This window comes from Hyaena hyaena, unplaced genomic scaffold, assembly GCF_003009895.1.
Source record: "Hyaena hyaena isolate Hyena2069 unplaced genomic scaffold, ASM300989v1 scaffold_312, whole genome shotgun sequence".
Taxonomy (NCBI): domain Eukaryota; kingdom Metazoa; phylum Chordata; class Mammalia; order Carnivora; family Hyaenidae; genus Hyaena; species Hyaena hyaena.
This window is the reverse complement of record NW_024080943.1, coordinates 1245699-1389426: the sequence shown is the minus strand read 5'-3', so window position 1 is coordinate 1389426 and position 143728 is coordinate 1245699. Positions and strand designations below refer to the sequence as shown.

The 143728-nt window shown below is 46.4% G+C and overlaps 2 protein-coding genes across 6 annotated transcripts; one reads left to right on the top strand and one right to left on the bottom strand.

The window, feature by feature from the left end:
• The first annotated feature begins 22888 nt into the window (after positions 1-22888).
• Positions 22889-51367, top strand: ADA (adenosine deaminase). Of its 2 annotated transcripts, none has more exons than XM_039248486.1 (12): positions 22889-22998; positions 34143-34204; positions 38974-39096; positions 44514-44657; positions 45383-45498; positions 46399-46526; positions 47506-47577; positions 47659-47760; positions 47967-48031; positions 49714-49843; positions 50478-50580; positions 51074-51367. In XM_039248486.1, exons 1-12 carry the CDS (start codon positions 22966-22968, stop codon positions 51088-51090), a joined length of 1095 nt encoding a protein of 364 aa, XP_039104417.1. In that variant the 5' UTR covers positions 22889-22965; the 3' UTR covers positions 51091-51367. The 2 variants fall into 2 exon arrangements, with proteins under 2 accessions (XP_039104417.1, XP_039104418.1); XM_039248487.1 differs by having other exon boundaries at positions 22890-22998; positions 51077-51367.
• Positions 51368-51847: 480 nt separating this feature from the next.
• Positions 51848-142678, bottom strand: PKIG (cAMP-dependent protein kinase inhibitor gamma). 4 transcript variants are annotated; one of them, XM_039248520.1, is made up of 5 exons: positions 83482-83654; positions 81956-82032; positions 73236-73305; positions 55957-56130; positions 51848-52583 (listed from the first exon to the last, which is right to left on the bottom strand). In XM_039248520.1, the coding sequence occupies exons 4-5, from the start codon at positions 56102-56104 to the stop codon at positions 52504-52506; spliced, it is 228 nt and encodes a 75-aa protein (XP_039104451.1). In that variant the 5' UTR covers positions 56105-56130; positions 73236-73305; positions 81956-82032; positions 83482-83654; the 3' UTR covers positions 51848-52503. The 4 variants fall into 4 exon arrangements, with proteins under 4 accessions (XP_039104451.1, XP_039104449.1, XP_039104450.1 ...); XM_039248518.1 differs by lacking the exons at positions 81956-82032; positions 83482-83654 and adding an exon at positions 142279-142678; XM_039248519.1 differs by lacking the exon at positions 81956-82032 and having other exon boundaries at positions 83482-83653.
• Positions 142679-143728: the final 1050 nt, after the last annotated feature.

The following is a 143728-nucleotide window of genomic DNA, read 5'->3' as shown; positions in this document are numbered from 1 at the left end:
TTCCCACTCTCAGACGGCCTCTATGCACATGGATATATATGTGCACATAGCTCACGTGTACACATGCCCATGCGCATACCTGCGGACACGAGCAGTCCTGCACATGAGTGCCTGTGTGAGTCCAGGTGTGACAGGAACACTCCCGTGTATGTCCAAGTGTGTGGACGCAGATCTGAGTGTGAATGTGAGTTTATGAGCAGCTGTGCACACAGGTGGGTACTGTGGACAGACAGACCACCATAGCGGAAGGGCGCCCCCTGCCCTGCTTCAGTAATGCCAGACACGTGGTAAGTGCCAGAGTATTGACTACTATATTATTAGCCTCCCAGGTTGCATGGAGATTCCATAAAATAGTAGCTTTGAAGGATCCGGCTCAAGAAAGGGCTTCTCTGGGACACCTGGGTGGCTCAGCCGGTTAAGCATGCAACTCTTGATTTGGCAACTCTTGATCTCCTAGTTCGCAGGATTGAGCCCTGAGTCGGGCTCTGTGCTAATGGCGCAGAGCCTGCTTGGGATTCTCTCTCTCCCTCTCTGCCCCTCCCCCTCATGCTCTCTTTATCTCTCTCTTTCTCAAAAATAAATATTTTTTTAAAAAGGAAATACTTCTCCCATCACCCTTAAATCAATAATTATTTTTTCTTTCCCTCAATTTTATCGTTGTAAGGGCACCTTAGCCATAGTCAAGGGAGTTTGGGAAATAGAGGTGGGGAAGGGTGGGGAATCGATCACTGGGACCCCACCACCCCCTCCACAGTCATATTTGCATCTTTGCTGTTCCTTTCCTGGCTTTGTCCATTGGTCAGCTAACTCGGGGCTTGGAACAGAACACATTGGTCAAAACACATTTGGATGAATTAACAAACATACATTGTTTTCAGATATGATGACTGAACTGAGTATTTTTTAGCCTACTTTTGTTTACTTATCATGAGCATTTTCCACGTCACAGCCAGTCTTTATATTGCAGACAATAGAAGAAAATTAGAAACTATCTGATGTCCCCAGACAAGGAAATAGTCATTTATAGAAGAGCAAGCCTAAGGAGTGTTATGAATTAGTCATGGGCATTTTTTTTCATATAAGGTTTTTTCCTCCTTTTTTGGGGGACAAGTTAGTGTTTCCATACTGGGATAAGGGTGTCCCAGGACTTATCTGTCCTCAGAAACAAAGCAGACTCCATTGAAAAAGATGAGGACGTTAGCCATCAGGGAAATGCACACCAAAACCCCAGTGAGATCCCGCTACACACCCACTAGGATGGCTAAAAATCAAAAAGACCGACAACACCAAGTGTTGGTAAGGATGTGGAGGAATTAGAACCTTCATATACTACTGGTGGGAATGTAAGGTGGTGCAGCTGCTGGAAAACAGTCTGGCCGATCTTCACAAGGTTAAAAATAGAGCTCCCGTTGGGGCGCCTGGGTGGCTTAGTCGGTTAAGCGTCTGACTTTCGCTTGGGTCATGATCTCGCAGTTCGCAGGTTCGAGCCCCGCGTCGGGCTCTGTGCTGACTGCCAGCTCAGAGCCTGGAGCCTGTTTCAGTCTGTGACTCCCTCTCTCTCTGACCCTCCCCTGTTCACGCTGTCTCTCTCTCTCTCCTAGAAATAAATAAAACATTAAAAAAATTAAAAAAAAAATAGAGCTCCCGTATGACCCAGGAATTCCACCCCTGGGTGTATACCCAAGAGGAAAGAAAACATACGTCCACACGTAAATGTTCACAGCAGTATTATTCATGAGAGCTGAAAGGTGAAAAACAATCCAAGGGTCCTTCGGCTGATGAATGGATCTATGAAATGTGGTCTGTCCACACAGTGGGACATTGTCCAGCAATACCAGGGAACGAAGTACTGATTCAACATAGATGAACCATGGAAACAGTATGCTAAGTGAAAGAAGCGTGACATAGAAGACTTTGTAAGATTTCCATTTTGTGTGATTCCATTTATTTGAAGTGTCCGGCATAGGCAAATACATAGAAAGTAAACTGGGGTTGTGTAGGGCTGGAGGTGGTAAAGACGGCGAACAGGTAGAGTTTCTCTGGGGGATGATGAAGACGTTCCAAAAGTGATTGTGATAAATATACTAAAAACCATCGAACTGTACACTTTAAACGAGTTCATGGTCAGGCGTGTAGATTTTACCTCTATAAAGCTGTTACGGGTCTTTCAAAAGGGCTGGAGATCCATGATGACCTTGGAAATATACGATGACCTTGGAAATATACAGCACCATTTACCGCGAGCCTGGACCACGGGCCAGGTGCTTGTCAACGTCATTTCACTTCCAAATGAACCCTGCTAGGTTATTTCCCGTTATACAGATGAGGACACTGAGGTTCTGAGAGTTCGAGTAATTGGCCCAAGGCCACTCAGTTCTTTAGTGGTACAGCTATGATTTGAACCCAGATCCATGCTCAATGTGAAGTACTTTTGCTGTTGTAGTTCTGGCTCAAGATGGTGACATAGAAGAATCCTGAACTTTCCTCCTCCCAGACACTGGATATACTGGATATGCAGCTACACACAGAACAATTAGCTGAGTGACTCCCACACATTAGGCAAAGGAGAAAAACCCCACATTGAAGCAGGTAGGAGAGGCTGAGACGCATTCTCACCACAAACTTCACCCCTAGTCGGGAGACTCACAGTGGGGAGGGGATGCAAAACCTCATAGCTTCTCCCTGAGGAGTGAGGGGTTTGAATTCCACATCTGGCACCCCAACTTTGAAGACCTGCTGCTCAAGTACCTTTATCGCCTCCTTGGGAGGAGCTGGGAGCTGATGCATCAGGCCAGCTGGACAGATAAACGTATAGTGATGGGACAGGGTCCCAGGGTCGGGGGGCTCCTCCCTGCCATTTATCTGGCCTGGGCAGCCAGAGGTCACGGTCAGGACTCTCTATGGGTCCCTCAGGCCACCTCCCGGCATCTCCCTGTCCAGGGCCCCTCAAGAAGACACCCAGAAAAATGCTGTCCAAGAGGCCCTGGGACTAGTTAGGCAAACAGATTCGGCTCAGACCTGTCCACTGGGCAGCCCCCAGGTCTTCCCATCTTTACTGCATGGAGATAACCCTGCATGCGCGGTGTATGGACAAAGATGTTCGTCACAGCGTTGTTTATAACGGGAAAACTAGAACAAACCCAAATGCCCAGCATGGAGGGACTAGTTACCATGCAACAGAGCACAGTGGAAGAAACTGAGCTCCCGTACACCTGCTGGCCACCCCACCGTCCCCCACCATCCAGACACCCCCTGGTGGCATCTTACCCACCCCCCGTCCCCCACCCCCCAGACACCCGTGGTGGTATCTTACCCACCCCCCGTCCCCCACCCTCCAGACACCCCTGGTGGCTTCTTACCCACCCCCCATCCCCCACCACCCAGACACCCCCTGGTGGCATATTACCCACCTCCCATCCCCCACCCCCCAGACATCCGTGGTGGTATCTTACCCACCCCCCATCCCCCACCACCCAGGCACCCCTGGTGGCATCTTGCCATCTAAGCACACTAAACTCCTTACGGTTTCCAAATCTCCCTCTTCTCTCTTCTCAGAAGTTCCCACTAGCTGTTTCCTCTGCCTGCAGTGCCACTTCTCCTTTTTTTAAAAAAATATTTTTAAATTGTATGTTTATTTTTTGAGAGACAGAAAGAGCATAAGTGGGGAAGGGTAGAAAGGAAGACTCCAGGTTCTGAGCTGCCAGCACAGAGCCCAATGCAGGGCTCGAACCCATGAACTGTGAGATCATGACCTGAGCTGAAGTCAGACACTTGACCGATTGAGCCACCCAGGCACCACTGCAGTGCCTCTTCTTGTCCCCTCTCTTTAATTCTTTTCCAACTGGCTGGTTTAGCCTTGGGGTCCCAGCAGAAACCCTTCCCCCAGGAAATACTCTCTGGCTCCTGGGTGGGGGCGGGGCCCCCATGTCAGAGTGAGGTCACACTCTTTGGGACTGACCTCTGCTTCCCACACTGGAGGCCAGAACATGAGGCTACTGTCTTACTGGCTATTCTCAGTATCTAGTCTCAGAGCAGGCCTTTTTTTTATTTCTGAGAGAGAGAGAGAATGGCAGCGTGAGCAGGGGAGGGTCAGAGAGAGAGAGAGAGGGAGACACAGAATCGAAGCAGGCTCCAGGTTCTGAGCTGTCAGCACAGAGTCCGACGCGGAGCTTGAACCCATGAACTGTGAGATCATGACCTGAGCCGAAGTCGGACGCTTAACCGACTGAGCCCCCCAGGTGCCCCCAGAGCAAGCATTTTTCAGTGAATTTCTTGGCAACTAGAATAAAAGCCAGACTGTTTTTCATGGTCTACAAGGCCTCACATGATCTAGCCAGGGCCTGCTTCTTCAACTCACCTATAATTCTTTTCACTACTCTGCTACTGACCAAGATGGTCCTCCAACATGCCAAGTGCCTTTCTGCCTCAGGACCTTTGCATTTGCCTATTTCCTCTACCTGGAATGAATGACCCAGTGATCAAGACCTAGTCCTTCAGCTCAAGTTGCTCATAGTCTGGTGGGAGGCAGACACATAAACTGGCCCGACTCTGGGCCCTGTTCTACTTGACTGTCACATGAAGGTGGCCAGGGGTGCCCGGGTAGCTCAGTCGGTTAAGCGTCTGACTTCGGCTCAGGTCATGATCTCAGTTTGTGGGTTCAAGCCCTGCGTCGGGCTCTGTGCTGACAGCTAGCTCCTGAGCCTGGAGCCTGCTTCAGATTCTGTGTCTCCCTCTCTCTCTGACCCTCCCCTGCTCACGCTGTATCTCTCTCTCTCAGAAATAAATAAAACATTACCAAAAAAAATTTTTTTAAATGAAGGTGGCCATCGGCCAGTCTCTCCCCCTGCCCCCTCCTCTCTTGCAGGCCATTAGAGGGTCCCGGGCCAGCTGGTGGAACATGTTCAGCAAAGCATATAAGGCCCAGCAGGTGTGAATGGTGGTCTTTGTAATGAGCTGAGAGCTGGGGGCTCAGCTCCCTGACGGGCCAGGGGCGTAGGGGCAGGGGAGAAGAGAGCACAAAGCAGGCAACAGCCTGCTTTGTGCCAGGCTGCACCTGGCTGGGCTCCACAGCCCCTGCTCTGAGATCACTGCCACCGGCTGCACCTGACCTTCAGCAAGGCCCAGCTGAGGCTGGGCGGGGCCTCCACGGGGTCAGGTGTCTGTGAGCAGATCTCCCCTTCCCCAGCCAGGAGGGATTGGGGCAGCCTGCAGGGCACCACCAGCCCTGGAGCCTTTCCTGTTGAGTCTCTCTTTGCCACAGACTTGACTTCTCTCCTCCCAGGAGAGGCCCCAGAGAGCACCGGATGCCAGAGGCCCCAGGTAATCAGTTCTGGGCGCTCCCCTCTGCTTTTCTGGCCCATTCCTGGCCCCCCTACTGCTTAAGGGAATGGAGTGTGTGTCCTTTACCTAGACTCACTGGCTGCCCTACAGAATCCTTTTATTCCTGTTTCCCTAGTGGAAAAAGAGGATTGTGAACCTTTATTTGTCTAGCAGGTAACTTTCAGTAAATTAAAGCGGTACAGCGCCCAGTAGGGTTCCTTATTCCCTTTTGATATATGAGGAGGCTGAAGCTTTGAAAGACTGTGAACACAGGGATTCGGGGAGAAATGAGGCCCAGAAACTCATCAGGAACCTAAGATGTGATGGACGCTTTATAATTAGGACCTACTTTCAGGGGCGCCTGGGTGGCTCAGTCGGTTGAGCATACAACTTTTGATTTCGGCTCAGGTCATGATCCCACGGTCCTGGGATGGGTCCCCACATCCATGCTTAGGGAGGAGCCTGCTTGGGATTCTCTCTCTGCCCTTCCCCTGCTTACACGTGTGCGTGTGCACTCTCTCTCTCTCAAAAAAAAAAAAACTTTTTTAAAAAAAGTATAGTCAGGATCTAATCTCACCCTCAGTCCTTCAAGGTCAGCACATTGGTCTTTGTTCAGCAGGTGAGGTGAGACGTGAAGTGAGGTGGTTGTTTAAGGTGTCATAGCCAAGTGGTGGTGGATCTCAGACTCAGAGTCAAGTTCGGCCACCTCCTAAAGCCAGTGGCCTTAATCACGGTGTTTACTGCATGTTGGCCGCACAGCCACCCTAAGAGGTAGGTCACTGGTGATTTCTCTCCAGGAAGAAAACAGAGGGTGAGAGAAGCTGACAGATTGTCAGTGTCCCACAACAGGCAAGACAAACAGCTCTGGTCACTTGTGCCAGTTCAGGATTAGGAGGGGCAGGGCCTTGAAGGTCATCTAACCCAGCCCTCACTTTTTACAGAGGAGAATACTGAGACCCAGAGAAGGGAAGCAACTTACCCAATGGGACACGGTTAGCAGAAGAATACTCAGAGGTCTTCCTCTCCTACCAGAGTAGTTTGAGCTCACTGGCAGGGAGGGCAGCTTACCTTCACCATCTTCCTTCAATAGTAGGTCAGTCCCCAAGCTCTGCATGATGGCCTCGCCATCTCACAGGGATCACATTGGTCCAGCGAATTGATCACATTCTGCCGATAGGACTTGGTGATCTTAAAACCTCATTAAGACACACACAGTCTGGAGGTGGGGAGACGGGACCTCTCAGGCCAGGGCCAGGCTCTCCAGAGAAACAGAAGCAGTAGAAGATCAATGTGTGTCCATGTGTGTGCATATGTGGATGTGTTTAGAGAATGGAGACAGAAAGATTGATTTTAAAGGTTGGCTCACATACTGGATTAGGCAAGTCCACCCACAATCTACCGGCGAGGTCAACAGACTAAAAACATAGGATGTCCATGATACAGCCTTGAAACAGAATTATTCTCATCCGCACAGACTGGAATCCTCTCATTCCAGCCGTTTCTTTCTTTCTTTTTTTAATTTTTAAAAATTGTTTTAACATTTATTTATTTTTGAGAGACAGAGAGAGAGACAGAGCATGAGCAGGGGAGGGGTAGAAGGAAAAGGGGGAGGGAGACACAGAATCCGAAGCAGCTCCAGGTTCTGAGCTGTCAGCACAGAGCCTGACCCGGGGCTCGAACCCACGAACCGCAAGATCATGACCTGGGCTGAAGTCAGAAGCTTAACCGACTGAGCCACCCAGGCGCCTCCCGCCCCCCAGTAATTCCAGCCATTTAATGTTATGATTCAAAGCATGAGCTCCAAAGTCAAAGAGTCTGATTGTACCAACCATATGCTCTGTAACCTAGGCTGGTTATTAAGTCTCTTTGGACCCTGATTTCCTCCTATGTAAAATGGGCTTCATGACTACCTATTTTCTAGGATTTGCCTTAAGGGCTAGGCATAAGCAACACCCAGCACAGAGCCTAGTGCATAGTACACACTCAACTCGTATTAGCTATCATCATCATCATCGTACATGTGTGAGTGGTTAAGGAATATTGAGATGATGGATGAGGAAGACTTTGGAAGTCAAGGCATAAAAGGAATCTTTGAAGGAAGCCAGGTTACCCTGGGCTGGAACAAACCTGAAAACTGCCCTCAAGTTACTGCAGAGCTGTAACACCTGTGTGGGCACCTGTGTAGCTTAGTTGGTTGAGTGTCCGACCCTTGATTTTGGCCATGATCTTGTGGTCGTGGGATCAAGCTCCACATTGGGCTCTGCACTAACAGCTTGGAGCCTGCTTGAGATTCTCTCTCTTCTTCTTTCTCTCTGCTCTCCTACTTCACTCAGGCGCTTACATGCTTGCTCGCTCTCTCTCAAAATAAAATAAAAAAAAAAGAAATGGGAAGAAGCTGGAAGTAACCAATTATTTCCGGGTCTGTAGGGAAGATGAGGACCCAAAGGGGAACTGAAGGCAGTTAGTGGTCAGCTTGACAGAAGAACTTTACACAGTGAGAGTTTTGACTTAGGATAGCATAGGATTTGGGTGAGCTCCCCATCGCAGGAGGTATGCAGAGCCAGAGTCAGTGCGCAGCTGTCAGAGAGAGGATTCCTGCACTGGTAGGAGATTGATGAAAGACTTATGAGTTCCTTTCTTTGGCCTTGGTCACTCTGGAGACCCCTGTTTGGCCACATAGCCAAGTCAAGTCAGGATTATGGACATTACCCTCCTCTCCTCCTCCGCCTGTCCTCTCTGTGCTTCTAGTCCTTAAACACAGCAAAGTTCCTACCCCACTACCACTGGGCCTTTGCACATGCCATATCCTCTCCATAGAATTGCATCCAGGTTTTGTGGGCTTGACACATCTAAAGCTGGAGATTTTCTTTAAGAAGAAAACCCCCACAAAATCAGACAAAAATGTGAATCGTTAGAATGAGAAACAAAACCACAGCAAAATTTAAAAAGTTTGTAAGCACCATTCAATGTCCAGAAAAAGAATATAATATTTATGTTAACCCCTTGATACACTTCCATAATACCTTTATTCCTACACTTTGGTTATATACTTTTGGGAAAATCCCTTCACGTTGATAATTTTCTTTAGAGGGAATAAGAAGATAACTTAGTTTTCTTTAGCAGAGTTGGCCAAACATTCCCCCCCCAATTTGTTAATAGTTTCAAAAAGCTGCTTTCAACTTCACAAGTCATTACTGGTAGTGTCAAAAGGTTTAGGATTATTGTCAAATTTAGAAAGACTTCAGGATCCAGGATCTTAGAGGATCTCAGGAGTCTGCATGTTTCCTTGATTACTAACCTTAAAAATTATTTGCATTGATGCCACCTGTCAGCCAGTTTGTTGCCAACATCTGTTTGTGTTGGTGTAGTTTGTTATTTTTGCCGCTGTCAGTATTCCGTGACAGCTTCCCCCTAGCTAGATGCCCAAAATGCCACAGCAACTCCAGCGATACCCAAAAGGAGAGGAAGTGTGACAGGAGGAAGTGGGAGAAGGGAGAGGCAGCCTTCTTAATTGCAGTGAAAACAGCTTAGTTTTGGCAAGAACTTGACAATAGCATGTGACCCTGAGTGTGCCTCACTGGGGCCCCTCCCAGGTCACTGGAAGTCGCCTGGCAAGTGAGGGGCTCTAGAGCCCAAGCTCTGTGAGTTTCACAGTAGCTGGGAAATCCCCGTCCGCCTGTCCCCAGCACCGACCCCCCACCCCGGCCACCCCATGAGCGCCATCTCGTCCACCTCTGCGGGAGCACTGCTTCTCCTAGGAGGCCTGCAGAGCCACTTGGCTGCCCCAGGGGGGCTGGAGGCCAAGTCTGTCTGGCTCACAGTGGGCCCTCAGCAGACTGATAAGTGCCTGGTGTACAGCAGAATCATAGACCCAGAAGGCTAACCTACTAGGTCACCCAGATGGTAACCGCCAGAGCTGGGAATCCACCTGGAAGGAAGAAGGGATAGAAAGAAGGAGGGAGTGAGGGAAGGAAGGAGAAGGAAGAAAGGGGAGAAGGAAGAAAAAAAGGCAGGAAAGAAAGAGGAAGGAGGAAGAGAGAGGGAAGGAAGGAAAGAAAGGGGGGAGGGAGGGGCGAAAAGGAAGGAAGAGAGAGAGGGAAGTAGGGAGAGAAGAGAGGGAGGGAGGGAGGAAGAAGAAATGAAAAAGAAGGACAATGAGAAAGGGAAGGAGGGATGGAAGGAAAAAAGAAAAGGAAGTAAGGAAAGAAGGGAGAGAGAGGGAGGAAACAAAGGAGGGAAGGAAGTAGGGAAGGAAGAGGAAGAGGAAGAAAGGGAGGGAAGGAAAGAAGGAAGAAAAAAAGGGAAGGAAAGAAGACAGGAAGGAGGAAGAGAGAGGGAAGGGAGGGAGGAGGGAAGGGAGGGAGGGAGCCTCCCCGATGAACCGCACACCTCGGATAGAGAAATTCGCTCCTTGCCGGATCCCCTCAGCCCTAGCTGGCCTGCTCCCCTCCCTCCATCCTGCATAGCTGGGTGGGACCCAGGGAGGAGGGCCTCTGAGCCCCTCAACAGAAATCTCCCTCCCAGGCACTGTTGTGAAGCCCAGCAAAGAGCTTCTACCTGGGTTTGAATCTCCAGGCCACTCCTTAGCTGCCCCGGAGCCTCGAGCAAGTTGGCCTCATCCTTATGCGCCTCAATGTCCTCATCTACAAAATAGGGTGGGTTTTTTTGTTTTTTTGCTTTTTGTTTTAATTTATTTCTGAGAGAGAGAGACAGCATGAACAGAGGAGGATCAGAGAGAGAATCTGAAACAGGCTCCAGGCTCTGAGCTGGCTGTCAGCACAGAGCCCAACGCGGGGCTCGAACCCACGAACCGCGAGATCATGACCTGAGCCGAAGTCGGACGCTTAACCGACTGAGCCACCCAGGCGCCCCCAAAATGTTTTTTTTTTAAATGTTTATTTTTGAGAGCACACGCAGGGGAGGGGCAGAGAGATGGGGACAGCGGGGCTCAAGTATGCAGCTGGAACTCACATCGTGAGCTGAGCCGGAGTGAAGTGAGGCCTGAGCAGAGTTCTTTTCTTCCTCCTGTTCCGTCTCCACTCTCCCCACCCCCCATCCAGGGGCCTTCACCCCGGGCTTCTGCGGACTCTGCCCTGCTAATGTCAACCAAGATGACCAACCTGCTTGCTACAGTCAAGTGACTCTGGAACTCACCTGCATTCCTCCATCTGCCTCTGGCTTTGAGGGCGAGAGCTGGCTCACCTCTGTGAGGGGTCAGGTGAGGGCCAGCCCACACCCACAGAAGTCAGAGGTGGCCGCCCCCGGACTGTAAGTTCCTCTAAGTGGGGCCAGACCTTTCTCACCACACGTCCCCAGCACCCCCAGGCCAGGGCCTGGCCCAGGCTCACACCCAGAAGATGCTGGTTGGGAATTAAGATTGATGCTGACATAGCGTCTGCCCCAAAGCAGTCAGCCCTGACTCACCACAGTGGCCCCTGGGGACCAATGAGCGTGGATCTCCAGTGTCCCTGCATGCACTGTGCTCAGTTTTGCTACATTGCTCTCTTATTTTCCTACAGCCTCCTAAGATAGATCCCTTTACACCCATTTCACAGAGGTGAAGACTGAAGCCTGGGCAAAGCACTTGCTTGAACCCACCCACGCATTGAACCCTGGAGCCTGGAGGGGACATGTCCACCAGCTGACTCAGCCCCTCTTAGCAGTCCTTACACCCAGCATTTCCCCCTCAGGAAGCTTTTCTTTTCAATTAAGGAATGGGCCTCTGCTAAAACGTGACACAGTGGCAAATAGCTCCAATTTTTAGTTTCAAAAATCCAACACTATTTTCCACCCAGAGATCAAAACAGCTGTGAGCTCCGCAAAGGAAGGAAGTTTCCTCGCTGTTCTCTGTCCTCCTTCCCTATCGTGGGGCCCAGTGTGGAGTGGGCGTGCAGTAGACCTTAGTGGAATGAGTCGTGTGAGTGCAAAACAAGGCCTCGGTGTCACCAATACAGAATCTTGGCTCCTGCGGGGTGGGGGGTGGGGGGCACCTGCCCAGAGGCCACAGAGTGAACAGCAGGAGGCCATCGGGCTCATGAGCGCACACAACACCTTTCAAGCTTCAATTCCTTGCCGATATTTAAGGATTTTAGATATCACATAGAATCCAGGTTTGCTGCTTGTGGCAGAGACTGGCTAGCTTTCACCAAACCAACATTCTTTCCTTCCTGCACACGTGCTCCCTTACAGTTAGTTGGGACCACGTGACAAGAGTCTAGCTAATGGAATGTGGGCAGAAGTAACAGACACCACTTCCGCCTCCCTAAAACCTCCCTCCCAGTCCTCCACACTTTCTTCCCTGTGTGCTGACCGGATACAGAAGAATCTGGGGAGGGCCTGGGGAGGGGTGTGTGTGGCTCGAGGCCCTAGGAGGTGGCCAAGCCACCAGATAGAAGGAGCGTGGTCCACAGAAGGTGGCTGGCCCACGTTGGACTGTGGTGGGACCAGAATATACGCCTTAACGATAGTAAAGCCTTTAACTTTGGGGCTGCTTGTTATAGCAACCTATTCTGACTAATACAGCTGCTTCCGAAAAGTCAGAAATCAGGTAGCACGGGGCTCACTCTTCCACGTGGCAACCGTAAGCTGGAATTTTGTAGCCCCTGCCCCTTTCAGCCTGGCTGGGATTTTCTAGCTCACCTGATCCCTGACCTCAGTCTGCCTGACTGACGCACACAGAAGACAAGGGACCAGTTCGAGGTCACAGTGTATTGGGGGGCAGAGCTGAACTTGGACTTAAGTCTCCTAGCTCCTACTCCGGGATTCATTCTCAAGTTCTTTACTTGTGAGCACAGAGGAGGTTTGATTAGGAAGTGAGAAAAAGAGGGAGAGGTTCAAAGTCTAGGGCCCTTTGGAGGTAAGGGGGGAGCTAAGTGGCAAAGAGGGGAAGGGCCACCCATGTAGTGGAGGGTGGGAAAAGATGGGGGAGCCATGACTGCTCTGATTCAGGTTCGCAGAAGGCTCAGAAGTGCCCTATGGGCAAAATCAGGCCCCTTTCCCAAGGGGCTAGACTTACATCTGGCCTGGAGGTCTGACCCCAATCCTCCCTTTCTCACTCCCTCTTGGGAAAGAGCCATATCCCTGGTTGTCAAAGCTCCATGGAAAACAAGCAGAAGCCAATTTTCTTTCCCGGACAATCACACCCAGAAAGAAATGATCTGCAAAATAATCCCCTGTCTGGGTAGTTGTGCCAGGAATGTGTGCGTCAGGAAGGCGGGGAGGGCGCTCCGTGAAGGGTGGAGAGAGGAGCCCTCTCCCAGAGGCTATGCTGGGGGCCTTGCCTGCCTCCCTCCAGCCACCTTAACTCCCTAGTACCTCAAGGGCCTGCCAAGCATGCATTCCCTGGTCCAGCGAGGGACCTTCCCGGAGTCCCGCTGACACTTTTCTGCAAGTGAATCAGCGTCTTTGGTGGTGATCTTGTGGATGCCCAGGGGCTGCTGAGGGTCCGGGAGTCCTCCCTTGGCTTTACCATCTCACCTCCCAGGTCAGACCGTGGCCTGGAACCCACGGCTGCTTTGCCAGAAGCTTAGCTTTCTCATCACTTCTCCACGCTGGTGACTGCTGCCCACGCCCCTGCTCTGGCCACCGGGGCCCAGTGGGCTCCCCAGCTCAGACCCAGAAAGGTGCTCAGAGATTTGAATTTGCATCCAGCCACCACGACCGCCAACCACCCCACCCCCGACCACTACCGCCAAACACCACCAACTGCCCCACCATCAACCACCCCTCACCATCAGCACATTGACAGGAACAGAGAGAAATTACCACCGTGAGGATCTGGGTAGAGAAAGAAGAAAAGAGAAGGTCCCCTCACAGCTACTGTTGCAGAAAGGCCCTACTAGGAAACTTCAGGAATGAACGGGGACCTTGGGCACAAAAGCCTGAGTTGTCCTTAAGAAGCAATTGTGTGACAGTTACACCAGATGTGCATTAAACAGTAATACCGGGAGGGGCGCCTGGGTGGCTCAGTTGGTTAAACATCTGACTCTTGATTTCAGCTCAGGTCATGATCTCACAGTTTATGAGTTTGAGCCCTGCATGGGGCTCTGTGCTGACAGTGTTGAGCCCGCTTTGGGTCCTTTCTCTACCTCTCTCTTTGCCCCTCCCCTTCTTGTGCTAGCTCTTTCAAAATAATAATAACAAGAAAATAATAAAAAAAAAAACCCTTAAAAACAAAACCAGTAACACCAGTAAACCATACACATGTGTCTACAATCCCTTCCTTGGACTTCTGAATCCAAGAAATTCTGAACAAAATAAGGTTAGTGCCCAAATTCATTTGGTGGCAACAATCTAACCTGAACACATGTATAAATATTCATACATTATTTTCTGCAGAAATATTAACAAGTTTGATTATGGGATGCTAACCCAGACCCCAATGGTGTGTTATATAACATATGGTGTGTGCTTTCTTTTTCTTTTTGTTTTTTAAATATATTATCTTATTTTGTTTTTTATTTGAGAGAGAGACAGGGAGAGACAGAATAATAAGCAGGTTCCACACAGCACAGAGCCTGACATGGGGCTCAATCCCATAACCCTGGGATCATGAACTGAGCTAAAATCAAGAGTCAGATGCTCAACCAACTGAGCCATGCAGGTGCCCCTTTAAGATTTATTTTTAAGTAACCTCTACACCCAACATGGGGCTCAAACCTACAACCCTGAGATCAAGAGTCAAATGTTTTACTGACTGAGCCAGCCGGGTACCCCGGGGTACTTCTAAAACCCCAAAGCTTTCAAAATCCCAAAACACATGAGGGCCCTGAGACATCAGCGTTGTAGATAATGGCCTGTGGCCTATATACATTCTGAGTGCTTTAGATCTATTAACTCACTTAATCCTTGCAAAAACCTATGGAGTAGACTTGTTATTACTATCATTCCCATTTTATAGATGAGGATACGGAGGCAGAGAGAGGTAGAGTGACTTGCTTCAGAGCTGGTGAGTGTTGGAGCTGGGGTTTGGCCCCCCGCATCCTGGTTCCAGAGCACACTCTCTGAGCCACGCTGCCGTCTGCCTGGGGTAGGTGACAACAGCAGGGAATAGACATTTTAAGCTACGTGTGCAGCAAGCACATGCCCCGGAGCGTGTGCGAGGAGTGGGTCTGCAGGCTGGCCAACCATCCGGTTTGCCCTGGAAGTGTCCTGCGTCCCAGGAGACTCCTCTGTCCCACCACACTGGGTGGCTGGTCACCCTCGTTCTTGGGGACCGTGCACCTCTTCTCTTACGAGCTGCATGAGGCTCATGGTGCGCTGAGGGGGGTCCCAGGGTCTGAAGGTGCGTATTGTTCATGGAACGTGGCTTCATGGAACCCAAACGGGTATCTCCCGCAGGCACTTAACAAGATGCCGGGAGGAAATGCTGGCTGTGTGAGACTCCCCGAGAGGCGATGTGTCTGTGTTCAGTCTCGCACGTGCCTCGGGTTTATAAGGACAAGTGTGACTCTATCTGGCTTTCCCCTTGAGCATTGACTTTGGACTCCATTGTAAACACAGTGTGAATATTGCCTTGGAGGGAGATTTACTCTGATATTACAAATTTTAACTTGTTAAAGTCCACATCTGACTTCTCCAGAATGGCCCATATCAGAGACTTTTGTGCGCCTGCCACAGGCTTGCCCCGTCCTGTCTAAGTGCAAAGAAGAGAACAGCAAAGCCCTCACCCTTGACAAGCAGGTTTGGGCTATCAAGGCGAGAGAGAAACATGCCAGGCTCAGAGAGAGAGAGAGAGAGAGAGAGAGAGAACCCTGTGTGCTGAGGGTGCTCCTAGTCAAGAATGCAGGCTGTAGGCTCCTGGTGAAACGTGGCAGACTGGACACATTTATTCACCTCCACTGTTTGTTTGTTTTTTAAATTTTTTAAATGTTTTATTTATTTCTGAGAGAGAGAGAGAGACAGCGTGAGCAGGGGAGGGTCAGAGAGAGGGAGACACAGAATCTGAAACAGGCTCCAGGCTCTGAGCTGGCTGTCAGCAGAGCCTGACGCAGGGCTCGAACCCACGAACCGTGAAATCATGACCTGAGCCGAAGTTGGATGCTTAACCGACTGAGCCACAAGGCGCCCCCACCTCCACTGTTTTTCTGAAATTTTAATAAAATGACATGGAATCTGAAGCAGGGTCCAGGCTCTGAGCTAGCTGTCAACACAGAGCCTGATGTGGGGCTTGAACCCACGAGCCGTGAGATCACGACCTGAGTCAAAGTCGGATGCTTAACCAACTGAGCCACCCAGGCGCCCCTAATAAAATGACATAAAAGCGTTTTTAAGAATGCACACCTCCCCACTGGGACAAAGAGACCATGTGAGGGGCTCACAGCAGATGAGAGCAGTCAACCAAATTCTAGAAGCTGGAAAACAGATGGTGAGTTGGGGCTGACTTAAGAAACCTAGAAAGTTGGAACCTGACTGTTCAGGAGAGGCGTCAGGAGGCAGGACCCCAACTAGAGATCCTCAGAAAGGCTCCGGGATGAGAGAGACCAGGCACCTCTAAAGATCAAGGTGTGGGGCAGGACTGAAAACAGGCAGGTGGTCATCCGTCTGGCAGATCGTGGACTTCTAAGTCTCCTTCCCCAGCCAGCACTGCCTCACAGCCGGGGGCTCACCCAGGACAGAGCCTGGAAGATTCTAATCTGAAGTAATGTTCACACGGGGCTCAGCGCAGAGCCTGGAATGTAGCAGGTCCTCGGTAAGTTGTTACTCTCGTTATTATATTCAGCTGCCCTCCTTCAGTCTTACTCTCTTATTTTCTTCTCTTGGTCAGACAGAACCGTAAAGACATCCGAGGCCTGGAAGTGGCAGCCTGGCCACACCCCTCCACACACCCTCCTCACACATCAAGCTCTTTGGTGCGGTACAAATGGCTCATTGCCTCCTCTTCTTGAGCAGGTGAACCTCGATTTCTGGCTAGCTACCTTGTCTCCCAGCTATACGCATTTCTCAGTCTTCAATTAGGTATGGCCATTTGACTATAAGAGTGGAAGTGTCATGAGGAAATCAGGAATTATCTTTAAAAGAGGAGAGCTCTTCCTTCACTCTGTTGCCTTGGGCTGCAGATGTGATGGCCAGTGCTCCAGCAGCCATGCTGGACAATGAGGATAAAGGCCACATGCTAGGGATGGCAGAGCAGAGGGATGGAAGGAGCCATCTTCACAGAGTTGCTGAACTAGCCTGCGTGGCCCACCTTTGTACTTTTTTTTTTTTATGTTTATTTTATTTCTATTTGAGAGGGGAGGAGGGGCAGAGAGAGAGGGGGAGAGAGAATCCCAAACAGGCTCCCTGTGTGAGATCATGAGCTGAACTGAAATCAAGAGTTGGATGCTTCACTGACTGAGCTACCAGTCACCCCTGGAGATCTTTTACAGGACAGAGAAATAAACCTCTCTCTTGTTTTGGCTACTATTAGTTTAGAATTTTCTATTGTATGCAACGGATTCTAATTCCGTCTACTTAAATTTGAGTTGGGGCAACACCTTCGTTGTCCTCTTTTCTATTCAGAGATCAGAACCACCAGAGACTTTGCCCATTATGAAGTCCACAGGGCCAGGGACAAAATCTGGCCCACAGCGGTGTTTCTCAGATCAATCAGAGTTTTTAAAATCAGGAGATACTGAACACTTTTTTTTTTAACCAGTGTGACCTTTTTCTTTATTTTTGTTAGTATTTGTAGAGCTTTACCTCTTGGTTTTAATTAATTTTAAAATGTATTATTGAAGTATAACTGTAGCGTTCTATTAGTTTCAGGTATATAACATATTGATCTGACAGTTTCATAAATGACTCATGCTCACCGTGATAAGTATAGTCACCACTTGTCTGAACACATTTTAAACATTGAAACTGGTTTCTGGGTTTCCTTGAACTCTTGGAGGATCCACGCCACCGGATTCGTGTTTGGGCGCAGCAGCATCTCCGTGGGGCATCTGCTGGCTCGTGGCACAGTCCTAACTGCCACTGCTCTCCCGTGAGGGGGGCATGTCCGTGTACGAGCCCCTGAGCTAGGTCTGTGCGTGCGTGTCTCAGCTCACGAAATCCCATGAGCTAGATTTGAATATGGCTTATGCTACGAGTTAGGTATATATGCGGGTCATCCTATGAATTAGGGATGTCTGTGTGTTATCCTGTGAGCTTGCTGTGTATCCATGTTATCTCCACTCAACAGATGAGGAATTTGAGGCCCCGAGTCTCAGAGCTGGAAGTGGTGGAGCCGAGACTCCAGACGGTCTGCATTCCATGCTTGCTCGGCTGGTCTTCGTGTTCGCAACCCTTGGCTTCGCAGTCCTTTGCTTGAAGTTTCACAGAGGAAGACAGAACAGCCCAGGAGGAAGAAATAGTCAATGACCCTTGTCATATGGTATCGGATTGTTGATGCTGGTTTCTCTGCTGCACTGGGAGTGAGCCATCTAGAGGATGGATTTTTTTTTTTCTGTATTTCCTCAGTACCTGGCGCAGAGCCAGCCTAGGGAACTTCATGCCAAACATATGAGGTGACCCGTCCTCAGTCACACAGAGCTGGATGCGAATCCAGGGCTCCTGCCTGCCTACCCAGGGCTCTTCCCCCCAGACTTGGGGGCTGTCCAGCCTACCCTGAATTCCCTTGGTTACTGACAGAGGTCAAGAGCACAGGCTCTGAGGCCAGCATATTCACACCCAAATTCCAGCTTCATCTCTCGCCACTTTGAGCCTTGATTTCTCCACCAGCAAATGGGGCAAATAATAGAACCTACATCATGGGGCTGCTGGGGGTGGGGTGGAGATCTCTAGATGAAATCATATGCATGTGAATAATAGTGAGCAGCATAAAATAGGTGCTCAATAAATAGTAGCTAAGGTGACACAATATTATTGTGTCATTATTGTGACACAAGTTTTGCATGAGTGTGTGGGGGTAGGGAGGGATTTACCTATGTTTTGAAATTCTTTCCTTAGGCATCATCTTGCCCTCCCTTAACCCAAGGCAACATGAGTCTGCACAGGGCTGGGACACAAGGTCTTGTTCAGGTAAGGGCTTCCCTTATACCTTAGAAGCTCAAGAACAATGACCTTAATTGCCCACTTACATCCTATCATTCCACTAACAAGTAGCAAGTTCCTACTTTCCCCTACGCCCTGGGTCAGGGCTGGGAATCCAGGATAAGTTGACCCTGTCCTGATTTTATAGACTATCCACCTGGCTGGGAAGGTTAGACAACGTCACACAATTCTCTGACACACTTAGGATGAGAAGTCTTATGGGAAGCTCACCATTCCAAGTGCACCGCTGGACTACATTTCCCAACCTCCCCCGCAATTCAGCATGGCATCTGATGCAGCTGTGATGCATGCACTTCGGAGCTCTTATGCTCCTTAATACTCTCTTCGCGATGATCCCCAGGGCCACTCTGAGACCCCCCTGTTGGAGATTCAACCTGAGACCCAGAAGGACCAAGTAGAGAGTTGCCACCCACTCAGAATTGTTATATAAGCAAGGACTCTATTTCTAGCCTATTTGCTGGGTATTTGTAACATTCTATGTGTAACAGTAGCTAGGGTTACCCAACTGATAATCTGCCATGAAAGCCTGATTCTCTTCTCTGTGTAACTTTTCCCCTTCCCGACTCTAACAAGTACCTTGGGCTCTGTAGTAGTACTAAGTTACCAATGCTATTGTCCAAGCTCAATTTGTGTAACTGGACATGCTACTCCTGACCAGTATTGTTTCCACTTAGAATATTCTTTTCTTTTCTTTTTTTTAGTTTATTTATTTTTGAGACAGAGACAGAGCATGAGTGAAGGAGGGGCAGAGAGAGAGGGAGACAAAGAATCCGAAACAGGATCCAGGCTCTGAGCTTTTAGCTCAGAGCCTGATGCGGGGCTCGAACCCACAAACCATGAGATCTGACCTGAGCCGAAATCTGACGCTTAACCGACTGAGCCACCCAGGCGCCCGTCCAATTAGAATATTCTTATTCATTAGTTCTGTTTTCATTCATTCATTTGTTGTTGTTGTTGGCTGGAATTAGATCTTGAGCTAGGTTTTTCTCTCTCTACCCCTCCTCCCACTCTGTGGACATTGGCCTACCCTAGATGTATTTGGTGAAGTTCAAGACCAGCCTGTATCACCCAGGGTCCTGGCAGAAAGCAAACACCCACACTGAATAATCGAGAGGAGTTTAATAAAGGAATTACATTCATTCAGTAAGAAGATGAACACGTTCTGAGGATCTCACGTATAGCAGGATGGCTAGCGTGGATAACACTATTGCAGAATTGACATGTTGAAATGTGCTAAGGGTAGAACATCATTATTCTCACACAAAAAAAGAGGTAAATATATGATGATGAATGTGTTAATTAACCTGATGGGGGGAGATCTTTTCACAAGTATGCTTCTATCAAATCATCACGTTATATACTTTATTGTTTTTAATTTTTTAAGTTTATTTTGAGAAAGACAGAGAGTATGCATGCAGGGGAGAGGCACAGAGAGAGGGGAACAGAGGATCCAAAGCGGGCTCAGAGCCCAATGCAAGGCTCAAACATACAAACCGTGAGGTCATGACGTGAGCCAAAGTTGGACACTTAACTGACTGAGCCACCCAGGCGCCTTATATTGCACACTTTAAACATCTTACAATTTCACATCAATCCTACCTCAGTAAAGCTGGAAAACAAACAAATGATTTACAAAGCTGTGGCTAGGTGCGGTGTCAGGGCCCAGCCGAAGAGCCCTCAGCATCGCCCCTGTGTGGTGATTACAGCTAATACCAGGGTCAGTCTCCTGCTCCATCTCTCTCTCTCTCTCTCTCTCTCTTTTTTTAAATTTTCAATGTTTTATTTATTTCTGAGAGAAAGAGAGAGACAGCGTGAGCAGGGGAGGGTCAGAGAGAGAGGAAGAGACACAGAATCTGAAACAGGCTCCAGGCTCTGAGCTGGCTGTCAGCACAGAGCCCGATGCAGGACTGGAACCCACGAACTGTGAGATCATGACCTGAGCTGAAGTCGGACGCTTAACCGACTGAGCCACCCAGGTGCCGTGGTGGTTGGACTTCCTACACAGCAACTCGGGGTTCCCAGAGAGAATGTTCAAGAGGCCCCAGTGGAGGCTGCAAGGCTTTTTATGACCCAGGCTCAAAGTCTAGGAATGTCATTTCCACCAGGTTCTGTTAAACCAGGCCCTTCATCCAGTCCAGACACAGAAGGAGGAAAGATGCAATGGGAGGAATAGCAAAGAACTTGTGATCACCTTTACTCCACCAGCAAGTCATCCAGGTTGACTAGTGTTTGGGGAATGTGCCAGGAAGTCAAGGGACAGACGTGGGAGAGGGACTAGAAAGTCATGACAGGGGCGGGGGAGACAGTACTAAGGCAGAGAGTGAAGGCTCTAGAGTTGGATTCGGATTCAATTCCATCTCTGCTACTTACCACGTGTGCTAAGCAGGCTGTTGCACTGTCTGAGCCTCGGTGTCCTTATCTGTAAAATGAGGAGGTCTGTTCCCACTGCAACAGCATTGCTGTGAAGATTCAGTGGGGTGGTGCTTATAAAGCACTTCCAGAGCACCGGGCTCCAAGTATGTCTCAATAAATGAGAGCCGTTATTATTTCTCCTGAGTAACATGGAGCGCCAGGGAAGGGCCTTAGAAAAAACTCTGACTCCAACAATGTATTGGAAGGATCATTGTTGACCTACTCTCTCTTTCCCTGGCTCCCACAGACAGCCCAACCCAAGTCCAGCTGATTCTACTCTGTAAGTGTAGCTTGAATCTGATTTTCCCCATCTCCCCCACTGTCACCACACTCTCTGCCTAGTCCTCTGCATCTGCTCCTTTCCTCGTCTCCCAGGGGCGTCCTCTGCACCCCACTGCCCCCCCCACAATGTTTTCCCCTCACAGCAGCGAGCCCAGGCTTAACCTACAGCAGGCACCTGCATGCAAAACACCTAGAACCTTGTTAAAATACAGATTCCCAGTTCCGCAGGGCAGGGATGGGGGCTGGAAGTCTGCATTCTAATCAGCCCCAGGTGGTATCGATGCCAAAGCTTCCTGGACCATACTTGGAGTAGCTGGAGACTGTTTTTTCCCCAAATAAAAGTTGGATCCTGTTTTGCCTCCATTTACATCCTCCACTGGTTTTCCAGTGTTCTCAGGGGCAAAGAGCAATCGGTCCCTCACGGTGTCCCACATACTCCCAGTGTGATCTAGCTCTCGCCTGACTAGCCCCACACCACCCACTCCCCACCCTATTTCCCTTTATCTATCAATTTATAATATTATGAAATGAAATAAAACTACCATGCTGCTCAAACACTGGAACGTCACCAATAACCAGAAGGTACCTGTAAACTCCTCTTCTCCCCCTCCTTCCCCATTCCCGAGGCAACATTTTTCTCAAATTTGTGTTCATCTTTCCCTTTAAAAGTTTTTTCTGGGGCGCCTGGGTGGCTCAGTCGGTTAAGCGTCCAACTTCTTCGGCTCAGGTCATGATCTCACCGTTTGTGGGTTTGAGCCCCGCATCGGGCTCTGTGCTGACAGCTAGCTCAGAGCCTGGAGCCTGCTTCAGATTCTGTATCTCCCTCTCTCTCTCTCTCTTTCTGACCCTCCTCTGCTCACGCTGTCTCTCTCTGTCTCTCAGAAATAAATAAAACATTAAAAAAAATTTTTTTAAAGTAAGTTTTTTCTACTTGTGCCTGTGTCTAAACAGCATATTTTTGGTTTTGCTTTTATTATACGTTCTAAAAGTTGCATCAGAGTGTATATAGTTTTCTGCAACTTATTTCTTCATTCAAAGTGGTGTCTGAGATAGGTCTAGCGTCTCTGCAGCTGGAGTCCACTCAATGTCACGGTTGTCTTAACATTCTACAGTGAGTATTCCAGAGTATTTGCCCACTCTGCCCATAAGCGATAGCGGGTGTTTCCTGTGCGTCTGGTGTTAGGCACAGTGCTGGTGTGAACATCCTCGAAAATGTTCTCTGACTGCACGCAGGCGGGGTTCTCAAGGGTAAATGCCTAGGAGGGTATCTGCCATGCCCCCCTCCTCTCGTTCATTCCCCAGCACCCTGGGGTCTCACGGAGAATGTCCTCTCCACCTGGGCTGCCCTCTTACACCCCACTCCCACGCCTTCCCTAGTAAACTCAGAGAAGCCCTCTCAGGCCTGCAAGCCACGGCGAGCCCCCATTAAGGCCCCCGACTACACATTTATGTGGGGGATTGTGTGAGGAGCGTGGGTCTCGCCCAGCAGAGTGCAAGCCCCGCGGGCTCACCGTTCCCAGCTCCAGGTCCGGCCTGGCGCGCGGCAGGCGCCCAGGCGGCAGCTCGAATGCTGCTCGAGGGGCCGGGCGGGAGGCAGAACCGGCCCGGCGGCTGGCGCCCGAGCCCACAGGTGGCTCCCACCCTGCGTCCCGGGGCCGGCGGTTTCGGGCGGGCCACGGCCCGGCCGAGGGTGCGGGGGGCGCTCGGATCTGGCCCGGCCGCCGGCCAGGAATTCCAGGAAATGCACTGCCCGGGTCTGCGGGGCGGGGCGGGGGCTCCGGCGGGGGGCGGGGCCGGGGCGGGCCGGGGCGGGGCCGGGCCGCGTTAAGAGGATCGTGGCGCGCCGCGGTCCCGGCAGGTCTCCAGGGGGATCACCGACCCGCGGAGGAAGCATCGCCGGGGCGCACGCTTGGCACTATGACCCAGACGCCCGCCTTCGACAAGCCCAAAGTGAGCGCGGGCGGGGCTTGGGGCCTGGGGTTGGGGGGTTCCGGCTCCTTGTTTGGCTGGAGGGCTTAGGGCGTCCCCACCCCGGGAGCACACGCGGGCCCCTGCAGCCGCTTTCCTTCCCTCAGCTCAGGCCCTCGGTGCCTCTGGGCAGTGTAATGAGAGACAATGACGCTGGGAGTGTCCTGAATCCCGGGGCGCCCCCGGCCGGCCTCCGAGTTCTGCGTCTGCCCCTGACTTGGCCTCTCTGAGTCTCAGTTTCACTACCTGTTGAATGGGCCTGTGGCTCTGCTAGCGCCGGGTAGCTGTGTGAGCCGAGGTCGGGTACTTGACCTCTCGAACCTCGGCTGCAAAATGGGGCCAGGTGTCTACACCCATAGGCACTTAAAGTGCTGTGGAAACAGCTTTGTACTCCAACACCGTGATGGGTTTGCGAGCGCTGAGGATCTCAGGGTTGTGGATATGCCAGTCGTGAGGACGTGCCATCGAGCTGAGGGAGGGAAGCAGGGCGCTCCCTCTCTCCGGCTAGGGGCTGAGTGGGCTTTAGGCCTTGGGTTAATTCCAGGCCAAGCCACAGCCACTGGCCCCAAGGGATAACTCCGTGGTCCCTCCCACCAGCTGTGGCGTCTTGGGAATGGCTGAGTCAGGGAGGGTCTGGGCCCACTTGGCAGGCTTTAGAGCACTGAGATTCAGTCCACAGAGGGGAGGGGTCCAGGAGTCCGCCCAGCACAGTGAATGGGCTAGCAGGGTTTGAAACTCCTGGGGGCGGCGGTCACAGGAAGGAGTGAGCTGTAATTAGACTCAACTTCCCTCTCTGAGAAATGGGTGCGAGTGATGATGGCAGATACATAAACGACTTGGTGAGCATCCCGTGTGTGTGTATATGTGTGTGTGTGTGCGCGGGGGAGGGCAGTGGGAAGCGCTGGAGGAGGTTAAGGCCTGCGGCTCACTGTGGATGCCCCCACCACAGGGTGCATGCTCAGCTATTCTGCCACACGTCCGTGCGGGGGGGGCGGGGGGAGCTCCTGTGGAAGCCCACCGAAGCCTCCCCCACACCTTGTCTGGATGCCCCATCTCTGGCACCTCTTTCCTTGCGAAGGGTCTTTTTTTCCTTTTAAAATGCTTTTGGATTCCCTCTGCCCTTGGGCTGGGGAACCACCTTCCCTTGTTATGAATCCTAAGGCAGTAGACAAAGCCCCTTGACTGGGAGTGAAATTGGAGCCACGGAGATAACAGGTAACACTTGTGCAAATCTGTCCTTGCAACATGTGTAACAGCCCCGTGAGGGACAGATCATTGTTACCACTTTTTTGGCCTCACCCAATCCTCTCTGATTCGAGCTGGTGAGTTATTTCCCCTCTCTGGACCTCTGTTTCCACACCTGGGAAATGGGCCCCACCTGCTTGTAAGAAGGGGGTGTCTGGAGTTAAAAGGGGGTGCTTGGGAGGGAAGGTAGAGTGTTCTCTGCTATGTAGGTGAGATGTGATTACTTTTTATATTGCAAGGAGGGAACGTGCCTGAGCCCCAGGAGAAGCAAAAAGGACACCAGAGCCAGCTCCGCTCCCTGTGGGGGGAACAGATAATCATGAGAACTAGTATTAGTAGCTGGAGCTAATGAGTTGTTAGTGTTTGGGGCCGGCTCCTTTCTCAACACATTACCTTTATTAATTCACCTGATTCTCACAGTGATTCCGTAAGATAGCTGGGTTCATCCCATTCATTATACAGATGAATAGAGGCACAGGAAGATTAACAAGGCTAAGAGCACACTGTGAGGAAGTAGCCAAGCTGAGGGTTGAGCCCAAGGGTGGGGGTGGGGGGGGGACTGGCTTCAAAAATCCCATGCCCCACCCAGTTTTCCTGAACTCGCCTTTGCAGAAGCCTCTGGGTAGAGGTGCCCACAGCGCCCTGGGTGGGGGCCCGTCTGGGACGGGAGTCTTTACTTGGCTGGTTGGCCTCTTCTGCCTGCCACCAGGTGAGTCCCGAGGCCCAGCCAGCTTTCAGAAGGCAGAGCAAGGGTGTGCTTTTCAAACTTTAATGTGTACTCAAGTCACCTGAGTGCCTTGTTAACATTCAGACACTGAACTGGGAGGTTTGGGGTGGGGCTTGCTATCCTCCCTTCTGAGCTCCAGGCGATGCTAATAACACTGATGGACCACGGACCACGGTTTGAGGAGCACGGCCCTGTGTGGCTGCCTACCTGGTTTGATAGTGTTAATCTAATACTTTCTAACTTCCTGAGCACCTTCTGGGCGCTGGAGGATGTATAGGGAAGGTGGAGTGGTGGCCCTTATCAGGGTCTTTCTATACAAGGCAAGGCTGGAAAATCGTGGGGTGCTTAGGTGTTCTGTGTCACGGAGGACAGTGCTGCTCACATGCCGATTTTTGTAATAACAGTGGCTACCAGGTACTTCCGGTGATTTCATCTGGACACCTGGACAAGGTAGATCTCTTGATCTGCCTTCACCAGTTGAGGACACTGAGGCTTGGAGAGGGGAAGTGACTTGCCCAAGGCTACACAAAAGGAGTACCTGAAAGCTGTAGACGGGCAAGTGAGTTGGACCAGTTTGTAAGAGCACACTTTCTACACTGTCCCTCCCTGATGCAGAGAACTGGGGCTCAATCTCCCACATCATTTTCTTTTAAGGAAGCTCTTATGCCGGGGGTGCCAGGGTTGCTTGGTCGGTTAAGCATCCGCCTTAGTTTCAGCTCAGGTCTTGATCTCATGGGTTCGTGAGATCGAACCCCCCCCCCCTCCCCGTTGGGCTCTGCACAGACCGCGTGGAGCCTGCTTGAGGTCCTCTTTAAAAAAAAAAAACAAAAAAAAAACTCTATGCCCAAGGTGGGGCTTGAACTCACAACTCTGAGGTCAGGAGTCTCCTGCTCTACTGAGCCAGCCAGCCACCCTGCCCGCAAAATTGTTTCTCCTATTTGCATGTTTACTCTGTACCAGGCACTGTTCTAACTGCTTTGCATATATTCACTTAATGCTCACAGGAGCCGTTTACAGTAGGCTCTCTTCACTGCCATCTGAGGAAATGGCTCAGAGAGGGGAAGGAACTTTGCAAAGCCACACAGCCAGAAAGCATAGCTAGACCTGAATCCAGTATTACCGAAAACTGAAATAGATGCTATTAGCTGCCTTGCAAATTTGCCACTTTCTACTTAGCGGGGAAGGTAGTTAGAATCCAAGGAATCTTGGGCTTCAGATAGACTAAGGATGGACCCCTGCCTCATGGTTTCGCTGCCACAAGAGCTCAGGTGGACATTTCTCTGAACCTCTGCTTTCTTCTCCGTTGATTAAAACCAAAGTCCTGGGATCTTAGGGAAATTGTGCTGTGTGGCACTTGTGAAGCCCCCGGCTGGCAGGCAGCAGGCCCTCCTTAAGTGTGCTTTCCCTCCCCCCAGGGCTGCTGTGGGAGCCCCGCGCCCTCTGGGAGGCTGCCTGCACCTTCAGAGGCTTTCTCACCTTTTGGACTTCCTGCCACAAAGCCCGCTGTTAGCACTGCTTTGGGCTTTGAGTGCTTTTTGGCTACCAGAGCCACCTGTTATTAAAAAGCCCCTCCTGAGCCCACCTGACCCATTATAACTCAGGTGGCACTTGGGAGAGAAGAGAAAGAATGAGATTAGGTGTCAGGGAAGCCTTTTGTTTGGCCGAGGAGACCAGGACCAGAGAGGCTAAATGTGGTCACACAACAAAGTAGGGGAGGTGGGCCACAGTCCTGATTCTATGGACTTGGCTTGGCCTGGGTGGGAAGGGGCCCTGTGAGCTGGGAAGAAATTGTCTACCTACCCAGTTGTCCTAAGAAGGTGTCCCCTTGGGGCAGGGAAGGATGGCCCTGTCACCTGGCTTTGGACAGGGGAGAAGAGTAGGCCAGGGGGCCCAAAGTGAGGTCCAAGCCTGTCTTTACCCAGAGTGTTGGGGGCAGGCTCACTCGCACCCATTAGGGTCCTGAGGCCCCAGAGCAGCCAGGTGAGGGAAGAAACCAGCTCTGGTGTCCTTGTGGCCATGGAAGCAGAACAGCGAGTTTTCCTATCTGCACAATGGCAGTGAGCTGCGAATGAGCCTACACAGAACCCCGAGTGCAGGCCCGGCTCAGAGCGGGGGGGGCCCCCAGTGCTGCTGCCCTTGCTCCTTATCCTTGTCCTGGTGCTCAATCATTCTGTTTAGAGTTCACCAGTATTGACTCAGCACTGATCTGCAGGATGAAGGGAGTGCAGTGTGGCTGTTACAACTTCTGGCTTTGACTCAAACAGCTTCCGGCCGTGACGCTCAGCGGGCTGTGGCCGAAGGCTGGTTCCTTAATCTCCCGGTGTCTTGTCTCCCCACCTATGAAGTGGGGAATGACTGTGCTGAGCTCCTAGACTGTTGCTCCACAGGATGTGCCCCTGGCCAAAGATACGCCCTCGCATCTCTGGGGAACGTCACAGCAGCAGCTGAGAGCTTGTCCGGCCCCAAAGCAGCAGGTGGCACTGGGAGCCCCTTCAGGTCTGTGCCTCTGAGCTGCGGGAGCTCAGATGGGGCCAAGCACAGAGGGCTCCCCGGAAGAAGTGGGGCTGAAACAACTTGTCAGCCCAGGGCTGCTCTGCCTCCTGGCTTCTCCCCAAAAGCCACTGAGAGGCCATGGTGGCCTGTGGGCACCTGCAGCTCGTTGGCAAGAACAGGGCTAGGGAGGGGGAGGGTGTCCGGCTGGCTGGGGGCACCTGTGGCCCATCTAGGTTCTGGGGGCTGGTCAAGGAGTCCTGTCTACTCTGCTCTCTCCCAGCCCAGCGGGGTAGGTCAGGCCCTTCCTTGTCGCAGGGAGAGGACACAGCACTGCTGACCTAGAACAGAGCGGAGAAAACAATCACTTGGTTATTCGATGGGTGCGGAGCGCTTTTTGCTGTGCTGGGCACTGTCCTAAACACTGAGGACCCAGCATAATGACGCAAAGTCCGCACTTTCGGGGAACTAATAGGCAGACCGACGTGGTGAGTGAATTTAAAAAGTCAGCAGGATAAAAACAAAACCGAATGTTGTGTCGGGGGGTGGGGGGGCTGATTTGACTCAGGTGTGCCTTGAAGGCGCACGTCTGCCAGTTAGGAGCCCGAGTCCAATCTGGGAGTGTCTGGCCCAGGAGTCCGTGACCTATGTTCTTTTCCTGGGTCTGCCACCGACACCTAGGGTCAGTGATTGCACCTCCCTGGCCTCCCCCTGGCGGGCTGGTGTCTCCTGAATGCAAGACTTAGTGTGTGTGCTCCTGCCCCCTACCCCCGTGCCCAGCACCTAGTGGGAGCTTTAGTAAGTATTTATTGGTAACTTCCCGCTCCTCTCTGGATTTCTTGTGGTTTTTTCCAGATGCTTGCTGTGAGTCAGCCTCACGGGGAGCAAGTGCAGGGGAGCGGGGGGTGAGACTCCCCTGCAGAGATATCAGGTGGCCGGGCACAGGTCTGACACCTGCTCCAGGGCGGTGGTGTGGCCCGTGGGCGGGATGTGGGCTTGGAGACCGAGAGACTTGAGTTCTAACAGCTCTTCTGCTATCAGCCTGGGCAGTGCTGGGCAGGTCACGGAGTTCCTTGGAGCTCAGCGCCCATCTGCCCTCCGTAGACGGGGCTGATGTGTACCCTCTGCAAGGTGTACCTCGCCTGGAGGTCAGGATGAACTGAGATAAAGGACCCGATAAGAGCAGGCAGCTGCGTGATTGCTGCTTCCCCGATAGCCTCCCTGAGGCTAGGCCTGCCGGGAAAGTCTAGCGAGAGCTTGACTCAGACCTGGGTTCAAATCCTGACTCTATTGCTGCCTGCCTTTGTGTCTGGATACTTCTTTGAACTTTGTTTCCACCCCTGTAAAATGGTAATGCGGTTCCTCCTTGCTGTCGTGAGGATGAAAGCAGTTAGTGTGGCTGGTCCAGGGCATTGTAGGTCCTCAGTAGGTTAGAGGCCACCGCTCTTTTTCCCAAGTGGAGACAAGAAAGCAGGGTCCCGACCCCAGTCTGGGAGCTAGCACCCTATTTTTCCCTGGGACATGCTGACATCTTCCTGGGTAGTGGCTGTTCTCCAGAAAGTTCCACGATAGGCCTGCCTGAGGTGGTTCCTGCCTCTGCTGCTCCCCTGACACAAGTCGAGGCAGTTCCCCCGGAAGCCCCAGGAGCGATGGGACGTGTAGGACATGGTGGGGCAGCAGGCCCTGTTTCCCTGTCCCCACGGGTGCGCTTGCCTCCCACGCCCCCCTCACCTCTCCCGCCGCACCGGTTAGCCCGTGCGCACAGAGCACCTCCCGGTCTGTGCTGCGCAGGTATCTCCTGTGGGCGCTTCTCTCTAGTCTGACTCCTGGGCAGCTCTGGCTTCCCTCTCCCCTCCTGTCCACACGGCTCCAGAAAGCAGTTTTGAAAGGTGATCTCCTATCCAGAACCTTCTGTGGATCCGCCTTAACTGTGACCTATCCCTGCCCTCCACCCACTTTCTAGGGCCGCCTCTCTCCCCACTATATCATTCTCTATATCAAGCCAATCCCCTCTCCTGCTGCCTGCTGCCGATGTTTGCACACGGGGCTCCTCTGCCTGGAGCCCTTCCTCTCCCTCCTCCTCTCCCCTGTCTAGCTCCGCCATTGCCCCTTCTCTGGGGGAGCCCCCCCCGCCCCCGCCGCCTTCTCCGTAGCCTCCTGCAAGTCCTCTTCCCCATCAGCGTTGACGCCTGCCCCAGTCACTCCCACCCTACAGGGAGACCATTCTCTGGACCCACCTTTACCTCTGGTCTTTTCTCTGGCCCTTTCTTCTCCTCCAGGGGTAAAATTCTGGAGAGAAGAATCTAAGCTTTTTTTTTTTTTTTTTTTTTTTTTAATTTTTGGTTTGTTTGTTTGTTTGACCTCTACTTCTTTCTTCCCCTCTCCCAGCATGGATTCTGGCCCCCTCAGGCCTCTGGAACATCTCCTGTAGGATGATGGTTCTCAATACTGTGGCTTCATGTCTTTAAAGTCCATGATGATCCCATGTGCAGGCCCAAGGGTGTGACGGCACGGACCAGGGTGCGCCCAGGTGTGGGTGACTTTCCAAACTTCCCAGGTGCCCCTAATGGGCATCCAGGGCCGAGAATCTCCTTTGGGTCTCAGTGGCCTTAGCCCCAGGGACACATTTCTGTTCTTGCTTGACGTCTGACAGGACCTGACTGTATTAGTTTCCTGTAGCTGCTGTGTAACAAATTCCCATACATGCTAATAGAAGTTTCAAACAGTAGAAATTTTCAGGGCACCTGGGTGGCTCAGTCAGTCCAGCAGCTGACTTCGACTCAGGTCATGATCTCACAGTCTGTGGGTTCAAGCCCTGCGCTGGGTTCTGTGCTGACAGCTCGGATGCCTGGAGCTGCTTTGGATTCTGCGTCTCCCTCTCTCTCTGCCCCTCATCCCCCTCTCAAAAATGAATAAACATTAAGACAAGTTTTTTTAAAACAATAGAAATTTTCTCCCTGTTCTGGGGGTCAGAAGGCCAACATCAAGGTGTCAGTAGGGTCACACGCTGTCTGAGAGATTCACCTGTTACGGCTTGCAGTGGCTACAGGCCATCGTTGGCTCATGATCGCACAGCTTCAGTGGTCACATTGCTGCCTCTTCTAGGAGTTTTTCTTAAAACTCTGCCTCCCTCATACGAGACAGGTGACGGCATTATCTGGATAATCCAGGATAAAGTCCTCAGAACTTTAAACCACCCGCTCTGCCAGGTGAGAAAATGTAGATTCTGGGGTTTTGGATCTAGACCTATTTGGGGGGGGTGGGGGCGGCTACCATTCTTCTGACCTGGTGGGCCACTCCTTAAATCTTGCTAAGTTTGAGAAAGTGAGAAGAAAAGAGGGAATCCCAAGCAGGCTCTGTACCCTCAGCGTGAAGCCTGACTTGGGGCTTGAACCCACAAACCATGAGATCATGACCTGACCTGAGATCAAGAGATGCTCAACTGACTGAGCCACTCAGGCGCCCCTCTTCCTTAAATTCTGATCGTCCCTTGCCTTCTGCACACCACACACTCCCAGTTTCTCCCCTACCTCTCTGGCAGCTCTTCTGCAGGTTCAGCCTCCCCTGTAAAGCCATGGAGTGCTGGTGTTTGTGGGTGCTTCCTCTCTGGTCACCCCCTCCCTGGTGAGGTCATCCACGACCTTGGCTTCATTATCCATATTTCTACTTTCTTCGCCAATCTTGATCTCTGAGTACTCTAGAACTTTCCATCCATTGGCTCTGTGCCTTTACATTTGGAGGGCTCAAGGGCATCCCAGCTTAACATAACTAAGATCAAACTGACCATGTCTCTCTCCTCGCACCCCTCCCCCACCTTCCTCTGAGCACTGGGGTGTCTTCCTGGCCTGCGCCCAGAGTGTGGGAATCACTACCCATACCCGCCAAGGCCCAACCTGAGGCATCATCCTTGACCCCTTTTTCTTTCCCCCCACTTTTCCATATCCGCTTTGCCACCCTGGTTCAAGGTACCATCTTCTGTCATAAATTTGACCTTCGTAGCCTCCAGCTGGTCTCGCTCTGAGTCCCCTTCCCCCTCTAGCTGGCTTCAAACCCTGCTGCAACTTCTCCACGCTCTCAAGTTAAAACTTGACTCCCTGTCGCCTCACCAGCCCACCACCCCCTCTCTTCTTGGAGCCGTGTTTGAGTTCCTATCCTGGACCATGTGCTTTCCCACCGCAGGGCCTTTGCCTGTGCTGCTCCCCCTGCCTGGAATGCTCTTCCTGCCTTCCTCCTCAGCCTGCCTTTGCCTCGTTGGTTCCCCTCTATCTTTTGGATCTTGGCTCAAGCTCTGTTTTCTCCAGGAAGCCATTGTTGGCCCTCTATCTGGGTAAGGTCTTTTGTTTATTATCTCTTTTGTAGGACTGTTTGTGCCTCTCCAGGTCTTGTCTTGGCTTGTGATGGTACATTTGTCACTGTGACATTTACTTCCACTTCCCCTGCGGGACTGTAAGCATCACAGCGGGACGCTGTCCCTTCAGCTTACTCGCCGTTCCTAGCAGCCAGCAGGGCCTCAGCAGCTTGGCGAGTGCAGGCCTCTCCACTGGCGGTGTTGAGCACCTGCTACATGTTGGCCCAGCGCACTACGTGCATGAACGTGTGGAGCCTCACGAAGCCCTAGGAGAAAGGCCTGTTAGCTTCCCTGATGGACAGATAAGGACACCGAGGCACTGAAAGTGAAGTAACTTTTCCAGGCCACCAAGGAGGGCGTGGAAGAGCAGGGATTCCAGATCTGACCGCAAAGGACCCCGCCTCTCTGGTGGGATCATCAGCACAGCCACAGGAGGGTTATGGATGAAATCCCCACAGTCTCAGAGAGAGGAGGCCCCTGTCCAGGGTCACACTAACTGCGTGGCAGTTTCCAGAGCCGGAAGCTCAGTGTTCCCGATGCTGAACGTTTTTATGTTTTGTTTTAACATTTATTTTTGAGAGAGCAGGGGAAGGAACAGAGAGAGAGGGAGACCCTGAATCCAAAGCAGGCTCCAGGCTCCGAGCTGTCAGCACAGAGCCCGACGCGGGGCTTGAACCCATGGGCCGTGAGATCAAGACCTGAGCTGAAGTCGGCCACTCAACCGACTGAGCCACCCAGGCTCCCCACAGTTGATGTGTTTTGACAGTGCCGTGAACAGTTAGCCAAGTGGGCATTGAACAGATTTTGCCAGGGAACCTACAACTCTGTTGAGCCTCCAGTGAGTGCCGCTGGCTCCTTTGAAGGCTGGAAGACTTCTGGAAAGATCTGATAGCTCGGACCAAATGCTGGGAGGAGGGCTTGGCAGTTCTGTGCCTTTGTGGCCTGGGGCTGGCTTTCCTCTGCAGGGAGCGGCTGGTGGGGGCATACGGTTGAGGGGAGGTTCCTGGGATTCCTGTGAGCCGGAAGCTTCCTCCCTAGCCAGGGCAGCTACTTTCTTGTCCAGGTTACCACGCTCCAGAGAAGGGCCCAACTTGGAGTTTTCTAGATCTCCCCTGGCCCAGGAAAAGTCACTTTCCCGCTGTCTCCCAGTGCCTGGTATGCTAATCTTAACAGCTTCTGGAAGATGCGCTGGCTCGGGCCACCTGGGTGGCTCAGTCAGTTTAGTGTCTGACTTCGGCTCAGGTCATGATCTCACGGTTCGTGGGTTTGAGCCCTGCATCGGGCTCTGTGCTGACAGCTCAGAGCCTGGAGCCTGCTTCAGATTCTGTGTCTCCCTCTCTCTCTGGCCCTCCCATACTCATGCTGTCTCTCTCTCTCTCAGAAATTAAAAAAAAAAAAAAAATCCTTAGACTTGTTCGTGGACAGGCAGGCAGAAATAGCCTGTTTTGCAGCTGAGGAAACTGTGGTTGTGACAGATCAAGAGTCTCGGCTAAGATCGCACAGCCAGCAAAGGGGCAGAGCTGCGAGTCTTGTCCGACAGGCAGTCTCCAAAACCTATGTCCTTAAACTCCTGGCTTTGTGTGCTGAACATTGGTGGGTGGGTGGGTGTGTGTGTGTGTGTGTGTGTGTGTGTGTGTAGGGAATGATCACCAAGATGGCCAAGTATCTGGTACCCTTTCTGGAGTGCTGGAAAGATCTGGTGTCACCTAATACTGATTTCTGATCATTGTGCTTAAGTAACATCTGCTTTTGCTTTTAAAAATGGGGCCTGCGTTTTGAAATCCACTGTGGATATTCTCAGGTCCGGGAAGTCTGTGGTCAATACTTTTTAATGTTGGATTCTGTTTAGTGAGTTGGTGGAGAGCAGACACTGCCTGGGAGGGGGCTGGGGCTCCATGGCTCCCACGGTACCGTGGCTGGCCTCCTGTCTAAGAGTGCGAGCTCTGGGGTTGGACTTGGGTTACAATTCTGGTTATGCCACTTGCCAGCTGTAGTTGAGAACTGGGCTGGGTTCCTGCCTCTACGGCCTCGGGCATAACCTTCCTGAACTTCAGCTGCGGTTGAACCTCTCTATGGTCTTAACTGTGAAAGAGCTAGAAATGACCATCAAACCCCCCCGCAGATGAGGATTAAACAAGGTGGTGTGTGCAAAGAGTTTAGGGGCGCATCTGTGGTAAGTGTCCTGTCGATGGGACTGATGGTTATCACCGTCATTGTTCATGGGAACCTTCTGGAAAGTCCTTCGGGCATTCATGGGTGTCTGTTTTCTCTCCCCCCCACCCCCATCCCTGCCCTTGTTTCCTTTCTCTCTTGTAGGTGGAGCTACATGTCCACCTGGATGGGGCCATCAAGCCTGAAACCATCTTATACTACGGCAAGTAAGTCCTTGGATAAGAGGCCTTCCTCTCCAGCATTTGGGGATATTTGGGGGCCCACAGTTCAACCCAGAGGACTCTGGAGAATTCCAGGGTTGTTCCTTCCTGTGTCTCCATGGACTCAAGCTGGCCTGCCTGGCCAGAAGAAGGTGGTCTGTGGACAAATGGCAGCCCCTCTGCTCTGAGCTGGGGCCCCACAGCCCAAGCCTTCTGCTCTCTGTGCTTCTGACTCTTCCTTCCTGCCGCCAGGCGAGCCAGGAAGAGCTTGCCCTGCCTCCCACGCGCACAGGCACGCACGCACACAGGCACAGGCACACACTTGCGCTCACACACGGGGACGCAGGCCCTAGGGCTGAACCGGTCACTGTGTTTTGAATCCGCAGAGTCTGTGGCAGGTGATGCACCCACACGGGATGCTGGGACCGGTTGTGGAGCATCTGGTGCTGGGCCGCTGGGCTGAGCCCTCTCCTTGAGTCAGTGAAGTTAACCCTTCCACACTTGGAGGAGGGAGCGTGTCGCTATTCCCAAGTCACTGAGGAGAGCCGGGGGCTCAGAGAAGTGAAGGCAGTAGCCTAAAGCCACACAACTAGGAACGGTAGAGTCTGGAATTGACCCAGGGGTCATCTGACCCCCAAGGCTTTCCCCGTGTCACCCTGGCCATAGCCTGCTGGGGGATGGGGCCAGGGGGCCCCTCCTCTGGGGGTCATTCTTCATCTTCCAAGTGAGAATGTGCCTCCGGCCTCCATTCGCGGGCATGTGGGTGGGTTGAAGGGTCCCTAGTGCCCCCCAATGAGGGACACCTGTCCCTCCTTCCCCACCTCAAGGGCTCATGGTGGCCCCTCTCTTGGGTCTAACACTTAACAGCAGGGCCTTTAGGCCAGTGGTCTGGATGCAAATATGAGAACCCCATATCCTTGCCCCAAGCTTGGCCTCTTTCCAGAACTGACCTGAGAGGCGGGGTCCCCTTCTGCCACCCGCCCCTCCTTCCGTGGACTGTGCTCTTCACTTGTTTGCTGGGCACTCCTTCCGTGTGGAGCTGGGAGGACCCCGCCTCTCTCATTGCCTGGAGCACTTCAGCTCAGACCCAAATGTGAATACTCTGCTCCATGAGCCAGTGTCCCCTGGCTTCTCCAGATGCCGCCATTCCAGAGAATTCGTGATGTTGGGGAGTCTGTCCCCAACTCTCTGGAGCATCTCTTCCAGCTCCAAGAGCTGGGGACCGAGGTCTGGCGGGAACATCTTTCTCCACCTTGTCCTACTGGCGCAGACCTCACTCTGCCCTAGGAAGTCGCTACTGATGTAACTTTGACTCTCCTGCGGCACTGACTGTGAGCCGAGTGCCACAAAGCGCTGCACCTGACGTGCTCCATCCTCACGACGACTTGCGAGGAAGTACCATTGTTGTCCCCATTTTACGGATTTGGACACTGAGCCCTGGCAGGGGAGGGGCCTTGTCTAGTAAGCATGGGTGTGGCCCCTAGTCCATACTCCTGCCGGCGGGAGGCTTAGGTGAAGCCGTGCACAGAAACCCCTTAGCTCAGGGCTAAGGCCGGTGCCCACAAAGGGCACTTAATGATAGTATTATTAATTATAGCCGTGGCTCCGGCTGAGTGGGGTGAAGCTGCTTGGCTTATCTCTGCCTGACCTTTGCCCGTGCAGTGTGCTGGCTGTGGCCCAGGGCCCCTAATGAGGCCATTAGGGCAGGTTACTGGGTACTAGGAGGGGATCTCCTGGCAGGTGCAAGTTAAAGGGGTCAGAGGGCACATGCTAGTGGAGAAGGCTGGAGTCTGGGCCAGGGTAGAGTGAGGAGGGAGGGGAACCGCCCCTGTGGGGAGGCTGGTCGGATTTCCTGTTTCCCATGTGGCCTGGGCATCTCAGGAGCAGTGGAGGGGCCTCGGGGGCCTGGGCAGGGGTGTTACCGTGCCAGCTGGGGTTCGAGCTCGAGGTCAGCAGCATAAAGACACTGGAGGACTTCCTTGGGGAGGTGGGCTGAGGGAAGGAAGGAAGACCCTTCCTCCCTCCCTCCCTCTGGCCAAATCCAGGGGCCCCTCTTCTGCCTCTGATTTGGGCCTCCGTCGACCGTGTTCTTATCCGCTGCTTCCCTCTGCGCCTGTGATTCTGTCTCCTTGGCTTCTCCTCCCTCTTTCTCAGTCTCCCCGTGACCCTGTCACCAGCGCACGTTTTGAACTCCGGCCCACTCTCCTCCCTTTGCCACCCTGGCCCGAGCCACCAGCATCTCCACCTGGACTGTGGCTGTGGCCTCCTGACTGGTCTCCCGGTGGCCACTCTGGCCTCCTCTGTCGCTTGTCCCCACAGCATTGTAGTCAGAACAACTCCCTTAAAGCATAGTCTGACCAGCCCCCTTCCCTGCTCAACCTCCCCCCCCCCCCCCCCCCCCCCCCCCCCCCCCCCCCCCCCCCCCCCCCCCGCTCTGATCTCCAGCCGCCCTGCCCTCACCCGCCCTCCTGGCTTCTGCCTGGAGCCCCTCTTGTTCCCTCTGTCTCTTTTCTAGTTCTGCTTCAGGGGCACTGGGGGGCTCAGTTAAGTGTCCGACTTTGGCTCAGATCACGATCTCGCAGTTCATGAGTTCGAGCCTGGTGTCGGGCTCTGTGCTGACCGCTCGGAGCCTGGAGCTGCTTTGGATTCTGTGTCTCCCTCTCTCTCTGCCCCTGCCCCACTCACGCATATTCTGTCTCTCTCAAAAATAAACATTAAACCCTTCAGTTCTGCACAACTGTCCCCTCCTCTGACCGGCCTTCTCTGACCACTCTGTCAAAAGATCTCTTGATGGCTGATGAGAGAGTCTGGAGAGGGGGCCACTAATGGGACAGACATTTAGGAAGTAAAATAAGTGGGACTGGGGACTGGCTGCTAGTGGGCAAGGCCGACGGTGTCCCAGGGGAGGCCACCCCCATGGGTTGGGCAGCTGAGGGGGGAGGGGTGTATTAGGGAAGGTAGAGCGTGGGGCATGGGTGTTGAGAGGTGACAGCGGGTGGGTGGTCAGACACTTGGGTCTGCCTTGGTCACTGCTGTCCCATCCAGTGATCCAGTGCCCGGCCCGTCCTAGGCCCTCAAGCGGTGGTGTGTAGAGGTAGACATTCCTGGATTTTCGGGTGAAAATCTTGAAAGGGGAGGAGTCTGCGTGGGCAGGTCTGTAAAAGGGACAGTCTTAAAGCATGGTCAGGAGGAAGAGCCCCTTAGGAAGTCACGGGGCAGGGGGGAGGGAGGGAGACCGTCAGGAGAGTCACACAGAACGGGTCCAGCAGGGCCCAAGTGAGGGTGGCCACCGCGTCTGACCAGGTGAGCACCCAAGCCTTCCCCTACTTCCCACCAGCTCCCAAACACAGCACTTAACTGGTACCGGCTCTGGGGGGAAGGGGCTCGGTCACTGGGGGTGACCTTCTGAGGGGGGCCTTGGGCCAGGCTGCCCAGCAACGGAAGGCTGAGGGGCCCGCCTGCCCTCTGTGCCAGGACCACCCCAGCGATGCCCTCGCTCCCACGGTGTCCTGCAGGGACACGGCTGGGGGGCTGACTGCAGACAGGGGGGCCACTTCTGGGCCACTGGAAGGAGAGGAGCGCCTAGGATTTATGTGGGGACACAGTTTAGTCTTTTAGCGACCGGTCAGTTAAGAACGTAAACACCATTCAAACTTCAGTTTCTCTGGCGATTCCTTCCTTCCTTCCTTCTTCCGTTCTTGCTTTGCAGATAAACGGGTGCTCGAGCCTGATTCGGTCGCCTAATTCATCATTTGCTCCTATTTTTCATCTTTTGTACTAGTCGCTGGAGGAGTTTCTCTGTTTTGTTTTCCGTTCATTTCATTCCATCCATATGACGATCGGCACCATATTCTTTTAGATTTCCGGGAGCCGTTTCTTACTCTCTGGGTGTCCCCTTTCTGAAAAGGATGTTGTGTTTCAGGGATGTGACCTCCTCTTCTGTCCCCAAGGCTCTTCGTTGTCGGGGTTTCAGGTTTTCTTCTGTCCTCTGTGTTGTTTCCTTGGTCCTCCGTTGGCCTCCTGTCTTGTCCTTTCATGGTAGAAGCGTGTCTTGAATGTCTGGGGTTCTTAAAAGTGGGGAAACTGAGGCCCAGGGTGACCTGGGAGTCACAGCAGAGGAGGCCAGCCCACCTGCGCACCCCCCTGCCACTGGCTTGGAGGAGGCTCCGGGCCAGAAGGGCTGTTCTGGGCGAGGCCCGTACGGGGTGTGTGGGCAGAGAGGGGAGGCCACTCTGAGGTGGATGGCTGGTTCCCCCCCCTCCCCCCGGCCCCCATACCTTCCCCGGGAGAAGGCAGACACTCCACCGGATGCTTTCCCAGCTCGCTGTGCCGGGCTGGCCTCTCTGCTGTGCCGGCCAGATGGAGGGTGGGGGGCAGAGGAGGGAAGTCCGGCGCCTGTCCCTGTCCCGGGCATTGTGGTGCTGCAGTTAGTGCTCTGATAACCTGTGGCCTGGCGTGAGCCCAGCTGGCTCTCCCTGCTCCTGGGGCTGAGGAGGAAACTGAGGGCTCGCCCCGGTGGCTTTCCAGGCGCCGGGGGCGTGCATGTGTGTGTGCGTGTGCAGACCTCAATGCCGGGTATCCCCTCTTGAGATTCCCTGGCTGGTCCCAGCCTTTGGCCTAAGTTTGGGCCTAAATGGCCCAGGCCTCAGTTTTCCCATCTGTTCAATGGGAGGAGATGGGTGAAGAGATCCCTGGGTTTCCTGTTCCCGTCCCTCGGAGGAGGTGGTTGGGTCCTACTCAGGACCAGTCCACTGCCCTCCTGGCTCTGTTCCCAGGAAGAGGGGGATTGCCCTCCCTGCTGAGACCGTGGAGGAGCTGCAGGACATCATCGGCCTGGACAAGCCCACCAGCCTCCCATTTTTCTTGGCCAAGTTTGACTACTACATGCCTGTCATTGCGTGAGTCACCCCCCGCCCTGGGCGACCATACCTGTCCCCTGCAGCCTGCGCCTTCCCCAGTTCTGTTTCTCATCCTTGTGTGTACTTGTGTGAATCTCTTCCTACCTTTGAGCCTTGAGTTTTCCCTTCCGGAAAGTGGGTATAATGTACTGATGTTTCTTCAACTTCTATAGCAAAGTGACAGAGGGCGAGGTCAAGAGCTCAGATCCTAGTGTCTGATCCTTTCACGAGATAACTGGGACACTGGGGAAATGTACCCTCTCTGGGCCTCTGTGCTCTTATCTAGACCATGGGGCTCACAATCCCATCTACCTTCTAGGGCTGCGGTTTGGAATGGACACAGTACTGTCCTCAGCAAGCCCCCTGTTACAATGAAGATAATTGCTACCTTTATGGATAACCAGGCACTGGTGGTTTTTTTAAATTAATTTTTTAAATGTTTACTTAGTTTTGAGAGACAGACAGAGTACAAGCAGGGGAGGGGCAGAGAGAGAGGGAGACACAGAATCTGAAACAGGCTTCCAGGCTCTGAGCTTTCAGCACAGAGCCCAACGTGGGGCTTGAACTCCTGAACCACGAGATCATGACCTGTGTAGAAGTCGGATGCTTAACCGCCTGAGTCACCCAGGTGCCCCTAGGCACTGGTGTTCTTATGTTACCTTTAAGAGCAGAGTCTCGGGGCACCTTGGTGGCTCAGTTGGTTAAGCGTCCAACTTCAGCTCAGGTCATATCTCATGGTTCGTGGGTTCGAGCCCCATGTCGGGTTCTGTGCTGATAGCTCAGAGCCTGGAGCCTGCTTCAGATTCTGTGTCTCCCTCTTTCTCTGACCCTCCCCTGCTCACACTCTCTCTCTCAGAAATAAATAAAAACACTTAAAAAGAAATAAGAGTAGAGTCTCTTGGATGTGAGCAGCTCACACAACTGTACTTTCTGTGGTTGTTGACAGTCCTGCGGGGAGGACCCACTCGTTTGCAGAGGAGGAAACGAAGGCTCGCGAAGCGTAGGGGTGTGGCCAGGACCACACAGCTGCAAGGGGGGAAGCCCAGGTTCTCCCCCTGATGCCACCTTGAGCCTCTTGGCCTGAGAGGGCTGGTGAGAGTCAAGCCTTGCAATCTGTGCTGTCAGAGCTCCGGAAGGGGAAGAGGCAAATGGACTGGGAGCAGTTAGGGAAAGCTGCCTGGAGGAGGAAGTATGGCGCAAGCTTTGGGATCGACAGGGTGTGATGTCGTCCAGAGGGCTGGACCTGAGGAAAAGTTTGGGCCTCGTATCGAGTATGGGTTGTCGGAGGACCACTGAAGAAAGTATGTGACGCAGATGGAGGTTGTTGGCTAGATTAGCGTCAGGACAAGTCTGAGGAGTTCTGGGGGAGGAAGATGTGTGCTGAGGCTGCTTGCTGGAAGCTTCTGGAGTCAGCCTGGAAAACACCGGCTGTCCCCATCTCTGGCCTTGTAGGCAGATACACTGGTGCACACGCCCCTCCCTGCAGGCACCTGCTGTATCTCCCCGGACACCCCCACATTGGAACACCCACACAGGGGGAGCTCCCGACGGGCTGAGGCACCTCTCCCCCACGGCCGCCCCTGTCCCTCTGGCCAGACAGAAGATGCCTGGCTCCCTGAAGGCCCAAGGTGACCAGGCGGTTTGGCGTCCTCTCCTGAGCTGATCGGCCTTTGGGGCCATGGCTCATAGGACCGATGTCCCTCCCCCCTTGCCACCATCCACGGGTGTGAGATAAGAGCCCTTGTCTTCTGCCCTTACCCTTTTGCTCACTTCTCTCCTGCCACATTGGCCTCTTGGCACCTTGGACAGCAAGCACACTCCTAATCTCAGGTCCTCTGTGCATGCTGTTCCCCCTGCCTGGAATGCTGTTCCCATATCTACTGTAGCAGGCTTGCTCACCTCCTCCTCTGGTCTGCTCCAGTGTTACTTTCTCAGTGAGGCCTTCCCTGCCCACACTGCTGAAAATTCACAGTCCCCCTCCCCTGGTTTGCGTGTATCCGTAGAATATTTCACCATCCGACCTAACGTAGATTTTATTTTTTAATTTTTTAAAAAGTTTTATTTGAGAGAGAGAAGGAGAGCTTGAGCAGGGGAGGGGAGGGGAGAGGGGGAGAGAGAATCCCAAGCAGGCTCCATGCTCAGCCCCAGCTGACCTGGGGCTAGCTTAATCCCACCGCCGTGAGATCCTGACCTGGGCTGATATCAAGAGTCAGATGCTTAAGGGACTGAGCCACCCAGGCGCCCCCTACTGTAGATTTTATATTTTGTTTATTTACTTGCCTCTCTTGCTCAACTGCAGGGCACTGCAGGGACAGGGATTTTGTCTACCTTGTTTGCTGTATCCCCTGGGCCTCGGAGTGTGCTGGTCACAGTGGGGAATGAATGCATTTTGCAGCTGTGAGGGGGGCAGATCTGGCACCGTCTTCCTGGGAGGCCAGCGCCCCTGCAGCAGGTCTGAGGTCCCAGACACAGGCTTGGCCCCTGCCCCCCAGGAAAGGCAGGAGCTGCCCCCCCCCCCATACTTGAAGGCATGGTACCCTTTTCCTGGGAGTTGGCCGACTTTCCCAAGGCACTTCCCTCACACATTCTTTACTCTAGTAACCATTTTCTGTTTTCACTCTTCATGGTGGAAACTTCCAGTTAGGCACTGTCCATTGTCACTTGATCAATACTTAGAGTGGCCCTGGCAGGTAATATGTGCCTTGCTGCTAGAGCCAGCACCCAAATAAGCACTAAAATACTTTAAGCATCTGTCTGTTCTGCGCCAAGCACTAGCCCAGGTGAGTTTTATGTGTTAACATATCTGTCTTCACGATCACATTTGACGTAGGCATCAGGGTGACTCACCAGAGTCCTGCAAGAGGTAAGCGTGGAGCCAAGATTCAAGTCTCCCCCACCCCAGGGTACCCTCTGGATTTGTCCATCTGTGTCCTTTCCTCTCTCCTCTTAAAAAATTAAAAAAAAAAATGTTTATTTTTGAGAAAGACAGAGTATGGGGGTGGGCAGAGAGAAAGGGAGAGAGGGAGACACAGAATCGGAAGCAGGATCCAGGATTTGAGCTGTTCAGCACAGAGCTTGATGCGGGGATTGAACTCATGAACCGTGAGATCATGACCTGAGCTGAAGTTGGATGCTTATCGATCTGAGCCACCCAGCCGCCGCCCCTCTTCTCTCTTCTTCGTTTTACTGGGGTATAACTGATCAATAGAAATTATATGCATTTGAGGTGTTTTGATGTATCTCTCCATTGTGAAATGATCATCACAGGCAAGCTAACTTAACATATCCTTCACTGTGGTTAGTTACCTTTTGCTGTTTAAAAGACATTTCTTTAAATTTTGATTTATTTTTGAGACCTAGAGCGTGAGCAGGGGAGGGACGAGGGGGGAGCGGGGACAGAATCTTGACGTGGGGCTTGAACCCATGAACTGGGCAATCATGACCTGAGCCGAAATCGAATGCTTAACTGACTGAGCCACGCAGGTGCCCCCCTTTTTTTTTCTTTTCTTTTTCTGTGGTGGGAACACTTACGATCTACCTTCCTAGCAAATATGGCGTGGTTAACTATGGTCACCGTGCCGTACGTTGGGTCTCCAGAACGGACTTATCTTGTGGAACTGAAACTTTGTACCTTTTGCTCAGCAGCCCTCAGTTTCCCCTTTCCCTGCTCAACCTGCCCCTGGCAACTACTGTGGTACTTCCTGCTTTTAGGAGTTGGACTATTTTAGATTCCACATGTGAGATCATGCAGTATTTGTCTTTCTGCATCTGGCTTATGTCACTTAGCATAATGTTCTCCCAGCTTCATCCAGGTTGCAAATGGCAGAATTCCCTTAAGGCTGAACGGTAGTTCACTGTGTGTGTGTGTGTGGCGTGTGTGTGTGGCGTGTGTGTGGTATGTGTTTATCCATTCACTTGTCTGTGGACCTTGACGTTGTAACAGTGTCTTCACTACTGTAAATAACGATCTCGGTGAGATCATGACTTCATTTCCTTTGGATAAATATCCAGAAGGGGGATTGCCAGATCATACGACAGCTTTATTTTCAATTTCTCGAGGAGCCTCTGCACGGTTTTCCACAGTAGCCGCGCAAATTTGCCTTCCTGCCGGCTGTGCCCCAGGGTCCCCTCTTCCCCGCCATCACTTTGATTGTAGCCGTCCTAATAAGGTGTGAGGGGGGAGGTTGTAGTTTTGATTTGCATTTCCCTGACGATTAGTGATGCTGAACACCTTTTTCATAAAACTGTTGGCTGCGTGTAGGTCTTTTGAGAAAGGTTTACTCCGGTCCTTTGCCCATTTAAAAAAAATCAGATCATTTGGTGTTTTTGCTGTTAATTTGTGGAAGTCCCTTACGCACGTTGATAGCGGCCCCGTATCAGGTAGGATTTTGCAGTCATTTTCTTCCACTCTGTAGGTGGCCCGTTCACCCTGTGGAAGGCTCTCCTTGCTGTGTGCTTTTGAGTTTGACGCAATCCCGCTGGTCATTGTGCTCGTTGCCTGTGTGTGTGTGTGTGTGTGTGTGCGTGTGCGTGTGCGCGCGCGTGCTTTTATTTCTCTGCCCTGCTGACCTGTGTCCATCACCCAGCAAACATTTGTGTGGCCACTACATCCTCGGCTCTGTCCTGGACTGAGGAGGGGTCCTGGTCCTGACAAGACCGATGGCGGGACTCTGGTCGGTGGAGGCTGCGTTCCTGCAGGGGGGTGAGAATTGGTAAAGAAACCATGGGATAAGTAACATCAAGTTGGGGGGGAGGGGAGGTAAGAGCCGCGGGGGGTAAAGGCCAGGGGAACACGTAGAGCATCTCAGAGGAGCCCTTTTGAAGTGGGTCAGGGAAGGGCTCTCTGAGGAGGCACCGGGCTGGAGCTGGGGTCTAAATGGAGAGGAGCACAGGACCATCCAGGGGAAGAGCCAGGCGGGCCGGGGGTGCTGCACACAGAGCCCCGATATGGGAATAAGCTTGACTGTTGGACAGAAGGCAGGTTGTGGTGGCCTCATGGGATGGGGGAGAATGTAGGTCTAGGGAGGGCGACGGGCCAGAGTGTACAGGCCTTGTGGGATTGAGATCTCGTTCTAGGTTCAGACTGGAGGAGCACTGTGGTTTGAGTCACATTTTTAACAGACTGCTCTAGCCGCTGTGTGGAAAGCAGTGTTACAGGAGCAAGCTGCAGGCAGGGAGGCCGGGGAGAGGAGCTGGTTAGAACCTGGGTGGAGGGGGCAAGAACCGGCATGTGGTTTGGAGGTAGAGCGGACCGGACCTGCCATGCTTCTAGGATCTTCTCGAGCAGATACCCAGAACTGGGGGCTGGGGGCTAGGCGGGGGTTTGATCTGCCAGGGGATGGGGATAGCCTTGTTGCCTCTGGAGCTCCTAAGGGACTTGGGGAAGGTTGTCCCCAACGCTTCTCTTCTCTTCCCAGGGGCTCCCGGGAGGCCATCAAAAGGATCGCCTATGAGTTTGTCGAGATGAAGGCCAAGGAGGGCGTGGCGTATGTGGAGGTGCGTTACAGCCCGCACCTGCTGGCCAACGCTAAAGTGGAGCCGATCCCCTGGGGCCAGGCAGAGTGAGTGACCACCTGGAGGGGCCGTTCCCAGGCGTCGGTGGGATGGGCCAACCTGCGACTCGGGGGCAGGCCGGTGGGAGCCCCTGACCTAATCTTGCGCCCCCCCGCACCCCCAGTCCTGTCTCTGGCCTCAGAAAGTTATGGTCCCGTCCTTAACTCTGTCACAAGAGACCTTCCCAGCCCTCACCTGGGCCGGCTGGCTGGTTTGCTTGTTTATTTACCATCAGAAACCATGTGTGGCTGTGTCTTGCCTCCTTTGTCCCGGACACAGGCCCACAGCCTAGAAACATGATCCCTTGTCCAGGGACTTCTAGATGTCCCGTTCTAGCCCTGTGGGCCCATTCCTGCCCCTCTGCCTGGGCCTCTAAGTGGCATTACCCTGCCCCCTCGCCCCTTTAGCTACAGCTGTAACACGGGCGGCCGAGTGGGAATCCAAGTAGGCGGACTTAGCGGTGCCCCACATCCGCAGGGACAGCCGTGTCTGACAGGCACCCCCCACCCCGCACGCACCTTCCAGCCTGGAAGTGCCTCCAGCGCCGGCAGTGCGCTGGCCCAGGGCTCGGGGCCACGTCTTCCTCCCCAGAGGCAGTGGGTTCCTAGGGGCCGGAGCTGCTTCTTGAAGCCTCTTTTCTCCCCCCACCCACCCTGTCCCCCACGTCCCAGTCCCAGGGCTGTGTCCTCTAGACCTTTGTCTCTGCCCCGTCCCTACTCTTCTCCCCACACAGAGGGGACGTCACCCCCGATGATGTGGTGGCTCTGGTGAACCAGGGCCTGCAGGAGGGAGAGCGAGACTTTGGGGTGAAGGCGCGGTCTATCCTGTGCTGCATGCGCCACCAGCCTGGTGAGTGTGCCCTCAGCCCTGCCCCGGGCTGCCCCTCTCACCCCGGCCCCCACCTCCCAGCCTGGCCCTGGAGCCACACCCGGTGGCCCTCTGCCCCCAGCCCCATGGCATTCATTGAGCCCCTCAGCAGGACCTTGGGGCTTCGCGCTCAGAACTCTTGGCAATAGAAGGAGGCCGGGCCTGACAGCCACGTGACCTGCAGGCACAAAACCAGAGGAACCTGAACAATAGAAAAAAATCAAAGCCAGGTTCCATGTCAGTGACTTGCGTGTGTTTTCTCTGACCTGTGTAGCAGCCCGTGAGGCGGGTCTGCCGTTGTCTCCCTTCTGACAGATGAGGACACTGTCGCTCCTCGGTCAGGAAGGCAGAAAGCCCACGTGGGAACACAGGGGCGTCTGGTGCCAAAACCTGTGACTGTTCATCCGTTTTTAAACCCCTCATGATGCCTTGATTGGTTAAGAGGACGGAGTATGTTAGCAGTACATTCAGCAATGCTAGTGTGGGTTCTATTTTGAGCTTCAGTGTTAAAACGTGGGAGCCTCCATCTCCTCATGTGCTAAGTGAGGCTGAGCACACCCCCGCCCCCTTGAGGGCTGTGCTGGGGATCAAGTGAAAAACGGCCAGCCAGACCCTGCCCTCGGCACTTTCCACCCCGGGCCTTGCCTCGGGCCTGTGCGACAGCGGCTGGCATCTCTGAGAGCAGAGGAAACCAGGCCTTGGATGGAGGAATTGGCTGAAGGTCATGTGCTTAGGCCCTGGCAGGCAGGATCTGAAGATGAGACCTGTGCCCCCCCCCCCCCCCCCCCCCCGCCCCACCACTGGCTTCAGGTTGGGGGATGGTAAGCGGGGGGACCTCCCCTTGGTGCTGCCATCAGAGACCGGGGGACATCTTGCCCACAGACTGGTCCCTGGAGGTGGTGCAGCTGTGTAAGAAGTACCGGCATCAGATGGTTGTGGCCATTGACCTGGCTGGAGACGAGACCATCCAAGGGAGCAGCCTCTTCCCAGGACACGTGGAGGCCTACGAGGTGGGTCCTGCGGGAAGGTGGGGAGGGCGGTGCCGTGTCAGCACCGGGAGCTTGCTTCCACCCAGGAGGGGGGGGGTCACAGGGACTGGCACGTGTGAGGCCTCCACAGTCCCCAGGTCTATCTTAGTTGGGTCTCCTGTGCTAGAAATAAGAGAATTTGGTATAATCAGAAGAGTCCCGGGTGCCTGGGTGGCTCAGTCGGGTAAGCGTCCGACTTCGGCTCAGGTCATGATCTCACAGTTCGTGGGTTCGAGCCCCACATTGGGCTCTGTGCTGACAGCTCAGAGCCTGGAGCCTGTTTCAGATTCCGTATCCCCCTCTCTCTCTGACCCCTCCCCGCTCACGCTGTCTCTCTCTCTCTCAGAAATAAATAAAAAAACATTAAAAAAAAATTAAAAAGCAAACAAACAGAAGAGTGTTGGTGTTGGTACTCCCTTGGTGTTGGGAGTACTCGTGTGAGCCTGTCTCTGCCTGTACCTTACTGTGTGAACTTGGGTGAGACTGCCCCTTCTCTGGGCTTCTGTTTCTGCTGTTGGGACGACGGAGTTAGAGCAAACACCTTGAAGCCTGATGACACACTTCCCGTGGATGAGGCAGGGGCTTTAGAGAGGGGGCTCTGGAGTCTCACCTCCCAGATTCAGAGCTTGGCTCCCCACTTCCTGGCTGTTTGATCATCATCCTGTTACTTTCCTGGGCATGTTTGTCTTTTTGTAAAACAGGTATTCTAATACTTGTGGATGTTAGGTAACGTAGGCAAACCATTTCATACGGTGACAGACACTTAATAACTGTCTGATCAAGGGTAGCTACCACTTAGATTATGATTCCACAAACAAACCCCCCGACTTCCCCATCTTGAAGCAGGCCAGCCGACCGGCCATAGTTCAAGGGTGCCAAAACTCAGACCCAAAGTGTGGTGAAGGCCGGGCCTCCTGGGGCCCTCCCCCAGGCTACCTGTGACCGGCTCTGGCCCTTCCAGGAGGCAGTGAGGAGCGGGATTCACCGCACCGTCCACGCGGGCGAGGTGGGCTCCGCAGAGGTGGTGAGACAGGTGAGAAGTCCGGGCTGGCGCGGGGCCCTTCTCCCTGCTTCCTCCCCACCGGATACTGGGCTCCACTCCGCCTCTCCGCAGGCTGTGGACACGCTTAAGACGGAGAGGGTGGGACACGGCTACCACACGCTGGAGGACGAGGCCCTTTATGCCCGGCTGCGGCGTGAAAACCTGCACTTCGAGGTGAGTGGCCAGGGGGCGGGGCCGGCGTGGCAGGAGTGGGCAGCGGGTGTCAAAGCTGCCAGGGCAGAGCTCACGGGACTCGGCAACTGGGAGGCCGGCATGGCTGTGGCAAGACCGGTGTCCGAACAGGGGGTTTTTGGGCCTGGGGCCTGCGGCAAGCATGGCCTGGGGGCACCCGTGCCAGCCCCACCCACCTGCTCTTCCAGGTCTGCCCCTGGTCCAGCTACCTCACAGGCGCCTGGAAGTCAGAAACGGAGCACCCGGTGGTTCGGTGAGGCCCAGGCCCTGGGGCCCATTCGGGTTTGAACAGGAAAGTCGAGGGTGAGAGGGAAGTGCAGGGGCTGGGCACTGTCCCCGCAGAGCCTCTGGACAGGAAATCGCTTTGAGGCCTCGGGGAGCAGATGGTGCCGTCTTCGTCTTGCGGAAGGGGAGCCCCAGGCGCAGGTGTGCTGTAACAGGCTGAGGAAGCCCTGCTCCTGGATGGCGGACCTGGGGCCCCCTCACTCCTGCCGCCACACGGCACAATGTTCCGCTGCCTCCAGGTTGGACGGGTGCTTCCACACTCTAGAGTCGGCCTCCGAGGCATGAGGAGTCTTGCAGCTCACACGGTCCCTTCTCCTGGCACCTCTGGGTGTTCCCTCAAGTGCCATCTTGAAGCTGTCCCCGGGGTGGGGGTGGGGGGTCTGGCCCAACCCACCCTGCTCCCAACCCACCATCTAACCAGAGGCCTTGGCCCTTCTTCCCGCTGTCCTGTGACTGCACCCTGGGGGTGGCATCAGGCCTCAGGAGGGCAAAGCCACCTTTCCCTGACATAGGAGAAGGCGGCAAGAGCTTGGGGCGACCGTGGTCAGGCCAGCACTGGTCTGTCTGCCAAGCTTAAGAGGAGGAGTTTGGGCTGTGATCTGACTACTAGGGAGTGTGAGGTCCCGTCAGGGTGGTGGAGCACGCGCTACCTGCCCAGCGTCCCAGTGTGGGCTCTTGGAGGCACCAGGGGTACACAGCCTAGGGGCTGGAGTAGGGTTCACGAGTCAGCTACACAGATCTGGTGGCTGGAGAAGTGACAGCCTCAGGAGGCCTAGGAGAGAATGCAGGGTAGTAACATTTAAGGGACAGAAGAGACTGGTACAAGGCGAGCCAAAAGTGTGGTCCCCGAGAAATCAAAAAGCTTTTAAGACCAGTCAACAGTGCAAAATTGTGCTGGGTAAGAGGCAGGAAAGGCCTGGGGTTATAGACGGTGAGCTGGGATTGTGCCAGGAGCCCTTTCCATGCGGTGCTGGCTCAAGAGTTGATCCCAGTGGGATTGAGGGTGAACAGGTGGAGTCCAGACGGCTCTCCCGAGTGCAGGCAGTGAAGATGAAGGCTCCAGAGGGTGCCGCTTGCTGGGCCTCCTTGCTTTCCAGACTGAGCCCTTGATTTTTAGGGGTTGTGACACCCCAAGTCTGTCCCCGCAGGAGTATCTCCCTGGCCCCACACATACCCCACCTGTCTCAAATTTCTCCAACTTCCTCTGCACATCACTGTGTCCTCTAGTGCCACTTCAGCGACACTGAACCTCATGGTCTCTGCTCTGGCACTTGTGGCCATGTGACCTTGGACATGTCCTCCTCTGCTGAGCTTAATCGATTGCCCGTGTTCATTGAAGAGGTTGGCCCATCACTAGATTGCCCAGGGCTTCCTTCCGTGTCTCTGGTTTCATATGATCTGCCATTCTACCTGTTCTTCTTCTGCCTTTGCCCCGCTCTGGCCTGGTCGGATGGTTTGCGTCTTGAGTTGCTGGTTATGTGGCATTACACACGTCGCCTGAGCTCTCTAAGGTTTCTTTCTCTGTACAGCGAGCAGCTCTTTCAGGTCTAAAGGTGCTGCAAGGCTCAAGGGAGGGTGAAAGCCAACGTGTGGTGACTGTTCACTGAAGTAAAAGGAGGCTCTTCCCTCTCCCCTCACCCCTGTATCCAGGTTCAAACGTGACCAGGCTAACTACTCACTCAACACAGATGACCCACTCATCTTCAAGTCCACCCTGGAAACCGATTACCAAATGACCAAACAGAACATGGGCTTTACCGAGGAGGAGTTCAAGAGACTGGTGAGTGGGCGTGAGCCCTGGTGGCCTTGAGCCCTGGTGGCCTTGACTCTTGGCCCTGGCAGTGTGTGAGGCCTGCAGGTCTTGGCCAGGGCCCAGAACCTCTGCAGATGAGGAGTGAGTTTGCCTGAACAGGCGGAGACAAGCCAGACCTAGAGTTAGGTGCCCTCTGTGGATAAGACCTCAGGCTGGCATGCTGACCTAGTACCAGGTTTTTTAGCCTTTGCCTGGATCGCATGCCTGCAAAGAATCTGGTAAAAGCTGTCCACTCTCTCCCTAGAACAGTGTGTGTACACATTTCAGGCCATTCATAGATCCCAGGCTGAGCCCTTGATTTTGGAGGTTGTGACACCCCAAGTCTGTCCCCGCAGGAGTGTCTCTGGCTGCACACATACCCCACCTGTCTCAAATTTCTCCAACTTCCCCCACACATCACGGTGTCCTCTAGTGCCACTTCAGGGACACTGAACCTCATGGTCTCTGCTCTGGCACTATGCTGCCATGTGACCTTGGACATGTCCTTCTCTGAGTTTAATCGATTGCCATGTTCACTGAAGAGGTCGGCTCGTCACTAGATTGCCAGGGCTTCCTTCAGTACTCTCTGGGTTCAGATCATCCACCATTTTGGTCCTCCTAGAACATCAATGCGGCAAAGTCCAGTTTCCTCCCCGAAGATGAGAAGCAGCAGCTTCTTGATCTGCTCTATACAGCCTATGGGCTGCCACCTTCGGCTGCTGCAGGTATGTTCCTGGCTGAGCTTCTGGGCCATTGACCGGCCCTGGCTGTAGCCTGGCTTTCTGTGGGATTTCCTACAAGAAGCACCCCATTCCTCTCCTGGGTGGCGCCAGGAATATGTGCGGAACTCCCTGGCTACAAGGCTTTAGCTGATGGCGCTGCTCACCAGATCAGCTTACTTTCGGTAGAATGCTGTCTTGAGGTTGGTCTCAGGGGAGAGTGTCTTGAAGTACAGCCCCAAAGGTCTTGGCAACTTGGGTTGTCACCATGGCTGCCGAAAGCGAAGGGCAGGGGAGCTGGGCCTTGGTCTTAGATCTGTTCTGCTTTAACTGTGCAACCTTGGTAAAGCATTCTCTTGCTTGAAGCCTCAGTCTCCTCATCTGAAGAAAGGGGTTCCTCTCTGGCTCTGATGTTCTGGGGTTTTTGTTTTTTTGTTTTTTTTTTTTTACATCCTGGGTACTAGCAGGTGCCTAACCTTTTTGTCTCTGGCCTGGGAAGCAGGGCAGCATCCCTGAAGACATCATAGCCACCTCTCCAAGCCCTCACCCCGTGGATGGAACCTCCCTCAGGGTGAATGACACTCACCTTTACTCCTTCAAGGAAGACCAGGATGCCCATAGTCAGCCACTGCTGCCTTGGAGCCCATGTGCCTGTTTCTGTACACGTGAATGCTTCAGCACGCTGCAGCTCTCTGACTATGGACCAGAGTCTGGGTGAATCTGAAACCTTCCTATGGTGACTCATGCTGAAAATCTGGTGCTCAATAAAGAAGCCAATGGCTAGTGTTGTGCAGCGTCGTGGTCTTGGGCGGAGTGAGAACAGAAGGAGCCTGTGGGTTCCCAGGCTCGGGCAGCCTGCTCAGCAGCAGGATCCTGAGATCCTGGTGGGCGCTGTGAAGGGAAAGCTGGCGCTTCTGATGCTGGGGGGCAAAGCGGGAGCCTTACATAGCCTGCCCTCCCTCGGGAAGCAAGCAGGCTTCTCTTGAAGAGCTATGTGCTTAAATGCGACCTCTTAGCCCCCTCCCACTCTAGGTTTCAAGGGCTGGGCCTGCCCATCTGGGTGAGCTGTGGACTGGGGTGAGCGAGAGGGACAGACGGTAGAAGACTCATCAGGCACCTGGCTAGGAGAATGCTGGCCTCTGCGGAATACCAGCATCTTCTCAGGTACAACCTTCCGTGGAACCCCGGGGCAGGGAGAGAGATCCCAGCTAACCTGGGGAAGCCTGGTCCACCCCTGCTTTTGCTGTTTAAAGGAGAAATAATCTTAAACCAGTCACACAAATCATCAGCATTTATTTCTTGGGTCCTAGGTGCCACTTATGTTGGTAGAAAGGGCAAAGAGTTGGTCAGTTTTGAGCACAAAACCCCTTCCCTAGAAATGGGTCCGGGAGGCTCCAGGAGGGGCCATGGAGCTGCACAGATGGTCAGTTTAGCTTAGAGTGCCTCCCCCACCCTCCCTAAAAAAGTCAGCTCCCTTCTCTCTGCTGAAAAGAGGTTTAAAGTTTTTAAAAAGTTTAAAAGTGTTTAAAAAAAAGGGTTATGAAGGTCTTGACTCCAAAGGTTGGGCTTGGAGGAGGCGGGGCAGAGCTGGGCTGTGGTTGCCGCCCAGACCACCTACGGAGGCGCATTCCTGGGGGTGCAGCTCACCCAGGTGCCCACTGAATAAATAATGCCCCGCAGCTACAGGGTTGTGAGAGAGTGCCCGGGCACGGTGAGGAGGTGCTGGGCGAGTGGAGGGTGCGGGGGGCAGAGGAGGGGTAAGGTTTTCCCAGGGCAGGGGCCACGGCGGCCTCTGGGGGTGCCGCTTCACTCTGGCTTGGCTTGCCTGGTACAGGGGCTCAGAGAAGAGGCTGCCAGGCCAATGCCGGGGGTCCCTGTCAAGGTGGGGACAGCAGGTCTCTCTTCCTCCCTTCATGGGCAAAGTCAGACTCAAGACGAGGTGGTCCCATCGCTGCTATCGGGCGGCTTGCTGGCTTCCTTGTCTGGGGTGCCCGCCTCTGTCTGTCCTTCTGAGAGAAAAGAAGCAAACACAAACGTAAAGCACAGAAGGACTTTGGAAAGGATGCAGCTGAAGTGGGAACAGGGGGTGAGGCCTGGGGTGCAGGATAGGAACTGGATTAAGAGTGGCGGTGGCCCGAGACCTTTAGCCTGCCCTCTAACAAGTTAACATTTACAAAGAAAAGGCAGGTGGTGGTATAATTAAGGTCAGTGAAAGGCCAGGCTCGGGCATGACTGGTACGCGAGCCTCAGTGAAGGGCTGCTGAGGGTCAGGAGGTCCGTGTAGGTTCTCCAAAAGGAGGAGGCGAATGTGAAGTCCCAGCACGGAACAGGTGCTCAGTGAGCGGTAGCTGTTCTCTGAAGACCGAGAAGGGGCAGGGCACGGGCTGGCTCAGGGGCATACCTGGGTGAGGCTGCTTCACGGTGCTGTGTCCTTACGAGACCAGCCCCACCTCCCAACAGGGCCTCTGTCTTTGCATCCTTAGACTAATCCCTCACTGACTAAGGAGAACCACCCCAACCTGTCCTGAGCTCCAGAGGCTGGAGCACCCACACAGTCTGGAGATTATGATTAGGGTCATGATCTAGTGAGAAAAGCAGGCTTGAAGACTGATTTGCTAGAGAGAAGCAGTGGAGGGAGCCAATGTCTCTTCTGCCGAATTTAACTTCTGCCACAAAGCAGTGTTCTCCCACGTGGCAGTCTGAGCAGGTGGTGGGAGCCAGCGGTGCAGCCAGGACGTGGAAGTCTGGGGCCAGCCCCCACCACTACCCCTGTCCTGGTTGGTACCTGTCGCGAAAGCTTGGGCCCAGAGGGTCCTTCTGCCCCTCCGGAAGCCTGAAAAACTAGTCTGCACTTAGGGCAAATTTCCCAGGTTGTGATGCCCGATTTGACCCTGAGCTTCCTGCCCTGGCGAGCAGGAACATTCTCGTTAGATTCCCCAGTCATCACTCTAACATTTCTTTGCTGTGGGACCTCAGGGGATTCACTTAAAGTGAAGATGGTGACACCTCTACCTGTGTGTGACCGAGGTGTAGGGTCACAGGGGTCATCTGGCACATGGGAATGTCTTCACCCAGCGGTAACCCTTCCTCTGGGCCAGTCCCAGCTCTCTCTTGCCTGGGGGAGAAGGTTCTTGAGCACATTCTTCACCAATCAGTATTCTTGGGACTCCTTGGGGTCAGTTTCAGGGCAGAATTTGAAAATGTTTCACGGTCAGAAACTGCTGGGCACTGTACGCCTTTCCTCGTGTCTTGTCTATTGTTTCTCAATGTCATCATTAGGCAAAGGAAGGAAACCTCTTCCCCACAGAAGACAGGAAAGGCAAAGGCTTGTGTATGACGTTTAGGGAATATTAACACCAACAGGCCACAGGCTTGGGAAGGCCGGTGGCTGGGCCTTCAGGACAGGCCAAGGCCATACCTTCCCGTCCAACCAGCTGGGGTATCTGTCGCCTGGGCTGTTCTAAGTAAACAGATTCTAAGCTGGGCCCACTGGTCAGAATCTTTGTAGGCCCAGTCCCTCAGTAAGTCTGGGGGTCTGAGCACAGCCCGCAGGGCTTACTGGAAGGTTCGTCAGCTAGGCTGGCCGACACTTCAGCATGACTGCTTCGCTTCCTTGCATTGAACACTGTTCCTTCTGCAGGTCCCCCTTTTAAATGTCCGCCACCCTGGCAGGCAAATGTCCTAGACCTAGAGGACCCAGATACTTCAAGGATTCCAAATTAGAGGAAACAGGTATGAGAAGGGTCCATGGATGTGTGCTTACTACTCCAGAGGTAGGAGGAGACAGAAAAGCGTTGACTAGAGCTGAGGATAGGGATGCAGAAGCTGTGAGCACGCCCCCTGGCTGGCTGTCCACTGTGGGAGCGGGGCGTGTTGGCCAGTCAACAGCCACTGACTGTGCAACCTCTCCCACCTGCCAAATGCCACCATGTACTTGAGACACCAATCCAGGTGGGAGAGAAAAGGCACAGTGCTAAGTGGGATTATGGAGGTGGCTGGGAACAGAGGTGTCACCTCTGGCTTGAGGCTATCAGGGAAGGCTTCTCAGCAGAGCAGTCTGGGTCTCTAAGAGCGAGCGAGGTGAGCCAGGTGAGGGGAGGACAGGATGTTAAGGCCCATGGGGGCTGTTGAGAAATAGACGTGCCTTCCTCTGGCGCAGAGGCAGCAGGCTGAGGTGAGCTGTGAGGAGTGTGGGCCACAGGACAGGGAGAGGGGTGTGGGGTATGCGTCCTTGCACAGGGTACTGTTCTAACAGTGTTAACTTGCTGGTGACCCTGAGCAAGCTGCCCAGCTTCTTGGGCCTACAGGTCCATCTATAACAGGAGAGGAGTGAGTCCATGTCTCCACAGTCGGTTCTGTAGTCCATGGTCCCTTCTGGCCAACAAGCACCAAGGGCTCTGGACTGAAGGCTACACAGGAGAAAGTAAGATGGTAGCCCTCCGGGACAGCTCTGTGGGAGACCACGGAGCCCGACAGTTGCACTTTGCTGTAGGAGGGGATGTGGTACAGACACTGGCTCCGTGGAACTTTGGGGACAGGGAGGACAGGGCTCTACCCAGTGCGGGAGGGTCAGGGGAGGCTGGCCAGAGGAAGGTGCCAGGGCTGACGAGCGGACTGAGCAGAGGTGAGGCCACGAGGACAGGGAGGGAAAGGATGGCCCTGGGCACTGTGGGGTTTGGCAGCTGGCTTGCTCCTGTTCCCACTCATTCACGCAGCCTGTGGTCCCTGGCGCCTGCTAGACACCAGCAGAAGAGAAGGGCCCTGCTCTCCCAGAGCTCTCATTTAAACACATGAAACCCCATCAGAGTGACAAAGGTCAGTGACTGAGGAGGGGCAGTCACTGTCTGGGCAAGTGTTTCTGAGTCCAGCCCGAGGGGGGAGACGGCAACCCCAGGCCTGGACGGGAAGGCTCCAGTAGAGGAAACTGACACAGAAGGCTCTGTACAGGACACCCTGACAGAAACAGGCCAATGGTGGGTATGGCCGGAGGACAGAAGGTGAAGGGAGAGGAGCTCCCGGTGAGAGCCCAGAGGCAGGGCAGGGTCTGACCCCACAGAGGGCCCTGTAACGTGAGGGGCGTGCAGGAGGGGACAGGATGGTCTGAGTGAGTCTGGCTGGCAGATGGCCGGTAGGGAGGCTGTGGGACTGGGCGGAAAGCCGAGGGACCCGGGCTGCGTCTGGGAGGAGAACTGACAGGCCCTGTGGACGGAAGGCAGCGAGGAAAGGGAGGAGCCCCGGATGCCTGGCCAGAGAGTCCTCATGGCTCAAGATGCGTGGGGGTCTGATTTAGAGTGAGTGGGTGCTCTAGGACTTGGAGGACAGCCCCGGGGCCCAAAAGAGGGACTCTTGTGAGCAGGGATGCGGAAGACACCGGGTTCTGACCTGCCCCCTGGAGTGTCAGCTCGCCCATGTCTCCAGCCAGCTTCCTCACGCTCACAGCCTCCGAGTCCCCCTGGATGTCAGGGACTGCGTTCCGACGGCCGGTCCGGTCACAGGAGATGAAGTCCGAGTAGGAGGACTCGACCTCCATCACGCCTGTCGCATCGCTCTTCAGGCCTGTGGGCAAAGGGACAGGAGCAGAGGTGAGGCCGGGTCCATCCTACAGGGAAGACCCTGCTCCTGTCCCCAGCGTGGATGGCTGTTGACAAAGTGAGTTTCTGCCTTGATCACCGAAGACAAAACAGCACAGAGAAGTATGAAGAACAAAATAAATCACCCATAATTTCCTACCCAGAAAACCACTAGCACCAGTTTAATGAAGAACATCCTTTGTCTTTCCTCTGAAGTTACTGATAAACGTCTAGCACTGGCTGGATGCCGCAGATGAAGCCACGAACAACAAGTCAGCCACGTGCCTGCCCTCTAGGAGCCTACAACCTGCTGGGGCCCACAGCAAACTGCCTAAGTCACCCAAGGAACTCTCTGGGTGCTCAGGGCCTCCAGGGAGAAGGCAGGGTGCTGGAGTGACTACCAGGGTCTAACCAAGGCTGGGCATCAGGAAGTGACGTTTTAGATGAGCGCCAGGGAAGAACAGGCATTCTCTGGCTGAGGAGCTGAGGGGAAGAGCACGTGTGAAGACTTGGGGGAGGGGAGGGGAGGGGAGGGGAGGGAGCGGTGGGAGAACTGCAAGAGCCACAGATTTAGCTATGCTGGGCAAGGGGCAGTGACCCCAAGGATGCTGCTGAGCTGGGCCAGGGCCAGATCTTCCGCAACTTGACAACTCGAGTTTTGGCCAGGCCACCTAAGCTCAGATCTGCATTTTCAAAGATGCCTCTGGCATCTGGGTTGAGCAGGGCCCAGATGTGGGCAAGTGGGGGCTCCTGCAGAGGGTCAGGTGTGAGGAGACAGTCAGTGGAGGCAGGAGGTGGTGCAGATTCTAGATGTAATTTGGAGGTTCAATCAATAGGATCTGGCATCTGAATGGTGGAGAAGTGAGTTTTCGGACATGACTAAGCAGACAAAAAAATGTGGCTTACTGAGATGAACAGCACAGAAGGAATATTTGGGGGCATGATGGTGGGGTAAAGACTAAGTTCTATTTGACCGCACCAACTTGGAGAGGCCTGTGAGCCCTTAAAGGGGAGATGTAGCGTAGATAAATGGAGGTAGGGGGCTGGAACTCAGAAGAGGGATGGGGGGTGGCATGGGGAAGAAAGACAAGAAATTAGGAGTGACTGTGATTAAGAGTTCTGGTCGTTGATAATACAGCTTAGAGAGAGAAGAGAACCACATATATAAAGAGCCACCTATGTTTTTAAAAATTGGGGGATCAGGGGCGCCTGGGTGGCTTAGCCGGTTAAAGCCTCCAACTTTCGCTTACATCATGATCTCGCGGTTCATGGGTTCGAGCCCCGTGTCGGGCTCTGTGCTGACTGCCAGCTCAGAGCCTGGAACCCGGTTCAGTCTGTGACTCCCTCTCTCTCTGACCCTCCCCTGCTCATGCTGTCTCTCTCTCTCTCCTAGAAATAAATAAAACATTTAAAAAAAAATTGGGGGATCATACTCTAGAACATGTCATTAAGGTTCTCTCTAGGTGAGTTTTGCACATGGGTCCTTGGATGTATCAAGATTTGATCAGTCCTTTAGAACTGAACATGGATGTATTTCCAATATTCTACCATTATAGACAGTACAAGGTCTTTATGTAAATCTGTGCCTAGCTCTCGTTATTTCCTTAGAGTATATTTCTAGAAGCAGAACTGCTGGGCTAAAGGGAAGGGTGAGATGATTTTTAAGCCACATTGTTTAGACACATTTCCAACTTGCCTTTGTGAAGAGCATAGGTATTTATGACAATAAAAAATGGAGAAAACTCAAATTCTGTACTATTCCTATTTATATTCCCACACACAGCACTATAAGATTGTCCATTTATCTGCACCCTTGCCAACAATCAGTTTTATTATATAAAAAAAAATGTTCATCTGCTAGGGGGACAGGAGTATCTCTCACTGAGCACTTCTGAGTTTCTAAAGGAAATCAAATCCTACCAGATGGACCTGTGCTGATATATATATATAGCAAGGTTTCTGAGATAAACTGTTAACTTTAAAATAACACCTAACATAGAAACTAGTTTCTGTAGGGAAGGAACAAATACAAGGAAAAAAGAAACATACCTTATCAAGTGTGGGTCTTTGTAACTAAGAGGAACTTCTAAGACTGTATGTTTGTGATTGCAGAAGTTCTTATCAGTCCAAGTTACCCTGTGATGCTTTCATTAGGTAACTGACATTGGCAGAAGGTGCCTCGGGTGGGCTCGGAAGTGCCGAGGGGGAGGGTGGGGTGCCAGTGTGGAGGGCTGACCCCACGTCTCCCAACACCTAGCTCAGAAGAGACCGCTAAAGAATAGAGCAGGGGCACTCAGAATGTTCAATCCCTTTCCCTGCCTCTGTTCCCCCATCTGTAAAATAAAGGCAGGCCCAGATCCCACCTAAGGCAATGCCGCCAAGATCCAGCAGAGGGTGTGCTCACACTACTTTTCTCGGTTGCCTAGAGAGAAGTTGCCTCAGTGCTTGGTCTTCGCAAAAAACACACCACCACGAACTCTGAAGCCCCACAAGAGGTTCCTTCTGCAGGTCACAGAAACTTCACGCCTGCACTCTCCCTCTCGGGAAATGGCTCAAGGCTACAGAACAGGGCAATGGCCTGTTGTAATAACAGTAATAACAATAAAATTTATGACCATTCTAACAATAACAATAAAGGTTAACAGTTACCAAGTTACTCTTTCCATAGTCATTTACTAAACTGCCACAACAGCCCTATGAGGTCAGTGAGCTGAGTTTATAACCATGACTCAGAAAGTCTTAGACCCAAAGCTCATCCTCCATGTTACATCTGCACCCGAGGGGAAGGGACAGACCCTGTGCAGGCCACACCATGCCCCCAAGCTCTGTATCCTCAACTTTTCTCCAACTAGAAGGTCAGCTCCATGAGAACAGGGATTTCACCACGCCAGATGGAAAGGCCTGACCCTGGCAACTGGGCCAATACGCTCTGTGCTCCACCCTTAGATTCTCAACCAGTGCCTGGCAAAGAGTATGCGCTCAATAAATCCTTCTCAAATTTGTATCTACCTATCATCCCTCTATCTCTCCCTGTCGGCGGGAATGATAAAAGTGACTCGGCGGAACTGCTGGGAAAGGCCTCGGTCCACTGTAGCCTAGTGCAATGTTCTTGTCCATTATCTCCAGAATCTGATACCACTGTGGATGGAGTTACAAGCTGCATCTAAAAGGCCAGCTTCCTGATGGGATAGACACCCTAGGGCTTTGGCTCCTGCCCTTGCCTGACTGACCTTACCAGCTGCCTGAAGCGGGGAGCTGATCCTTCTGGCTCAGAGAGGGAAGTGTGCCAAGCGCAAAGCCCAATCCTGGAAAACAGCAACCCAGCCAGCACGCTGCGGCCACCCCTGCCCCACCCTCGTTCCCTTGGGGAAGAGGGATTCCAAAGCCACTACAGGGTTTAGTCTGGGGAGCCCCCGGAGCCACAGCACAAGTACACAATTCCATTTTTCTTCAACATTTGAATTCTTGCTCTCTGCTCTTTACAGTCAACAGCAATGGGGAAACAAATCCTTAAGAGTTGGGAACTGCGTCAGAAAATGGTCATTATCAGACTGCTTACGATAGTATAAACCACCAGAACGTCTCTGGAGAGTGATCTGATAAGAAGCATCAAGAAACCTCAACTTTTGGGCGCCTGGGTGGCTCACTCGGTTAAGTGTCCGACTCTTAATTCGGCTCAGGTCGTGAGGTCACTGTGAGACAGAGCCTTGAGGAGGGCTCTGCGCTGATAGCGCCTGCTTGGGATTCTCTTTCTGCCCCTCTTCCCCTTGCGTGCTCTCTCTCAAAAATAAACTTAAAAAAAAAAAAAAGAAAAAGAAACCACATTTTTTTGTATCCTTGAGCAACTAAGCTCATAATTGTTTTAAGAAAAAATCCAAGTTGTAAATGCAGATAAATGTACAAAGATGTTCATTATGGTATTTATTTATAATAGTCAAAAACGAAGACACTAAAATGAGCTCCTATGTGGACAACAGAGAAACATATACAATTATTTAATTTATAGCCAAATGAAATACACTTCAGGCATTAAAATGTTTGTGAATACTTTTAGGAGACATGATAAAATGTTCACAACTGTTAAAGAAAAAATTTTATCACATATTTAAATTATGATTTAAAATGTGTTTTTATATTTTTCATAGTGAAAACATTCGCTTTATTTTTAAATTGTTCCTTTTCTGAATGTGTGTGCATGTAGTATAAAACTCAAAAAGGACATGCACCAAAAAAAAAAAAAAAAATACTAGGAATACACTTAACCAAGGAGGTGAAAGCCCTGTACTCTGAAAATTAGAAAATACTGAGGAAGGTAACTGAAGGTGGCACAAATGAAAAGACATTTCATGGTCACAGACCGGAAGAACGAACACTGTTAAAATGCCCCAGACCACCCAAAGCCAAAGCTATCTACAGATTCAGTGTAATTCTGGTCAAAATACCAACAGCATTTTTCACAGAACTCAAATAATACTAAATACTACATGATACGAAAATTTATATGGAACGAACAGAAGACACCAAACAGGTAAAGCAATCTTACGAACAAAACTGGAGGTGTCACAAACCCAGATTTCAAGATAGACTACAAAGCTGTAATATCAAAGTAGAGTATGGTCTTTGTCCAAAAACAGACACCTAGATCAATGCAACAGAATGAGGAGCCCAGAAATAAACCCACGCTTCTGTGGCCAATTAATCTATGACAAAGGAGGTGAGAAAATACAATGGGGAAAAGACAGTCTCTTCAATAAGTTGTGCTGGGGAAACTGGGCCACTTTCCTACACCGTACACCAAAATAAACTCAAATTGGATTAAAGACCGAAATGTGTGACCTAAAACCATGAAACCCCTACAAGAACACAGGCAGTAATCTCTCTGGCCTTGCAACATTTTCCTAAACATGTCTCCTAAGGCAAGGGAAACAAAACCAAAAATAAACCATTGGAGCTGCACCAGAATAAAAAATGTTGTGCAGCGCAAAAGAAACCATCAACAAAATGAAAAGGATAACCTACTGAATGGGAGAAGATATTTGCAAATGATATAACTGGTAAGGGGGTAATATCTAAAATATATAAATAATTTATACAATTTAACACAAAACACAAGGAATCCAATTAAAAATGGGCAGAGGACCAGAAACCACAGCACTGAATATATCAACAAACCCAAGAAACAAACCCAAAATCTTTATATAGCTAAGACTTTTTCTTTTTTCATTGACTGTATGGTATTCTGCTGTCTCACTGTTGCAGACTGATTACTTGCCTCTCGATGGACTTTGGGGTTTTGTTGTTATTGTTTTTTTAACTAATCTCTGCACCCAACTTGGGGTTGAACCCATGACCCCGAGATCAAGAGTCCCACGCTCCACCACCTGAGCCAGTCAGGCGGCCCTGGCGTTGTTTCCATGACAGAACTGCCACACTCGTGAAGGAGTCTGTGACTGGGGTAGGGTAACAGACGCTGCCAGATGTGCCTCCGCAGAGGCTAACTCCCACTGGGTATGTATGACGAACACTTTGTTCCAACACTCTTATCAACACTGCCTTTTTGTCTTTTTTTCCCCCTCCGTCTGAAAAGTGAAACAGTGGCTGGCTGTTTAGCTTGTACTGTTCCTGTGAGTGAAGCTGACCGTCACTCCAGGTCTATTTCCTTTCCTGTACCCTGTTTAGTTAAATCCTTCTGCCCCTCTTTCTATTGGATTTTCTTATTGATTTGCAGGGGTTTGTTACATATCAAGGAAATCAGTCACTTTGCCTTAAGAGAACTTGTAATTTTTACTTGTCATTTGTTCTATGGCTTTATTCTTGGCATTTCTTCACATACACATTTTTTAAAAAAAATTCATGTAGCCAAACTGATCCAGATTTTATTTTATGGTTTCTAGGTTCTACATCACATTCAGAAATGTCTTCCCCACTCCAAGATTAGTAAAGAATTCCCCCTTGTTTATTTCTTACACTTTCATGGCTTTATTTTTCATATTGGAATCTTTGCTTGATCTGGAATTTACTCACTCTAAGGCATGAGTTAGAGATCTACCTTAATTAATTCTTCCGGTTATCTCAAAACTGTGTGTGGAATAATCACACTGAAGGGGGTCCCAGAGCTCATCTAGACAAGCCTCTCATCAATAGCTGGGGAAACTGAGGTTCAGAAAGAAAAAAGGACTTGCCTCAAGTTCTTCTATCTAAGGGTCCCAACTCCTGGCCCAGAGCTCTTTCTGCCACACCATTCTGCCCTTTCAGGAGCCCCAATGACGCTACAAACCTCCAAGGGGCGTGTGTGCTGTGGTAGAGGGCATCTAGTATAATTGTGCAGCCTGGCATCCCTGTTCACTGGCTCGGAGACCTTGGACATTACTGTCTCTCTGGACTCCAGTTTCTTCTTCAGCAATGTGGGGTAATGGCAACAGCCTGCTAGTCAAGGGGCTGCTGTGAGGACAGAAGGATACGGTGTGCGTAGAGTGTGATAGGTATGTGCAACATAAGAGGAACGCAATTAATAAGTCATCAGTATGGCCAGTGTTCATTGGGTGTCTTACCAGTAAAACTGTTTGACATTTTCATTCAACTTCTTTGTTTTTACTCTACGTTTAATGGTGCCTAGAAGGCCAAAAACTTATACTTTCTTCTTTTGTTCTTTACAGTGCTGAAGGGAATGGAAGTTCCACATGAGTGGTAGCCCTGGCTGGCATGTATAGGCTATATGAATATTTGATGAATGAGTCAATAATAGATGATGTTCTAGATTCCAAGGTAGAAAGAGCAAAGGGTGTGCGACCCTGCAACAGAACAGTGGCCAAAAGTCTGACTCAATCTCTGTGCTATAGGGTGTGTGTGTGTGTGTGTGTGTGTGTGTGTGTCTCTCTCTCTCTCTTCCCCCCACCCCCCGCCTCCCCCACAACTTCCCTTTCCCCCAACTGAATATAACAAAGATTGAAATATGCTATCTATATCTTTTCCAGTCTTGACGTTCCCCACCCCCACTCTCTCTTCCTTCTCTTTTTCTTTCTCCTATTCATTCATTCATTCATTCATTCATTCATTCATTCATTGTTTAGTGACCACCTTCTATATGCCAGGCACTGTGCCAGGTATGGGATATATATTGGAGACTACAAAGACATTTACAAATTGATAAGAGAAAAAGGCATCGAACAGGTGAATGATTTGTCATCACAGATAGTGATAAGTGCAATGGAAAAAGAGAACAGGGTTCTCTGCGTGTGGATGTTTGGTTAAGGGTTATATGGTCAGGGAAGGAAGGTCTCCTTAAGCAGGAGACCTTGTGCTGAGGTCTACAGCAATGTTGGACAGAGTGTGACCCGGGCAGAGCAAACAGCCAATCTGGGTCTATAGCCATCTAGTATCTCCTCACCTCAGCCCCAGCCCCACAAGGTGCTCAAAAGTGACGCTGCTCCTCCACTATTCCTCATTTTCAGATTCGGGGGCCTTCGTGGAATCTGGTCACTTGTAAGGCACCTGACTCTGAATGCTTAGGATGGAAGGGAAGACCCTTGTACTCTGCTTCCCAGACCCAGACCCTTGGCAGCCTGGGGTCAAAGTCTCTTGCAGGGACTTAACTCTGGGCACTGTCAAGCTCCCCCCAGGAAATCACCTTCTCCCGTTAGTTTTTAACACTGCCCCCAGCCCTGTAAACGGAAGAGGCCCCAAGCTCTGCCAAGAGCTGCATGGTCTGTTCCAAGTCCGTAGCTATTAGTCCTCACTGCTCAGGCAGATTCCAGTACAACTCCAAATTGTTTTCCAAATATACCAGAAAGGTCATTTCCTGTTTTTTTTCTTTTTTAAAAATTTAGTATTTGCAGAGTCCATACCAAAAAAAAGCAGACTCTTTAGCAAAGGACACAGGGCACAGAATGAGACTCGGTCCCGTGGGAGAGGCTGCTTCAGGGGTGGGGAAAATGCTCTTGAAGGCTTCTCGGAGGGAAGAAAGGGCTGTGGAAACCTGATGGAAATACCAGGGCTTACTCTGCTGCCATTCCTCAGAGGGAAGCAGCTTTTCTCCATGATGGGCAGCCGGGACCAGAGAGGCAGTGAGGCAAGCAGGACAGTCAGGGCCCCAAACTAAGCACGTTCCCAGAACCCGAGAAGGCGCAGGCGGCTGAGTCTAACCAGGTGAGGCCTGCACCAAGGGGCGGACTGGCACCAAGCTCGATGCCAGTGCTGCAGGGGCATGCCCAGAGGGAGTCACTCGGGAGAAGCCTCCTGCCAGGGCCATGCCTTGCGCCCACTCACAAAGCAGCCTCCAGTGAGGCTTCACATGGAGGCAGTTAGGCGGGTCCCTGGCCTCTGCACTCAAGAGGGCCAGAGCCATGCAGTCCCAGGAGCAGGTGGCAGAGACACAGGCTTTGGGGGGCCACTCAGTGAGGAGGAAAGGACCGGCAGGGTGCTGAGTCACACAACGTCCTTAATGGCCTCATGGTTGCCAGTCCCCATAGACATCCTTTTTCTCAGATCACCATCTTCCAGGGGTGTCTCCTGACCTCTCGGGCCATGCCCCAAGCTCTTCTACACAGGCGCCTCCTCTGTCAGGGACTTTTATGTTACAGGTTCCCTAGGACCAGAATCAGGACCCGGCTTGGTCCTCCTCTCTTTCCACTGGGCCCCTGGAAGTTCTAAACCCTTTCCCTTAAGAGTGTGTGTTGGTGACTCCCTAGGTAGCCAGAGGCCACTCTCCAGAGCTCCAGAGCTGCCACTCTGACTGCCTACTTAGCATGCCCCTGGGACAGCCCACTACATTTCAAACCTCACCCGTGAAGCCACAAGCCTGCCCCCTCTAGCCTTCTCCGGCTCAGCGAAGGCACCGTCTGTCCAGGCTGCTCAAGTGGGAAACCGGAAGGCACCCTGGGTTCCTCCTCGGCCTCCACACATGTGCAATCTGTCACCAGGTCCCATCATATCTACTTGTGAAACTCCGCTTGGATCTACCCTCCTCCCCTCTCCATGGTCACCACCTGGTCTCCATCATTCCTCACCTGTACCCCTAGTGCAGGCTTTCGCTGCATCCCTGCTCTGCCCGTGGCCCACGCTCTATTTTCTACACAGACATCTGGGGTAATGTTTGCAAATCAGATGTTGGGTCATTCCCCTGCTTCATTCAACCTCCGATGCTTTTCCATTTCACATCTGGGAAAATCCAAACTCATGCCACCAGTCCCTGAAGTCCGGCGTTGATCTGGCCTTACCCTTCTCTGTGACCTTTCTTCCCATTTCCACTGTCTTTTGACTCATTTACTCTTTAATTCCTCAAAGCAACTGAGTTCTTCCTGAATTCAGGGCCTCCACGAGACTCTTCTCTCTTTCTGGAATATTCTCTATTATTCTGTTCTTTACAGAGCCTTGTACATGGATTCCTGGCTCTGTCTTCTCACACTGTCCTGCTGTAAGATGATGACCAGAGAGCCCGCAGGGCATGAGGCTTCTAGAACCTCTGCGCTCACCACTACGGCATATCGGGAAGGCCCAGCGGAGCCATCTGGAGTCTTGTGTAGTGTGGTGGACACGGCAAGGGCTGGGGAGTCCCTAGCTTCTGCCCCTATAGCTGGGCAACTCACCTGGCCAACAGATTCCTCTTCTGGTAGATGGGGCTGTAACACCTGCCTTGAAAGGTGGTTGTGAGGAATGACGAGAGCCACAGTCACAGAGTCCTTAGTGCACACCAGGCTGTGTGCGAAGCACTTTACAGGCATTATCTGATTTAATTTTATAGCAGCTCTGTGAAGTGGAAAAGTGTTCTTAATCCTATTCTACAGAAGAGAAAGCTGAGGTGCAAAGAGGTTATGAAGCTCCCCTAAAGTTATATACTCACTGAGTGGGGGTAGGATCAAGCCTGTGCTATTAGGCTATGAAACACAGAAATGAATCAGTATCTGCCTGGTGTACAGTAAGGGTTTGCTACATGCTGTCCACCACTGCCTTTTCTCTCATCAGTCTCCAATCTCACAGTAAGCGTTTCTGAGGGAAGGGCAAGAAAGCAATGAAGTCCCAAGAATATATTCTATAGTGCTAGCTGAAACATATATCCACATGTACTTTTCCCACACTTAAGCAAAGTTCTATTTAGAATTTTCCAGGGGCGCCTGGGTGGCTCAGTCGGTTAAGTGTCTGACTTTGGCTCAGGTCATGATCTCATGGCTCCTGAGTTTGAGCCCTGCGTCAGGCTCTCCGGGGTCAGCACAGGGCCTGCTCTGAATGCTTTGTCCCCCAGGCTCTCTACCCTTCCCCCACTTGCGCTCTGTCTCTTTAAAAAAATAAACATTAAAAAAAAGTTTTCAGTTGGAGATAAAAATCTTCAGAATCTTTTCAGTAATGTTAGGTTGATTCTCTGAATTCTGCAGAGGGCTGGGGCTGAGGATTAAGAGAGTGATATAAACTCTCCAATCCATGCACATCTGTGCTTCTCTGGAGGTCTCTGGAAAGAGGCAGAACAGTCCAGCTGGATTACCGCTTGGGGACCAGGCATGCCAGGTCTTTCCGAGCCTGCTGCTGTTTACACACTATCTAAACTTGGTGAGGGCTTGGCTAAAATGGTTCCCAGAGACTGGCAGTTCCCGTCAGACTGTGGAAGGAGGGAAGGAAGGGAAAGTGCGATCACTTCCAAGCAGGCCAGCCAAAGGTCCAGAGGCTGGACTGAGCACCAGCTCTGCTGGGTACCTCTGGGCAAGGTTCTTCCTCCTCAGACCGTGGGTGTCTCAAATACACGATGAAGGGGTAGCTGGGGTCTTTGTGGTGGTTTTGAAACATGTCTGCAAACGCTCTGATGTTTCTCCTATCAAGTGGGGAGTCTAATTTGCATCCTTTGATCTAACCTCAGTGACTTAACTCTTAACGAATGGGATACAACAGAAGCGATGCTGTGGGACTCCCATGATGGGGTTAGGAAAGGAGACACGGCCTCCAGCTAGCTCTCTTGGGCCACTTGTCTTTGAGCTGCACACAGGGAATCTGAGGCTGCCACACTCTGAGGGGGCCCAGACCAGCCCAATGAAATGCCTACATGGGGAGATCCTGGGACAGCACGGAGAGACACAACTGGCAGCCGCTGGCTACGCCGGCCTCTAGCTGTTCCAGCACCGGCTGACTGCAAGTGAATGAGATCCAAGCCACAAGAGCCCGGCCAAGCTGTCCTCGCATTTCTGACCCACAGAAACCATGAGATATAATAAATTATTACTGTTATTTTGAACCACTAAGTACTGGGGCTGCACAGCCAGAGGGGCCTCTAACAGGTTACTGCCGGCTCTCTACAAGTCTATACGAAAGCGTTCCCTAAATCCACTGTGGAGAATGAAAAGCAGCAAGATAGGATTTCTGTACTATTAATTTATCCATCCATTCGTTCATCAAAATTTTAGTCATCACTCAGTGTGCACCAGGCTTGGGACCAGATGCCATGGACGCAAGAACAGTAAGACATCACTATGCCCTTGAGGGAAGTCCATGGTGTAGGTAGGGAGATGAACTTGGGCACCGATATTCGTGACCAATGTAAGGGACATACACCAGGGTTACAGGATCACTGGGGGACAGTTTCAAGCTGTGTCCCTTGCCACCCACAGGAACTCTAGTATCGCCAGGCAGGACGATGTGGTGTGCATCTCTACTGATGACGGAAGAGTGTCAGAGCCCCCACAGGTAAGGAAAGAGAAAGGAGTTTAGGGACCACTTCTGTGTATAAATCTTTAAAACCTTTAAGAATCTTTAAAGAGCTTGGAAATTAAGAGCTGTAACAGAAAGACATAAGGCAGAGTGGGGGGTCGGTTGTTTATACAGTCACTGATTTTAATGAAGTTACTCCTCCCTTCCTTTCTATTTATCACTCACTGGGCACTGAGGACTCAGCAGTGAACAAAATGGACCCTCTGTCCTCATGAGGCTGACATTCTAGTGGAGGGACTCACACTAACATGCAAACAGAATAAATGTCAGGTGGCAAAAGTACTAAGGAGAAAAAAAAGCAGGGCAAGAGGTGTGGGGTTTTCTACAGGGAGACAGAGAGCCTTGGACAGATGGACACCAGTGCACAGACCCAAAGGAAGGGAGGGGGGCAGGCCGGCAAGTACCTGGGGAAGCGGTGCCAGGTAGAGGGAGGAGATGCAAGACGCAGGGGTCGCCTGGCGTCCAGAAAGATGACCAGGGGGCCACAGGGCTGGGAGACAGGGACTGGTGGGGAAAGAAGACCGAATGTGGCTGGCACCTGCCAGGGTCCTAGAGGACAAGGGTGCCTCTGAATTTTGCTCTGATTTTGCTTTGACCCTTTCACAGGCATTTCCAATTGGACACTCTAATACTTCCCTTCCATGCCAATTTTCAGAGCCTTCTCCCTAGTGTGGGGTGAGTGGAGCCTCAGGCCAGCAAGACCTGGGTCCTCTAATCTTAAGCTAAAGGGGAAAACCAAGTTCTTGTTCCATTCTTCCTGCCTCTGGATAGAAGTAGAGATCAAAATCCACAAAACACGACATAGGTAAATACTAATTAAACAGCCTCCCTTGGAACCTGGAAAGGCAACATGCTCATAAGTGAGGGACTGTTCTTGAGCACAGTGTACAGATTCACCCGTGCCTTTGGCCCACGTAACAGTTTGCACAAGATTCCTAGTCCCTGGGCTCAGCACTGCAGCCCTCCACCCCCTAGCTCCAGGCACGGAGTCTTCACCGGACGGCCAGGTGCCTGGAGTGTCCTGTGTAACTCCTAGTGGCCCGGGACGGACATCCTTCAGCCAGAGCATCCCTACCCTGACCCAGCAGAAGAAGAGATAAGAGCTCCCTGTTTTGCCAGGCGGCAAGTGTCGATACATTTGTTCACTGTCTGCCTTCCCAGTCGGTTCCAGGAGGACAGGTACCCTGACTCTGTTTACCAATGTATCCCCAGTACACAGCATGATTCCCGACATACGGAAGAGGCTCAATAAATACAACTGTGTGAGTGAATTAGTAAACAAACAAAATAAAAACTTAAGAACCTCCACACTCTCCCTGGCTTCTGACAGTGACAGTCATAAAATGAAAATGGCTACCACTTATGGGTTATCTATACTGTGCGTCAGGCATGGTGACACGTGCTTTGCATACACCCTCTTAGTTACGTCACAGCAGGCTGGTGTAATAAGAGCCCTGCCATAGTAGGACGTGTTGGAGCCTGGATTCTCACTGGGGACTGGCTGGATCCGAGGCCTCAAAGGCAGCGCCTCTCTGGCATAGGGAAACAGAGGATGAGAGAGAACCCTCGGAAATGGTGCGCTTAAAGAGGCTGAAGTGGCAGGAGCGGGCTGCCAGGGAGAGGAAAGGGAGGTTCTACCCAGGGGCCTGACTTGCTCGAGTTCTACTCTGGACCTGAGAATCACAGAACATTCCTTCATTCCTTTAGTCCTTCATGCAACACTTACTACATACACACTCCTTCCAGTAATGGAACGGAAAGTATCTAAGAGGCACTGCATTGTTTCACCCTCACAATGGTGACACAATGGCTACACCATGGCTCAGAGAGGTGGCACAATTCCCCCAAGGTCCTCCAACCAGTCAGTAAATCAGGACTTGAATCCACATTTCTTCATTCCCAATTCAGTGCTCATTCTTTTTTGTTTTTAATTTTTAAAAGTGTTTATTTATTTATTGAGAGAGAGGCAGAGCATGAGCGGGGGAGGGGCAGAGAGAGAGGGAGACACAGAATCTGAAGCAGGCTCCAGGCTCTGAGCTGTAGCACAGGGCTGACACGGGCTTGAACCCACAAACCATGAGATCATGACCTGAGCCAAAGTTGGACGCTCAACCGACTGAGCCACCCAGGCGCCCTGGTGCACATTCTTTAGGATGGTGCACTCTGGGGACGGCTTTGTCTTGATGTGGACGGTACTGCATCTGGGTCATCCCCCTCAGAGAACTGTTCTATCACCAAACCCCCTGCCCTCTGGCTTCTCTCAACGCAAATGGCTCTCCACCTGGTGACACCAGGTGACACACTGTAATAACGGGCACGAGGAGCTTAAGGAGCACAGATTTCCTGAGCACCTACAACCACGCCTGCTGCATAATAATGCCTAATAAAAGGTTTCTAAAAGAGAGAAAGAAAGATTGAATCCAGAGAGATGTACACTGGATCTGCTACCATGAAAGCTCAAGAGAGCACGCAGTTGGACGTCCTCAGAGGGCCTGACAGGATCCTGTACGTGCTGTCTCCTGAATTTCACAGAGTGAAAGGCACCCACACGAGCAGCCTTCACACAGACAACCACAGCAAAGCCAAGAGAAAAGCCACACCAGGGATTCAGATGACAGAAAAAAGATCCTGTGCTGGTTCTGACGCCAGTGGAGAGATGTGGCCCCACAAAGCCATTGTTTTACAGTTGCTCACCGAGAGCTGCCTATTTGACAGGCGATGTTGACAAGTGAAATGATTCAGAAAATACTTGTCTCTTCCCTATGTCAGTCCCAAATTCAGGCATATCAAAGACACGTTTGTAGCCTCTTAGCCAATAAAGCCATTTATAAAATATGTTTGAGTCAAATTTCATTTGTCTAATGATCCCTCAGGGAATAACTCATTCCAGATCACCAAGATTCCCACCTGGTTAATCATGTAAATATCGAAACCTCATCTGCAGACAGAAAGTAGATAAGTGGTTGCTTAGGACTGGGGAAGGGTTGGGGAGTCGGGGAGGTGGTGAGTAATGAAAAGGCTCTAAAACTGATCAGGGCGCACAACTCTATAAATATACTAAAGGCCAAAGAATTGTATACTTTAAAAAGGTGAATTGTATGATATGTGAATTATATCTCAATAAAGCTGTAAAAAACAACCCTTATCTGAATTATAATGAATAGAAATTCTTCTCATATATTGCATTAATGCATTAACGTATTATCAACCTTTTCCTTCTATTTGAGAGAATGAGTGAGCAAGAGAGACAGAGTGTGAGCAGGGGAGGGGCGGAGAGGGAGGGAGACATAGAATCTGAAGCCGGCTCCAGGCTCCAAACTGTCGGCATAGAGCCTGACGCAGGGTTCAAACTCACAAACCTCAAGATCATGACCTGAGCCACAGTCAGATGCTTAACCAACTGAGCCCCCCAGGCGTCCCTATCACCAACCTTTTATTAATGATTTAAGGGCACAGCTGTGTATCTGCTATCATATAGCAATGCGCTCACTATCACAATATACAGGGCAGTTTACCCTACACTAAACACACCCCTATTTGTTCCATTCACTTTAGCTGTTCTATCAATGCCCATTACTTTTACCATGAAGCTTGGTGGTTAAGCTTATGTGTGTGGGTCATGTTTCACTTACTGGCCCATTGGCTCTGTGATCTCGGGCGAGTTACTATATCTCTCTGGGCCTCCATTTCTCCATTTGTAAAACAGTAGTACCAGCCTCACTGGAGGATTGTGTGGGTTAAAGAAAATGATGTGGATAAAGCATTCAGTGCTCTTCCTGGAAGTTGGGGGCCAAAGTGAATTCCAGCCCTTAGCACTATTCTCACCACTATCAGTAGAGCTGCCTACAGGGCCCCTTCTGAGTTATGGACTCAGAAGCCAGAACCCTCCCCCCACCCAAGAGTGTTCAGCACATCCAGTGTGTTCAATGAGATGAAACGGGCTGGGGGTGCAAGTTCATGATTGGACTGTGGGACATCCCATGGGAAGGCTCTCAGCTTCAGTGATACTAATCGTCCTAGTTCACCCTCAAACAGAAAAACCTAGAAGCCTGGTGAGGTCTCTCAAGATCCTGGCATCTGGTGCCCAGGGGGACACAGTGGCCTATAACACTTGAGGCTTTCCCTAGAACAACAGTTCTTAAAATTCAGAGGTCTTAGATACATTTGAAAATCCAAGGAAAGCTATGGACACTTGGCCCAGAAAAGTGTGTCTACACACACACACACACACACACACACACACACACACGCTCTGTACCCATGAATACAGGGGAATTCTGAATCCCAGAAGCTAACCATAAACCCCTGGTTAAAAACCCCAGCTCTAGACTTCCTATAACCCCAGCATCCTCAAGGTTTAGTGGCTCTGTAACAGAGGCCTTTTGCAGGCTTGCCCTCTCCTAAACGGGCCTTGGCCAGATAAACAATCCTGGGGGTTGACCGGCCGCTGCTTCTTAGTCATGGCAAACAGCTGCATCCAGGGGGTTCCCGGGGGCACTGAGTCAGAACAGGACACAAGCCCAGTAGCCTGGGAAGCTATTGCAGGGCAAGGCCCCGAAGCCTTGCTGATAAGCAGCTGGGGAGTTCCAGCCCCGGCCTACTCTGCCAACAGAGAAGAGGACTCTTAGGTGCTAGAGGCAGGGAGGCCATGAGACAGAATTCAAAGAAGGTGGAAATCCCCCAAGCTCCTGGGGCTACTAGGCCTTGGACAGAGAAACGAAGGCTGAAGATTCTGCTCTAACTGTAGGGAGACAGAGCCAAATGATGGGAGGCATGCTGTGGGGAGGGGAGGGGACTGAACCATGGATCGAAGGCTGTTAAAAATGAGTAACTGATGCCAGAAATGTTAAAGTATGAACACTGACCCAAAGTGGCCATACTTCCAAGTAGGCCATTCATGTTTCATGAACTGCAATTTTCTTCTGACTGGAAGGGACCTGCACCATCTCTTCTCAGAAGACCACTGGCCTGTGCTTCTTTCTCCAGGCTGGGGTTTACTTGCTTTTGCTCCTCTGTCACAGTATTAAAATTCCCATAATGTACCTTAGTCCTTATGAAAATAGCTTTGCACAACAAACAAGAAAGTTGGCGTCAAGCCCAAATTTGCTAATACCTGTGTATAATTCCATCAGCTTAAATAGACAGCGGCAGAAACCCATTCTCTTTGAAGCTACCAGAAGTAAATCGTCTTTCTCATGCTATAAGGAAATGGTCTGTAAAATTGCAGTGTGATATTGTATAACTTCTGCAAAGGGCCAACCTGCCCTTTCTTCATGGGACCAAAATTCCTTTCTAATTTCACTTGGAACCTATTTCTTTTTATTTGTTCGAACAGAAATAAAGGCATTTAGACAAACACTTGGGATGCTATAGTAGAGTGGTATGAGCAATGCAATTACCCACCTGTTTTAGTTTCTTTTTCCTACTTGCATCTCTTCAGATTTTCCACTGTTGACTAATCAGTGTGGAAATTCTAAGGGAAAGAAAAACAAAACTTAGAGCCAGACATACTCTAGGACAATAAACTAAAACAATCTTTTGGGAAGACAAGTTAAGCAGATCTAGTAACATGTTTAATGTGCACACTCTTTGGGTCAAATATATAGGAATTTATACCAAAGGTATGTTACCTTATATAAAAGGATCATCAGTAAAACATATTTTACTGCAAAGGAAATAAGAAACAAGTTAAATGTTTGTTAGTAGGAAAAAGAGTTAAATTGTGGCATACTAGTACTCTACTAGATGGCCACTACAAAGCATGGAAAAAATTTCATTGTACCCACATGGAAAAAAGGGCATGCTCTGTTGTTAAAAAGCAGTATAAAACTGCACATATCAACATTTTAATAAAAAGTATGAACATGATTGTTTATGCCTAGAAAAAAGTACAGCATTTGCATACATACACTTTTGTTTTGGTATCCACATAGAAAAAGGTCATTAGCAAACTGAACTCTCTGGGACTCAGAGACTGGGAGAAAGGAAGTGAAAGACTTTTACTTTTTACATGAATGATTTCTATTTTGGTTGAAAACTTTTAAAGAGGTGCACACAACTTTCATAATCATTATACAAGCAGTCTATCTAGAATTCTAAAGTATCAAGAGGGAGGGCAAAAGACATTTCCAGATAAAGACCGAGCAAGTTTGCCATTCAGACTCCAAGAACATTCTCCAACAGAAAGGAAACCAAGCACAGGAAGTAAGTGGGGCTTTAGAGTCAACAGTGAGCAAAACTATTAAGTATAGTAGGTTGGTTCATTTAAAACACTAATTAAGTAAAACAAAGCTAAGTAGGGAGATAAACACAAATCTGACAATATTACACATTTGACAAGAAGTGTCAAGGATGGGAGAGATCAGAACTAAAACTTCTCACAGTCCTTATTCAGGACAAATACTGTAATTGACATAATACCTCCATGTTGCATATTGAAAAATTCTAAGGTAAAATGACAAAATACAGAAATAGAACACTTAAGTTTCACACCAGTTAGCATGCTCCTGGGTAGAAAAGTCTAATTATCCAAAAAACATTAACCTTTCCCAAATTACTACATAGTTTTAATAAGAATACAAATAGCTTTTTTTTTTTTGAAAGTGAAATGGGTAAAATTACTTTAAAGTTCATATGGAATAATAAATACCCCAAAATGTGGTCAAGAAGTAGGAAAGAAAATTATTGAAAAAATATATAAATAGGAGATTTGTGGGGCGCCTGGGTGGCTCAGTCGACTGAATATCTGACTTTGGCTCAGGTCATGATTTCATGGTTCATGGATTTGAGCCCCGCGTCGGGCTCTGTGCTGACAGGTTGCTCAGAACCTGGAGCCTATCTTTGGATTCTGTGACTCCCTCTCTCTCTGACCCTCCCCTGCTTGCACTGTGTCTATCTCTCTCTCAAAAAATAAAATAAAACATTTTTTAAAAAGAGGAAAAAAATGAAATAGGAGATTTGTCTTAGGATATAATAAAAATTTACTTTATAAAGACATAGTAAAAAGATGGTTACAACATAAGAACAAATAGGTCTGCGGACTAAGGCAGCAAGTTCAGAAAAGGATACAAGAAAGTAACTTATTTATCACAAAGATGGAATTTCAGTGCAAAACAGAAAAGATGGCTTATTTAATAAATGGTGCTGGCAGATCTAAAACAAAGCCTGATCCCTACCTCTTTGCTATGTATAAACATAATTCCAAAGGGATTAAAGGTTCAGGATTAAATAATTAAAACCATAAAAGTACTGGAAGAACATTTAGGAAAATATTTATGTAACTTGGAGGTGAGGATATTATTCTTAAACAAGGCAAGAAATCTAGACACTATAAAGAAAAAAATAGAAAACTTTAATAAACAAATAGATTAGGAAAAATATTTGCAATACATTGCAAAAACTCATTTGCAAGAATATTTAATAAAGAGCTGCTATCACTTGTTGAGAAAAAGGCAACTGATTCATGAGGAAAAAGCAACTAACTTGTAAGGAAAAAGGGTGAAGGAAATTCACAGAAGAAAATAAAATGGCCAATTAACATGAAACAATGCTCAATCTCACGAGTGGTAAAGAAAATACAAAACAAGCACCTATTAAGACACCATTTTCTGCCATCAGCTTGGTCAAAGGATAAAACAATAAAGATAGAGGAAGTATGGATAGAGGGAGGAGGGGGATGGAGTGTGGGAGAAAGAGACGAAGGGTAGGAGGGAAGAAGGGAAAAAATACCCAATATTGGTAAAGATGTAGGGAAATGAAAGTACTTGTGTATTTATAGGAAGAATGTAAACTACTAGAATTCTTTATAAAGTAGGATGGTATTCTCTATTAAAATATCAAATAAATATACCCTTTGACCCAGCAATATTATTTTTGAAAGTGTAATGTATAGAAATAAAAGCACCAGTATAGCCAGTGGTATTATAACAGGGTTGTGTGGTGACAGATGGTGGCTACACTTGCAGTGAGCACAGCATACATAACCTATAGACTTGTCAAATTATGTGTCATATACCTGAAACTAATGTAACGTTGTGTGTCAACTATACTTCAAATAAATAAAAGCACCAGTAAAAAATGGATATTTAATGCAACAATATTTTAAGGGAAAACAAAACATAACTTGAATATTTATCAAAGGACAAATGGCTGAATATATTGTGGTACCTGCAGGTCTATACCCCTAAAGCTATTTAAAACTTAAAAAAATTTTTTTTAATGTTTTATTATTTATTTTTGAGAGAGAGACACAGAATCCAAAGCAGGCGGGGAGGAGGAGCAGAGCAAAAGAGAGACATAGAATCCAAAGCAGGCTTCAGACTCTGAGATGATGTAGAGCTTGAACTCACAAGCTGTGAGATCATGACCTGAGCTGAAGTCAGATGAGCAACCGACTGAGCCACCCAGGCGCCCCACCCTGAAGCTATTTAAAAGGGTGTGTTAGATTTATACCTACCCAGGATGTATTATTTAGTGGGAAAAAGAAAGTGCAAAATAAAAGTATGATCCCATTTCTGACAAAACAAATAACTACATAGCTACACAAACACTACATCCACTTCAATATGAGCTTGGAGAAAGGTATGGAAGTATATATACTAAACTGATTTCAGAAGGAAGGAAATGGGAAGTAGGGGGAAAGAGATTATAACATTTTCTTTACAATATCTTCAAACTATTTAGTTACAATGAACACATGCATTACCACTTTAGAGAGAATTAATGGAAAATAAAAACAATGACAAAGAAGCATTTGAGAGCAGAGAAACACTCCAATAGGCTATGTTACACACTACCTGTTTATCTTGACATGGGATAGTTAACTGTATTTATTTTCTTTTTTGGTCAAAACAGAACATTCTAATGGCTGGAAGATATTTCTTTTTTTAAAAAAGCTTCATGGAGGAAAAAGGGATACTTCATTTCCTAAACAGTTATATTTTTTATTTAAGAAGGGGAAAAATATGGGGCATCTGGGTGGTTCAGTTGATTAAGTGTCCGACTCGAGGTTTTAGCTCAAATCATGATCTCACAGTTCGTGGGTTCGAGCCCCACACCAGGCTCTGTGCTGATGGTGCAGAGCCTGCTTGGGATTCTCTGTCTCCTTCTTTCTCTGCTTCTCTCCCATGCATACTCTCTCTCTCTCTCAAAATAAACAAACTTAAAAAAAAAAATAAGGGGAAACATATTATTTAGAAAAAAGAAAGAATTTCCCCCTTCAAAATCCAAGAGAACGCCTAAAGCTTTGGCTTGTAACTGCCCTGGGGCACCTGGGTGACTCAGTCGGTTGAATGTCCAACTTCGGCCCGGGTCATGATCTCACAGTTCGTGAGTTCGGGCTTTACACTGACAATGCAGAGCCTGCTTTGATCCTCTGTCTCCCTTTCTCTCTCTACCCCTCCCCTGCTTGCGTGCTCTCTCTCAAAAATAAACATTTTAAAAAATTTTTAAAAAGAACAAAAAAAAGAACCTGTCCAGGTTAGGTGGTGTAGGGGTTGGTTTTGTGCTATTCCATGGCTCAGTGCCCTTGACTGCTTTCCTCCCCCGAAACAATTACACCCACTCCTGGGAGTGTGCTGGCCGCTGAGAACCAAAGCCCCGCAAATGCTGCATCTCTGCTCACAGGCTTTCCGGGGCTCCAAGCAGATGCTTTGGCTTCTATATCAAATGGGTTCTGGAATCTGGAGAATAAAATAGCTTGTTCTACAAACCATTCTGATGGAAGGAGAAAGAAGAGGAAATGGTTTATCCCAGTGGATGAAATAAAAAAGATGAGGAATACCGTTCCCAAACACTCCCAAAGGACAGCTACTCTACTGGATCTGCCATTTCAGAGTGAGGTGCAAGGTACATGCTGGCCTTCCCTGGTGAAATGCCGTGGTTTTAACTTCTGTTCTTTTACTTCAGTGAAATAATGATGATATCTCACATTTCTATAGCACTTCATATTTTACAAAGCACTTTAAAATGCCTTATCTTAATTTCATCTTCATGACGACCCAGTATCAGATAAGTATCATTCTTACTTACAGGTGAGAATGACCCAGAGATGTTAAGAATCTTTTTTTTTGTTTGTTTATTTATTTTGAGAGGGACAGAAAGCATGAGCAGGGGGAGGGGGAAGAGAGAGAGATGGGGAGAGAAAGAATCCCAAGCAGGCTCCACACTGTCAGTGCAGAACCCGTTGAAAGGCTCGATCACACAAACTGCAATATCATGACCTGAGCTGAAACCAAGAGTCGGATGCTTAACCAACTGAGCGACCCAGGTGTCGCAAGCCAAGTTAATAATCTCTGTAAGTCACATGCAAGTGGGTAACAGGGCTGCAATCCAAACTCAGGTCTCCAAACCCCAAGTCTAGTAGGACTCCAGGAGGGAGCTCAGGTATGAAATCACAGGGAGAAAGGCAGGCAAGCCAATGAATAAAAGCAGCCTCTTGGGAATAACAGCTCTCCCTGCCCTTTGGGAAAAGAATTAGAGTCCAGGAGTAACAAATATCCTATGCCACCTCAGGGAGAAACTTTCTCATATACTGGAATACAGCTGCTGACTATGGGAAGGAAACCCCATGCTCCTGCGTCTATCCACCCACATCCTACCCAACCTCAAAGGCTGCTGGGCCCCTAGAACCCCAAGGAACAGGGATTTATCTCTTTCATCTCTATGCACTCAGGGCCCAGCCCAGGGTTTGGCACAGGCTAGAAGCCACGAAGTTTCTACCTCTAATAGTTTCGAATCCATCTACCTCTTCCATCTACCTCCCCTCACCCTCTAGTCCTACCCAACACCAATCCTCACTCTCAGTGGCTACTGCGAATGCCCCTCAATCCATTCTCCACATAGTGAACACCACCCACAAAGGCCTACATCATCAGGCCCCTGCCTAATTCTCTGAACCCTAACCTCTACCCCTTTCTCCGTTCCCTTCCCCTCTATGCCTCAGCCACACAGCTTCCTTTCAGTCTCTCCGACATTCCACAAGCTTTCCTGCTTTGGGCCCTTGCACACATGTACCTTTCCCTATCTGGATCATTCTTTCCCACAACACCCTTCCTCCCCACCTCCTGCCTTAGCTCTTGGCCTAACAGACACCTCATCTCAGTTAACAGCGGCTCTTTAAGCAAGCCTGTCTTGACTGCACCCCTGTTTATTCATTCCATAACACCACTACACGTCCTGGTAAGCTTCATGTGAAGAAGGACCGTGTCTGTTTCAAGAAACACTGTTCACCTATCACCTGGCCCAGCGCTTGGAAGAGAATTCGGTGCTCAATAAATATTAATTAGCTGAATACATGAAAACAGTATTGAAGTGAACTGAAGGCTCGACTCAAATGGCACTGTCCCTTCTCAGGCTTTCCACGGCACTGTCTCTCTCTTGGGGTACATAATGACATGTGTTAGAGTTATCGGAGTCTTTTTTTTTTTTTTTTTTTTTTACTATTGGGCCACAAGCCACTTAGAGGTCTTATTTACCCTGGTATTCCCCATAGCACCTTGCATAGCGCCTAACACACAAAGGGTCTGAACGGTGGATGAATTCTTGCACATGCACAGGAAAGTACAAAGGAGGCTGTGGTTTCTCCTACTTAGGAGAATGTGGCACATGGCACCTTTGAGATATGCAAACAGAGACTGCCCAGAAAATGACAAGTGAAACCTGAAAAGCAGTGGTAGTGTGTGGGTGAGCAGATGGTAGGTGAGGACAGACGTGTGGACTGCTAAAGGGGAGTTTCTTACACTAGCAGAAGCTTTCTGGTGCCAAACTGGAATGTGGATAAGAGATCGAACAAAGTTCACGCCCTTTGACCTGGCTATGCCTTAGTAAAAAATCAAAGACGTGAAACCACTGGCTGAGGATTTAAGTGTTTTTTCAGTACTGTCTAGCTTTCCTTCCATGAACATGTTCTAATTTCATAATCTGGAAAAAAAACCCCACCCTCTACGATAAATGTTATAAAAACAAACCAGCAGAAAATCCAGTGGTGATCTTAGGCTGCAAAATCACCCATCCTTAAGTCTCCTTACTAAACTTGGGGTTGTAGATGTAGGATGATCCAAGGCGGGGCCTCTGCAATTTGTGAGGAAGAGTTCCCATCTTTCATGTGAAGCCTTGAACAGGAAGGTTCCAGGAATAAAAGCTTGGGCAGGGCACAGCTCTCACTTCTCCCTAAAGCTGGCAAAGCTCCTCTGGGGGTAATTAGCCAGCTCGAGATCCGGACCCCTATCCGCCCGATGCTGATCCACTGCAACTGTTTCACCTGCCTGTCTTCCATGACGGGAACTTCACAAGGCCACCGGCTCTCTCTCCTCGGGGCCCTGTCCGGCCCCCTCCCCCATGCTTGGTGTGAGTCCACCCCTCAGTGTAATTTACTGAATGGCAGAGACCACACCTATAAAGCATTAAACGTAATGACTGACCTAGGTCCCTAGGACATAATAAGAATGCATCAGCTAACAATACTTCATTCCTTTAGTGCCCTGAAGGCCCATTATTCATTTCGGAAAAGCCAATTGAAGAGCAGTAATTTCTTGGAAGATTAAAGAGACTTCTTTTAAGTAAAGTTAGGAAATATTGGCTTCCTCTAATAAAACAGATGCATTTTAATCTGCAATTTAGAATCACTCAGCATCAGAGCGGACAGCAGCTTCCAAAGGAACCACTCTTTGAAGGAGCAGTGCACAAAGTTTTCATAAAGCATTTCTGAAAGATTTCCAGGAGTTAGTAAGCTCAGCCTTGGGTCATGATTAATGACTTGTTTCCAAGAACCTTAGATTTTCCACGTCTGTCTCCACTTAGGAATCACTTCTGGCCCCTTGTGAAAACACTCAGCAGAGTTAATTAGGTGAACGCAGCTCCCTGTCACACTCAGAAAGTAACACCTGCCACCAGCTTCTTCCTTAAGTGGCCGGGCCAGCATCCTCTGGACTCAAGAGAACGGCACCTGACTGGGTGACAGGAAACAGCTACGACGCAGGGGAAAGAGCAGCATGGCGGCTCCGGGGCCCATCGCAGGGGGCTTCAACACTGATAAGTTCAGAGATGACCTCACATCCCTCATACAAATGCCATCCCATGACTCAGGGGGCCAGGGCCTATGTACATTGGCTAATATTCTCTTTCTGGAAACTGTAAAGTAGCTAATCCCAAGCATTTTTGTGCCAACTAAGTAGGCAATGAGCCTTATCCTGTTTCATCCCCATGGTGCCCCTGGAGGTAGGTAAACTCTGATCCCCCCACTTTACAGAAAAGCAGCAGTCTCTGTGAGGTAATCTAAGATGTCTCCACTAGGAGGTGGTGATTATCTGCTACCCTCCCCAACTTCCCACCGAACCCTAGACAGTCTGAAGTGACAAGGGTTGTGGACACCAACCAGGTATCCTGGGACCGAAAATGCAAATGCCCACAGGGGACAAGGGGCAGGCAAGAGGCTAGAGACGGTGACAGACAGGCAAGCAAATAACAAAGACGGTAATCAACTGGAGAACACACCTGCTAAAGGCATTAAAATTCAAACAAAAATAAAAACCCAAACCAGGTACTTTCCTTCCAGAAATATCACCTCCTCACCACCATCTTAGGAAGAAGGACCAGTTTTTAAATTAGCCAAGGTCTGGAGATCTTGGGGAGCTGGGCTGGGGTTGAGGCAGAGACAGAGGCCCATTGCCCATGACCATGGGTGGTTCCACGGCAGTAATGGTGCAATTTCAAGGGTTGAGCTGCTGGAGAAAATGGAAGAAGCTCTCAGACACTCCAGGGGCTTTGAGGACCCTCCTGGTAACCAGAATTTTAATTCAAGCAATTGTCTCCTTTGTTTTTCTCTTTCAGAGAGAATTTCTCTTTGAGAGAGAGAGAGAGAGAGAGACAGAGAGAGAGTGCAAACAGGGGGAGAGGGGAAGAGGGGGAGAGGAGGAGAGAATCTTAAGCAGGCTTCACGCTCAGCACAGAGCCCCATGCAGGGCTTGATCACAAGACCCTGGAATCATGACCTGAGCTGAAATCAAGGGTCAGACAACAGACTGAGCCACCCAGGCGTCCCTCAGACAGTATTTAAATACTGCATCTTCCCGAGGGTTAGAGTCTCGGATAGGCTTAAAGATAAAAATCCCTTAAATTGCCCATACCTGGAACCCTAGAAATTCAAAATCCAAGACTTCACATCATCTGCTTTTCTCTGCACTTTGGCTCTGGCCATCCTTTCCTGCAGCGGGAGAGGCAGTGCCTTGGTGAGATGAAGGTGCAAGGGCAGCAGAGAGAGATTTTTCCTTCCTTTTCTCCCTCTCTTGTGCCAAACCTTAAAATTGAGTATGCTGTGTCTCCTCTGGATCTGTGTGTCCAGTAATGGGGTTATGGTAACGGATGAGACAGACTCATGAGAGAGGGCACATGGTCTGGGGGAGACACGGTGAATGGAAGTTATGCCAGTCACTGTGTTAGCACAGTTCAGGTGAATGTGAGGAAGGAGTTCAGGATGATATGGGAACATGCATGGAGATAAGGGAATAATGACACTGACCACCTCGGGTTATGCACTTAAGGAGACACTTGATAGTGTTGATTCTTGTTTCTCCTGCCTCCCTGTCTTGCGTATGTGCGCACACACGTTCAACAGGCTGAGACTTTCTCTCTCTTCAACAAACCTTACAAAACTATGAAAACTCAGAAGTAACTTACTGAGTTTCCAGACAGGAATGTGTTTTATATCCTCTTTTAATTGTCCTTATAGGTGCCTGTTTTCAGCCATTCTGGGATACTGAAAACCAGGGGCACTTTGCTCCTCAAGCCCTAAGGATTCTCCTCAAAAGCAAAAAAGATATGGATGGTTCATGTCAAGCTGAATTCTGAAATACAGCAATCATCTAATTTTGTCCCCTTATTTAGGTACAAAAGGGGAAAGGTAGCCCAGAAAGTGTAGAACACTTGTTCAGGACCACAAATTTTCCTTGGGTGGCCCTTTGTTTCTTAAAGCCAAAGTCTTTCCCCTTCGGGGAGCACTTGCCCAAGTGCTTACACATTTGTTCTGTTTATTTTCTAGTCATCAACAGCAAATTTTAAAAAGGAAGCAATAAAAAGACCACAAAGCTAAACTTTTGCGACGCTTCTTTCCACCCTGGAGTCCACGAAGCTATTGCGGCATTGGGGTGTCTGTGATACACTCACTACATGAAACCCAATTATCTCTGTGGCTTACATTTAGGATACCAATCTTCTACTTGTGAGGGGGGACTAAAGGGAATTTTCACTTCCAGAGACATTTCTCTCTGGAATGTGTAAAACTGGTTGTACCACCTTCATAATCAGAGAAAAAACTAAAGGTTTTACAAACACGGATGCCTAAGGGAACACATTTCTTTACCTATCTTTAGGGCAAGGAGCTACTTTTCAAGCTCTAGCCAATCTGTCAGTGTTCTTGGGGTAAAAAAGTCAACCGTCAATTGAATGGAGCCCATCTGTGAAGCTTGAGTTCAGACTCGAGCCTCAGGCAGTTTCAGACAAAGTCATAGTTTTCAGAGCAAAAATGTATCATAATATAAAAATAGACACTTTGTGGCCAACAGGCTATAAAGCGAGCCCAGCTCTCCAGAGAGCTCTGCCTCCAAACTCTGCTTTCCCAGGGGGTGGGGGCAGCGGAAAATAAAGTTCTACTTACAAGAGTGAAGAGTTTCTCCTAAGTCCAGGGCTCTTCAGTCACAGGGAGGGGCGGGATTTAGGAAACCAGGATTCAAAATGCTTCCCTTTTGAGGGTGAGCAAGATTACCAGACCAGGCCGGCAGTGCAGTCTAGATTTTCTTTCCCTCTCTCTCTCTTCCTCCCTCTTTCTGAGTCTCTAAATGAAATGCACTTCGAGGTTTTAGTGGGTGTTTCCCACGTCTCCGGCCAAGTAAGTCCCCATTTGTTGTAACCCAACACTCAGCCTGATGATGTCAACCACTCAGCTGCCTCGCTGTTTCCACCTCTCTGTCCACGGGGGAGATCCATTTCCTCTGGACAATGAGCCGGGGGGGCGGGGGGGGGGGGCTGTAACTGCATCCTAGGCCGTCACATTTGCCTAACATCCTTCCTTCAATTTTCAACAGTGCAGCCTTAGTGACAAAAGGCTTCCTATCCACTCACCGGGCCAGGGCTCCTGGCCTAAGTCCCTTTGCTTCATAGTCACTGCTGATTGAGGGTGACCTGGTTTGCTTTGCTGTGTTTCAAATTTTTTTTTTTTTAATGTTTTATTTATTTCTAGGAGAGAAAGAGAGACAGCGTGAGCAGGGGAGGGTCAGAGAGAGAGGGAGTCACAGACTGAAACAGGCTCCAGGCTCTGAGCTGGCAGTCAGCACAGGGCCCGATGCGGGGCTCGAACCCACGAACCGCGAGATCATGACCTAAGCGAAAGTCGGACGCTTAACCGACTAAGCCACCCAGGCGCCCCTGCTTTGCTGTGTTTCAATTCACTTCTTTGGTGTGTAATACACTTGTAGGGTGGAGATTTGCATCCCCACTAGACCCCACTCCCATTTCCTCCTGCGCAATTTTTCAAATTGTTTAATTTCTCCTCCAAGTTTCCTAGGTGCATGCTGGGCACAGTATTTATGTTTGTCCCTCACTTAGGAGAGAGGAAATGTGCCCAAGCGCAAGGCTCACCAGGAGCTCTGCCCTGGAGAACTGGCTTCTGGTCTCAATCACACTTCTAACTCACAGAATGGTCTCAAGCAAGTCACCTCTCTTCCTGGACCTCAGTTTCCCCATCAATAAAGATGACTTTGCGGCCTTCCACTTCTGAAATTCAGTGACTGAGGAGCTTATCAATGATCACAACTTAAAAGAATTTTACCATAAGCCGCCTAAGAACAGGCTTGAGGGAGGGAAGAAGCCTTGACAGGTCAGAGGCAAAGGCCCAAGATGCCAGGCTCAGCCTGGTTCCTTCAACCTCCTTTGTGTTGCAGCTGGACTGTTTCTCTGGGAGAAAACCCCAAAGAATTCACTGAACAAGGCCTGGGGGACATGGAAAGAGGCAGCGTAAACTACTAGATAAGATAAAGAAGCACGAGAACCGTCCTTAGGGATTAATATGGAACAGCGGGGATTAGGAGAGACCATAACAATCTCATGAATTTGCAGAGCTCTTAAAGGGGAAGACACAAAAGCCCCGCATTTCTGGGTACAGAGGGAAGCAGCGGGACATGTATATTGCCTATGGGCATCAGTGTGGGAGCCAGAGATGTGGATCCGAGTCCTGTGTGACTTAACTGCTCTGAACTTTTTTTTTTTAACTGTAAAATGGGATGCTAGGGCCTCCCTGTTGGGACGGTGAGAAAGAGCACGTGCAGGGAACTGAAAGTATCTGCACATGCTAAGGGCTGATAGACGGCAGCTTTGTTGTTGTATGTGATCTCATCTGATTCTCATTTTAGGAGAATTAGTACCCAGGGGCTGAATTCTTAGTCTGCTTTTCCTGGGTAGGAAAAATGAAACACAGATTAAGTCAAGTGACATGCTCAAGATCACAGAGCTCAAGATTAAAGGGTGAGATTTGGAAACTTGAGTCTTTAACTCCTACTTGGGGCAGCATGCGTGCCACACATCCCAAGGCTACTTCTCAAAATGGTTACTTCCCCGAGCATGGCCCTTATTTCTAAATAGGAATCATCTCTACTTAGAAAAATGAGCTAACTCATTTAGGTGGGAGGGAGAGTTTTCAGCCAGGCCAGAGGAGAGGGGAGGTAGTCAATCTACTGCCTAAAGGAAACACAACAGGTCATTAAGTAAGAGGGGTACTTACTTGCTTTGCTACGAAAATACTGTGTGACCAACCTGAAGGAAGTCTGGGCTTCAGTCGCCCTTCCCCCCATTAAATTTGCTTAGATGGGAAGCTGGGATTGTAGTTCTTTTGGGAAAGAAGAAGCTATTTATAGGTGGGGGTAAGGCTGTGGGAGTTTGTGACTTAACAAAAATTTTAATTAGTTCTCAGAAATCTTTGACGCTGTAATCAGGAAGGACTAAGCAAACAGACTATATGTGAGGAGGGAGTGTGCCAATCTGAGGCCTTCCCACAGGCTGGTGTGGGGTTATAGTAAAATGAAAAGCACTCTAGCCTCTTAATTCATGGAAAATAGTAGTCACCATCTCAGAGAGATCTGGGTTTCCTTCTTGTCCCTGGACTTTCCAGCAATATATGACTTTGGGAAAGTCACTTTCTGTGTAAAGTGAGAATAATAATAGAAGGTTCTTGTGTGGATTAAGTGCCTGGCACGAACTACACGTCCAAAATACTTGGGGGAAAAAAAACTTGCAAAAATAAGCTGTAACATCCTAAAGTAAAAGGCATTATTTTCTAATTCTGACTCAGTGTCCCCATCCTCTCTACTCTGAGGATGATGTAACGGTGAATGAATGTTGGGAAGCCAGAAGAAGGACCCATTATTTCTCTAGAATTCATCCTCAGGATGAATAAGAAATAAAAGCCCACCTAGAGCTGTCAGGCAGGTTCTCAGCAGGAACACTCAGCTTGGAGGAGGCACAGGAGGTAGAGGCTGGAGCCATTGTCTGGCCAGGCCTTTATTCTAGAAGCCCAAGGGGGCATCAGAAAATGAGCTGGGCCCCGGACAGATCAGTTTACTGAAATCACTCTCAATGCTTTGAATCAGGTTTTGTTATTTGAACAAAAATAATAGTAAGGAGCTCTTTCATAAAGACAAAGATACTGTTTTCTTCGACCACATATATTTTGTAACACTCGCTTGGCAGACTGAATACTCGTACATCTGTGACAGAATCCATGAAGAGAACACAGGACACCAACAGCACACTCATTCTCTCTTCTGACTGGCAGTGGCAGATACACTCTGTGGACTGGGGGCCACACTCTGTGCCCAGTACTCTACAGACACCACCTTATGTTACCCTGACAATTAGCAGGTGCAGGAGCTATTTAATATCCCCTCGTCTTACAGCTGTGGAGACCGACGCCGCAGAGGCTGACCAACCTGTGCCAGGTTCACCGGAATACGTGACGGAGCCTGGGCTCCTAGCCAGGGCTGCCTGGGGCCAGGCCTGGATTCTGAAGTCCTTACTCTGCTGCCTCTGAAAGGGTTTCCCTGCAGGAAAGCCAGCAACGCTTCATAGCCTGGGGTGTGGAAATTCCGGCTGCTTCCCGCTTCTGAGCTCAGAGCTGGTCTGAAGGGCTCAGACAGCTCCTTTGCTACAAAGCTGCCTGATTCCCACCCCTCACCCCCAGTCTGGAAGGGGTCTCTCCCTCTGAATTTCCTTGGCACTTTATCTGTTTCTCTCTTTAAAAACATATCCTTTTCTCCTCTCTGAGGCATATTTATTCCTGGGCAGATCTTATGCTGCTAGAATCTGAGTTTCTCATGGAAAAGATCTGTGTTTAATTTATGAGTATTTTGTACGTTTATCAGATTCTTATTAAAATAAGAACATCTATAAATAATAAAAAATTTTAATGGATGTTTACCATATGCCAGATAGTATTCTAATTACTCTATATAAATTATCTCATTTAATCCCTGTGAGGATCCTATGAGGTAGGTGTTATCTCCACTTGACACATGAGGAAATTCTAGACACAAATCAGTCAGGTAACTTGTTCGGCTGGTGACTGACTGGTGTCTCTTGAAAGGAGGATATAATGAATAAGGTCTGGCTGTGGCTTCTGACCTTCTAGTCCAAACAACTGCTGCAAAATGCAATTAGCTTTCATCCTATCAAAGGCAGGTTTCAGCTGTCATGCCATTTCAGACTCTCTTACACACTATGCCACACAGCTAGAAGGTCCCCATTTTTTCCTAGACATTATTGAGAAGCATAGTGATTGAGACAATTACAAAATAATAGATTAGTTTTCTTTCCAATTATAATTGCTTACTGTAAAAAAATAGGAAATACAGAAGAGCAGAAAGAAAGGGAGGAAAATCTTCCATCATCCTACCACACAGAAATCACCAGTTAACCTCCTGGCATTTGGACTCAAAAAGAACCCTACCTACATTCAAAATAATATTTTAAAATCAGACACTTAAGGGGCACCTGGGTGGCTCAGTCAGTTAAGTGTCCGACTCTTGATTTCAGCTTAGGGCATGATCTTGAGGTTCATGAGTTCGAGCCCCATGTTGGGCTCTGTGTGCTGACAGGAGCAGAGCCTGCTTGGGATTCGCTCTCTGCCCCTCCCCTGCTCACATGCACGCGCTCTCTCTCTCTCAAAATAAACTTTAAAAAATAAATAAAATCAGACACTTAAGTCATTTGGGGGCACAGAGGAGTCAGTCTCACAAAAGATGACAAAGAAATGTTTGATACTGTTTGTTTGTTTTTTTGTTTTGGAGTACACCTGGCTTTATTCTCTACAGGGTTTGATATTCTTCGGGTCTACCTCCTGGGCCCCCTCAGACTGCTGCTGATGCAGCCAGTGTGCCCGATGGAGGGATGGCAAGAGAGGGAGGCCTGATCCCAGAGAGCATGACCTAAAAAAAAAAAAAATGGGTCAGTTCGCAGGATACCTCTCTCTCGTAGGAGATTTGGCATCCTTATCCTGACCTTTGGGGGCCCCTCAGTCTAACTGTTGGTGAGGTGCCCTAAGCAAAGTGTACCCTTCGAGTGTGGTCCACAGAGCTCCTGGCAGTTTCCTAGGCAGGGGTGAGGCCCAGGTGGCAAACAGACAACCAGTTCCAGAGGAAATGAAGGCCTAACTCCCAAAAAGAGGCTTTTATTATTGCTTACAATTAGCCTTAAAAAAAAAAAAAGGCATCACAGGGCATTTGAGGAAAACCAACAGCAGGACAGAAACTAAAATACAGAGAAAATGGATTCTTTTATGGGAAAAATTCAGACAAGTGAAAACTTTAAAAAAAATGTTTGGGGCGCCTGGGTGGCTTAGTCGGTTAAGCGTCCGACTTTCGCTTAGGTCATGATCTAGCGGTTCGTGGGTTCGAGCCCCGCGTCGGGCTCTGTGCTGACTGCCAGCTCAGAGCCTGGAGCCTGTTTCAGTCTGTGACTCCCTCTCTCTCTGACCCTCCCCTGCTCATGCTGTCTCTCTCTCTCTCTCCTAGAAATAAATAAAAAAACATAAAAAAATTAAAAAAAAATGTCTTCAGAGAGATTCTGAAGATATTATGTCCACAAAACATAAAATAAGCGGACTAAACTGGACTCTTGGAAATTAATAATATGAATACTGAAACTGACAGTTCAGTAGAAAATCTGGAAAACATGAAAAGGAAATCTTTCAAGATACAGTATGAGGGGAAAAGTTTACAGGATAAAAAAGCATTTGATCTAGAACAACAATCCAGGAAGTTCAGCATTAGACTAAATAGGAATTCCAGAGAAAGAATACAAAGAAAAGTACAATAGGAAATCATCTAAGAAATCATGAGGAAACTTTCCCAGGGCTGAAAGGAAGATTGCATCCTTAGAAACTGAGAAGTCCACTGAGTGCTGAGAAGAAGGAAAGAGTCTATGATGCCTACATGCATCCTCCTAACCTTGCAGAATCCAAAAGGGAAAAAAATCCTCCACATTTCTAGGGAGCCTAACTGTTTCAAAAGGAAAGAATCAGATTGGCATCAGACTTCCTTCTTCCGAGAAATACTGGCTGCTGGAAGACAACAGAGCAATGCTTTCAAAGGGAAAAGTTCTAAAGGAAAATGATTTGGAACCTAGAATTTATCCTCAGGTAGGCAAAATGGAGATGTTTTTGAGACATGGAAGGACTTAGAACAGTTTCTCTCATGCACGGTTTTCTTAGTCAACTCCTGGAGAATATCCTTCACCTAAAGGAGGGTTTAAACTGCAAGGTAGGAGTTGAAAGCAGGGGTCTAGCGAGAAAGGTGGAATGAACGCCAAGGACGAGGCTGAGGGCAGCTGCGGACCCTGGCTGACCTGCAGGCCTAGGGAGCGCCAGTCTGCCTGGGGAGGGAAAACAGCCGAGGGACCTCCCGACAGGTTTGCTGAAAATTGTACTGAGAGTCTACGGGAGAGAATGGGAAGACTCTGCAGTAAGAACAAGGAAAACTGAGCATATTAAAGATGCAGCTGCTACTATGTCCAGGAAAAGCCATACAGAAAGGAAGAATAACCAGAACATTACTGGCTCAGCAGTAAACAATATTTACGATGTCATAATGCTGTAAAACACTGAATACAGACTTAACCCCAAACCTGTGATATTGGGAGAAAAAGGTAAAGGAAAGTGTGAGGGGGGCTGTGGTGCTTGTAAAAAGAAGCTAAAGCCTCACGTGCCACTGTAGGACGTCAAGAGGTATCACCTAAAATTGATGAACAAAGAAAAAGCTGTATGGTAGTTTGTGGTCCTTGCCTGGATCTGATTTGAATAAAAAAAAAAATACTTGGGAGTTAATCAGAGACCTTTGCTAGTAATAGGGATTATTAATTATTTTATGTGCGATATGGGGAGTGTAGTTTCGTTTTTAACAAAGCAAAGCAATCCTTGTTCTCTCAGAGATACATGCTGAAGTAGCTAGCGATGCAATGACACGATGTCTAAAATTTATTCCAAAATTATCCAGTGGCAAGGGGAAAAGTGGCTACAGGCAAAGAAGAAACACGATGGGTCATGATTCTCGAAGCTGGGTAATGGGTGGTACATGACAACTCATTATATTATTCTAGCGTTGAATATGTTTGCAAATTTCCACAATAAGAGAATGTTTACACAGAGAGACAGCTGTATATGTGTATTATTTGGATATATGGGAGTAACACTAGAACCAACAGCTAACAGGATCCAGAGTGCGTGCTCTTCAGAGCCGGGCAGGAGGCAGGGGATGGAGGGGTGGGGGCAGGAGACAGCTGTTCTTAATAACTGATTTATTGAAACATTATTTGTTTAATGAAACATTATTTGTTGTTTCAATAACAAAGAATGACATTTGATCTTAAAAAGAATCTATGTACATATGCCATTTTGACAAAAACAAAAATTAATTTTAAAAAAGAAGTGGAGGTAGGTTACTATCACTTAAGAGAGACTAAGGGAACAACCAGAAGAGCTAAAGGCAGAAGACAGTGCCCCCGGTGAGGGGCAAGCAGGAAACGGATTCCTCTCCAGACTTGCAGATTTTTAAAAAAATTATGTTCGTGTATTATTTTGACTTTTTAAAAATGTTACCTATTTTTTTTTTTTTTAAATCAGTTACTGCCATCAGCTTTTAGCTGGGCCTTTGGCTAATCTCAACATTTACACGCTGAATCTGTCTCTCCAGAGGAAGAATCCTGAATAACCAGAGTGAATATCTTCACATTAAATATAATAACTATTACTGCAGCTTAATAAGTACCATTTGTCAGTGCTTTACATAGGTTATTGCTAATCTCTATAACACTCTTGCAAAGCAGATATCAGTATTTCCATTTTACACATAAGATTAAGGTTGAGAGACATTGGCCATTTGCTTGAGGTTACAAAATAGAAGGCCTGTGAGATTCTTTCTACTATCCTACCTCTTGTTCACAGTCCACTAGTTTGATATAGTCCAGCAAGTATTATCACCTCCATTTTGTCATCCAATCCACGAAGCAGGAGTGACAGAATTACCTATACTTGACAGATGGAAGAATTAAAGCTAAGAAAAGTTAGGTAAGTTGCCCAAGAATCCAGGTTTCCCGATCCTGAGTCACTACTTTTCTGTCATTCCTATCATCTGTTCCCCTCAACAACAAACTGTTGTTATTCAGAACCTCCTCAGAGGCATCTGACATACAGTCACTGTAAATGAATGCAGCTGAAGCAGGACTTTTAAAAGAGACTTATTTTTTCCAAAGGAAATATAGTAAGTAATAAACCATGGAATGTCCTCAGTTGCTCTAATGTCAGCATTTTACTGGAGTCCTCAAAGGGGTTCTTAAAATGTCAACAGCCTGTCTTCCTGGCACAAGGCACGTCAGCTGCTGGCATGGGCAGCCTGCAGCGGTTCTGACAGCCACTGCCACTCTTCTTGGCTCCAAAAGAAAGGAACGCGCCATGCGTGCTTCAGCCCTGAAAGAGAAAATGTCTGTGTCTCCTAAGCCTACTCAACGGCCATGTGGTTCCAGGGCTTTTTATAGCTGCCAGGAGCCTTAGCCCCGCTACTCTAGAGCAAAGGCAAGTTTATAAAGCTGTAACCACAGGCTGGGTCAGAGTAGAAGCCAAAAGTGGGCAACTAAAGGGCTTGAATGTGTGCCCTCTGGTCATCTCAAGCCCTGGGCAGCTGATGGCTCTACCTGGCAGAGAAGCAGGCTAAGAGTTGGGCACAAGTGCCATGCGCTTGGTTTGAGATGCTGTTCCTGGCGGTTCTGGCGTCTGAACAATGGCCAAGCAGTAGCTCGGGGGAAGAAGCTGTTTACTCGGGTTCAAACTATTTATAGTACCAGCAATCTGCACATATTTGGATGACAAATCTCTGGGCTTCAAGTGAGCGGTGCTTTGCTCCTGGACAATCTTATCAAACACATTCCCTCCCCACGCCACCTCCGGGCCCCTTCGCTCACACATTTTGCCCTCAGGATGTTTTATTTAAGTTGCTGAGTTTAAAAAGATCAAGATCATAAAAAGAAATCACATTTTAAGAACAGGCAACTTTTAGTCAGTTTGCCTATGAGCTTAAACTACATAATGCCATTTTCTTTAAGGCTTGAATCAGAGATTAAATTCTAATACATGTGTATTCTAGAAAAACACAACCGAAATTAAAACATTCTCTGAATGAGCTCTGTAACTAAACATGTACTGTGTCACTGTAATGATGCTGAGCCCCCACTCAAGACCTGCAGAGACAATGTTTCTTAGGAAACAGTTTTAGGATGATAAAAGGCTTTACAGAACAGACCCACATACAACATGGAATCATACACACATTCCAAACAAACAAAAGAGCTACTGCGCACGGCTTCTGGGGCAGCCGCAGTGGCAGGGACAATGCTCACAGACAGCGCCCCTGCCCACAGAGCATGCCACACGGCTGAGGGAGATGTGCAGAGCCTTCTGTGCAGTTGTAACTCACAGAAGGTTATTATACCCTTGCCAACACACTAGTTTAGAGAAACCAGCCCACCTCTAAAAGCTGCCTTGTTTTTATAGCAAAGGCGCTGCTTGATCGGCCACCTCCCCTGAGCCAGGCACCGCGCTTAACTCCCAAGGGGAAACGCGGCTGTTGACACATATGCTGGCTAACGTGCTGGTGGCTTCCAGTCCTATCACACAATGCGCACAGGGACTGGCACAAAGAAAAAGGGCAGTGAGTGAGCAGAAAGGTTTACAGTATAAGGGGTGATGTCGGACAATTAAGGGATCCCTCCAAGGGACTAACTTGTTTTCTTATTTTTGCCCCCTGATAATGAAGCTCATTAGAAGACAAACAGGAAGGCCTCCAAGATAATCTTGATATTAACCCCACTTTTTAAATTCAGGAGAAAAGTGTTGGAAAGGGTGAAGGAAAGAAACATGTTTACACACAGAGGGAATGTAAGTTATTTTAGAAAATTTTTTGCTGGTCAATTGGTAATATTTGGTCAATATACGACCAAAAACTTTAACACATGTAATTTTGATCCCACAATTCTACTTGTAGGAATTTAAATATCCTCATCATTCAGACTTTAGCTAAAATGTCACCTCTTGAGGACTTCCCCAATCACCCAACCTAAGGTAACCGTCCATCTACCTATCACGTCACCTTCTTTTAAATGTCTGCATGGCATGTTATTTTTCTTGTTCATTAATTCGTATACTGTTTGTCTTCAACGTGACTCCCGCCCCCTCACTGAAATGTTAGCTTTATATGAGCAAGGACCCAGCGTGTCTAATGCACTGCTTTCCTATGTGCTGGATACTAGTCAGGGATGTTACATGCAGCATCTCATTTAATCCTCACAAGTCTTGTGAGCTTTCTGGTATTATCCCATTTTACAGATGAGCAAACTGAGACACAGTTTAAGTCTAGTGAGTGGCCAGCAAGTGGCAGTGAGAATGTGAACACTGGCATGTATGACTATGAAGCCCAAGCTCTTCACCACTGCTCTCAAAATGAACCAAAGGTTTCAACGTGCACACTTTCTGACCAAGCAATTATAGTTCTGGAAATTTATTATGTGGACATAATTAAACAAGAGCAATAGCTAGTTACGTCTCTATTTGCTGCAGACTGCTTAATAGAAGCAAACATTGGAAATATGTTTACGCTAGTCATCAGTTAGCTATAAGCCTCAAGTTTACTGTCTGGTGAACAAGGGATCCCCATCTCAAAGACACTGTAAAGATTTAATGAGACGAAGCATGGTACCTGGCTCATATTTTTATTGTTGTTGCTATATGCATCTAAATCTCTAAAAAGATATACATCAAAATGTCACCAGAGGCCATCTCTGAACAAGATTGCTGGGAGCCACACTGGCCTCTCTGGATGGCAGTCACAGCAAGGAAATGGCAGTGTTTGCACAACTCCTGCCATAAGAAACGAAAACTGGTATCTCTTTCTGCTACTACTGGCTCATGTTGGAAATGAGGCTGCTGGTATTGACCAGGCCTCACATTATTCCATATCAGACCAATATTCCAAACACAGATACCTCATAAGGAAAAGCATATTCCTGCCTTTACAAAAGAGATTTTAGATGAAAGCTCTGTGGGTGATTGTCAAAAGCCTCTTCCTACAGGCCTTGCATATCAAAGACAATTGAACCTGGCCCCAAGACAAAGAGCCTAATTTAGAGTTAGGAACAAATGGGGGCAGAACTTAAGTTAACACTTACACCTTCTTCTAACTGGTGATGTATGGCAGTCCCTTCCCCAAGGCCTACTTTCTACAAACACCCTCCCTTACTGGTAGCTGGGATGAGGATAGATTAAGAGTAGTTAACACCTAACCCGAAAGCAAAAGGTTAACACATTTAGGGCCCCCATAGTGTTCACACATTCAGCATCAAATAGGTTTCCACAAACAAACCAGTTCAGAAACATTCATCCTCTTGAGAGCCAGACAGAATGACTCCTAGCTTATCTATATACAACTTAACCTATATATTATCCTGTTTTTCACTAAGAGCATCCTGTTAATTCTTTGGTTGTAAATTCACTATGACTGAGATAATTCTGCAGAATATCAAAAACTTGTTATTGCAAAAGGCCTCCCATTGTAAAAATTCCTTTCTCTGACTTCACGTTGCTGTTGAACCTTTAAATAAAGACACCAAAACCGACAGGACAGAGATGCCTGCCTGGTGATCAGAAAGAATCTCGGGGCTCACTCACTCTCTCTCGTCGACACCGTCCATCCTTCAGGGACCGCTGGACCTGCCGGAGCCGGCCTCCGACACAGGATTATGGTGGGGGAGGGATTTCATGAACTAACTGTGTACTTCCCACACTGTTTTGTTTTTTAATTTTTTTTTGATGTTTTATTTATTTCTGAGGGAGAGAGAGAGAGACAGTGTGAGCAGGGGAGGGTCAGAGATAGAGGGAGACACAGAATCAGAAACAGGCTCCAGGCTCTAGGCTTTGAGCTAGCTGTCAGCACAGAGCCCGACGCCGGGCTCGAACCCACGAACCATGAGATCATGACCTGAGCTGAAGTTGGACGCTTAACCGACTGAGCCATCCAGGCGCCCCACCACACTGTTCTAATTTTTGTAAAATTCATACTGATGTCACTGTCATCAAAAATAAATATATTACTACCTTTTTAAGAAAAAGATGAGGAAAAAGTTAAAGAAACTTGGAGAAGGAAACTCAATGTATGGCACAGTGAGGGAAACTAGCTTTGTAGATCTTAAAATAAAAACATTCCTCCTCTTTGGTTCTATGTAAGAAGAACAAGACCTTCAGTGTGCTTGCTTATAGGTCCTACCCCATTTGCAAAGGCCTACATTTGCAGTGAAGTCAGGGAGATTCTTCCTAAGAACACAGACGTACAGAATTTATTAAGATGGATTCAAGAAATTTGAAAAGATGTTAAAATATATATACAAAAAGGAAAAAAAATCATTATAGCCACATATGCCTTCCAAAGACAAAGGCTGTCAAATGGGAGGCCCTTTTGGCTACTGGTCACCTTTTTTGAGTTCAGCCATGCAAAAATAACAGAAATAAAAGCTGAAGGTTGCCAAGTAGCTCTACACAACAAAGAAAGAAGAACTGAATTCCAGGGAGGAAATCTGTGATGAATAAAAAGAAAGGGAAGGAATAAGGAGGCAGGGAGATGCCAGAGGTTGGGATTTTCTGCCATGTGACCCCTTTCTGAGGCTCCCAAATCACCAGCAAAGCTGATAACAACATTTACAAATGCTTTTTGTGAGTGTTTTCTGTGTTCCTGATTGAAACCAGGAAAGGACTGACTTTCAATTCTGAAACTGACAGGTTGAGAAAACAGAGGAAAAGGAGGCAGAGACGACCCAGAGAACAGAAGCCACACCTTCATCTCCAAGGAATCTGCAGAATCTTGGGGAAACTTTGGACTTTTACAGGGCAAGAAACAAGGGATCAAGCTGATCTTATCTAGATCTTAAAGTGCTAACACATCAGGGTTACATATGGTTTATTTATCAAGAGGGATCAAGGAACAAATTGATATGCATGTGGGCACAAAAATAAATTAACTATGCTTCCATACTACTGAAAAGCTTTTCACTACTTGCCAGCTCATTTTAGGTCACATATTCCTTTGAGAGTGTGATGAAAAGTAAGAAGTTGCTCTTTAGAAAATGCATTATCTTTTTTTTGTTTGTTTTTGTTTTTTAAGTTTGAAAATACATGATTTTTGAATGCACATAATTTCAAGAGGTGGCGGAACCTGTGGAAGCCATCTCCAGGACCCTCACTGTAGGAAAACTGCAACAGACATAGCTTCTTGTCGACAATGGGTATCACAAGCCACTTGCAGTTCAAGAACACTGCTGGCATTCATTCATTTATAAACATTTGTTGGAGACCTAATCCACCAAATCCTGAAGGTATAAACACAAATGCAATGTGATCCCTGTACTCACTGAGTTATGGTCAACTGAAGGAAGGAAAAAAAAAATCACTACAATAGGGTGGGGGATAAGTCAGACCATGTGCTTCAGAGTAACCTCACCCCTCAACTTCCTTTTTGGCCCTGGGTCTTACTAATTACAAATGGAACAACAGGTGGAAGTGAGGGATGAGAATATGAAGCACAAGTAGAAGAATGCAACAACAGGCCAAGACATTGGAGCCACTTTAAACAGCCAACTGGCTTTTCTGTGGACTTTGATTTCCCTGTGTCTGCATAAAAACATCTCCAAAGGAACAGAGCTCTTTTCTTTAATAAACAGTAACTAACCATGGATTTTTAAAAATGCCACTTTAAGAAAAAGGAATGAACAAACTAAATGATTATTCCAAAACACTCATCTATGCTAAGAGAAGCCCACAATCCACATCGCTGGTTTGCATTGTTTGATCAACAAGTATTTACTGAGATCTGAAATTAATCATCTCTGATGTCCGCATGACATAGGAACTTTCACATAGTCTCATTTCTTCGTCAAAGCATATTGTTGTAAATGTATATTCAAGGGCACAGTGATTTGGGAATTTACAGCTTGTAAGTCCTTCAGCCAAAGTCACAATACAGATGGACCTACCTTTCCTTAAACTCACAGGGGAAAACAAACAAACAAACAACAGCAGCAACAGAAACCGGCAGGGTCTGGGAGATAATAGCCTTGAGGGAGAGAGTCGTGAGGATATGTTAATGAGGCACCGGTAAAAAGCAAATACACCAAAGAAAAAAAATTCTGGCTCCCTCCCCCACTTATGAACTATGTAACCTCAGGCAAATCCCTTAACCTCTCTTAATTCTGTATCTCATTTGTAAAATGAAGAAAATAATAGCGTCTCATCTGAAGGTAGAGGGAAGAACAAGAGGTAGATAGAGTGTAGTGCTGGGGAGATTTCTTCATCTTTTACAGAGGAGAGTCAAGAGATACAAAGTGAGTGGATTAAGACTGACTGCCATTTTAACTAACAGGATGGATTATGTATATTTAATCATTATTAGATATAATTAATGATTAAATATATTTAATAAATAAATTACATATATTTAATTATTAGATATAATTAATGATTAAATATATTTAATAAATAATAACTTGCCTCCCCAAACATGTCAAATGATGGGCACCATCACCCTAGCAAATATGCAAATACATGCCTGAATTAAAAACAAGCCAGCATGGGAAGTTTTCTGAGGTCAGATAAGAAGCACAAGTCAAGTGAGAGGAGCTAAGCACCAGAGCTTTTAAAGACATCTGTCATGTAGGAATACAGAGCTACTTGTCAAAGTTAACAGTCTAAAAACGCAAATAAAGAAAGAAAAATACCTATGCGTGTGTATAGATCCTATTTATAATTTTGGAGGTAACCACCACAATTGCTAAAAACCATTATAGTAAAAACCAAGTGGCTTTCTCCGCCTGGTTGAGGAGGGAGTTTTTTTCGTTACCTTTCTGGTCTACGTGTTTATTTTTGTGTAAAATATTACTTTTCTGGGGCACCTGGGTGGCTCAGTCTGTTGAGTGTCCAACTTTTGATTTTGGCTCAGGTTATGATTCCAGGGTCTGGGACTGGGCGTCAGACTCCATGCTGCGTGTGGAGTGTGGAGTCTGCTTAAGATTCTAAGATTCTCTCTCTGTCTCTCTCTGCCCCTCTCCCCTGCTCATACTCCCTCTCTTTCAAATAATAATAATGATGATGATGATGATATTGGGCATCTGGGTGGCTCAGTCAGGTGAACATTTGACTTTGCTCCAGGTCATGATCTTGCAGTTTGTGAGTTCAAGCTGCCTATTGGGCTCACTGCTATCAACACAGAGCCTGCTGGGATCCTCTGTCCCCTTCTCTCTGCCAGCCTGCACTCTCTCTCTCAAAAATAAACACTGAAAATAATAATAATAAAATCAATAAACAAAAGGTACTGCTTTTCTAATTTTTGTTAAATTGGCAAAGGAACGAAGGTTAGCGGAACTCTGCCACCAACAACCATAAAATTTGTAATGGGATGAATAAAGGAACGAAGGTTAGCGGAACTCTGCCACCAACAACCATAAAATTTGTAATAGGATGAATAACAAATATAAATTTCAGACGAAAATAAATCAGTCTTAAGATGACTAGAGTAGGTATTCTAATTTAAATGTACCTTATCAAAGATTTCTTTTGAATGATAACCCCTAGTATTGTGGAGAAAAAGGAAAATGTAAGTTAAGAATAGGAAGTGGTTCAACGGTCCTAAAAGGCAACTTGATAACCATACTCAAGTCCTTAAAATCCTACATTCACAGGAAGGCATGGTGATTTTGGCTCAGGTCATGATCTCACAGTTCGTGAGTTCAGGCCTCACATAGGGCTCCATGCTGAGCGTGTAGCGCCTGCTCGGATTCTTTCTCCCTCTCTCTGCCCTTCCCTGCTCTCTCTCATTCTCTCAAAATAAATAAATAAACTTAAAAAATAAAGTTTACTGATTAAAAAATACATATATACAGGGCTGCCTGGTGGCTCAGTCAGTTAAGTGTCTAACTTCAGCTCAGGTCAAGATCTCATGGTTCGTGGGTTAGAGCCCTGCATTGGGCTCTGTGCTGACAGGGAAGAGGCTGCTTGGGATTTTCTCTCTCTCCCTGCCCCTCCCCAAATCATGCTTTTTCTCTTTTGCAAAATAAACAAACAAACGTAAAGACATTTAAAAATACACACACACACACACACACACACCCTTTGACCAGGTCATCTCACTTCTAAATATTTATCCTGGAGAGATCATTATGGGATGTGTGCAAAGGCAGGACTCAGGCTACTGATTTTACCAGTGCCCTGAAGACTAAAAAAATGAAAACAATCCTAAAAGTTCACAATTAGAGAGTGGCAAAATACATTTTGGTACATCTATAGGATGGATTATTATGCAACCACAATGTGATGCTATAAAAAACTATCTAATGAACATGACAAAAATAGTCTCATTTTAATGTTAAGTTGTATATAATAGAGGCTCATGTTTGTAAAAGGGAAAATAGTATTTTGTATAAAAAAAAGAATTGATGAATCTATCAGTAATGCTGTAGGTAATTTTTATTTTCTTCTTTCAGTTTGTGGCATTTCAAATGTTCTTGGCAAAGCATTCTTCTTAAATAAAAATATAATATTCTATAAAGAGAAAACATTTAAAAAGTCATTTTTTAAGTTCCTATGGACAATACACACCAAGTAAAGAAAGCAAAAATAAGAGAAGAAAAATGAGGACTTTTAAAAAGCAAGACAGAGAAGAGAGAGAAGGGGGCGGGATCCTGTGAGAAGGGCCCTGGGCAGCCTCTGAGCTCCGCAGCCAGAGCCCTCCTTCCAAACACTTGACAAGAAAATCACAGAGAAAGGACCCCAGAGTTTTCTTCTCCTTTCCCATGACTGATCACATTGCTCCTGGTCAGTAGATGGTAATTGTGCATCCAGTGGATTTTAGTACAATGAAAGATTAGATCAGAACAAGGCTATGAGTCCACAGAACTAAAGGTAACTTCAAACTAATACGCACCAATGCCATGATTTATAATAAACAGAGACTATTTATTAAAGAGTGGCAAAGAGGCTATTGTGCCCACAGATGAAAATTCTTAGCCAGGAAAAAATTCCAGGCCTAAAGCAGTGCAGTCTTTAAAAGAGACCAGGCTTGCAAAAGATAAAAGGGATTCTTCCCTCCTCCCCCCCGCCCCGCCCCGAGAGGACTGAGGCTGTCGACCCAGAGATGAGAAGTCTCTGTAGAGTTCTCTTTGTAGAGTTATGTTCAAGTTTTTTAAACTCCCACTAAGGAAAACAAAAAGAAAGATGATGTGCTTGAAGATTAATTTAAAGAGCAACAAACTGGAAAGCAAACAAAAGTAGACCAGCCGCCTCTGTTAGAGGGACTGGAGACCGAAAAGCTCATTAACAGTGTGAATCTTAAAGAAGAAAACCAGGTGAGGACAGTGACACGGGGACTCCTCCGTCCTGTGGGTCCTTTCACAGGAGAGCCAGGCTATAACAGAAGACTTCCGTGTGGACTAAATATACTGTCTGGGCTCAAAGAAGAGAGCAAAGTTACACCTGAATCATGGTCCCTGTAATTCTTGTGCACCCAACTACTAACTCATATATGCAAATATCAACAAGGAGAACCCTGATTTAATTTGGCCTAACTTACAGGAATGACAGAGCTTTCAAGCACTCGTCAGCATCCAAAAGTTTCTGGCCATATCCCAAAATTATCTCTATGTCATAGCAGAGAGTTTACTGGACTCCTAACAAGAGAATCCTCTAAAAGCTGGAGACACCATCATCTGAAGCTGAGGACTAAAAGGAACACCTAACAGAGCAAAAGGCAAAAAAATTAAATAAAATAAAAATTATGTAAGCAGAGCCAATAGGCTTGAGGCAATGATGACCAGCCTGCAGTGCTGAATGCTGCACTAATTAATAAACGCCTGCATCCGGCTGAGGCTTTTGACTGAAAGAACTGGAAATCTGAAAGGAACCTTGATGAGAACATCATATAACTCAGGGAGCTACAAGAGGCCCATTATGAATGTCTGAGCACTGACCGCTGTCCCAGTCCCTTAGGACCCCATCACAGAGTCTCTCTGAACAAGTAACTGATAAGGAAGTTGTACTTCCTTGTACTTGTACAGCAAGTAACTCAGGTTGCAACTGCTCAGCTCTTCAGCAGCCACAGACGATGTGCGAACAGGGGACTACAGTGTATTACCGGAGCACTGCGTTTACCCAAACAAGTGGCAGGCCATAATTTGCAGAGTCTTGCACGAGATGATGGGACGCCGGTCACTGATAGCATGAAATGAAAGCGTTTTTAAGATAATCACCTACAGTCATCTAAAGTGAAGTGCATATTGAAAGCAAAGCTATTTCAAGCCCAGTAGTTGCTGCTCTAGATCAATGAGGGGCATGGAGAACATAAAGATCACGAATTGGCCTAAGTGCATCTAACTGTACTGGAGACCTTACAGGAAATGATAAGCTCATGTCACAGGGCTGTTCTGGAGCAGAGTTTCTAATGTCCAATTTCTAATGCCATTTGTGCTGAAGAAGTGAGTCAAGGCATCAGTGGCGTTTTCCCTAAACCAATCCCCTTTAGTGTGGTTGGGCATTTCTTATGGAAACACTGTCCCTGATTGTGTTGTTTCTAGCTGTGTAACATCAAACCCAGATCGATCAACTTCCTGGAGACTGTGTAAACTCTCTTTCTGCTTAAACCAGCTAGAGTGGATTTCGTCCTTTGTTACTAAGAACCCTGATCAATAATACATGCTCCCAAAAACACCTCTACTATAGATGGGGTTCCTGGGTGGCTTAGTGGGTTAGTGTCCAACTTCGGCTCAGGTCATGATCTCACGGTTTGTGAGATCGAGCCCCACTTCAGGCTCTGCGCTGACAGCATGGAGCCTGCTTGGGATATTCTCTCTCTCCCCCCCCCCACTTTTGTGCCCCTCCCCCCACCTCATGCTCACTCTCTCCTCTCAAAATAAATGAACATAAAAAAGCACCTCTACTATAGAACCCAGTACAGTACATCATGATTATTTGTGATATTTCTGTCTCCCTTCCTTGATGGGAAAAGTATTTTACTCATCTCCATTGCCCCAACCACCCTAGCACAAAGTCTGGCAAAACAGAAGGCACCTAATAAGTGAATGCAGATAAATAGGAAAAAAAAGCCCACAAGAAACATGAAAACTGTGGCTTTAGAGTGGTGAGACATTTCATTTTTAAATGATGTTGTAATATATTCTCCTAAGTGCCTCAGTCAAAGTTAGTATCATCCATCAAAGACCAAGCAGCACAGTAGTATTTATATTAGGGACCACAAGAGCTAATGAAGAAAAACGATTTCTAATTCTCTTTATTTCCATTCATAAGTTTGAACTGAATTTCAAAGGTTTGGAAGGTTTGTACATTTATATTGGAACAATGACAGGAATGTGAAGATCAAGAAGGTGTGTTTCCTCCTGTGCTCACAATGTGTCTTATAAAGTAATACATGGATGGAGAGTTACAAAAACTTAAAAAAAGATCACTGGATGAGATGGGTTTGGGATCAGGCAAATATAATCAGAAAGGAAAGCCCTTGGAAGCAATGATCATAAAAATAATGACTAGAATTCACTATATTTCATGCTACATCACAATTTAGAGAGCTTATAAATGAAATGAAGCTGTGCCTTTTCATGACATCAGAAAACAGCCACTTTTAAAATGGAACAAAAAGGAGATCAAAACTGTAACATGTCAGGAAGCCTACTGGTAGTGCAGTAATAGAAAGTTTTGGGAAATGAAATGGGATGCTGAAAAAGGATTCAGTTTAAAACTACTTTTCCCACATGCTGTGGGGAAGAGGGAGCTCTGATTTCAGATGCTCATTCTAATTCCTCTGAGTGAACGGAATTCCACACCCTAAAAGATATCAAGACTCTATCAGATCTCTCTCCTAGAGTCCAAATTCATCTCTCCATTTGCCAGAGAAAGGGTAAGGTTAATAAGCAGAGTCTTACACCTCACACAAAAAATAACTTCTGATGGATCTACAGATTTAAATGCAAAAATATCAAACCATATAAGTACTAGAAAAATACATGGCACAACATTTTATAGCTTCACAATGGGGGAGGCCTTTCCAAATATGAAATAAAACCCAGACGTCATTAAAATAAAAAACACTGATAAATTTTACTGTGTATAAATAAAAATATTCTGCATGGCAAAAATCATGATCAGCAAAGTAAAAATCATAAGTCAAACTGGGAAAAATTATATTGCATAGCATGAATAGCCTATTTCTTTAATCTATGGCGAGTTTCTACAAACTGATAAAAAGACAAAGACCAACAACCTAAGGGGACCATAAGCTCAGAATATGAAACAGGGAATTCACAGAAATATAATACATATGGTCTCAATATATGAAAAGTATTCAACCTCAGCTGATATTCTATTTTTCATCTATTACTGGAGAGGATCAAAAAGTCTAACACAGTGGTGTTCAAAAACAGGAATTCTCATCCACTGCTGATATAGTCATATACTGGTATGGTATCATTTGGCAATCGATTTAAAAAGTCACACATCCTCTGCCTTGGCAAAGTCACTTTTAGGAATTTATCGGAAAGGCATACTTTCAAAAATATGAAATGTGTATTCATTACAGCAAAAGATTAGAAATAATCTAAATATCTATCCATGAGATAGGTTAAATAAATCAAAGTATTCCAAACAGAAGCCCATGCAGCCATAATCATTTAGATAGACAAACGACGATAGTTACTTAGTGATAAAAAAAAAAATAGTTCGAAAATACATATTTTATGATGCTTGATGCAGAACAATATCAACAGTTTACTTACCTACTTTGTAATAAGGAAAGAAATACATATTTACTTTGATATGTGTGGACTGTCTTTAGGATGCATGAGAAACTGGAAATGGTGGGTCTCTCTAGAGTAGCTAAAGGATAAGGATGAAAGGAAGGTTTTTCTTTTTTCTTTTTAGGATCTAATCTAGAACCCCACTTTGATTCTGATTGTTTTATTTCTTAAATCCCGTCTAATCTAGAACAGCACCCATGTCTTATGAAGAACCGGTATTTCTCTAGCAGTGAGTTTTCTAATACTTGCAACAAGATCTCTCTTTTTATGTGGATGCTCTTTAAAATCTCTCAATAAAATTTCATAATTTTCTCTATAGGGAACTGCTGTTTTTGATGCTGCTGTAGGGAGTATCTTTTAATTTTTTTTAATCTTTATTTTTGAGACAGAGACAGAGTGCAGGCAGGGGAGGAACAGAAAGAGAGGGAGACACAGAATCCAAAGCAGGCTCCAGGCTCTGAGCTGTCAGAGCCTGACGCAGGGCTCAAACTCCAGAACCCCGAGTTCATGACCTGGGCCAAAGTCAGACGCTCGACTGACTCTTTTAATAATTTATTTCTAGAATTCTTTTATAATTTCTATATAAACAAGCATGTCATCACGTAAATAATAAGTCATTAATTTGTTCTTTCCAATACTTTTATTTTTCTTGCCTCACTGTAATTGCTAGAACTTCCAAGAAATGTTGAATAGATACAAAAATAATAGGGCAACTCTGGTGAAAACTTTCTCAAAGTGAAAATTCACCATTATATACGATGTTTCCTGTACATGTTTTATAGTTCTCTTTACCAGATTAAGGAAGCTCCCTTTCTACTTTCCAACTGTTCCTAGAGAGCTACAGTTGTTGCGGCTGTTTTAGTCAGGAATGGATGCTGAATTTCATCACATAATCACAATTCTTTTCTTTTAATCTGTAAGTAAATTACGCTGAGTCTATGCTATCAAACCAACCTTGCATTCCAGGTATAAATCCAACTTGGTCATGATGTATTATGCTTTTCAAGTACTTATACATAGAGTGGACTGTACTTTCCAAAGATTGCCTCAACAATACTACGCCATTCTATGTGCTTTTCTTACACTGTGACTTTGACACTCCTCCGATTGGGTGGCGGGGTCTTTGACACCTTTCCTGGAATCTGGACTGACCTCTGTAACTGCCTCAATCAGAAGAGTATTGTGGCAGTAGCAGTATGTGAATTTCAAGATTAGAACATAAAAATGTTAAGCACTTCCAATTAACTGTCTTAGGAACCTGCACTTAGATCCCAGCTGCCATGCTATCACGAAGCTAAAAATAGTCCATGCAGACCACAAGGAGAGATCCTACGTAGGTGTTAAAATGGAGATGAGCTGAGGTTTTACACCACAGCCAGCTGACCATCTACACAACAGCTAGTATCAGCAGCAGGACATACAAATAAAAATGGTTCGATGATTCCAACCTCTCCTTTGAGTCTTCCCAGCTGGGAGCCCAAACAAAATTCAGCAGAGACAGGCCACCCCCATCATACCCTGTCCAAATTCCTGACCCACAGAATCTCTGGTATAGAAAATGGCTCTCTTAACACATGATTCTGGTTAGTTTCTTACACCACAATAGTAAGTGAAAAACTGGATTTTGGGGGCTCCTGGGTGGCTCAGGCAGTTAAGCGTCCGACTTCAGCTCAAGTCATGATCTCATGGTTCATGGGTTTGAGCCCTGCATTGGGCTCTGTGCTGACAGCTAGCTCAGAGCCTGGACCTTGTTTTGGATTCTGTGTCTCCCTCTTTCTCTGGCCCTCCCTTGCTCACGTTGTTTCTCTCTCTCTCTCTCAGAAATAAATAAAAACATTAAAAAAAAAAAAAAACCTGGATTTTGCTTTGCTAATATTTAGTTTAGGATTTTCCATATCTGTAAGTAAAATAGCCTGTGAGTTTTCCTCCCTCATAATGTTACTGTCAGGTTTTTGTTTTGTTTTGATAATTTCTTTTTCTATTCTCAGGAACAGTCTGTGTAATATTAATTATTTCTCTTTTAAATACTTGATATAACTTGCCAGTGAAGCCATCCAGACCTGGAGTTTTCTTTGTGGCAAAGTTTTTTAATTGCTGATTTAATTTTATGAATAGCTATATTACTAATAAGCTGATTAATTCAGTAAATTTCCAAAATTTTTGGCATAAAATTATTCATTGTATCTTATTACCTTATTAATGACTATATGATTCCCCCTTTTCACTCTTGTGAGTGAACTCTATCTATAAGATAACTCTTATTAGTTATCTGTGCCCTTCCTCCTGCCTTCCTTCTCTTAACCAACCTCACCAGAGTACTTTTTATTAATCTTTTCCAAGAACCAAGCTTTCATTTAGACTATATTATATACTCCCTTTATATTCATTCATTTCTACTCCTCTTCTTATTATTTCTTTGTCTTTATTTTCTTTGGAATTATTTTGCTGTGCTTCATCTGACTTCTTAAAATAGATGTTTGCTTGAGGTACTTGGGTGGCTCAGTCAGTTGAGTGTCCAACTCATGATTTTCGCTTGGGTTATGATCCCAGGGTCATGGGATCCAGCCCTGCATTAGACCCTGGGCTGAGCATGAAGCTTGCTTGGGATTCTCTTTCTCTCCCTCTGTTCTTCTTCCCCATTTTTGCTCTCTCTCTCTCTCTCTCTCTCGAAATATAAATAAATAAATAAATAATAAGTAAAAAAATAAAAAAAGACAGATGCTTGCTCACTTTTTAGCCTTTTTTATTTCCTAATAGATACATTTTGGGCTATATACTTTTGAATCTGTGAATTCATGTCTTTTAACATTTCTGGGAAATGCTCAGTTATTACCTCTTCAAATACTGCTTCTGTACCATTCTTGCTCTTCTCTTTCTAGGATTCCAATTAAATGTATATGAGACCTTCTCACTGGATCCTCTTGATTCTCTTACCATCTCTTCTATATTTGGCATATTTTTGTCTCTTGATGGTTCATTTGGGATCATTTTCTTTTAACCTATCTTCTTGTTCACTAATTCTTTTTTCAGTGATTTTAAATCCACTGTGTTCTTGTTTCTAGTTATTATATTTTTAGTTTTACAATGCCACTTTGATTTTTTTTCAAATCTGTTGTCATTTTTACACTGTACAGTTACTTACTGGTATTTCCATTCTTGACTTCTACTTCTTTTTACATAATAAATGTGTTGTTTTATAGTCCATGTCTGAACTTCCAATATCTCATGGCTTTGAGGATGCTTCTGCTGTATACTGTTTCTTTTAGTTCTTTTCATGGTGTCTTGTTTCCTTGTGAACCTTGTTTTTTTCTGTGTGCTGATCATTATGTAATGAATTATTTAGAGGACTACTTTGATATCTGGGATAACATCTTCCTTTAGAAAGGATTCTCAGTTGTTTCTGCCACTTGCCTGATGGCCCTCTTAGCTTAAGACCATCAAGATTAAAGCTTTGGTTGCACGGCTATTTGAGGGTTGGTTTAGTTCAAGATCCCACTCATGTCCTTAGGGGTCTCATTCAAATTGGAAAGGTGGTTTAACTGAGTCCCTACCCTTGACAGGCAACAGGCTATGAATTCTGTGCTCACAGATGAGGCCACTAAAAGTACAGTTTAACTACATAGATGCTTTCTCAGAATAAACAAATGCATTCAGAACAAAAATGGCTTTGGTAGCCAGGTTTACCTTTCTTAACTGTTACCTCTCTTAGCTAGGCTTACCTCTCCTACAATCCTTTAATATCTTCTAAACTTTTTGAAGCTTTCAGGAAAATGTTTTTATATCTTGTGCAGCTTTCTAAATTTGTCATCATCAGCAGGGCTGATTCAAATGACCTAGTCTGTTGTCACTGGAAAGTAGAATTCCTACATATCTTTGAAGAAACTTGAGAATTCTGTACCATATAATAGTATTGCCTACTCAAATAAACAAATACAACAAACCTTGAAAAGATAAATAAAATGATGAAAGGATCCAATATTGAGGAAAACATAAACATGGAAAGGAGAAAAAATAAGGGAAGTTGATTATTTTTCGTATTTCACAGAATGTCTGCAGGAATATCTTGGGTATTAATGAACATTAATTAGCCTCTTTAAAAAAAAATTTTTTTTAACAATTATTTACTATTTTTGAGAGAGAGAGAGACAGAGGATGAGCAGGGGAGTGGCAGAGAGAGGAGACACTGAATCCGAAGCAGGCTCCAGGCTCTGAGCTGTCAGCACTGAGCCCGACATACAGCTCAAACTTGTGAACTGTGAGATCATGACCTGAGCCGAAATTGGACGCCCAATCAACTGAGCCACCCAGGCGCCTCTACATGTTAGCCTCTTATTGGAAAAACATAATTAGCTAATGAAAAACTTCTCTTAATACACTTTTTGCTTGGTAAAAGTTGAAATTCTATACTCCAACCACTTGGACTTGGTTTTCCACTTGTTTTGACACGTGTGGTTTTTATGGAATATATGGTTATAAATAACCTTGTATCTTATAAATGAAAAGAAAGCCAGTTTCCCTCTGTAGAATGTAAACTAGTGCAAACTTCTAAGGATGAACTGGCAATACTCATCAAATTTTTAAATGCACATATCGTTTGATACGGCACAGTCTTCGACTAGGAATTAATTCCACAGATACACTTAAACAAAAATTCACAAAGACAAACTAATTTTCTTTGAAGCAGTTTTTTGTTTTTTTTTTTGCTAGCGAAAAACTGAATATGACAACTTGAATATCTACCAAGAGGTAGCTGGTTAAATAAAGTATGGCATATTTATACAACAGAACACTACTGCAATGGAAAGTCAGCAGTTTCTAACCTGTCCAGCATTTATCAGCCTCCTCCTATTTGGAGGTACTTCCCCTCTTTGACTCTGAATCATAAGCTAGTGACACAAAGACAAAGGGACAGTTGGAGTTTATTCCTGAGCGTCCGAGGGCAGTGACGGCAACATGCTGGCCTGGCTGCTTTAGTGAAAAGAGGCTCATTAAGCCTATTACTTCATGGTTCTCAGGCTTGCCTTGGTCCTGACCATTTTCCAAACTTTGTCCTACATCCCCCCAGTACATTCTTTGTTTTCTGTTACTTGAAGCCAAAAGGTTTATAGCTGATACAATCATGAAGTTATTTAAAAGAATAAAATGGATCTATGTGAACACTAGTGGCAGAACAGTGAACAATATGAACTCATTCATATAATTTTAAAGTAACCAACAGATCTAATATTTCTGCTTGGAGATACACAGTTTCTGGAAGGATTGTCCAGGCAATTTATAATGGTTATTTCTAGAAATGAACCACTTATGAATTTTTATTTTAAGAAAGAGTTTATTTTAAAAAGGAAAACAAAAGCCAGAGGAGATAGACTGTTCTGAAGTTGAGATACACTGAAACCTCTAAGTGCTTATTCTTACTGAGGGCCAGTCAAAGCCAAAGCCCATTATCATTCCTTAGGAGACTGGTAATAAGGAATAATTTAAGTGGCAGGGTGACATGTACAAACCAGGATTTAGATATAACTTTGGCAGAAGGAGCCCCACCAGAAGGATGTATTAAAGTAAAGAGAGGCTAGAAAAAGGGAAACTGGTTAAACTGAAAGAAATATGAGCTTGGACTGGAGAGTTGGCAGTAGGAATGGAATAGAAGGAAATCATGCAAAAGACAAGATGGTTTTATATCTCACTCAAGTACTTACTGAAAATCTACTACTGAGTGCCTAACAGAGGGCAAAAGGAATCTGAACTTTACCTAAACTAACCAACCAAATTATATATAGTCCACTTAAGTCTCCATTCTCTTGTAAAATGGAGGGAATAAAATACCCAATTTATTAGACTCATAAGGATTAAAGGAAACTATGCATATAAAACATACTAAATCTTCCATAATGTTAATTACTACTAGTGCTACTATTATTAGAACTAATACAATGGAGAGGATGACAATCTTAAATAGCAAAAATGTGGGGTGCCTGGGTGGCTCAGTCGGTTAAGCGTCTAACTTCGGCTCAGGTCACTGATCTCACAGTTCTTGAGTTTGAGCCCCGCATCGGGCTCTGTGCTGACAGCTCAGAGCTGGAGCCTGTTTCAGATTCTGTATCTCCCTCTCTCTCTGACCCTCCCCTGCTCATGCTGCCTGTCTGTCTCTCTCAGAGATAAATAAAACGTTAATAAAAAACAAAGAAAGAAAGAAATAGCAAAAATGATACAAAGCAGTGTATCTTTCCTACAAAGGGGCGCCTTGGTGGCTCAGTCAGATAAGCGTCCGACTTTGGCTCAGGTCATGATCTCAGAGTCGTGAGTTCGAGCCCCGCGTCGGGCTCTGTGCTGACAGCTCAGAGCCTGGAGCCTGCTTCAGATTCTGTGTCTCCCTTCTCTCTCTGCCCCTCCCCTGCTCTCTCTCTCTCAAAATAAAGACATTTTTTAAAAAATTAAAAAAAACATATCTACATTATGGAATGGAGTATCATATATTCATACTGTTGTATTAAAATATTGTGGGTTATTTAAAGACTGAAAGTTTTGTTCCTAATAACACCTGGCTTTACAGGGGTCTCCTGAAGAAAGCTGGTCAACATTTAAAAAACAGAGAAGTTCCTAGCCCCACTGCTATGGTAAGGCTATTTCTAAACTCTCTTGTAATCTCAGATATAGAAAGTCTTGGGAATCCAAAGCAGCACCACACCTCATGTTCACATTTTATACTCTGCTACAGTTCTTTCAGACCAAGGTATAAGGGTCTAGCCTCTTTTAAATATTTACTGTTCAGTCAAGATTGAGGAATTGACCAGTGAAATAATATAAAGAAATGAAAACGCCAATTTCATTAAGAGATTACTCTAAATACACTGAAAATTCCAATAAAATAATTTTACATGTGACTCCAACAAGATAGATAAGATTCATGGCCCCCTTCTTAATTTTAATGAAGTAAGATAATGCAAGATATATACAATCCCTGAAATTTATTTTGGAACTGCAGATAATCCTAGAAGGCTAGAGGACAAACGAGCTTGGCCAAGCTAGAGACTTTTATTATACGATCATAAAAATAACACATGGGGGGTGGGGAGGGGGTTGGGTGGCTCAGCCGGTTAAGCGTCCTGACTTTGGCTCAGGTCATGATCTCACGGTCTATGGGTTTGAGTCCCACATCGGGCTCTGTGCTGACAGCTCAGCCCTTGAAGCCTGCTTCAGATTCTGTGTCTCCCTTTCTCTCTGCCCCTCCCCTGCTCACTCTGTCTCTGTCTCTCAAAATAAAAAAAATAAAGGCATAAATTTTTTTTTTTAAATAATGTCTGTGGCCTTCTTAATAACAGGGCACATTCAAAGACTTGGCAGAAAGGAAACATGCAGGAGACTGAAACCCACATTGCCGCTATGATTTCACATCCCAATTTGAGATAATTAGTAAAAAATAAATCTTTCAAATCTATACTCTGCTGTAAATGAAAACATGTTATTCTTAGAAACCAAAATTAGTATAGATCTTTATAAACTTAATACTATTACTAGCCAAAATGTCTAATTATGGCTAATATTTAACTTTTGGTTGTCACATATGAGGGACAAGGTATTTATCAACTGAAATATATGTGACAAACTTTTTTTTAAACTTGGAGATTTAGCTAAATGAGAACAAAAATATAAAAAGATTATCTTAGGCAGTAAAGGATTTAGTTGTTAACAGTAAGCAATCAGCAACAAATTTTAAAACTGGTGGAAGTCTCTAATATTCCTTCTAACTCTTGGGTTCTGTGAGATGGATTTTTTTAAATTTATTTTTTTAAATTTACATCCAACTTAGTTAGCACATAGTACAACAATGATTTCAGGAGTAGATTCCTTAATGCCCCTTACCCATTTAGCCCATCCCCCCTCCCATAACCTCTCCAGTAACCCTCTGTTTGTTCTCCATATTTAAGAGTTTCTTATGTTTTGCCCCCTCCCTGTTTTTATATTATTCGTGCTTCCCTTTCCTTATGTTCATCTCTTCTGTGTCTTAAAGCCCTCATATGAGTGAAGTCATATGGTATTTGTCTTTCTCTTACTAATTTTGCTTAGCATTATACCCTCTAAGTTATGTCCATGTAGTTTCAAATGGAAAGATTTCATTCTTTTTGATTGCTGAGTAATACTCCATTGTATACATATATATACATATATATATATACACATATACACATATACACATGTACACATATACACATATATATATATACATATATACATGTGTGTGTGTATACACACACACACACACACACACCACATCTTCTTTATCCATTCATCTATCCTTGGACATTTAGGCTCTTTCCATATTTTGGCTATTGTTGATAGTGGTGCTATAAACATTGGGGTGCATGTGCCCCTTTGAAACTGCATACCTGTATCCCTTGGATAAATACCTAGTAATGCAATTGCTGGGTCATAGGGTAGTTCTATTTTTATTTTTTTGAGGACCCTCCATCCTGTTTCCCAGAGTGGCCGCACCAGTGTGCATTCCCACCAGCAATGCAAAAGAGATCCTCTTTCTCCACATCCTCGCCAATATCTGTTGTTGCCTGAGTTGTTCATGTTACCCGTTCTGACCAGCGTGAGGTGGTATCTCATTGTGGTTTTGATTTGTATTTCCCTGATGATGAGTCATGTTGAGCATTTTTTCATCTGTCTGTTGGCCATCTGCATGTCTTCTTTGCAGAAGTGTTTATTCATGTCTTTTGCCCAGTTCTTCACTAGATTATTTATTTTTTGGGTGTTGACTTTGACAAATTCTTTATACATTTTGGATAGTAACCCTTTATCCGATATGTCATTTGCAAATATCTTCTCCCATTCCACAGACTGCCTTTTAGTCTTGTTGATTGTTTCCTTTGATGTGCAGAGGCTTTTTATTTTGATGAGGTCCCAATAGGTCATTTTTGCTTGTTTCCCTTGCCTCTGGAGACATGTCGAGTAAGAAGTTTCTGTGGCCATGGTCAAAGAGGTTTTTGCCTGCTTTCTCCTTGAGGATTTTGATGGCTTCCTGTCTTTAGATTAAGTCTCTAATCCATTTTGAGTTTATTTTTGTGTATGTGTAAGAAAGTGATCCAGGTTCATTTTTCTGCATGTTGTTGTCCAGTTTTCCCAGCATCTCTTGCTGAAGAGACTGTCTTTATTCCATTGGATATTCCTTCCTACGTTGTCAAAGATTAGTTGGCCATACATTTGTGGATCCATTTCTGGGCTCTCTATTCTGTTCCACTGATCTGAGTTTCTGTTTTTGTGCCAGTACCATACTGTCTTATTGATTACAGGTTTGTAATACAACGGGACTGTGATGCCTCCTGCTTTGGTTTTCTTTTTCAAGACTGCTTTGACTATTCGGGATGTGAGATGGATTTCATCAGTATTTTCTTGTTACAGAAACATATGGGAGTGACATTAGCGAACTAGCAGAAAACGAGTGTTTTATCACCCTCCCCTCAAACAACAATAATTTTGAGTCAGTAGAGGAGGTGACTGCTTCTTCAAATGTAAAGAGAACAATATAAATCTTCAAGGACACGAAAAATCAAGGAAACCTGTCATTACCAAAAGAACACAATAATTTTCTAGTAACTGACACCAAAGAAATGGAGATTTGTGATCTGCCCAATAAAGAATTCAAAATAGTTGTTTTAAGGCAGCTAACTGAGCTGCAAAAAAACACAGAGAGATATTCAATGAAATTAGGAAAACAATACATGACAAAATGAGAATTTTAACAAAGAGACAAGTCATAAAGAAGAACCAAAGAGAAATTCTGGAGCTGAAGAATATAATGAATGAAATACAAAATGCAATGGAAAACATCAATAGCAGACTTAATCAAACTAAGGAAAGAAGTTGTGAAGTCAAAAATAATTTGAAACTATGCAGTCTCAAGAACAAAGAAAAGAGAATGAAAAAGAGTGAAGAAAGCCTATGTAAATTATGATGTGTCATCAAGAGGAAAAAAATCTATATATCATTGGAGTCACAGAAGAGGGAGAAAGGGACAGAAAGCTTATTTGAGAAAGTAATGAAAGATTTGGATATCCAAGTTCATGAAGCTCATAGGTTCCCAAAAAGGTTCAGCATAAAAGATCTCCAAGATACATTCTAAAACTGTCAAAAATGAAAGACGAAGGAATTTTAAAAGCAGTAAGAGGAAAACAGTTCTTCACATACAAGGGAATCTCCATAAGGCTATCAGCAGATTGCTCAGCAGAAACTTTACAGGCTTGGGGTGGCTGGGCGGCTCAGTTGGTTGAGTGTCTGGCTCTTCATATTGGCTCAGGTCATGACCTCACAATTTATGGAATCGAGCCCTGTGCTGGGCTCCATAATCACAGTGTAGAGCCTGCTTGGGATTCTCGATCGATCTCTCTCTCTCCCTGCCCCTTCCCCCACTTGTACATGCGCGCGCGCGCGCACACACACACACACACACACACACACACACTCTCTCTCTCTCTCTGCCCCTTCCTCCATTTGTTCTCTCTCTCTCTCTAAAAAAAAAGTGTTATACCTCAAGGAAAAAGAAGAACAAAGTAAGCCCAAGGTTAACAGAAGGAAGGAAATAACAAAAATCAGCAGAAATAAATGGAGATCAAAAAACCAAAAGATCAGCAAACTAAGCTGGGTTTTATTTTTTTTTTTTTTGGGAAAAGATAAAAGTGACAAACTTTTAGCTAGAAATGAAGAAAAAAAAAGAAATATCACATAAAATCAGAAATGAAAGAGGAGACAGTACAACTGATATCACAGAAAGGCAAAGGATCACAAGAGAGCACTAGCAACAACTATACACCAATTTGATAACACTGAAGAAATGGAAAAATTTCTAGAAACATGTAACTTACCACTACTAAATCATAAAGAATAGAAAATCTGAACAGACCAATAATGAGTAAGGAGGTTAAATCAGTAATCTAAAACCTCCCAGCAACGAAAAGCCCAGGACCTGATGGCTTTACTGGAGAATTCTACCACAAACAAATTAATTAAAGAATTAATACCAATCCTCAAACTCTTTAAAAAAAAACTGAAGAGGAAGGAAGATTTCAAAATCATTTACAAGGCCAGCATATCAAAGCCATACAAGGACACCGTAAGAAAATTCTACGCCAATGTACCTAATGAATATAGATACAAAGATCCTCAACAAACTATCAGCAAACTGAATTCAAAAGCACAGTAAAAGATGATACACTGTGATGAAGATGATGCCAGAATGGTCCAAGAAATGCATATCAATGTGATCCACCATATTAACAAAAATGAAGTATAAAAATCATATAATCATTTCAATAGATATAAAAAAAATTTGACAAAATTCTTCCTTCCATGATAAAATCTCTCAACAAATTAAATACTGAAGAAATGATGCCTTGGGGCACCTGGGCAGCTCAGTCAGTAAAGCATCCGACTTTGGCTCAGGTCATGATCTCATTGTCCAGTTCCCCTGCATCGGGCTCTGTACTGACAGCTCAGAGCCTGGGGCCTGTTTCAGATTTTGTGTCTCCCTCTGTCTCTGCCGCTCCCCTGCTAGTGCTCTGTCTGTCTCTCATATAAACATTAAAAAAAAAAAAAAAAAAAGACGATACCTCAACACAACAGAGGTCGTATAAGACGTGCCTAGAACTAACAGCATACTCAACAGTGAAAACATGAAAACTTTTTCTCTAAAATCAGGAATAAGACAAGGGTGCCCCATCTTGCCACTCCTATTCAACCATAGTACTGGAAGTCCCAACCAGAGCAATTAGATAAGAAAAAGAAATGAGGGGCACCTAGGTGGCTCAGTTGGTTGAGCATCCAACTTTGGCTCAGGTCACGGTCTCATGGTTCATGAGTTTCAGCCCCACATGGAGTTTGCTGCTGTCACTGTAGAGCCCGCTTCAGATCCTTTGTCCCCCTCTCTTTGCCCCTCCCCAGCTTGTGCTCTCTCAAAAATAGAAAAGATGAAAAAAAAAAAAAAAGAAATGAAAGGTATCTAATTTGGAAAGGAGAAAGTAAAACTATCTCTGTTTGCAGACAACATGATCTTTAAAAACTCTAAAGGCACCACCAAAAAATTTAGAACAAATTCAGTAAAGTTGTACATATAAAATCAACATACAAAAATCAGTAGTGTTTTTATATATTAACAATGACTATCTGCGAGAGACATTAAGAAAACAACCTCGTTTACAGTAGTGTCAAAAAAAACTATTTAGGAATAAATTTAAGGAAGTACAAGATCTCTATACTGAGAACTGTAAGAAATTGATGAAATTGAGAAAGACAAGTAAAAGGAAAGACATTCCGTGTTCATGGATTAAAAGAATTAATGTTCTTAAAATGTCCATATGACCTAAAGTGATCTACAGATTCAATACAATCCCTATCAAAATTCCATTGGCATTTTTCATAGAAATAGAAAAATCAATCCTAAAATTCATATGAAATCACAAAAGACCGCAAATAATCACAAAAGACCCCAACATAATCTTGAGAAAGAAGAACAAAGCTAGAAGCATCATACTTTCTGATTTCAAACTATAAGAGCGATCTATAGTAGTCAAAACAGCATGGTACTTGCATGGAACCAGATACATAATCCAAATGAACAGAAAGCCCAGATGTAAACTCTGGCATATACAGTCAACTAATCTTTGATAAAGTACCAAGAACATACAATGGGGAAAAGATAGTTTCCTTAATGGTATTGGGAAACCTGGAAATCCATATGCAAAATTATGAAACTGGCCCCCTACCTTAGATCATTCACGAAAATTAACTCAAAACAGATTAAAGACTTAAATGTTAAGACCTAAAACTACAAAACTCCTAGAAGAAAACACAGGGAAAAAGCTTCTTGACATTGGTCTTGGCAATGAGTTTTTGGATAGGATACTAAAAGCAAAAGCAAAAGAAGTGTCACTGTATCAAACTAAAATGGTTCTGCACAGGGGCACCTAGGTGGCTCAGCTGGTTAAGCATTCAACTCTCGATTTTGGCTCAGGTCATGATCTCTCAGTTCTTGAGTTTGAGCCCCATGTCAGGCTCTGTGCTGACACCTCAGAGCCTGGAGCCTGCTTTGGATTCTGTGTCTCCCTCTCTCTCTCTGCCCCTCCCCCACTTGCGCGTATATGTATGTATGTGTGTGTGTGTGTGTCTGTGTTTCTGTGTGGGCACACATGCTCTTTCTCCTTCTCACACAAAAATAAACAAATGTTAAAAAAAGAAAAAAGTCATCATATGTAACTAGAAAAATATTTGCAAACCATATATCTGATAAGCAGCTAATGTCCAAAATATATAAGGAACACAATTTAAAAATAGGTAATAGACCTAAATAGACATTTTTCCAAAGAAGACAAAAATGGTCAACAGGTATAGGAGAAGGTACTCAACACCGCTGATCATCAAAGAAAAAGCAAAGCCACATTGGGGCGCCTGGGTGGCTCAGTCAGTTGAGCATCCAACTTCAGCTCAGGTCATGATCTCTCAGTCTGTGAGTTCGAGCCCTGTGTCAGGCTCTGTGCTGACACTCAGAGCCTGAACCCTGCTTCTGATTCTGTGTGTCTCCCTCTCTCTGATCCTCCCCTGCTCATGCTCTGTCTCTCTCTCTCAAAAATATACGTTAAAAAAAATTTTTTTAAAAAAAATCACACTGGATAACAGTGTGGAGGTTCTTCAAAAAATTAAAAATAGAATTACTGTATGATCCAACAATCCCTCTTCTGGGTATACATCCAAAGAAGAAGAAATCACTATCTCAAAGAGATATCTGCACTCCCATGTTTACTGCAGCATTATTCACAAGAGCCAAAATACAAAAACAAATAGTCTGTCAACAGATGAATGGATAAAGAAGATACAGTGTGCACCTACACACTATATATTATATACACAATGTATGTACATATATACATACATGATACACACACATGGTATATGTATATACATATATACATGTGCTATATACATACACACACATATACATGGTACACACACACACATACACTCATAATGGAATATTATTCAGCCATGAGAAAGAGGTAAAGTATGTCATCTGAAACACCATGGATGGATATAGAGGACAGGGAGGTTGAATTAATAGAAACAAACAGTTGAAGGGTGGTTACCAGAGGCTGGAGACAGGAAGACGTTGGTCAAAGACTACAAGCCTTCACTTACAAATGATTAAGCTCTAGTGATCCAATGAACAGCATGGTGACTATAGTTAATAATACTGTGCTTGAAACTGGCTAACACTTTAAGCATTCTTACCATGCATAAACATATAAAAAGGTAACTACTTGAGGTGATGGTGATGGATATGTTAATTAACCTGATTGTGGTAATCACTAAGTATACATTAAATCATCACATCGTGTACTTTAAATACATAAAATTTGATTTGTCAATCATGCCTCAATAAATCTGAAAAAATTTAAATATAAGGAATAACAGATATGAGACACAATAAACCAAATAATCTACACACACACACACACACACACACACACACACACAAACAGGTGGGCATACTAATACTAAGACAAAAGAAATACTTTCAGAGTTAGAGCCCAATGCTTTCCAGAGGAAGTCCTCAGGTATTACTACGGACTAGGAACTAGTAATGGGTGAGTTTAAAAACCCTGTGAGCCTGAACTACCCTGTAGTCTACCCCAAACCACTAAGATGGTATCTCTGAATCTGGACACAGAAAGATACAAGACAGTTTGGATACTTCTATGAATTTAGGTTAAGCCCAAACTTATATAAAACCTATGAAGCTTGTCAAGCTTTAGAGAAACAAACAAAACCTGGTGGGAAACAAATTTCTTGAAAATATATTTCAGATGTTGTGGCAGTAAACTGTTTTTATTACAGTTTCTTACAGCTTTTTAAAAGGAAAAAAGGGGGAGATAGAGGATAGACCCAGATCTCTTGATAGGTTTTATGTTTGCTTATTTAAAAAAAACAACCAAAACATTTCCTGATTAGAAGCACTGAGGATAATTAGTTACATATATAGTATCTTTTCTTTCCTCTTTAAGAATAATAAGAACAACAACAGCACACTAACACATTAAATCATTTCTGGCATCATGTCAAAAATCCAGATATTGAAATAGAACCTTAAATGTTATAAGCTTCAACAAATCCCTAAAACCCAAAACTGTAACAATATTTTTAATATGCTACTCTTAGAAAAGGAAAACATCACATGTACTATAGGAAAACATATCAATAAGGTGCTTATTTTCTTCCGTCTCATCAATGGAGTTGGAGGAAACACTGCCTCTGTAGCTAGCCAGCCATGATTCCAGGAGGCTTTCTCCAAACTGCAGGTGGCTCTCCAGGAAGACCTTGAAAAACCACAGTATTCCATGCTCTGTGTAGATACTTTGGATCCTACAAAGCACTCAGGGGTTTGTCCTCTGTTAAAAACATGTTAGGAAATTCAAGATCCCGGTCCATTCCCAAGCTGGGTTCCGCCCACCCACCCATAGACAACCACCTACCCCAGCCCTGTCCTACGGGTGCCTTTGCCACCCAGGGGGTTCTAAGCTAGCAATTAGTATCAAGTCTGGGTTCTGCTCAAAACCTATTCCTCTGACAGCTAAAAGTCCTTACTCCTAATGGGGTATTGGTTACAAAAAGTATATGCACTTGTCATGAGAACTGTCTGTAAAATTTACCTTGTTTCTTTTTTTTAAGTTTATTTATTTTGAGAGGAGAGAGAAGGTCGGCGGAGGGGTGAGGGGGCCGGGGGGGAGACAGAGAAACAGAATCCCAAGCAGGCTCTGAACTGTCAGTGTGGAGTCTAATGTGGGGCTCGAACTCAGGAACCGTGAGATCATGACCAGAGCTAAAATCAAGAGTCAGAAGTCCAACCAACTGAGCCACCCAGGCGCCCCTATCTCATTTTTAAAGTTTTTTTTTACATTAATAAACTGATCCATGGTGCTCTGCATGATCTGAACCTGCAGCTTCTCCAAATGTTTCTTGTGCCAAACTTCTCCCTCACTCAACTGCCCTTGGGTCACCCTGGAATTTATTTGTTTCTCCATGAGCGTGAGCAAGCCCTTTCCTGCTTCAAGGCCTTCACACATTGTCGCTCCTCCTGCCTAGAATCTCTTCAGCTAACCCTTCCCCACCTATCTCCTTTCTTCTAGTTAGCACCTACTTCAGCCAGTTTCAGCTTGGGTACCTTTTCCTCCCTTTACCTTCATGCACATGTGCATGCTCACACTTACAGGGCAGGGCCCTTTCACTCCCTTAGCACCTTCTACTTCCACCCCCACAGCATTCAATACAAGTGAATGATCTGTAATCACATTAGATTCTAAGGTCCATGACAGCAGGGGCCGTGTCTTTATTATTCACTGTTACAGCACTAGCACCTGCCACATCACAGATGATCAACAAATATTCATTTAATGAATATCAAATGAAGGCACAAAGGTATTAGTCATCCTGATCTACAACCTTCTTTCCCCATTGTGCTGACTATAATGTGCTACCTGAATTGTATCTGTTATCTCAAAACCAACTGTTAAGGTATCATAGTTCTGGCTCTAAATCTGCTCAGGTTTCCTATCTCAGAAGAAGAAATTTTCTAGTTTCAACAGAATGTGAGTTAAGGTGCCAACATGTGTCTAGTCAATTAATGTGTACATTTCAGGCACTTGTCTAATCTCTCTGCCAACAGAATTATTTGTCTAGACAAGGTTTTATGTGAGATGTTCAACTACATGGCACTGGTCATTGTGGCCACTCCAAAAAAGGAGCCTTTTCTGAGATGGAATTAATGACATGACACCTCCAAGCTTTCAACTTTGGAAAATTAAAAAAAAAAAAAAAAAGTAACCTGACTGATTCCCCTAAAAATTCTCTCCCTTGCAAGGCTGTTATGAGTGGTGGGAAGGAAAATGAGAAGGATGAGTCAGTGTGAGTCAGTGTTAAGAAAAAAGCTCTGCTTCTGGTAAACAGTTTGCTCTTTTACAGACAGGATTAGGATTACGCGACTCCCACTGCTAAAAATATACAAATAACAGGTGGTATATATTATATAAGTAGTTCCAAAACAGAGACTCAGATCACGGACTCTAAAAAGGGAACAGTTAATCAGTGATTGGCCAGACCTTCCAGGGCCTGTTCCTTTTTGGAGAAGCCCCAAGACTATGTAAGCATTTCCTTCAAGACAATTAAGATCCTAAATACTTATACCGTTCACTCAACTGACCTAAAGGAATGACTGAGCCTCCCTTACAAAAACTAGCACTGAATGAGCACCTATTTTGTGCTAAACTGTGCTTGGCACTTCATATAATTCATCTTTAAACTTGCAACAGATCTGTAAGATGGCAGTTCTTATCAGCATTTTATAGATAAAAAGCCTGGAGCTCATGAAGTGACTTACTCAAGGTTGCACAGTGACAGCACCATGATTTTAACTCAGACCTGACTTGGAAGTGCTTGTTTTCCTGTATCCCAAACTCAATTCAGAGATACATATATACCACCATGTGCAAGGCAATGTACCAGGTATCACAGGGGATACAAGGAAGTAACAGGCCACTCCAATTATCCAGGGAGCAAAGAAGAACGTGAGATTATCTAGGGGAGACTCATTTCTATTTCCAGAATCCTGACCAAGGCCTGCCACCTATGAATTGCCCAGGGAATTATTACTGAAATACATGGGGAGATACGAGAAACATGCAATGAAATGTAACAGAGGCAGTCTGTGTCACGAGCAAGAATGTGTTACGGGGTTTAAATTACATCCTGATGTAGGGCTCTGAGGAAGATCCATGAATAAGATGGCATTTGAGATAAGCTTGACAAATGGACTCTGACAGGCAACAGTGAAAAGTCCACCAAAGATTGGTGAAGTCCAGGGAGCAATACAAAGGAGATAAATCCTTCAGCATCTCCAGCAAAACAGGGAAGATAAAGCTGGAAAAGCAAACTGAGTGGGCCCTGAGTCTGCTTCTAGTCCTATTATATGGAAAAGCACAAGGATTATAGATATTTCCTAGTTGATTCAGACCAATACATGAGAAGACACACTTAATGGTTGAATAAATCAAGAACTGTCATACAGCCTTTCTGGAACAAAGCAGAGGTGTAACAGTGGGGGATATAACTGACTAAATGAATATATGTATACAAATCTAGAACGTATGTGTTATAGAACAAAAGGAACATTACAGGTAAGTTCGACCACCTTTATTACTTCAACACTGAATCATAAACAAACACTGAATCATTTCAGTATGAGTTCCGTGAGCCATACATTTTCTTTTAATGTAACCTATAGCCCCCTCATTAGACCAGTTAAGTCAGTGTTCTCAAGCAAAGTCACCAGAGGGCTTTCTGGAAATGGGGAAGGAGGAGAGAGCATTTTGGTTTCACAGTATTTGAAACTTACACACTCAAACTGGTATTTAATAGGAGAGGACCAGGACATTAAATGTCCAGCAAATTACGAGGCAGTCTCTGGAAACAAAATTGCCATTACCCTGCCTGATTTGCAAATACCAAGACAATCATGTAAGTGGAAAACCTCTTTATAATTATTTGAGCCTAGAATTTACCAATCACACGTAACAACGTACCTTCCCATAGTTTTAGAGGCAATATATTTCCCAAAAATGCATGGGAAAGGAAGGATGTAAATTCCATTTAAAAGAAAGATGGCTTGGGGCACCTGGGTAGCTCAGTTGGTTAAGCATTCAACTCTTTGATTTCAGCTCAGGTCATGATCTCACAGTTAGTAGGATCGAGCCCCGTGTCAGGCTCCACGCTGATAGTGAGGAGCCTGCTTAGGATTCTCTCTCTCCCTCTCTCTCTGACACACCCTTGCTCATGTTCTCTCAAAAATAAATAGGTACAAGTAAACAAACAAACAAATAAAAGGGAGATGATGCTCTTTTGTATTCAGGGATAGTTATCATGTCTGTACCATACTTTTGAATAGTCCAGTAAAAAACTGAAAAATACACACATATAATAGAGCATATGCAGCAAAACGCTAGCATTGTTCCATCCAGGTAACTGATAAGAGGTTCACTATACTTAAAAAAAATTTTTTTTCTGTATGTTTGAAACATTTCATAATACAAATCTGGCCACCTGGCCCCAAGTGAGAGGCAATAATAGAGGCTAAGAGCACACAGACTCTAGAGCCAGGTGACCTTAGGAGGCTTACTTCTCCTCCCCATGTTTCAGTTTCCCCATCTGAAACATGCAGATTAATAGTAACTGCCTCACAAGGCTGTTTTAAGGATTAAATAGGTTAATAAATTAAAGCTGCTTAAAACAGAGCCCGACACAGAGAAGGTACTATTGAAGTCATAGCTATTACCACCCATACCTCAGTGAACAGTCACCCACCCACATACCTGCCTATCTCTCCATCCTGAATTATTTGCACAAGCAGAAAAAGGCTGGAAATTCTTGACCAAGAGTCATTGTCACACTATTTCCTTCCAATCAGATCCTTTCCCTCTCTCTCCCTTCTTGAACCTACTGCAGCCACAGAGATCCTACTTAGCCTCTGCTACTGGAGTACCTTTCTTTTCTCAGATACCTCCTGACATTGTTCTTTCCCATCCCACCTGAACACCTTTCCTCCTTTCTCCTTCCTAACTCCTACTTATCCTTCAGGACGCCAGCCACGCACCAGGTCCTCTGAGAGCCTTACCAGGCTCAGCCATCATTTGGCTGACCTCCTCCGGAGTCTTTCTCCCAGGCAATTAGTGTAAGACTGCTCTGAAGTATCACCTACTTTTCAATTGCAGGCAACTCTCTAAACAGATTTTAAATTCTCCGAACAAGGGCTGTACCTTTCTTTGCTACTTTTTCTCTTGTGCTTCTCACAGTCCCTCGCAGCAGATGTATGAGGAAATCTTTCTCCTAGGTTGGCTGCTGCCTTTGCTCCCTTGTTTATGCTGCCTCAGATCAAAACTGGCTTTGCCCCGTACAGAATACTTCAGTTGACAGTATCGTCTGTGCTAACATAAAGCCGAGGGAGGTCCCCAAGAATTCCAAGCTGTGTGTGCTGTACCAACAGAGGCTGGGGTACCCTGAAGACTGACTGGGTGTCGCCTGGTGCCCCCTCCTGAACCCTCCAAGGCCAGCATGCGCTGCATCTTCCTCTCCGTCCAGCACATATACATCATTCTGCCTGAACTCCTTACTGGGTGCGGGAGGACCAGTGTGATTAATGGGTGATGGTCTAAAGGTGACAGGAGCAGAGTCCTCTTCTTGAAGTGGTCTCCGAAAGAAATGTACACATAATGGGGGCAAAGCAAGGGACAGGAAAGTTTCATTCTAGACCAGGACTTTGGTCCCAGAACTCCCCATGAGCTAAGCTGGAACATGCTGTTCATAGTGTTCTCTTGCTTAGAACCTTCCAATGTCTCCCACTGTACTCAGAATGAGATCCACTTTCGTCATCATGGTCTACAAGGCCTGAAGTGACCTGGGCCCGGACTATTTCTCTAGTCTGAAACGGTACTACTCCCCCTCCTCTCACTGCCTAACCTCCAGCAGCCTGGTCCTATCTGTTCTTTGAACAGGACAAACTCAACTCAACTTCAGGGCCTTTGTGCCTGTAGCTTCAAGTCATGGTTCCACTGTTTACTAGCCGTATGACCTCAGTTAAGTTACTCAATCACTTTGAAACTTACTTTCCACATCCATAAAGTTCAGTCATTCAGGAAATATTTACAAGTGCTTACTATGTGCATGTCTTGTTCTAGGCACTGGAGATAAAGCAATGAAGAGAACAGATAAGGTTCTCATTCTCTTTAGTTCACCTTCTGGACAAAAGATAACTAAGGAAATAAATAATTTCAGATATTAGGAAAGTCTATGAAGAAAATCAGGCAGAATAATAGGACAGGTGAATGAAAGTAGGGAGAGCAGGCTATATCAGAGTGGTCAGGCAAGGATGCCTTGAAGAGGTGACCTCTGAGCTAAGATCTAGTATTTTTTTTAATTTTTAAAAACATGTTTATTTATTTTTGAGACAGAGGGACAGAGCTTGAGGTAGGGAGGGGCAGAGAAAGAGGAAGACACAGAATCGGAAGCAGGCTCCAGGCTCTGAGCTGTCAGCACAGAGTCCAACGTAGGGCTAGAATCTACAAACCGAGAGATCATGACCTGAGCCAAAGTCGGACGCTTAACCAACTGAGCCACCCAGGCACTCCTGCTAAGATCGATTATTAAGGAAACTGGGTAAAGGGTACATAGGATCTCCGTATTGTTTCTTACAACTGCATATGAATCTACATTTATCTTATAAAGTTAAAAAAAAAAAAATACCCTAGCTGCTATGTGGAGATTTCATATATACGTAAAATCATTTCTTAAAACTTTAATCTAGTTTATTTAACACAGTATTTCCAAAACATTATCATTTCAACATGCAATCAGTATAAAATTATGAACAACATATCTTTATCTTTGCATGAGGTCTTTGCAATCTATGGGATGCAACACATCTCAGTTCAGGCGAGCCACATCTCAGGTCTCAACAGCCACATGTGGTAAATGGCTACCATACTGGACAGAACAACTGCAGAGCTCTACCTAAAGCCTTTGATCACAGGCATTTAACTTCGACCCTTATTTTTCTCTCTACTCCCTCCGGCAGTTTTATTGAGCCACAGTTGACATATAAAATTGTAGTAGTTTTAGGTATACAACCATAAATCTTGTAGTGGAACAAAAAGGGAATCAGGGAGACCAGCAAGGAGGCAGCCAATGCTATCTGACAGCTCACAGGTTACAGAGGGAGCAGAGTGAGTTTTGCTACTACATCAATGTAAGCAAATAGGCTGGGTGTGGACAGAACAGTAAGAGGGATCAAGGGAGAGGGTTTTCAGCTTAAGCAACTGAGTATTTAAATCCTATCTACCTACCAGTGCTTCTCTGACAATTAAATGAGCTAATTAGTATTATGTACAATACCCAACACAATACTATGCACATGGTACCAGCTCAAGATATGTTGAAATGAAGGAAAAAAATTGATCCTAAAGTTCTAGTACCTAAAAAAATAAACGTACACCTTATATACTTACTGGATAAAATCTTCCAATTCCTTCAGAAGTTAAAACTAGCTCCAAATTTCATTTTTCAGTGATCAACATGGAAGATCAAGGAGTACATTTAGCCCCTTTCTGACTCCCTTTTCACTCAAGGAGATGAAAACATGTATCACAGAAATGGTGCATTTCCATAATTATAAAAATCCAAAGTTTTTCCTGTCAATGTCTCTAGAACCAATCTAGAAGGTTAAGTTAGATTTAAATTAAAATTTAAATTAGAAGAAGGCTATCTTCTAGTACTACATTGGCTGGATGACCCCTAGAGATGAGTTGAGTTAGATCCTTTCAAAAGAAATATCGACAAAATATACTGGAATCTCAGGAAAAACAATCAAGAAAAGAAACTGAAATCAAACATTTAAATAGAACAGTCTATGGGAAATAAAGCTAAGAGAGGTCATATGTCACTGAGGCCAAATAGCAGTATTAGGATACTTTATCTTTTTGAGATAAAACTGCATTTTGTATTTATGTATTCTGTTATTTGGTGGCACAGAATGGGAGTTTAGTTTGTTTGAATGACAAAGTTTATAAAAGTACAAGATGCTATAAATCACAAGTGGTAAAATGGCCAAATTTTACTAACTAAAACAATAAAAATCAAACTTTTAAAAAGTCAAACCTAATGGCAAGTGATAGTTTGAAATGAGAAGATCTTCCTGAGAATTTAAGTTTAGGACACTGACTTTCTGACTGGGATTTATAGAACTTTCATGCCCATGAGATGTGACAGCTGACTGTCCTATCCAAACAAACACTGCAGAAATTTATTACAACCAGCAGGGATATTCCGCTCCTCTTCCCACAGTATCTACTAATGCCTATCTCAGACAGAGATGACTGTGATTTGGATGAATGTTCTGCATAATTAGAATTCTTTGCAGAACTAAGGAGAAAGCAAAGGGTTTCAAACTTAGACTTCATTGAAAAGAAAACTGATTTTTTTTAAAAGAGGAATCCTGGAGGAATTTGGGAAAGCTATTTTTAATTAGGACTTGAGCAAAGTGTTATAAGAAAAATACAGACATGAAAATACTGTTTACGTTTCAAAGCTGATGAAACAGATTCTGCCACAACATTTTTCCAACACTAATTCCCAGCAAACCATTCCTTAGGAAAACTACTTTTATCCCTTTATCAACTTGGTTGATAAGTATTTCATTTCTAGTGCATATATGGACAAGCTATATAAAGCAAAATTGTTTTCATCCTTTAGAAACAAGAATTTTGCAAATGGAAACAAAGCTTATAGTGCTATAGTGTTTATTTGCTGGGTTGACAAATGACTCTGGGGCCCATTGGTATCATGAAGACTCAGAACAAGAGTCCATACAAGGAATAGGCTTGACTCTCAAAAAACTCCAGAAGCATGGTCCCTCCAAGCCAAAAGAGCACTCTGGAAAACTGTGATTGCTACTTAACCCAGAATATGTTTACATGCTGTATTTCACCGCTTTACACGGCATACAACATGCTGTCATTTTCATTTTTCAGACAGAAACTGCAGCTCAGAAGGACTGATGTCCAAGGTCAACAAGTTATAAGTGCCTAGGCAACCACACTCAGGTCCCTCAAGCTATGCAAATGGTGACTCACGGTGTGGCAGCGGCAGCACTACGTTAAGCTCACTTCACGTTGGGCCCTGTTCTTTATGCTGTTCATGTCAACTCCCATAACCCTCACAACAATCCTAGGTGGGAGGTAGGCAGGTTTGTCCTCGGGCCATCACCTCTTCTTGCTATCATACATGTCCTGCGTCTTTCCCCACAAAGTCAAAATGGGCACCCCAGAATCCTCATGTTCTCTCTGTCCAAATCAAAGTTGACTCTAAAATGTTGATAACTGCTGAAGCTAGATGATGGTTGATGGGGGTTTATTTATTCTACCTTTGTTTATGTTTTAAAACCACCTCACAAGGGCACCTAAGTGGTTTAGTCGTTGGGGCGTCCAACTCTTGATTTCGGCTCAGGTCATGATCTCATGGTTTGTGGGTTCAAGCCCCAAGTCAGGCTCCGTGCTAACAGCTTCAGATTCTCTCTCCCTCTATCCCTGCCCCTCCTCTGCTTTGTATGCTCTCTCTCTCAAAACAAATAAACTTTAAAAAATTTTAAATAAAAAATAAAATCACCGTACAAACATTTAATGTGTTTTGCTCTAACATGGAAGCTGACCTATCATAAAGAGCCTCGAAGACTAGCCTCCACTAACAAGGAATTAGAAGGCAGTGTTATGGAAGATGGCTATGTCATAGTAGAAGAAAGTGACATTGATCCATCCATTTTTTCCATGAACACAAAGTGAGGGCCCATTATGCTAGGATATGTAAAGGTCCAATGAAGAACTCTAGTCCTCAACAAGAGTGTAGTACCAAATACAAAATGAATGCAAAAATAATTACGGAAGAGGACTATTTGTAAGAAACACCATAAAAAGCAAAGTTCAAACAAAGCACTATGTGAACTGGGAAAAGAAGTCACATGAGGACATCTTCCCTTACTCTGAATCCTCTGGGGCAGCTCAAACGTTTTGGTGTATCAAACAGTAAACATTAACTTAAAATCAGTGAGTGAAGAAACAGAGCCAAATCCAAAAGCAAAATTAGGGCTGGAATTCCCCACATGCCAACTTTTACGGTAGTATAGACATTTCCAGTCAGTGAAAAGGGGCAGGATTCCTCTAAAGTCCTCTAAAGTGACCAAAACATACTGACTGGAGAGGATTTAGCTGGAAAGAAGCTCACCAGAACACCAACAATAACACGTGGGCAACAATGTAAATGTCCACCTATAGGGTTTGGAGGTATTACTCATTTCAAATGATGCACAGTAATCCATAGGTAACAATTTAAAAAAATAACACAGACGTTCTCTCCTTGATAAGATCAGGACTAATCATGGTAAAAATTCATTAAAAAAACAAAATCAAAAACAGCCAGTTAAAGAGAAAAGTATTAAAACTGATTTGCCTAATACTTGGTAAGAGACTAAGTCTTTTTCTTTGAAAATAAATTCTAGTAATTAAAGTTCCTGCATGAATCACACCCATGATGCATGTCTATACATGTTTTCCAGTTTTTACTGGAAAGACATGTGAAGTAGTCTGAAGGCAAAGTCCTATATTTTGATGAATTATTTTCCTCAATCTTTTCAGAGGTTTCTTCTATCTCTAATTTAACAAGAAGTATCTTTTTGTCCTTTACCTTTCTCAGGTCTTTCAAACACATTAAACTTATTTTTCACAAAACAATGTCTTTTTTTTCCCCTTTATCTTCCCAAATCTCATTAGCCTATGTAACAGGTATTTTGTAATTACAAGAGCAAGTAAAACTGGCACAAACAGGCTTGGGAACAAACCCAGCTGACTCTTGCTGGTCATCACCACCATCACCACCACCACCATTTATTACCACACCATCACCACCCTCATCACCACCACAACCACCACCACCATCAGCAGCAGCATCGTGGCAAGTATTTACAATTGTTCACTATGTGCCAGGCACTTTTCTAAGCACTCTACATACATCAAATTCTTCAACCTTCACAGTCTAGGTACTACTGTGACCATCATTTTACAAGTAAGGAAACTGAGGCACAATGAAACTAAGGAACTTACCTAAAGTCATACAACTAGTAAATGACAGAGTGAGAATTCAAATGAGGCAGTCTGGTTCCAAGTTGGAAACCTTAAACATTTATTTATTTTGAAAGAGAGAGAGACGGAGAGAGAGTGCACACAAGCAAAAGAGAGACAGAAGGCAAAATGAAGACAGAATGAAGGCAGACAAAATGAAGTCAGAAACAGAGGGAGAGAGAGAATCCCAAGCAGGCCATGCACCATCAGCACAGAGCCTGACATGGGGTTCAGTCACACAAACTGTGAAATCATGACATGAGCCAAAATCAAGAGCCAGTCGCTCAACTGATGGAGCCACCCAGGTGCCCGGGTTAGGGACTTTAATCACTACACTCAAACACCCTAAACCCAAACAGGTGAGGGCTGCAGTGTGCTGGTGCCGGGGAGCAGAGCTGCCCCACACCAGCATTTGCAATTCCATTTCTGGGCTGCTCACTACAGTAATTACCAGTCCAGTGGTATGTGGCTCTTCAAGAGAGAATATGAATTTTTAATTGACATCAACTAAAATTTAAACAGCCACATGTGGCTAGTGGCTATTGTTCAGAGAAAAACATCCTAATAGAAACACAATTCTGTTCTGGATTGGCCGAAAGGTAATTTCATGCCCCTCATAAAGAACTTGTTCAAGAACCAGGCCTAAGCCAAAAGGCACTTCATTGCCTTGGTGACAGCAAATGGTTCAAGAATGGGCACATGACCCAATTCAGGCCAATGAGATTCTAGGGTTAGTGTTCTGGGGGCTTCTGAGAAAATTTTTCACTTAGAAGAACAGAGGAAGACAGAATCTTTCAATTCCTGTGGTGGGTGCTACCCACGGACCTGGGCCCAGAACTACTGCAGCTCTTTTGCTGCTGGCCTGAAAATGAAGCCAGCAACCTGGGAGGGCACCACCAAGACAGCCTGCAGGAAAGAAGCCTGACAAGAGATTAAGTTAATGTTGAAGTCTGTCTTCCCTCTGGAACAAGTACAAGTTGTATGAGCCAAAAACCACGCACACTCCCAAGAGATGGTCTTAGAGGCAACCAAACAGGTGCTAAGTGCTATACAAAGACTGTGAGAAAGGCAAATACGTCAGGTTTGCCAAGCTGGGCATCAAGTCTTCAAGGTATTTCTGCACCTTTTCCATAGCAGGCCTGATGAAGAAGTTATTAGACAGTAAGTTACCAAATATTGAGTTATTTTAGAAGCTTTGTTCTTGGGGCACCTGTGTGCTCAGTTGGTTGAGCACTCAACTCTTAATTTCGACTCAGGTCATGATCCCAGCGTTGTGGGATCAGGCTCCATGCTCATTGTGGGACTGGGATTCACTCCCTCCTCCTGTGCCTCTCCCCTGCTCATTTGCTCTCAATCTCTCTAAAAAAATCTTAAGAAAAAAAAAGTTTTTGCTTTTCTACAGGCTTTTGCAAAAAAGATTACTGAATAAGTGTAGTTGTTTCAAAGGCCTCATAATGACAACACTTAACATTTATATGGCCAGTGCTTACTACCTGTCAGGCCTTGTACTGAGCCTTTTAGCTTATGCAATTCTCATGAGCTAGTTACATCCATTTTACAAATGAGGAAATGCTGAAGCTTAGGAAGAAAAGCTAAGTAATTTGTGCATAAAAGTAGAAAGTGCCTGGGTCAAGATTTGAAGTCATGTCCAAAGGACTCCAATGTCTCCTCACCATGACTTTGTATTGCTTCCCTAGGATACATAAAAACACAGCTCAGATTTCCCCATGACTGCATTATTTTAAAATATGTTGTTCTCCAGAGGTGCCTGACTGGCTCAGTTGGTAGAGCATGCGACTCTTGATCTCAGGGTTGTGAGTTCGAGCGCCACACTGGGTGCAGAGATTACTTAAAAATAAAATTTAAAAAAATATATATATATACTGTTCTCTTGATCTTCTGAGCATGTTATATTCATCAAACTATAAGCCCCAAGTTTTTAGTCTGGAAAACATGGCCATATGGACCACATGTAACATCCAGAGATCATCAAGAACCACTGAATGTTAACCCTTGTGCACACAAAAAAGCAATATAATTACATACGTTTAACTGATGTTGAAAGGTAGGATGAAACCACCAACTTTTCTTTTTCAAGTTTCCTTTTTTAAAAAATTAAGTTTTTTAATTTATTTTGAGAGAGAGAGAGAGAGAGAGAGAGAGAGAGAGAATCCCAGGCAGGTTCCTTGCCAACAGCACAGAGCTCGTTGCAGAACTCAATCTCATAAACTGCGAGGTCATGATCTGAGCCAAAACCTAGGGTCAGATGCTTAACTGACTAAACCACCAGTTAAAAAGTGGGCAGAGGATCTGAACAGACATTTTTCCAAAGGAGACATACAATGGCCAACAGGTAGACGGAAAGGTGCTCCACACACTAAACATCAGGGAAATGCAAATCAAACCCATGAGGTATCACCTCATGCCTGTTAGGATAGCTTTTCTCAAAAAATAAAAGATGGGGCGCCTGGGTGGCTCAGTCAGTTAAGCATCAGGCTTTGGCTTAGGTCATGATCTCATGCTTCATGAGTTCAAGCCTCACGGCAGGCTCTGTGCTGACAGCTCAGAGCCTGGAGCCTGATTCAGATTCTGTGTCTCCCTCTCCCCTGCTCACACTCTGTCTCTCTCTGTCTCGCTCTCAAAAGTAAATAAAGATAGGGGCACCTGAGTGGCTCAGTCATTTAAACATCCAGCTTCGGCTCAGGTCATGATCTCACGGTTCGTGGGTTCGAGCCCTGCGTCAGGCTCTGTGCTGACAGCCAGCTCAGAGCCTGGAGCCTGTTTCAGATTCTGTGCCTCTCTCTCTGACCCTCCCTTGCTCACGCTGTCTCTCCCTTTCTCTCAGAAATAAATAAAAAACATAAGAATAATAAATAAAGATTTAAAAAATTAAAAAAAAAAACAGATAATAANTGCTCACGCTGTCTCTCCCTTTCTCTCAGAAATAAATAAAAAACATAAGAATAATAAATAAAGATTTAAAAAATTAAAAAAAAAAACAGATAATAAGTCCTAGCAAAAATACGGAGAAAAGGAAAACCTTTACATTACTGGGAGGAACATAAATTGGTAGACATTATGGGAACACTATGGAGGTGCCTCACAAAATTAAAAATAGATCCAGCAATTCCACTTCTGGGTATTGATATAAAGGAAATGATATCTCTATTGTGAAAAGATACTTACACCTGCAAGTTCACTGCAGCATTATTTACAATATCTAAGACATGGAAACAACTTAAGTGTCCACTGACAGAAGAATAAAATGTGGTATATGTACACAATGCAATATTATTCAACTATAAAAAAGAAGGAAGTCCTGTAATTTCCAACAAAATGGATGGAATTTGAGGGCATAATGCTAAGTGAAATAAGTCAGAGAAAAACAAATACTATAATCTCACTTATATATGGAATCTTAAAAAAAAAACACAAAAAACTATAGATTAAGAGAACGACTGGTAGTTGCCAGAGGTAGGGGGTGGGGGTGGCAAAACAGGTAAAGATAATCAAAGTACAAACTTCCAGTTATATGATAAATAAATCCTGGAAATGTAATTAATGTACAGCACAGTGACGACAGTTAACAATGTAAGACCGATGTCAAATGTATTGTATGTTTGAAAGTTGCGAAAAGAGTAAACCTTAAAAATTCTCATCACAAGAAAAACAAAACAAAAATTTGTAACTATGTGTGTTGATGGATATTAACTAAATTAATTAATTTATTTTTGAGAGAGAGAGAGAGAGACCTGAGCTGAAATCAAGAACCAGATGCTTAACTGACTGAGCCACTCAGGTGACCCCCTCCCCACTTTTTTGAGAGTGGATGTTAATTAAATTTATTGTGGTAATCATTTCATAACATTACATATATCAAGTCATTATGTTGTATACCTGAAACTAATACAATGATATATATCGATTATATCTCAACAGTAATAACAAAGAATCCTTGTAATACAGTTTTAATCATTTCTGGAATGAGATGTTAAAATTGACATAGAGTGGGGCACCTGGGTGGCTCAACTTTTTTTTTTTTTTTAATTTTTTATGTTTATTTATTTTTGAGAGAGAGAGAAAGGGAAAGAGAGACAGAGTGTCAGCTGGAGAAGGGCAGAGAGAGAGGGAAATAGAAAATCCAAAGCAGGTTCCAGGTTCTGAGCTGTCAGCACAGAGCCTGACACAGGGCCTGAACTCACGGACTGCGAGATCATGGGATCGAGCCCTGTGTTGGAGCTCCATGCTGAGCGTGGAACCTGCTTACAATTCTCTCTCTCTCCCTCTATCCTTCTCCTCTGCTTGCACTCTCTTAAAAAAAAAAAAAAAAGACATAAAGTAAAATAGGTTCATTATTTAAAAAAGAAATAATAGCTAATATTTACTGAGTGGTTCTCGTAGGAAGGCTGTGCTAAGTGCTTTTACCACTTATTCTGCTCAGTGCTTTAACTACATATTTAATCCTTATAACAATTCTATGCAGTAGATACTATTATTAAGGCACTTACTCGGCATCATACATTTATTCAGAGTATTTCCAGGATTTGGTAAACCATTAAAATTTTGCTCCCCCACTTATTGGCTGATTCTGAACAATTTACTCTGAATCTCAGCCTCCACAGCTTTAAAATGTTAACTATATATATAAGTCCAACATCTGCATTTCTTAATTACTTATCACTGGTGTCACTAGGTATCCCATCTGCCCATGCCCTAAACCAACTCCAATCGAAGCCCGAATAGTATTAGGGCTACCTTGGTTTTACCATCATGTGCATGGGAGGTCTGGCTGCCTCACCCCGGAAGCCAGCCAAAGGGCTGCGTCAGTTTCTCTGCCTGCCCACTCCTGATGTCTCTCCCCTTTCCCACCAATTCATCTTGCTGAGGCACTAGCATGACTTTTTTTTTTAAGGTTTTATTTTTAAGTAATCTCTACACCCAACATGGGGTTCAAACTTACAATCCTGAGATCAAGAGTCACACGCTCTACCAACTGAGCCAGCCAGGCACCCCTCCAGCCTGACTTTTAATGATGCCAGTACTGACTGGAATCATCTACATTATCCTCCAGGGTAAAAGAGAATCAAAAACAAATCCCTGAAGAGTTCACATTTCTTTTATTTGAATACTAGAAGATTAGGTCACTGGGGTAATGTAATTTTGGTTAACTGGCAGTCATCCAAAAAAGCCTTTAAAGAAAATTCTAAAATGGATCAATATACTGTACTATTTGTACTATTTGATAAGTAGTACATTTGAACATAACTGAATCCTTGACTAAAAAAGTTGCTACATTTCAGGGCAGTCATCTGAACACTGGGACAATTTGGTTTTGGCCAAGACCTCAATATGAAATGCATTCTAGGGGCACCTGAGGGGCTCAGTTGGGTGAGCCTCTAACTTTGGCTCAGGTCATGATCTCGTGGTTTGCGAATTTGAGCCCTACGTCAGGCTCTGTGCTGACAGCCTGGATCCTGCTTCAGATTCTGTGTCTCCCTCTCTCTGTCCCTCTTCCTGCTTGCACTCTGTCCCTCTCTCTGTCTCTCAAAAATAAACATTAAAAAAAAAAAAATGAAAGAAATGCACTCTATATTATGGCTTACAGACATACAGAGAAAGAAATGAAACAAAAGTTTACAAACCAAAGCTTATTCTTCATACATGGGATGCACTCTTTCGTTTTCTGTTCTTTCTATTCCAGTTTTCCATTAAAAAAAAAAAAATGCTCGAAGTCCTCTCCCAAATAATTCTTTAATATATTAATGTATAACAACGTGTAGTTTGAAAAACACGGACATAAGCAGGCTTTCCACTGTGTGGTTTTGCCAATACATAAGACCAACCTAAGAAAACAAATGCTGTGAGCAACCAGTATTAGACACTGCATACAGGCTCTACTTTCTTAAAAATATATATTAAGTTGAACCATTAATTGAAAGATATTTTTCCCACCTATCAGAGCAGAGAATACAGGACAAAACATTCTTTTAATATGGAGACTGCAAGATTTAATAGAGTACATGACTTGGTATCAGAAAACCTAGATTCATTTTCTAAACCCTAAAAAACTACCAGGGTAGAGCAATGATTATTAATAAATAGCTGCTAAAACCATTCTGTGAAAGACTGAGGAGAAACTTCTAATGGATAGACCATGCTGACAACACCTAAACCCCATGATCAATCTTAAAATCACATCCAGGAGGGGCACCTGGGGTGGCTCAGAAGGTTGAGTGGCTGACTTTTGATTTCAGCTCAGGTAATGATCCCAGGGTTGTGGGGCTTTGTGCTGAGCATGGAGCCTGCTTAAGATTCATATTCTCTCTCCCTCCCTCTCTTTCTGTCTCTCTTCCCCCCTCCCTCATTTGTGCACACGATGAGATGCATGGCACCACCCATAAAGTATAATGGTCAAAAAAATTAAGAGAAGAGAGGGACACCTTAAGGGGATGCAATCAACCAAATCAAGAATGTGAGAAGTCATACAGGACAAATGACCTACTTTTTCAACAAATAAAAGCAAGGGGAGGTGGTGGAGAAAGAGGAGGAGAAAAGGCTCTAAATGCAAAAACCTAAGAGCCTATCGAGCAAATGTAATAGGTGGACTCTGTTTGGATCCCAATCTAAACAAATCAATTGTAAAAAGACATTGATGAGACAGCCAAGAAAACTGAATACCAAATAAATACTAGGTGTTTTTTAGGAATTACTACTGTTATGTTTTTCAGGTGTGATAACGGTATTATGATTACAGGGGAAAAGGGGCAAGGGAGGAAAAAGTCACAAGAAGATGATATGTCATCTAAGATAAGCTTCAGAATAATCCAAGATGGAAAAAAAAAAGATCCAAGATGGAGAGGGAATGGAGGGTAGAGATGGAATACAACTGACCATATCTTGATAACTACTGAAGCTGGGGTATGGGTATATACGTATTTATTATGCTACCCTTTGTACTTTCGTATATGTTTACAATTTCCCATATTAAGAAACTATAATATAAAAAGAAAAGAAAATTTAGATTCAAACTTCAGAGTTTAGTAGACATAGGACTTTGGAATGCTCTTGAATACTCTGATCTTCAATTTTCTCATCTAAAAATGGGAATGATAACGATAATCCCTGCCTCACACAATTGTTAAGGGGAATGAAATGAGATCATGGATTCACATCTTTTGGAAATCGAGCCCTTATAAGCTGCAAAACTCTTACAGAGGTTATCATAATAGTTAGTTCTCTCTGTGACGGTATGACAGATATTGTAGTTTTGTTGGATTAGAAACAAGTAGTGGGCTGAGTCTCTCAGAATTTCCCAGAATTTTTGTTTTGTAGTATCTCCTTAACAGGACAGTGTTTATTGAATATTGGCCCTTTTCTCCCAAAAGGAGAGTGTCAAAATTTATTACCAACAAGAAGTTCTCTAACTTGAGTTGTTTATATATCTTGTTTACTTCCCTGATTATTCATATTTCCCCAACTAAAGGTATAAAGTAAATTTACAAGAGACTGTGGTGTTAAGATAAAACTGAATACAATTAGAAATCAATGTACTCTAAATAGAACTTTGTTTGAAATATCCCAGGTGCTTTCAAAGGGTAGATATGTATCTTTGAGCACTAATACTTCATCTCAAATAAAAGGAAATTAGCAGAGGTTCAAGCCTAAGTAACACAAAGGGAAAGCGGGCCCTAACTGGCTTCAGCTTGCAGAATGGGTTGAAGGGAGTCAGGGTGATCATTCTAAAACACAATTCGGATTAAGTCATTTCCCTTCCTTTCAATGGCTTTTTCCTCTGCTTTCAGGAAAAAGTCCAAATTCCTTAACAAAGGTTCAAGTAGCTCTCCAGCCTCACGCCCTCCCTTTTCCCCTAGTCTAAGCCCCTCCAGGACTGATGTCCCTTGTCATCACTAGCGGACAAGTCTTCCATTCTCCTCTCCCTTACCTTTCAGTGGTCAAGTCCTGTTAATTCTCCTGAGGTGTCTCTCAAATCTGCCCTCTCCATTCCATTTCTGCTGCTACTGCCCTGAGATCAGGCCTTTTTTTAACCTTTACTCCCCCATCTCCCCAAATAGGACATATCCTTATTGCATTTTCTGATTATAAAACAAAGTCATGCTCATAAAAAAAGAAAAAGGCAATAAGGAAAGGAATAAATGTCTCCCCATGATTTCTTGACACAGACATAAAAAACTTCTCTATTACACTCATGTTCATAGCACCATTACTGACAATAGCCAGAAGGTAGAAGCAACCAAGATACCATCTGTGGAATGGATAAACAAAATGTTTGTACATACTATGTGTACACAACATAAATGCACACAATAAAATATTATTCAGGGGCACCTGGGTGGCTCAGTAGGCTAAGCGTCTCACTCTTGATTTAGGCTCAGGTCATGATCTCACCTGTGGGATCAAGCCCCAGCCCCACGGTGAGCTCTGCACTGACAATGCGGGGCCTGCTTGCGATTCTGTCTCCCCCTCTCTCTCAGCACCTCCCCACCCCACCACGTGCATGCTCTCTCTCATGTAAAATGATAAACTTTTAAAACTATATGTTATTCAGCCTTAAAAAGGAAAGAAATCTGACACAGGCTACAACATGGATGAACTTTGAGGACATGCTAACTGAAATAAGTCAGTCATAAAAAGACAAATATTATACAATTCCATTTACCTAAAGTATCGAGAGCAGTCAAATTCACAGATACTGAAAGGAGAAGGGTGGTTGTGGGCACTGGGGGAAGGAGGAAAAGGGGAAATTGTTCAATGGATAAAGAGTTTCAGTTTTACAAGATGAAAGAATTCTGGAGATCTGTTGCATAACAATGTGAATATCTTTAACACTCTGAACTATATGCTTAAAATGTTTAAGATGGTAAATTTTATGTTATGGGTATTTTACCACAATTAAGAATTTAAAAAAAATTTTTTAAAGAACTACTCTTTCTAGACATTTTTCCTATAGATTTGTATGTATACACTTAAAAAGAAAAACAAAAATAGGCATACACTGTACTGTAATGCACTTTTCACACCTAATCATATGATGCAAAGATCTTTCTCATATATATAGCTCCCACCTCATTCTTTTTTTTTTTAATATTTATTTATTTTTGAAAGAGCATGTACAGGGAAGGGAAAGAGAAAGAGAAAGAAGGGGACAGAGGGTCCGAAGCGGGCTCCATGCTGATAGCAGCGAGACCTAAGCAGGGCTGGAACTCACAAACCTCGAGACCATGACCTAAGCCAAAGTTGGATGCTCAACCAACTGAGCTACCCAGGCACCCCTCACCTCATTCTTTTCTAATGGCTAATAGTACATATCACAGAACTGCACCATAATTTAACCAGTCTGTTTTCAACATTATAAAAACATCACAGTCAACATCTTGCATATTTTCTCAGTATGTCTTATGATAGACATCTGTTTTGTTTTTTACATGCCCTATTTCTGGTATCAATATCCTGATTTCCCCAAAGGAAAAATACCTCCTTCTTATCCAAACACCCACCCTGTACCCAGCCTCCTCCCCTCTAGCCACACTTGTTCTATGTAGCCAGCCTGGGTCCATTTATTTGAAGTTTGTTCCTAGGTATATTATTTTTCATGTTGTTATTTTCATTTCTCCTACAATTACAGTTTCTGACTATTACTGCTTGCATAAAGCTATTGCTTTTTGTCTGTTATACCTGCTTGTTTACTTAGTATACCCAATTATTTTAAACTTAATTCTCTTGAATCTTCTCAGATCATATCATACATAGGTGGACAATCATATTGTTTACGCAGTGATTAAGAGCAAAAGCTCTAGGTGGCTCAGTCCCATGGAGCATCTAACTCTTGATTTTGGCTCAGGTCATGATCCTATGGTGGTAGGATCCAGCCCTGCGTCGGGGTCTGCACTGAGCGTGGAGCCTGCTTGAGATTCTTTCTCTCTGCTCGCTCACTCTCAAAAAAAAAAAAAAAGAATAAAAGCTCTGGCCTCAGGCAGACCTGGATTCAAATCCTGTATGCCCCTGGGAAAGCATTTTACCTCAATTTCTTCATCCATAGACTGGGAATCATCATAAAGGCTATCTCACAGGATTGTTCTCAAGATTACATCATTAATTGAAACTAGTGCATGAAAAGTGCTCAACACATATTAGTTCGATAAATGTCTAATATCGGACAATAATGAAAACAGAACTCACTGCACACAACGTCTTTTATGTTTTGTTGTTGTTGCATTACCCTGATGTACTCCTTGTCAGCAACTGCCTTGCTTCTCACGTCTTCAAAAAAGTAGAAGCTGTCAGACTCCTTGTAAAGATCCGTGCTGCGGATGTTATCCACGCTTATCTTTTTGGGAAGTAGTGCCATCCATTTCCCTTTTCATCTCCTGTATTTTCTCAGCCTCTCTCCTCACTACTTGGCTCTCTGCCATCAGTGTTTAAATCTGCTCACGTCTCTCTCATCATGCTTAAGACTTCACCTTATTCCCCAATCGCTCTCCAGCCTTCTCTCCCTCTCTCCCTTCACAGCCAAACTCTGTGAGCTGCCTACACTTTGTCTTTATTTTCTCACATCCCACTCTCTCCTCATCCCACTGATATATTACATTGAACCTTTGGAAGCTGCCGATATTCTAGATTCCACCCCCATCATTTCACCAAATCTGCTCAATTAGGTCCCCAGTGACCTCTATATTTATTCATCCGAAGGACACATTTTAATGTTTAACTTATCTTACTTGAAACCTAAGCAGGATCCTGCAAAATTCACCTCTTTCTTTGGCTTTCATTACTACATTCTCCTAGTTTTCCTCCTACTTCTCTGACCATTCCTTTTTAGTATAGTCTAAATGAACTCTTTTTCCGAGAGTGTGCAATACAGTGGCCTCGAATGATCTAGGCCTTTCTTTCTTTCTTTTTTTCAAAGCTCTCTGGACAGTTCTCTTCCAATGTGAAGTTTCCAGTTGTACCGGATTCATGTACTGTGCCCCACCACTGTACCTTGGAACGTGTTTGGAATGCATGCCGTGAGGGCAGGGATCTGAGTCCCTACTGCCCCCACAATGCCTGGTGCATAACAGACGCTTGATAAATATTCTTTGAATTGCCATAAATGAATGGCTGCAATGTGAAAAACGGATAGGAGGAATGAAGACGGAGAGGGAGAAACAACAAAACCCCGATCTTTCTAAAACCATACCTCTGATCAAGCACATGCAACATACAGCACACACTTACTGCATGCTTAAAACTCCTTTGATGGCTCCCCAATGCCCCCAAGGTAAAACCCAAATTTTTCAAAAGTTACAAAGCAGATACAAGGAAAGTCTTTCAGAAGAGGCACGTGCTTATCTCTCAAACATCATCTAGCCAGACCACTGCCACTTCTTGGAATCTGTCTCTAGCCAGCCTGTGAAATCCTTGCAGATGTCCAAAAAGCCTGCATTCTATCCATGGGGCTTTGCACATGCAGCTCTCTCGCCTACAACATTGTGCACTTCACCAGGCTTATCTGGCCAATACAAAGGCAGCCTTCGTGTCTCATTTTGGAAGTCATCTTCTTTTGGAATCTTTGACCAGCCTCCCTAGCCTCATTTCCTGAAATCTAAGTTAACTGCCTTCTCTAAGCATTCACAGCATCCTGTATGTCCAATAGCATAGCTTGAATCACAATGAATTCCTGTTTATACGGTGAAACCAAGGAGTTCCCTGAAGACAAGATATCTCATTCACTCTACCCCTGGCGATCAGCCCAGGCCCTGGCATACAATACATGCTAAGTGATGGACTTCTTATAGTAGTAGTACTGATAAAAGCTCCAAGACACTGAGGACTTACCTGAAAGGGTTTTAAATATAAATTTAAGTTTGCCTTATAACACAGCTAGTATTATGCCCATTTTGCAGATGGGAAAACTGATGTACGATGAAGTCAATCGTCTCTGGCCCCAGGAGAGTCGCACAGACATTCATTTTCCGCAGTTTTGAGTTATTCCCCGAAACCCAAATAAGAGGGGCTTTCTTTTTCTAAAGAAACTTTCAGGTCAGAAGCAATGGGCCCAAAATACAATAAACAGCCCAAAGCGCACGCCAAGCCAGTGCCAAGTGGGGTTACAGGGCAGGAGGGGGCGCCGCCCCGGCGCGGCGCAGGAGATTAAGGACTGGCCCCAGCCTCCTTCCCGGGGGTGCCCCGCGTCCAATGCCCCAGGCCTACTGCGACGAGTCGACGCCGAAGCGGCGCGTTTGGGTCGCGTCTGCCCGCCCGGCCCTGCTCACCTGCAGTCCCGCCGCCTCGTTGAGCCCCGGCCGCCGCCGGCCCGCAGCGCCTCCGCCGGGCTGCTTGGCGCCCGCAGCGCGCAGCGGAGCGCGTTGCCTTGGCGACCGGAGCTGCCGAACTCCCGCGGCGGGCGCTACGGCGGCTCGGAAGGGACCGGGCCGGTTCGCGTCCCCTTCCGCGGCCCCAGAGCCGCCAGAGGAGGGAAAAGGAGTGAGAGTTGGGGTCCTGAGCCGTGAGGGAGCCGGGTGGGGTTTGGCAGCCTGGAACTTGGCCCCAGAAGGGGAAAGGAAAGGAATGCTGAGGGAAAGGGAAAGAGTAAGGCGGGGGAGGGGTGGGGACTTGCACCTCGGATCCCGCCTTTGCCTCGGTTTATCTCTCTGTAACCAGATACGGGGATCGTTGGAGGAGAGAACCGGGCCAGAGGCGGAAGCTTGCTAGACTGGGAATATTTAAAGACAAGAAAACTCATGTGGGAGGAGTGGCAGATGCGTTTCCCTTTAATCTCAGAAGGGGTGGTGTGGCAAAGAATGAATAAACTTGTTTCTTTGGGCTCAAGGTGAGAATTAGATCATCAGATTGCATTTTAATATAGCAAATTTAGCTTCTGGCCAGCAATTATATTTCTTGAAATAATCCTGCAAATATACTGAAACATGAGCACAAAGGATATTCATCGCTCCATTGTTTGTAAAAGCAAAATGGTTAAGACCAGTCTAAATGTCCATCAGTAGATTCGTCCTTAAAATGAATTTCTACCGCAAGAATTAAGGGAGACCGAAATAGATAAAGATGTAAATAAAATTTAGGTAAAGACCTGTCTTCAAGCTATGCTTACGCTAGTGGTCTCCTAACTAGTCCTGTCTTTGCATCTATTATTTGCCCCAGTTTATTCACTCTGCTGCCAAAATGTCCTTTTAAAAATGTAAACACGATCATGTCCTTCCCCTGTTCAAAACCTTTCAACAGCTTTCCCATCACATTTGGAATAAAATCCGGAATTGTTAACCACGTTCAGCTTCATCTCTCACCATTTTCCCGCTTGCTCATGCTCCAGCTACACTGGCCTTGTTTTTAAGTAAAGCATGTGTTTTTAAACACACACACGCCCAAAATGGTGTCGCTTAGAATTCCCAAACATGTGCTCAATACATAGTCTAATTGCAGTCCCAACCTCCCCCAGATAAGTAGTCTTAACCAGTCAGCCAGAAATTTTTCAATCCTCGCTAGAGTCTGCCACCTGGGCCCTCTGCACGGCCCGAAGAAGAATGAGGTAATCTGCATGATAAGACAACTTGCTTTTCCCCTAGAGAGTGGCCTTGCCTAGAACAATCCTTTTCTTCTAATAACTTTCTTGCCCCACCCCCCTGCTATAAAAGCTTCCATTTTGTAGAACTCCTTGGAGTGCCTCTCTACTAAGCTAGGGGACTAACAATTGATGAATCGCTTTTA

Excerpts from the sequence above, each read along its gene's own strand:
- ADA (XM_039248486.1), top strand. The coding sequence starts at position 22,966 with ATGACCCAGACGCCCGCCTTCGACAAGCCCAAA. Across the intron at positions 39,097-44,513 it reads TACTACATGCCTGTCATTGC|GGGCTCCCGGGAGGCCATCA; the intron begins GTGAGTCACCCC and ends TTCTCTTCCCAG. Across the intron at positions 46,527-47,505 it reads GACACGTGGAGGCCTACGAG|GAGGCAGTGAGGAGCGGGAT; the intron begins GTGGGTCCTGCG and ends TGGCCCTTCCAG.
- PKIG (XM_039248518.1), bottom strand. The coding sequence starts at position 56,104 with ATGGAGGTCGAGTCCTCCTACTCGGACTTCATCTCCTGTGACCGGACC. Across the intron at positions 52,584-55,956 it reads GCTGACACTCCAGGGGGCAG|AAGGACAGACAGAGGCGGGC; the intron begins GTCAGAACCCGG and ends CTTTTCTCTCAG.